At 50.4% G+C, this 140,426-nt stretch overlaps 5 protein-coding genes across 14 annotated transcripts; 3 read left to right on the plus strand and 2 right to left on the minus strand.

Moving 5' to 3' along the window:
• Window positions 1-17,037: 17,037 nt before the first annotated feature.
• Window positions 17,038-23,322, minus strand: LOC131405306 (dehydrogenase/reductase SDR family member 2, mitochondrial-like). The gene is given in 9 exon segments (XM_058540375.1): window positions 17,038-17,149; window positions 17,397-17,452; window positions 17,713-17,847; window positions 18,139-18,190; window positions 19,248-19,318; window positions 22,219-22,320; window positions 22,828-23,005; window positions 23,179-23,249; window positions 23,251-23,322. Coding segments are annotated over 9 exon segments (849 nt in total).
• Window positions 23,323-64,272: 40,950 nt separating this feature from the next.
• JPH4 (junctophilin 4) lies at window positions 64,273-74,381 on the plus strand. The gene is made up of 6 exons (XM_058540909.1): window positions 64,273-65,049; window positions 65,560-66,109; window positions 66,824-67,595; window positions 70,696-70,814; window positions 71,160-71,692; window positions 72,604-74,381. The coding sequence occupies exons 2-6, from the start codon at window positions 65,731-65,733 to the stop codon at window positions 72,685-72,687; spliced, it is 1,887 nt and encodes a 628-aa protein (XP_058396892.1). The 5' UTR covers window positions 64,273-65,049; window positions 65,560-65,730; the 3' UTR covers window positions 72,688-74,381.
• A 130-nt stretch (window positions 74,382-74,511) lies between these two features.
• AP1G2 (adaptor related protein complex 1 subunit gamma 2) lies at window positions 74,512-82,125 on the plus strand. Of its 5 annotated transcripts, none has more exons than XM_058540904.1 (22): window positions 74,512-74,616; window positions 75,038-75,242; window positions 75,654-75,778; window positions 75,920-76,061; window positions 76,182-76,278; window positions 76,449-76,525; window positions 76,644-76,739; window positions 77,152-77,232; window positions 77,531-77,629; window positions 77,804-77,859; window positions 78,029-78,142; window positions 78,309-78,449; window positions 78,528-78,582; window positions 78,664-78,786; window positions 79,448-79,537; window positions 79,627-79,754; window positions 79,971-80,090; window positions 80,432-80,555; window positions 80,639-80,774; window positions 81,462-81,625; window positions 81,821-81,919; window positions 82,006-82,125. In XM_058540904.1, exons 2-22 carry the CDS (start codon window positions 75,039-75,041, stop codon window positions 82,105-82,107), a joined length of 2,373 nt encoding a protein of 790 aa, XP_058396887.1. In that variant the 5' UTR covers window positions 74,512-74,616; window position 75,038; the 3' UTR covers window positions 82,108-82,125. The 5 variants fall into 5 exon arrangements, with proteins under 5 accessions (XP_058396887.1, XP_058396889.1, XP_058396888.1 ...); XM_058540906.1 differs by having other exon boundaries at window positions 80,639-80,756; XM_058540905.1 differs by having other exon boundaries at window positions 79,986-80,090.
• Window positions 82,126-82,137: 12 nt separating this feature from the next.
• THTPA (thiamine triphosphatase) lies at window positions 82,138-98,571 on the minus strand. Of its 5 annotated transcripts, none has more exons than XM_058540912.1 (4): window positions 85,340-85,536; window positions 84,915-85,012; window positions 84,267-84,818; window positions 82,138-83,138 (listed from the first exon to the last, which is right to left on the minus strand). In XM_058540912.1, the coding sequence occupies exons 1-4, from the start codon at window positions 85,372-85,374 to the stop codon at window positions 82,993-82,995; spliced, it is 831 nt and encodes a 276-aa protein (XP_058396895.1). In that variant the 5' UTR covers window positions 85,375-85,536; the 3' UTR covers window positions 82,138-82,992. The 5 variants fall into 5 exon arrangements, with proteins under 5 accessions (XP_058396895.1, XP_058396896.1, XP_058396899.1 ...); XM_058540913.1 differs by having other exon boundaries at window positions 85,225-85,536; XM_058540916.1 differs by lacking the exons at window positions 84,915-85,012; window positions 85,340-85,536 and adding an exon at window positions 98,479-98,571.
• On the plus strand, window positions 88,122-119,012 carry ZFHX2 (zinc finger homeobox 2). Of its 2 annotated transcripts, XM_058540903.1 has the most exons (11): window positions 88,122-88,417; window positions 89,060-89,097; window positions 103,402-105,500; window positions 105,719-106,236; window positions 106,808-107,048; window positions 108,298-108,372; window positions 108,789-108,847; window positions 110,547-110,747; window positions 111,215-111,341; window positions 111,521-114,997; window positions 115,264-119,012. In XM_058540903.1, the coding sequence occupies exons 3-11, from the start codon at window positions 103,451-103,453 to the stop codon at window positions 116,241-116,243; spliced, it is 7,728 nt and encodes a 2,575-aa protein (XP_058396886.1). In that variant the 5' UTR covers window positions 88,122-88,417; window positions 89,060-89,097; window positions 103,402-103,450; the 3' UTR covers window positions 116,244-119,012. The 2 variants fall into 2 exon arrangements, with proteins under 2 accessions (XP_058396886.1, XP_058396885.1); XM_058540902.1 differs by lacking the exon at window positions 89,060-89,097.
• Window positions 119,013-140,426: the final 21,414 nt, after the last annotated feature.

Consider the following 140,426-nt stretch of genomic DNA (forward strand, 5'->3'; position numbering starts at 1 on the left):
CCCTCCTTCCCCAGGAGTGGCTGCCCTTCCTGGCAGATTGTCCAAGCACCCACTGAACAAAGAAAGAAAGAACAAGGCCTAATTAACAGGCTTCTTCCACCATACACTACAGACAAGAGATGCCATATTTTGAAAAAAAATTGGTGCATTAGCTCTTAGACCATTTTCTGATACTCGTTGGCAGGCTAGGGGTTCACGCTACTGGCAGTAATTTCACAACCACCATCAGCATGTGAGTCGGCCACACCTTGTCCCTCCCCTGTGGAGGTCAGAGTCACAGTGACCAGGGTAAGTCTGCTCAGGATTTTCACTTTCATGTAGGCCCACTCTTTAATCCCTCTCTGACGTCCTCGTCACCCTACAGAGCCCAAACCAGCCTCGGCCTGGTTGAGTCACAGTAACCCAGCAAAGAGTCTGGCTGGGAGACCACACAGGAGGGCCCTGCCCTCCTCCTCCGAGCTTGGCTCTTTCTCCTCCTGCTCCTCAACCGTGGCCAGCCCATCACCCAGAAATGTCTCTATTTTCATCATGCCCATTTTTCTGCAGTGCTCTTCATTTCACCTCATTATCTGGAGGCTTCGTTGCCCAGGAGACGGGGAGAGAGGCTGCACACTCAGCTGTCTTCCCCAGGCTTGGCTAACCTGTCATCCGACAATACACTGTTGGGTCTCTCTCTTCTGGTTGTAGGGTGACCGCCAGAGCCAATCAGTCATTCTGGCTCTTCCTCCTTCCAGAAGAGTCTGGTTCAATTACAGTTCCCTGCATTGATCCTTCTCTGCTTAAAGAGAAAGAGAGAAACATATCTATATTTTATAGACAGATATATAATTGGTAGAGAAAACAGAACATCCATACAAATGCTCCGTGTGAATCTTTTGGAGGAGAAAAATGTCTCAAGGTAACTGATTGCAGTATGAGAAGCATATGAAATAGGAACACTCCTGCCCTAAAGAGCACATGTGGCTGCTACGTCCTCGACCAATGTGGCATGAGGGCTGTGGCTAGAAGAGAAGTCTCCAAAGCACATTTGCATAAAGGTCACCAGTACTTTTACTCCAGACTCCACTGTAGCAACTTGAACAGGTCAGGATCTCAAGGAGGTGGCCACAGGGAAAAGGAGAGGGCAAGTCACTGCAGTTAAGTAGAGCTGACACCCTTTGCCTCTGTCCCCAACATTGTGTCCTCCTGAGGGTCCCGCCCTTCCCTCCTCACACTCTGCTCTCCTATGTCAGGGACAGAGGGCCCAAGCCCCCAGCCCTCACACCTGGGCTTCTCTGTTGGAGCTGCTCCTTCTCATCCTGTGAGACATGATCTCAAATGTCATTTCTTTAGTGAATAGCTCCTGGACTCCTGCCTTACACCCCTCGGGCATAGTTAAAGGTGCTTTCCTCTGAGGTCCTATACCACTTGGTTCTGGAATTGTTATGGTTGGTAGTCCACCGTCTGACTCTCCCACAGCTTTTGTATCGCCAAACTTTGCTGGGTGCCTGACGCACAGAACACAGCCTAGTTGAATAGCACTGAACCTCGAGTGATGATGAGACACCATTACGAAAAGCACCTAATAGCTGATGGTTTGCTTCGGACCAGGCACTGTGCTGAGAACTTCACAGGCACGATTCCCCCCAATCCTTACCACAACCCAAGATGTTGGTGCTATTGCTCCCCATCCTACAGAGGAGGAGACTAGAAGGCGATAAGTAGCTTATGCAAGGCAATGCGGGTAGAAATTTATAGAAATTGGACTTAAATCCAAGTCTGTCTGATTCTATAGAATTTACTCATTTCTTAAACTTTTTAAATTCAAAAATAATACCTGCATATGGTAAGGAATAAAAAGAATCCAAACTCCATTAAAGAATAAAAAGTGACCCTCCAGGTCAACAATCCCATTCCCAGATCCAACCACTGCTGTCAACTTCCTTTTTCCTTCTAAAAATAGTCTGTGCATCTACCCCTCTAGAGATTTGCTTTTACTGCACACACAGTAACACAGGCTACATACTGTTCTAAACCCCACTTTTTTCCCATTTGACTTATACCCTGGAAGTTGTTCTGTTAGCAATGCTTTCAGACCTATACCCATTCTTTTTAACAGATACAGAACATTCCATAAACAGATACAGAACATTCCATAAACAGATACGCAGTAACTTATTTATCATCCCTGTAGATAGGCTTTTAGGTGGTTTGCTGTCTTTTGCTACTATACATGGGGCTATAAATTGTATCCTCGTCCATAAGTCTCAATATGAGTTACATTACATTACATGTAAATCCTTGGTCCTTCTGGAATTTTTGGCATAAAAGATGAGGTAGGGATCCAGTAAAGATGTTGGCCACTATACTCTACTATGGCCAAATATCTTACCCAGCACAGAGCAGACGCTTGTAAATGGTTACCAGTGACAGCAGTGAGGGTGATAATCACAGCAGCACCCACTGTAGCACACCATCAGGGTGTGGTTGTTGAGTACATGAGCATGCAGTTAATTCACAGCGTTAAGGATGGCGACCTGCAAGTATTCCAACCCTCAGAGTGACTAAGTCCTAAAAGTCACTTACCCATCAGAATGAATGAGTTTGCGAAACTTCCTAAGAGCAGGTTTTGACGTAGGGAGAGGAGAAAGACACCACACAAATACAGCGATGGGATGCACCAAATGGTGATGACCCAGGACAGAGGAGCTTCTGAGGACAAACTGGGTGATTTGTGTAAGGCATTCCTTGTGGGCTGGTTCAGAAGAACCGCTGTTAGCAGATGCAGGCTAATTGGGATGGTCGAGGGCTGGAGGGAATGGATGCACATACTTGTGTTAGGGGAGGAGATGGGCAAGGAGGCAAAGCCAGAAGGGGTCAGACCAGAGCTCTGAACACAGAATTGACCCTTTGGTTATAGGAGAACATAAAGGGCCTATGGATGGCAGTTGGAGGCTTGTGTTCTGTGCATGGAGGATGCCACAAGAGAGAAATATAAGCTAGGAACCACATCAACTATAAGGATTGTCTGAGGGAGATCCTCTCTTATGCAGATGGGTTGAGGTACAAATCCCACCAGCAGGGGATCCCTGGGAGATGAGGATGAATAGGTCTGGGGTGGGATTGCCACTCCTCAGATAATAGGTGTACAGAGTGGCAGAGCAGGGCAGAGGCTGCTTCTCAGCCCTAGAGTTGATGGGAACAAGCAAACCCCGTGCTAGGCAAGGGTGGGGGCATCTGCAGAGAATAGCTGAACAGTAAGGGGTGTTCCCAAGTTCTGTATGAGGACTTGGCAATAAGGTATCATAATAACAGCTCATATCTACCATAAACCAGGCCCAGTGTTAATTCATTTAATCCTCCTAACAGTCCTACAAGTTCATCTCCATTACACACGTAAGAAAACTGAGTCACAGAGAAGTTGACCCTCCAGAACTGGAGACATGAAACTTGCGTCTCTTATCAAAGTTTGGTCATCAGTTCAGCCCCGAGGGATATTGTCACAGATCACCTGCCGTCCTCTAAGAGGTGGCCTTCATAAGTATAGCCCCTAGCAGGATGATCAGGCCTGAGGTCATATCTGTGACTTTCTTAAGCCACTCCAGGAACAGGCAGATCTCGGTACCACTCTGCTCCTCCCTGGCCCTCCAGGATGACGGCTGTGGTAGAGACACAGCTGCTTCTCTGAATAACCCAACCTTGGAATAGTGGGAGGAAGAGCACTGGACTGGGAGGCAGGAAGCCCAGGCCAGGGGACAGATGGAAAGGAGAGAGAGCCCGGGGGGAAAGAAGGAGACAGACAAGGCCCCTGACCAAGCTCTGCAAAGTTACCATCTATGGGCTGAACACAGGGGTCACTGGACCCACCTGTGTTGGACAGGCTCCAGCAGGAGTCAGGGAACACTGGGGACAGCAGGGAGGGTGTGGCAGGCCCCGGCCTCACACCACAAACAAACCTTACTCAGTGGATAAGTCAGATGTCCCCACATGGGAATCAGGACTTGCTTCCCTTCAACTTGGCAGCAAGTCCTTTGTCCCCATCATCCTGGGAAGGGTGGGTGATTTCTGCAGAAAAGCACTGATTTAGTTGTGGGTCATCTCCTATGGGTGTGCTGCTCCCTCCTCCCCACCCCTGCTCCCCACCTGGGGTTAGACAGATTTTTCCCTGCTCTGGCTTTGTCATGTCTCCAGGCACCAGGCACGTATCAGCTGAGGGACAAGCAAAATGTCAAATCAGAGAAAGAATGAAGCTGACTGCCTTTGGCAGCCCAAGACCCCAACATCACAAGCCCCAGGCTCACCTATCACACCCATCCTCACTCACTGCTCATAGAGAGGAAGGCAGTGAAGAGGCAAGGTGTCCCCTTTCATCAGCCACCCTTGTGACAATCACAAGTCTCTGTCCTTGCTCTGGTCTGTGCGGTGCTTGGGAACTGTCCTTCCAACCCCACAGGTTGTCATGGTGGCTGCTGCTCAGACTCGTCATTGGACAGAGCAGTAGACTGTCTCCATGGCAATAAGAAGAATCTGTGGAGAGAAGATGTTGGCCTTGGAAATTAACTCACAGGCACACTCCTGGGAAATAAGCTCCTCTTAGGGGGTTGGGAGAGATTCTTCTCTTAGAGACGCAGTCCTTTAGCCTTTCCACCGGCCTGGGAAGCCCAGCTTTCCAACGGTGGCGCCATCATCACTATCCTCCAGCCATAGCGGATGCCAACTGCAGATTCCTGGCTGCACCAGTAAAACCTGCAAGTCAGGAGAGTGTGGTTGACATATGAAAAACCTGTCCTTTTAGGGCTCTGCAGCCAGCACCCCTGCCCACCCTGCTCCTCCCCCTAGTCTCTCTCCCCGTCTGGCAGGACCCTGGGCTCACTCCTCCCTGCTGAAACGTGAGCTGATACATCTGAACTCCTCTCCCCCAAATACTTGTGTGTTATCACAGGACCTTTGATAACAAAACAGACAGCTCTCGGGCCGGCCCGGTGGCGCAAGCGGTTAAGTGCGCACGCTCCGCTGCGGCGGCCAGGGGTTCGCTGGTTCGGATCCCGGGCGCGCACCGACGCACTGCTTGGCAAGCCATGCTGTGGCGGTGTCCCATATAAAGTGGAGGAAGATGGGCACAGATGTTAGCCCAGGGCCGTCTTCCTCAGCAAAAAAAGAGGAGGATTGGCGGATGTTAGCACAGGGCTGATCTCCTCACAAAAAAAAAAAAAAAAAAAAAACAGACAGCTCTCTACGGGTCCACTGCTGTCCTTGGGAGGCATTTCTCTGCCCTGTGTACGTGTCTTTCTCTTCTGCCTTTTATACCACAAATCTTGGGTGGGAGGGAGGTCACTAGAGTTCTTTGAAACTCCTAGTCCCTCTCTAAACCTATACCTGCCCACCTGGAATCAGGCCTTTCCTACCTCTGCCTCCCAGGCAGGAAGCATTTCCCCACCCACCTCAGGCAACCCCTTCTCTCTCCCCATCAGTCCTTGCTCTCACAGAAGGATCAGAAACCCCTTCACACTTGACTGTGACTAATCACAGATTAAAGCATATTCTCTCAGGGAGATCAGAAGTTAAATTGTGAGGACTGAGTTCGTGTGTGGAATTTCAGGCACCAGTTCAAGGAAGAGTGCTGAGGAGCAGAGTTTGGACTTCACTCTTAGAAAGGAAAGGAGAGAAGTGATGTGGATCTTCTTTTCTCCAATGCATGTCTTTATGCTTGCTGACTCCTTTGGATGATAAAGGGAGTTTGTTTTGTTTTAGCTCCTATCTCTAAAGCCGAGGATCTGATCTCTCATAAAATCCTGCTACACTAAGGCTAGGCGTGGCATCACCATAGGGGACTTCACCTTCACTGCCAGTGTCACTGCTTCCTTCCCTGCAGACCGAGAGAGAGTACAGCCTGTAGCCACCACTACGTCTAACAGAGCAGCCCGCGCTGGGCAGTGGCGGCCCCGTCCGCCTCCTCCTTCTCACCTCCGCATAGTGACCCTGGGTTTCTCCCGGGACTCCTCACTTCCTAAAAACAAATCAAAAAGATCTTTATCAGATGCACCTCAGTTCAAGTACCTGCTTTGCCACTTATTTCACTGTGTGACTCTCTTCGCTTGAGTTCCTCCAAAACCAGAGCCTAAGACGGGTAAATCCTTTGTGATGCGCTCTTGGGGCACCGGAGGGAGGGAGCGGGGACAGAGATGCAGATCAGCAATGTGGAGGTACCTGCTGTGGACAACAGAGATTGACTCCACGCGGACCCACTGAGAAAGTACAGAATACCTTCCAGGTTTCTCCTTCCACGGAGCTGAAACTGCCGCCCACCAGCTCCCATGCCCCACGGCATTAACCCAGCCCTCCGGACTCCCTGTGCACGGCCCGAGCAGGCCTTCCTGGAGTCAAATAAGCCGCAGGGCAGAAAGCAGATGATTTGTGGTGTGTGTGAGTCTGAGCTCCCGGGAGCCATCCACCCGCGCTGTGGCCGACATCAAAGGTGGGCCGAGGGGATCGGTCACACTTAGGCACGTTACTAAACCTTGCTGGAATCTCAGGTTCTCCACAGGCAAAATGGGGCCAAGAACCGCCCTGCCTCACAGAGCTGCTAAGATCTTTAAAAGAGAATTCCTGAGAAGCACTTAGCCCCGTGCCTGTCGCAGAATAAAGCCTCAATAGTGGCAGCTACTATTCTCTTCCTGTGACTGGGGACATTGGGGTCACCTCTGTTGTGCCGGAAGGCCCTGAGAGTCTATTCCCCACCCAACCTCCCTTTCTTTGGCAGGACCCAGATTGGGTGGGATGGGAAGTGATGCAGGAGATGGATCCTGAGGGAGCAACCTGAGCTCCAGGTCTAGAAAACTCTGCCAAGAGTTTTTCCTTTATTTTCCAAAAGAAAGACAAGCCTATCTGGAGTACTGGAGGCAGAGAGAGCTGTAGCTCTCCAGTGGCCCTAAGGGCAAATCTTCTGCTCTTTTTTCAGAAGGAACCATTTTCTTATGTGGTTTGCCACTGCCATTTCCAGGAACTTAGGCTCTAAGAAGGGCTTCCCCAGAAGCAGGAAGAGCTAGACACACCAGACTGACCGTTCAGAAGAGGATTCATTCATTCACAACTCATTCGTTTATTCAACAAACCTTTGTTGAGAAGTTTCTATATGCCAAGCTCCCTGCTAGAGACTGGGGCTTCAGAGATGAAAGACCCTCCCTGAGCTGAAGGAGGCCATGCACTGTGATAAGTTCCATGACAGTGGCTGCCCTGGAGGGTGGGTTCTGGCAAAGGCAGCAGTTTGTGCAAAGGCCTCACGACAAGAGAGGTCACAGCACATGGCCGTGGGGAACTCTACATCCTTCAACCAGCAGGAGTAAAGCTCCTGAGGGCAAGCGATGGTTTAAAAAAAAAAAAAAAAGACTGACAAATGAGGCAGAGGTCCAGATCTAAGGGCTTGCGCCCCACACAAAGGAATTTGGCCCTCATCCGAAAGCTGATGGAAAGCTGTACCAAAGGACTTATTCTATACCCTCAGTCCATCCCCTCGTTGTTGTAAACTGCAACTTCTGCATCAACAGCGATATTTCTGTCTATATTACAAGTAAAGGGAGAACCAAAAGCAACAAATAAACCTCTCTGTCAATAAAGTTTTGGCAGCTGCTTAAAACCCCACCAGCCACTGAGCCCTTTCTTCCCTGCCTTTGCTTATTGAAAAATAGTCCACACACTATCATGAGTTACCTTTATAATTCCACTGACTGAGAAAGTTCATAGCATTGCTGAGGACTCCCCAGTACAATAAATACTGTGTGGACAGATGGCTAGAAGAAAGAACAAACTATGGTAATCATGATAAATGAGATTAGCACCTAATCAGTAAATACACATATTTGCTCGAACATGCAGAGAGTGTCTTTGGGAACAATGATTGCCTCTGGGGAAAGGAACCGGACTCTAGGGTTCAAGGTCGAAGGGAGACTTCTCTTTCACTTGTCACCCATTTGAAGTTCTTAAATTAGTTACCATGTTCATTTAAAATATTTTTTTAAATAAATGTAAATGCTGTCAATACCCTCCAGCCAAAGACCACCAGGAACACAACTGTAGTCAAATAACACTGGGTTTGTTGACTCATGGGGACGAGGGAGCACACACACAATGGGGAACTTTGGAGGTCTCAGGAAGAGAGTGTTAGAAAGGACTTATTGTAGGATGGGGCCTGTGTTAGGTGATTTTGAGGAGGATTCAAGGAAGCAGGGATTGGATGCTGGGGTGATTCTATGATTAGAATCTTAGTCATAAGGATCTGAACAATTTGTATGTAGAAGGAATAAAGAAAATGGCAAAGTTAGAGGTGCTGTTGAGGAAGGAGCAGTTGCTCTGATTATTCAGAATGGATGCTCAGTCATTTCTGGATATTAACTTTTTTTGGTCTGTGTTCGGACGTGATTACAGAGTGATCTTGTTTTTGTCTTTATCCATCAAGTTAACAGAGTGAGCTTGCCTGATGTTGATATTTCCTAAAATTGCTTGTGTTTGACACAATCCCCTCGCCCAGCTGTGTGGCCAGGCCAGCTCCTGTCAGCACCAAGGCCTGGCTAATGGTGCCAGGTCAGCTGCCGGCTGCCAGGGGGTGCTCTTCTCTTTTTCAGCCCCTTTCAGCCAAAGAGTACAGATATTAATTCAATTAATTACTTTTACTATACTGCCTGAGTAGCACAGAAGTTGAGCTAATGTTTTTAAATATGGATTCAACACTAAGTGAAGATCACTTCGGCAACTTGTTGTGAAACCCCAGAGTCCTTTAACAGAATATATTCTAAAACCCCAGCTGGGGCAGGGCCCTGAGGATGGCCCACGGGTGGCTGAGATAGGTGGCCACGCTCTCTGACCCGTCAACACCGCAGTGAAGTCACTTGGGCAGAAGTTAATGCCAGCTCCTCAGTCTTAGTCAGCTTGAGCTGCTATAATAAAAATACTACAGACTGGCTTAAACAACAGAAATTTATTTCTCACGGTTTAGAGGCTCGAAGTCCGAGATCAAAACGCCAGCACGGTCAGGTTCTGGTGAGGGCACGATCCTTGCTTTGCAGATGGCTGTCTTCTTGCTATAGCCTCACATGGCTGAAGGAGAGAAATCTCCTGTCTCTTTTTGAAGAGCACTAATCCCATCCTGAAGGCCCCACCCTCATGACTTAATCTAACCCTAATTACCTCCCAATGGCCCCACCTCCCAATACCACATCTGGGATTAGAGTGTCAACATATGTGTTTTGGGGAGACACAAACTTTCAGGCGGTGGCACTCCCTGTTCAGATCCAGACGCTCCTGCCCTGCAAAAGGGAACTTCTCAGGAGACCGTCAGTGCAAGAGGTAATGGGTGCAGAGAAACTGGCACAGGACTTTCTCATGGCAAGTCCAGACTTAGGATCCAAGAACCTGATTTCTGGACCACGTCTCCTACCAGCCCACCATATTGCCAAGTCCCTTCCCCTCCATGGGCCTCAGTTTCCTCATCTGTAAAATGGCAGGGGAGAGGAAAGGTGGGGGTGAACCAGACCTTTTATATGATCTTTTCTAATTCTCTTTCTCTTGATTCTGGGGTACAGCTGCTTCCAAGCAAATGATGAGCAGGTTTCAACCTTGTTTGGAAAAGACAAGAAACGAGGTGCACTGGAAAGAAACCAGCAAATTTAGCAGGAAAAACACAGCCTCCACGACAAGCAAGTGGTCTTGGATCTTATGAATCCTCAGGGGGCCACACCTCCCCACACCTGCATCGATTCTTAATGCCCAACAAGGGAAGCAGGGCAGAAGGGAAATTGAGCCTCCCTGAAAGGTTTGGCTTGGAGTTATCTGATAAACTTCAGGAGGATGGGAAAGAGAAGAAAGGCATTAGAGGAGGATTCTGGAAATGGCTCTGTCTGATGTGGGCTGTTGGGGTTTGTTTTGTAGTTGGATGGTGGGGGTGATGGTTTCTTTTGCTTGGCATCCCATGCTCCCTCTTTCTGCCTGTTAAAAGAAACTCTCCAGATGTGGGCCAGCTACGCTCTTAGTCAACTGTTTCATTGACCAAGGGAACCATCTGCTTTAGATGGTAAAATCTGACCCAGGACATTCAAGACTCAAAATGCCCTGTGCCCTGGTCAGGGTTATTGCTGAGGTATCCAGTCATTGAACGCTAAGTCCCCACATCTCAGTCCCACACCTGGGGTGCTTCAGGCACCAAGGACCCATCTTTACCACCAGCATCTTTTGTCAATTGTCTCCAGAAGCTCGGTCACCAGAAATAGGACAAAGGAGGCCCTGCATTCCTCCCCTCCCAGGTCCTCACATTCTAAACTGTCCTGATTTTTTACTTAGGGAAAAGTAAAAGGAGTTTTTAAATTAATATGTAAATGTTAAGTGTTGCCTTTAAATAAATCTCTTTTTTGACAACAGAACATTCGGTTGTCGAAAGACCTCAGCTCTTTTTGTGTGTGATTAGTTTATTAAGAGTTTCCTCTCTGATCTTCCTTCCTGACTTCCCATCCTTTTAATCCTCTGCTTTCTTCTGGGAACCCCATGAGACAACCACGTGAACTGCTCCAACAATTAACCAGAGATTTGAGGTCTGGTGGCTTCAAAGCCTCCATTGAAAATTCCTGAAGGCTCTCCCTTGGGGGAAGTGGACTAATTGTTATTTTGTGAAGAGGAGAGATTGTGTTTCTCCCCAGGGCCTCAAGGAGCAATGACTTGAATGTTCTGTCCCCTAAACATATTTGAGACCCTGGACTGTTACTTCCTAGAGACGTTGAGGCAGACACCTTTGGTGCTCTGACTCACACCCTCTTGCCTTCATCCTGATTTCTGACATGGCTGGGGTGGGCCTTTTCCTGTGGGCCTGGACTACTGGCACTGTGGACAGCATCTTCCTCTTTGTTTGGGAGTATGGGGGAATTGATCACCCCTAGGGGCAGCCCTCAATGGATGAGAGATAAAAGCCCATGGATAAACACTCTACCTGCCATCCTTCAGGTGGACACTTCAATCTGAGAGGCATTCCCTACTCTCCTTGGGAGATCAGAAGGGAGACTGTTGCCTGCAGTGGCACTCTCCCTATGCACCCCTGTATAGGCTGTCCCTGCCTCCCTGCTCACTCACCACTCACTCACTTGCTCCTGCTCCCTCAGATCTCTTGTCCCAAAGCCCCTGTCTCTACCTTCAAGAGAAACCAAACTAAGACAGACCTGCCAGACAGAATTGGGCTGATAGAGCCCCAGCCATCATTTTGCCACGGAGGGTGGTTGAGACACAGACATGGATTCAAATCTCAGCCTTCCTCTTACAAGCTACATGTAGGTAGACAAATTAACCTCTCTGGAGCAGGAAGCAATTAGAAAACATCGAATTTCGTTGATAGAATGATCAGCATAAGGAGTCATTTTACCCACTGGGATTCATAAGAACACTTCCTGCATAGGGGACAACTTCTTTTGGCCTTTGAGGGCTAAAGGGACAGAAACTCTAAACTTAGGTCCAGCCCTGCACAGCTCCTTCAGTCCCTCCACTTCTTTCACACAGTATCCAGCCCTGCATAAAGGAAGCCCAGAGCACGCTTGGGGCCTATAGCCTTAGTTCTGAACCTTTTTCCTGATCACTTCTTTCCTCCATTTCCATCCTATTCCCAATCTTTCATTTATTCTGTTCATCAACCAATGTTCACCCCACTGTTTAATTGGCCAAGGGGACCATTTGCTTTAGATGGAAGGACAGTTCATCTTTTCGGTAAAATCTGACCCAGGATCCTCACTGGTGAAGCCAGTGGTGAATGTGCACAGCCTTGGACATTCACCCATTTTTGTCTTCACCTCGCCCCATAGAATGCAGCCGCCATAAAACCTCACATTTGACTCTTCAGCCCAGCTACACTGCATTAGGCCACCCTGGGACCACTCCTTCTACTCCAATGCAGCACCAGGACTCTCTGCCCCGGCACTGCCCCTCAAGCTGCCCTCCTGCCCCGCAAGTGGGACCAGGGCAGGGACAGTCGGAGATGTTCAGGGCAGGAGTGAGTGCTGCACTGTGGTGGGACAAGGGACACACACCAGAGTGGTCTGTAAAAAAAAATTAGAAAAAACTGAGCCAAGGGCTGCAGCTCGTGTCACTTTTTATTCCCAGGGGGCCACAACATCCAAATAAGTTTGGGTACCCTAGTGGGTCATAAGACAGAGAATCCACAGACGGGAATGCCATCACCCCAGGTTATCATAATCCTCACCTGTGGCCATCCCTGGAAACCCTAGAATTTCCTATTGCCCTGATATTTCTTTCCAGACCTTTCTTAAGGGATCAGAGATGAAGGAGTTAGTTAACTTGAAATGTATAAATACGGACCAAGTGCTCCCCAGTGGAGAGTCAGATAGTCCAGCCCCAGAGTCTGACCCGTTCTGAGGCTCTCCCTCCCACACCTGAGGGGGCTATAAACCAATCAGGCCATTCGTTGCCTTCCCTCACCAGCAGGGCTCAATTTCCCCCTCCTCCCCAGTCCTTCCAGTACACAGACACCCCTAAACCAGTAGAAACTCTCTTATGTGGTAAACTAGGTTTTTTTTTGTTGTTCACATATGAGCCCAAGTGAAAATGTCTCAGTCCCGCCCAAGGGCTGTTGGGAACCAAGTAAATACTGAGGTTATTTATCCCAAGGAGGCACTTGTGTCCAGCTACCACAATCCACAGCCCCTGGCTGGAAACTCGGCTAGGAAGGCAATGGGGGCAGGGATGGGGAGACTCACGTCGGAGGGCAGTGAGTCCCAGGAGCCCCTGTCCTCCTGCAAGGCTGTGAGGCCAGGGCAGCATGAGAGGCAGAGCACAAGGGCCTGTCCTTCTCTCTGTCGCTACTCCCCCCGCCCAGTTTGGGGCACTCCCTCCCCCACTGGGTTGTGGGCAACTTGGGCCCAGGGTGCGCTTTTCTAGATGCTTCTCAACAGAGGAAGGGGCAACGGCCATAAATGGAGCACAAACCTTCTCTCCACACCCCCACATTTTCGCCTGCACTCTCTCCCCAGCCCCTTGCCCTCCCTGAGGTCATTTCCACCCTACCATAGACACGCGCACACACACACACACACGTGCACATGCACACACATGCACCCACATGCACAAACACACAACACATCGCCCAGGGCACCAAATCGCCCTTCTGAACATTGCTCCATTGGAAGCAAAGTTCTCTTCTCCCCAGGCCTGGAATCCCTGCCTCCCATACTGGGTACAGAAATGGGGCTTTCCCTCTGGGTGAGGCCCTCACCACTCTTACCCAGGAAGTCGGTGCCTTCCTCCACTCTCAATGCAAGAGGGAGAGGGGCCAGCAGCCCTCCCTCTGCTTTCAGGCTGCCATTTCCGCACTGCCTCTCTGCGGCCTCTCCCTCTCCATGCGGGTCCCTGTCGTCCATCCCTCTGCATCGTTCTCAGTGTCTTCCCCTGCAGGCCTAAAGGGCACTGTCCTGGCTTGCCCGGAGATTTCCCTCACTGTCTTTCTCTGCACTCAGCCCCTGCAGAGTGTGGGAGAAGGTCGTGGGGTTGGAGACACAAGCACAGGCTTCTTGCCCACTTCCTTGGCTATTATAGAGCTGTGGAACCCTCCAGCGAGTCCCCTCTCTGGGCCTGGCTTTCTCACCCACAGAATTCTTTCCTGCTCTGCCTGTCTGCTCCTTCCTACCACACCTCACTGCCACTGCCCCGCTTCCTCAACCCTTCCAGGCCTGTAGAACATGCACTGACTGAAGCCTTCGGCCAGAGACTTTATGCTCTTGGTGCACTGATAAATTCTGATTCCCCACCTCGGACCCACAGTCAGGCCACTTCAGGTGGCACCCTGGCCCTGAACCTGGACCCTGGACAAGTCCCAACCCCAAGGAGACTTCATTGTCCCCACTCCTAAAACCCTTGGAATTTCATAAGTGATAAGGGTGATAAAGGTGTCTTGATATTCATAACAAACCCCTTTCAAATATACCTGAGTTTATGTTAATGAAGTAACTTTTGGAAATGTGGGAGATCAAAATTGGCCACCTTGAAATATATCCCCTTACCTTAATTGTTTTCTCTGATGGACATTTGACCTCCCTGACTAACTGCCTAAAGAATTTAACATAGACGACCTGTTCCAGGAAGAAGTTACTATCTGATGGCTGTAATATAATGTAAAATAGATGTTACAATAGGAAAGCCACCGACAGACTCCTCTTATCAAAAAATTCTGTCTCTTCCCGGCCACATTCTCTAGGTGGCCCTGCTAGGAGTTGCCAGACAAACGTTTACATTTATAAGGGAAATCTCCATTTGTAAAGGTATCTCCTTCTCTGTATTGGGAAGAGGGGGGATGACCTCATTTCTAGAAACTTATCAATGTGGAAAGTGAGGCCTTAAATCTGCATAATAACCTTACTCTTGTTTACTGTGCTTTACTGGTAATCTCCCATAACTGACTCCCCCCACCCCCCAACAACCTCCTTTGTCTTTGGCTGAAGATGGTATTTTAAGTGAGAATCTGTGCTATTGTGTTGAGAAACTCAGTATCCCTGGTTTCCTCCATGCATACATGTTATTAAACTTGGTATTATTTTCTCCTGCTAACCTGCCTTTTAATTATTTGGCCAATCAGAAGAACCTTAAGGAAAAGGGCAGAGGGGGATTCTCCCTCTTCCCCAACAGAAAACACCTAAGGATGGGAGCTGGTTGCCAGGGGGAACCAACCATGTGATTGAAGGATTGAAACTTTCAGTCCCATCTCCCTGGCCTCAGGGAGGGGAGAGGGGCTGGAGGTTGGATCAATAGCCGATGGCCAACGATTTAAGGAACCATCCCTATGTAATGAGGACTCCATAAAAACTGAAAAAGATGGGGTTTGGAGAGCTACAGAGTTGGTGAACACGTGAAGATTTGGGGAGAATGGTACACCTGGAGAGGGCATGGAAGTTCCATGCTCCTTCTCCATGCCTTGCCCTATGCATCTCTTCCATCTGGCTGATCCTGAGTTACATCTTTTTATCATAAACCAGTAATCTAGTAAGTACAATGTTTTCTTGAGTTCTGTGAGCCACTCTAGCAAATTAACTGAATGCAAAGAGAGGGTCATTGGAACTTCCAAACTATATTCAGAAGCACAGGTGACAACCTAGATTTGCGATTGGTGTCTGAAGTGGGGTTGGAGGCAGTCTTATAGAACTGAGCACTTCACCCATGGTGTCTGACCCTATCTCCAGGTAGATAGTGTCAGAATTGAGTTGAATTGTAGGACACCCAACCAGAATTGGAGAATTTCTTGGTGTGGGGAAAGAAGCCACACATCCAAATTGGGTGCAGAATTGTACCCACCCTACTCTTTGTCTTTTTCCTTCTGTACCTATGTACCTACTCGCACACTATACAGTGTATTTTTTAAATGTTTGTTGTTTATTTTATGTCTCACCCACTAGAATGTAGTAAGCTCTGTAGGGCACTGATCTTGGTTTTGTTCATGGTTACACCCTAAGTTCCTAGAAGTGTGCCTGGCGTAAAATAAATTTATTGGGGGCCGGCCCCATGGCTTAGCAGTTAAGTGCACGCACTCCGCTACTGGCAGCCCGGGTTCGGATCCCAGGTGCGCACCAATGCACCGCTTGTCCGGCCATGCTGAGGCGGCGTCCCACATACAGCAAATAGCAGCATGTGCAACTACAACATACAACTATCTACTGGGGCTTTGGGGAGAAAAAGGGGAAAAAAACGGAGGAGGATTGGCAATAGATGTTAGCTCAGGGCCAGTCTTCCTCAGCAAAAAGAGGAGGATTGGCATGGATGTTAGCTCAGGGCTGATCTTCCTCAAAAAATAAAAAAATAAAAAATAAAATAAATTTATTGAATGAATGAATACATTTTGCCTGATTTATTAATGAGTGTTTTACCCCTGTTTTCCCACCATAATGAAGAAATTTGAGGGAGGTTAGGTCTTATTTATATTTGTGTTCTCCACGGTGCCTGGCCCAATGCGTGGTTTGTCATAGAGAGCAATAAATGCTTTTGTAATGAATTATTCTCAAGACAAAGACCCATCCCTAGGAGATCCAGAAAGGGGGCACTGGTGAGGGGCTTCAGTGAGGGAAAGGCCAGTGGTCAAGCTGGAAGCCTTGTCTCAGGTCCTCCCTTGGGACCAATTCAGGGCAAGATTTATGGATGGCAAGAGAAGAGAGGTGTCCACAAGGCCACTGTTTCTTCTCGACATTGCTGAGCCCTGGACATGTACACGCAGAAGGATGGTGCCCACAAATATGGCTCAGGACAATAGAAAGGGCCTTTGCCGAGAGGAGCCAACCTCAAGAGGAACCTCAGCACCGACCACTATCTTCTGTCTAAATTAGAAGTTCTCAACCTGGAATTGTCCTCCAGATTTGGTGTGACATTTTTCTTCCGGTTCTCAAAGGCCTGCATGGTCCAGAAAACATTAAGAACCACTAGCCTTCCCCCAAGGGGAAGCCCAGAATCCTTCCATCTCCTCCCGCCACTCCATCCAGGCTTGCCCAGCCTCCACCAGCCCCGGCTCAGAGAATGGAGCAGACCCTGCTGTGAGCACTCACTCCCACCACCGTGGATCTTGTTGTGTGATGGACTCAAGGAAGCAACAGAGGGCAGAAGATGGGAGAGGCTGTCTTCAGTCATATTGCCCTGGCTCCACCCTTACCAGGAATTTCCAGACTTGAGGATAAATCTGAGTTTATTTCAGGAAAGAAATGCTTAAACCACAAACAACAGAGAAGGAGCCAGGATCCTTCAGGAGCCTGAGTCTCTACTCCTTTCCCTTACAATTCTTCCAAAGCAGCAGCCCCATGAACCCCTTCAGCTCCGCAGCCCCACACTGGAACCCACATGTTGGTTGGATCACAGCAGCCAAATGGACAACAGTCAGGCAGATGAGAATACTGGGGGTTCTTCCTTAAGCCTGGCATAAGCAAGCCCCCAAATTGCTAGTCTGGCAGAGCTTCAGACTCTGTCCCCAGACCTAATGATCTCCTAGCCCAACCACCCTCAGGCTCCTCGGCCCAGACCCACAGCTTCCTGGCCTCCCAAGCCCCATCAGAGTCGAGGGGAGAAGCCAGCCACCACAATGCTCTCGGCGGTGATGTAGCTGGAACCTGGAGAGCACAGGAAGGACACGAGTCCTGCACAGTCCTCAGGCTGCCCAATCCTGTATGTAAGAAGGACAGAACACAGCATCAGTGATCTCAAACTCTGGTTCTGTGCTCTGGTGGGAGTGGGCTCCATGGAGGGACAGGGTGGGCTCAGGAGGGCTACTTGCACCCTCTGGGGCTGTGTGGAGCTCAGTCTTCAGCAAAAGGAATGGCCAGTAGACAAGGAAGGGTCCGCTCTTGAGGTAGACACAGCTGCCTCTCCCCAACCATACCCAGACCACTGAAGCTCCAAACTCCACTTGCCTCTGCACCTTCTGGGTTTCCTTTAATAGGTTCCAGAAAGCCTCATTCTGGTGTAACTGTGACAAAGGAAGAGATGAAGGGGTCAGTGCTGCTAAGCAACGAGAGGGGCGGGCCTGAGGGGTCACCTGGCAGAGCACCATGGCAGGTTTGCCCTTCTCCGGGTTGATGAACTGGGTCATGGCTGAGTTCAGAGCACAGTGAGGACCTCAGCTGTAAGGATGCTGATTGGAGACTTCAGTCCCCCACTTATCCCTTAGTCACTGGGGATGTTCCACTGAGTCAGGCTGGGAAACAGCGGACACGCCCCAGTACTCACTATTTTGCTGAAGTCAGTCTTGATTATTCCTGGAACCAGGCAGTTCATCAGGATGGGCTTGGGGGCCAGCTCCATCGCCAGCGTCCTCATGAGGCCCAGCAGGGCCGTCTTACTGATATTGCAGGCGCCCAGCTCCTGGGAGGGGAATCAAGGCAGGGATTAGGATACGGACAAGGGGAGGAAAGTGTTGGGTGGATTTGCCCCCTGCAGAGGACCGCACCTGGCCCAAGCCCAGAGCTCAGATGCAGTCTCCCCAGCCTGGTCTGAGGACAGAAGTTGGATCTGAGGGACTCAGTAGCCACCTGGGCAGCAGCTCAGCCCAGGGCAGTAGGAGTAAGGTGGGGGCCTGCCCCGGGCACAGTCCCTGTGGGGCCCTGGGGAACCCCTCCTCCTGCCCCAACCAAGAGCACAAGAGCAAGTACTCACCACATGTGAAATATAAGCTGAAATGGAGGCGACCAGGATGACAGCACCCCTCCTAAGAGAAGACAGACAGACACAAGAGGAGAGAGACAGCTAATAACTTACCATTGATTGAGGTGCTATAATTATAAAAAAGATATAAAATTTATAATTATAAAATTTTTGTTATTATAGTCACTGAATAATGCAATCCTCACAACAGTGATACAGGTCCTATTAATAGCCCCATATCACAGCTGAGGAAATTGAAGCTCAAAGAGGTTAGTAACATAGACAATAAGTGGCAGAGCTGGAGTTCCAACCCTATCTCTTGGACCCAATGTCCATGCTCAGAACCACTATCCTCTTCTGCCTCTCCCCAGGGAAGAGGTGGGCAGAAAGCCAGGGGCTTGGGGAAGAAGGCAGAGTGGGCTTGGCGAAGAGGCGCCCAGGGCTGATGGTGAATGGCTATCAGAGAGTGGCCTCTGAGAAGCAGATGGGGCAGAAGGAGACAAGGAAGGAGTCGGGAACTTTTCATTCTATCAAGACAGCCTCCAGCCAATTCCTAAAGGGTATGTCTGCAAGGAGGAGCCTGAGGAGCAGCTGTGTCCCAAGGGAGGTGGTGGCCCAAGTCCCTGACATGAGACCCCTGGGGACACGTGTGGAGTGCAGTCAGATAAGCAGGATCTGGAACAGAGGCAGGGTCCCTGGAGACGGAAAAGCAGGGAATGAGGAGAGGCCTGGGATGGAGAAATGGGGCAAATCCTGTCACAGGTTGTGAGCTGGTGAAAAGGCATCGTCCAGCTGTGAGACAACCAGAGTAGATTTGGCCATGAACCACCAGCCCACAAGGTTAAGGAGCTAAAGCACAGTCTCTTCCTAAACTTGGTGATGTCAAGGCCAAGGAGAGCGTGGCTGAGCCCCTGGCACGTAACCCTCACCCTGCAGGCACCAGAATTAGCAGCTGTAGCTGCACAAAGGGTACAGCAGGAGAGAGGGAGGGGGATGTGGAGATCTCGGGGAGACCTCTTCTTTCCACCCCTCCCCCGGTGCCCCTGTGTTCTCCAGACCCCACTCCAGTGCCTCAGTCTCCCCAGCATCCTCCAGTCCCCACCCTCACCCTGCAGCCGGACCCCCTCTTCTCCATGTGAGGCAGCAGCGGGCTCAGCAGCAGGGCCGGGGCCTTCACATTCACTTTGAGGATCTAAAATCAGAGCAGGGGCGTGGTGGAAGGTGGAGAGAGACACAGTCAGCCCGGGGCCTGTTCTCCCAAGACACTTGAGCCCTATAATTTGTGCAGCAAACCCAGATATGTGCAGATCTGAGAGATTAATCCCCCTTCTGACTAGGGCAAGAGGTGTTTCTGACTTGCTAATGGTTTAATAGATAGGCAGGCTAAGTGACAGGCCTGTGAGCCAAGCCCTGAAAATGTGACTCATTCAGGCCTGGGGTGAAAGAAGGAAACGGTCAGGCCCTTTAAAGCAACTGTACTAGGTTCTGGCTGTGCAGATAGAAGCTATAAGCAGAGGCCACTTGAAAAAGATTGAAGGCATAACAGAAGGAAAGAAAGCAGGTGCTGGGAGCAAGGGAGATTTCTGGAAGAGGCATCTTTGTCTCTCTGTTTTTATTTGCTTATGCTCTTGCCTTGTCCCAATAAAATTTAAGGCACACTCACAATGCAGCAGCATAAAATAAATCAAATAAGTATTATGTGTGAAGAAATTGAGAATAGGAAAAATAAGTGTAGAAAAATCAAGAGTGAGGTTGTGCCCACAGGTCACAGCACATGGTAAGGACTAAGCATTATTCTATTATTCTTTGTTCACAAAAATGCGTGCTGGGAGGGGTGACATACAGGCCAGTTTATTGCAGACTTGGCTCTGAGATTTCCTGCAGTCACCACAAAGAGAGAGACAAGACAGAGAACTGCCATGCTGGGAGTCAGGTGCCCACGCTGATCCTGCCTGCAACGAAACCTGGATCTGGGCTCAGAGCTACGAGTCCCTGACCCTCTGATTGGGAACTCTGTCCGCTGGGTCTGGGGACACGGGAGAAGTCTAGGAGGAACTGGGAAGACAAGATGCAGAAAGTGAGCTGGGGGCTAGGACAGAGTGCCAGCTGGGAGTAAAGTGATACAGGGATCCCTCCTGCAAGGCGCTGTCTTCAGTGAGGTCAGCGTGTCCTGCGTCTCTGGGGTGCGAGGCTGCACCTTTGTCACTGACCAGGCCTGCCCGCTGTTTTCCTGCTCCTTCATCCCACAGCCCTCATCCCCTTGGATGTGGGCAGGGAAATGCTTCAGCTGAGTGCTGGGAGGCCCATTTGGTGACAGGTTACCAGCGTTGAGGATGACCCCCAGGACTGTAAGAAGTGGCTCAGATGTCTGAAGGGGTGACCATCATGAGGTCCCCAATAAGAAGGAATTGAGGGTTAGGCTAAGGGCTTTTGGGTCATTCTCTGCTCAAAACAGAGCCCCACCAGCCCACCGCATGTCTGCCCTAAGCTCCATGTGTGACAGGCTGGGCCATGGCTGAGATGAGGCCCCTCCTAGACTCAGGGGCCAAACATGCGCCAAGGAAAAGGCGAGTCCCTCCCTTGCTGAAGAAAACCGCTCTATCAGAAAAGAAGGAAGAGTAGCTCTGTGTGCCACGAAGCCCTGAGTAGAAATGGGTGAGTCTGAGGAAGGTGCTGCTGGAGAGTCCTTGGAGAAAGGATGGAGGAGAGGTGGTTGGGGTGGCACGTGACAGATTTCCCAACCTGCCGGAAAGAGCGGGTGTCCGCCTGAGGGAGGTGCTCAAACTGGCCCGAGGATAAGGCGAGCGAGAAGGAATTCTCCTCACAGAACACCCACTGAAAATAGCGTTCAGGTAAAAGCAGAGCATCTGGTAAATTCTAAACTTGTTTTGTGACCATTTCACCTCCAAGGTGGTGGCAGATGTGATTGGGGACTATTTCTGTCCTGTGGTGCAGAATTGCATGTGGAGTAGCAAGTCCTTGGAGAAGAGGAGAGCAGCAGAGAAAGTGAGGGGGGCTGTGGGCAAGAGCCCCAGCTTCAGCAGGGAAGATTTCAAACAGTTCCGAGAAAAAGAGTCATGATCCCGTGAACTGAGACACTAAAAGGGAAAACGACTCGGCAGGGTTAGGAGACTGTCAACAGTGAAACCCCAGCTACTAATCACAGATGATCCTTCGGAGGCATTAAGGAAGCCGAAGAGCCTGGGGAGGCTGCTAACAGTGGCTGCAAGGAGCTCGGATTTCAGGTCATCTCTGAGGATGGAGGGAAGGGCACTCGGCCAAGGGCAGATGTACAGAGGGGCTGGCCTGAGAATGCTGTCCGCAGAGCAGAGAGAGCTGGGGAGAGCAGAAGGAAATGCTCCAGCCCAGCGCTTGGGGCAGAGGGGGTGCTAACAATGGCAGGAAGAATGTGACTCCACCAGAGTCCATCTTGTCTGCCAAAGGGACTAGGGAACAGAACACGGGAGTGTACAGGAGTCGTAGGTGAATAACAAAGCCCTGGACAGACCTCAAGGCATTTTACAAGGTCTCTCCTGGACCCTCGTGGAGCAGGATCATTAAGTGGACTGTAGTGGGTTGGAAGGTCCGAGCTCATGGAAAGCTGATGGGTGGGTCCAGGCCTGACAGGTGCAGCAGTTCATCTGAGAGAGAGGGAGGAGCCCTAGTCCAGAAAAGGTGGAGAATCTCAGCGGCAGGTACAGGTCACCCAAGAGGAGCACAACCACCAATATATGTCCCCACGAAGGATATCAAAAATATAAACTGTTGACAGAGAGCGGAGACCTTACTATTCTTGACTCTAACCAAGAGCAGAGACTTCCTCCCACAGGTCTCTCCCCAGAGCCTGGCACACGGCAAGCCCTCAGTAAATGTTTGCTGAATGAATACATGCAAAAGAGATGGGAAGGGAAAAGAAAACAGAAAAAGTATAGAAACCAGCTTGAAAAACACACACCAGAAAGCAGCGTTACAGCACATTCCAGAGACAAGTGGTCAGTGGCTGTTTTCACAGTCAGGTCAGGAGGAGAGAGGAGAGCCTTGGAGGGGGAGCACTTCAGACCCCTCAGCCAGCTCCCAGGGGTGGCCTCTTACCTTGTCCCACACCTGCTCACTGGTCCCCAAGGTGCTCCCCACCAGGGGGTTGACCCCTGCGTTGCACACCAGGAAGTCGACACCCCCACAATGCTCCAGGGCCTGGGAGGAGGGGTGACATGAAGTGTTGGGTTGAGTGTAGAGATGACGTGAGGAGGCCTTGCCCTCCCAGAGCGGCCGGGGTGCATGGGGCATCAAGGCAAAGCTCGCTAATTAGGTATTATCTCAACCAGGAATGGTCACAAGGCTTCTTGGTGATGGTAAGTGCCCGGATAGGCCCAGGGGCAGGCTCTCTGGTGCTGAGGGCCTCAGGGGAAGAAGGTCTTCTCCAGGAATCCCTCTGGGGGCTTGGGATGAGGAAATCCCTTTAGACCCCTCCTCAATGGAAGAGCTCCCAGGGTGTGGGGTGTGGGGTGTGAGGTGGAGGTGAGGGTCCTCTCATGAACAGGCCGCTTTCCAGAAAGCCAGTGTGAACAACAAGGTCTGCTCAGTTAGACTGTAAGCAATCATGGTCTCAAGACTTGTTCTAGGGCCTCCGAGCCTCTATCCTGGTCCCTGCCTCTCCCCAGGCTGAGTAGTAAGAGAAAGGTTCTGCGTGTGGCCCCTCACCGTGGCCACCAGCCACTCCCAGTCCTCGGCCTTCCCCACATGGCAAACGGTGCCCGTCACACTCAGCCCCTCCCCCTGCAGCGCTGCCACTGCTCGGTCCACGTTCTGCGGCTTCCGGCTGCTGACCACCATGTGGGCCCCATCCTGGACCAGAAGCCAGGCGATAGCAAAGCCGATCCTGCAGGCAGAGAGGGAGGGAACAAGACAGCCTTAGCCCCTCGCCACCATTTTCCCTCTACCCCGCCCTGGAAATCGACAAGGCTGTGCCCTGCTCTACAACCCAGAGGTTCTTCTGTGGAAGCGAGGGTTCCTGTGAGGGATCAAGACCCACAGGGCAATCGGGACACTTACCCACTAGTGGACCCCGTAACCATGGCTACCCGATTGGCCAGGATGCCCTTTTGGTCTATCCCACTGCTGCTCTTCCAGGGCAGCACTGAGCCCAGCACAGGGATGAAACAGGCCTCGTTGGACCCAGGCCACTGCTCGGAGCATGGCTGCCAGTGCCTGGTCTGCTTCTTGCTGAACTCGGCCCTGGGGAAAGAACCAACTTCACTTATCACTGATGCCATCAGTGAGCATGATGGTCATCTACCCTCAACTCCTCCAGACAGACAAGGCCAGCTGCAGAGGGGGCAAGAGAGTTGGGCCACTCAGGGTGAATTTCAAACACATGAGCCTCAGGTCAGGAAACCTCTCCATGAAAATTCCCTATTTATAAAACAGGCAGATTAGAATATGAGACCTAACCTTCAGTAGACAGGATTACTTTCCCATTCATTCCATAAGCAAGCACTGGGCACTTGCAATGTGTCAGGCACTGGGCAGCAGATGTCAGGGCACCCTGGTGAATGATGGCCCCTAACCCCACCCATGGAGCTTCCCAGTGGAGTGAGGATGCCAGACACCAAACAAATAATTACACCAATTATTAATTTTAATGAACTGCTTCTACTTGAAAAAGCAGAAATCAACAGAAACACCCATTCACTGCTGGAGGAAGTTTAAACACGACCATTTGGGAAAGTGGTGTGGCTCTACCCCAGGAAGTTGAACATACAGGCCTCTGATTGCAGTTTCACACCCACAAGAGGGAGGTCTTGTGTGCACCAAGAGCCTGTACACAGCAGCATTCTTTGTAACAGCCTCAAACTAGAAATGAGCCCAAATGTCCGTTAATGGTAAAATGGGTAAATAAATAGTGATGCACTTCTAGAATGGAATACTATGCAGCCATAAAAAACTAATGAACTGAGGCTACGCTGACCATAAATGAATCTTTAAAAGATACCATTGAGGGAAAGAAGCCAGACACAAAAGAATATGTTATCATGTGATTCCACATATACGAGTTTCAAAAACAGGCAAAACAACTCTATGTTGTTTAAGAATGCAAATAGGTGATAAAACCACAGAGAAAAGCAAAGCAGTGATTATCACAAAAGCCAGGAGAGTGGGTATTTCTGGGGTAAGAGGGGGGTTATGATTGGGGAGGGGCAAACTGAGGCACTCTGGGCTGCTGGCGGTGTTCTATTTTATAACTGAGTGATGGCTACATGGTGTCCACTAAGATGTGTCTGTCTTGTGTGTGTGTGTGTGTGTGTGTGTGTATAATTTTTATGTATGTGTTTTATATTTCACAATAAAAATGTTTAAAAAGTGAAGATTACCTGCTCATGGTAAATTTTAAAATTCAAGCAGTCCAAAACTAGTTCAAAAACTAAATCTCCCAGTTCTCTTCTCAGAGGCAAACTTTCAGAGTCTCGAACGCTTTCTCAGAGATGTTCTGCACAAACAGCTTTGTTTTAAACAAGTTTTCCATGTATAAACACTCAACTCACAGAGAGTTTCCTGGGAGTATCCTGCCAGGTACCGAGGAAGTAGAGGATCTGTGGGCTCCTTGGAGGCAGCTCCTCTCTCCCTCCTTGGGGCCCCAGAGCCCTGCAGGGCCTGAGACAAGGGGTGCACAGCTCGTTCTGCTCGGGGGGGAAGAATCATCAGTAGGAAGTTGCATTCAGGTGTGAATAGGGTCCAGGCTCTTGGGGAGACAGCAGGCACACGTCTGTGCCTGGAGTGCCAAGAACGGGGGACTCATGACTGAGAAAGCAGACCGTAGTCTACGGCCATACCACCCTGAACGGACCTGATCTCCTCTGATCTTGGAAGCTATTGTTACCGCACAAAGGGCACAATCCGCTCGCTGAGAGACAAAAGCCAATCGTCAAGAGGCAAGATGGTGGCAGAGAAAGGGTATTTTATTACTGCTTGCTAGCAAGGGGGAAGATGGCCAACTAATGTCTGAAAGAACCATCTTAAGGGGGGCACAGAATCTTGAAGCAGTTATATAGGCCTGTGGGTTACAGGGGAGGGCGTTAGGAATGTTGACCCTCTGGTGTTACTGACTGGGAGTGCCACACCAGATAGACTCTCTGTCTGGGGGTCATCATGTTTCTAAGGAACTCAAAAGAACAAAGTTATCATCCTATCGCAGCTGGGAGGTACATGCACAAACAGGGGTCGTAAAATCTACAGACCAGTTAGATCTCCTGGAGGGTGCATATCCAGCTGGGTTAGTCAGTCAGAGGTCATTCAAAGTTACAATGTATTTTCTTTTCTACAATATGGCTTCCCTTACGTCAACCTTGTGCTGAGCTGGTATCACTATGAGGGTCGGGCCTGGTTAGTACTTGGAGAAAGCAGACTGTGGCTCTGAAAGCCTGCATAATGTCCCCAACAGGTTGTGCTGAAGTGAAGCTATCTGAAGGGAGGCTGTGAGGAGCCTGGACCATCCAAAGGAGTCCCAAGCCAGGCTGGGGAGACCCATGCCCTCAGGACACCCTCGGGAAGGGAAGGGTATGCTGCTGCAGATAAGCGCAGGTGTGAAAGTGGGCTGAGGACCCGGCATGGGACACTCAGAATTGAAGACATTTCCCCATGAACTGAAAATATATCAGAGATGCTTGTCTAAGGGACCGTCTTTCACTCAAACCCCAAATTTCCCAGCTCCACAACAATGTGAGCCCAGAGGCCCCTGCCTCCCCCAGTGTGAGACTCCCAAGTGCTTGCTCAGGAGCCCTGCCAGTCCCTGAATCTAGGAATCTGATCAGCTTCCTGCCGAGGGAAGTGGGGAAGGAATGGTTGGAGCAAGCTGTTATCAAGGACTCTCAGGGACTTAGGGTGTATTTTTCATGCAGGACAGTGCCAGGGAACTGAAGAGAGGCAGGCTCTGGAAGCTCTGGGTCGAGGGGTCAATAGACATGCCCTTTCAGGAGGCTCTAGTGTGGGCTGAGGCTGTCCACAGACCCTTATCAGTTCCAGACCTGCTCTGGCCACTCCATCACCAAGGGACTCTTGGTTACTAAGCAACCCCTGCTGCATCTGCCCTCGTTCCTTAGCAACCCTTGTATAACCCAGTTCCCTTGAGTTAGGGGTCGGTATCTACACATAAGTGAGTGGGTGCTGCTCAGGAATTGTGGAGACATTTCAGATTAAATATCAGTCTGTATCAGTGTCATAATGAAGGTGACCAAATGTTTTGCTTGGGAGGGACAGCCTTGGTTTCCAATTTATGTCCCTTCTAATTCCGTATTTCCAAAAACACCCCTTGCAGGTCCTAGACCTCCTCACTATTTTATTCTGGCTGCTTTCACTCTGCTCACTCTCTCTCATGCTGTCTCGCTTCTGCAAGGTCATATCTACAGCCTTTCAATTCAAGGGGATCAGAGGTTTCAGCTTCTGATTGTTCTACCTTTCCTAAACAGGACACCAGATTCTAAACACGGTTTTGACCCCTGGGGGACTCCTCTCCGCCAGCTGTGAGCACGGATTAACCCCATCAAGTGTCAGGGGAATCAGTCTTCTTGGCTGGGAGGGCTGCAGGAAAAAGAGGACTCTCATTTTGTGTGGACAGGACACCCCCTGCTGGAAGGCTGGAGTTATAGCACTTCTGAGAAGCCGTTCCCTCCTCCCTGCAAGCCTGTGGCTGTCCCCACTCTGGCCTAGAGCTGTTCTTTCCAAGCCCTGCTGGTCTAACCTTGCCTTGAGGTGGTTTGAAGGAATGCTGCTCACCTTGTAAGGAAAAGCATCTCTGGTCTGTCGCAGGTGAAGTGTGGAGAGACTGGTCAGGCCCCATCTCTCTCCCCTGGTTTCCCTTCCCATTCAAGTCCCTCTCTCCCAGGGCCTGAGACTGAGCAGCTTCCAAGGGCCCAGGCTCTCACTCTCTCCCTTCATTCTCTATGCTTTACTCCGAAGCAGTCAGCTGGGCCAGCCTCGACCCCAGGTCCTGGGAGCTTAGAATGACCTCTGAGCCTAGCACTGCCCACTCCATGGCCCTTTCCATGCTGATCAATTCAAGTGCCCAAATACGGAGATGAGGAAGCCAAATGGACACGCTCTCAAACTAGTCCCATCTGGAGGTAGATGCCATTCACCGTTGGGTCCAAAGAGAGAAGAGAAGGGAAAAGGAAAGAAAACAAAGATTCGGACAGAAACCGAGAGACATGGAACAGTTAGAAACATTGAAGATCAGGAAAGAGAGAGACTAGGGAGATGTCAACAGAAGCTGCGTGATCCTGGGCGATTGGTTCCCCTCTCTGGCTCCATCCGCACCCCAGTAAGATGAGGAGATGAGTCGGGTGGTCCTAAGGCTCTGATAGCCCCAAGAGATTTGTTGTGAGAATCAGAGAAGAAATAAAGACTGAGCTGCAGACAGAGCCAGGGAGAAAGAAGCATCAGCACAAAGGTCAAGAGGAGTGAAGGTGGGCAGTTCCCGCGTCATGGACCCCAACTAGGGCAGCCTCGCCTTGGGCCACACCGTCTGCCCCTGCCCTGGGCTGAGGTGGGGCCAGCTCAGCCTTACCTGGCTGTGCTCCTGTCTTTCCTGAGTGCGGGTCAGGAGCCCTTCCGCCGGGGAGTCTGCAGCTAGGTGTGCGGATGTGAATGCTCCGGGTTTCAGGCACTGCTGATTTATCTGAAAAACTCAAGGATTCCTGGAATTTACAGTCTTAGAATTAAGAAAGGAGGTGGTGAGAGAAGTCCTCCCCGCAGCTGGGGAGGAGGCTTTGGGAGCGGGGAACATGGGGAAAGGGCAGGACTTGTTGTCTGAGTAGTATTCTGCAGAATGCGGCACGTACCACTTACCAGGGACCCTGAGCTGTCAGTCCAGCTGTCCCAGACGCGCACACAACAGAAACAGACAGACCCATGGGTCCAAGCAGGTTCCAGACCCCATGCTGTGGAAGGGGCGTGGGCAGGACAGGCAGCCTACAGGCTCAGCTGGCTGGGAAACAAAGCCACAGAGACATTCTTACCAGCACCAAAAAGAGACCACAGGCCTCAGTTCCCAAAGCCAGTGAAAGAGCCTCTCCCTGCTGGATCAGGCCCCAGGTAGTACATGGAGCTAATGACTGCAGAGCTCCAGGTGCCCTTCTGTGCCCAGGCTTGCATCCGCCACCCAGGCTGTCACCTGGGCCCAAATACTTGATGAGCATCTACTCCATTCTAGGCACTGTGCTGAGTACTGTGAACAGCAAAATAATGAAGGGACAGACCTCACCTCCATAAGCTCACAGTCTAATGGAGGAATCAAATAAACCTAGTGCAGAGTGCTACCTGTCAAAGTGGAAGGAGGCTTGAGGCTCAGGGGGACATCCAAGGAGAGCACAGAAAAGCCATGTAGAGGTGCCGACGGGATATTTCAGAGGAGGTACCCTGACAGTTGGATAAATCATTCTGGCATGCAGGAGAGCAAGTCAATGATCAGAAGAATGATTTGCGAACTATTGGTCATAGGTAGAAGAAGCCTCATAAAATGAATGAGATACCACAAGAAGTGAATAAAGTAAGGAGAGGAGAGCCAAAATTGGAAGCGTGGTAACCACAGGAAGAGGGTCCCATGATCCCTGTAGGCTGGCATTCACACCCTTGCATAGTCCCCTCCCACATCATACCAGGGTTGGCAGAAGTAATGGTATGTCACCTCTGAGGTTAGGATATATAAAACTAAGTGCTCCGTCTTGGGCCCTCACTGTCTCTTTCTCTCTTGGATCACTCTCGGCTGCCACGTTGTGAGCATCCCTATGGCAAGACCCATGTGGCGAGGAGCAGAGGCCTGCCCACAGCCACGTGAGTGAGCTTGGAAGCAAACCTCTCAGCCTCAGTTAAGTCTGGAGATGAGTGCAGCTGCAGCTGATGGCTTAACCCCGACCTCATGAGACATCCTGAGCCAGAACCCCCCCAGCTACATGGCTCACATGCCTAACGCTCAAAAGTGTGACGTCGTAAATTCTCGAGCTGCTAAGTCTCAGCGTAACTTGTTATGCAGCAATAGTAATTAATAGTGCCACCCTGAGAAAACTAGCTCAATGAAGAGCCAGAGCAGATAACCCTAAAATATAAGATGTTTCAAAATAATGCAGCCACAATGGAAACAGTATTGTATTGATACATGAACAAACAAATCAAAAGAACAGAATGTAAGGTTCAGAAATAGATACAAACACACTCGAGAATTTAATATATGATAAAGGTGGCACTTCGAATCAGTGAGAAAAAAGATAGACTTATCAATAAATGATGTTGAGACACCTGTAGCTCTCTGGAGGAAAAGAAATCAAATTAGATCTATGCTTTTCGCCAAAATAAATTTCAGATGGATCAAAGATTTAAATGTAAAAAATGAAACCATAAAAACTACAATAATTCTTTTTACTTTTGCATGGAAAAAAACCTACCTAAGCAAAGTCAAAAGAAAAGTACAATGTATATAAAGTTCTAGAACAGACAAAACTAATATATACGTACTAATAGAAGTCAGATCAATGGTTGTCTGAGTATAGGGGCATGAGGGAATTTTCTAGGGTGAGGGAAATGTTCTATATCTCAAATGGGATGGTGGATACACAGATATTTACATTTTTCAAAACTCCAGAAATTGTACACTTAAATTGTGTGCATTTTACTGTATCTACAGTGTACTTCAATAGAGTTCATTTTAAAAAGAAAAAGAAAGGACAAACTGAGGCAAACACCAATAGGTCCGATGTTTTGAAAAAAGCAAGATTTCTCCGTGCAGATTAATTGCCCCAGATCCTGACCCACACCCAACTCCTTTCTTCTCCAGTGGTGACCCTTCCCCAGCCTCTCCCGGGCCTGGATGTTTCAAAGCTGATTTCCTGCAGAACGAGAAATTGTCTTCGCAGAGTTGAGGTTTCTATGAAGCAGAGCATCACTTTGCTTTGGTCTCTATACCAGGTTGAAGCATCCTCCAATCTTTGTTTCTGGGATGGTGCTATAGACTGAATGTTTGTTTTTCCCCCCAAAATTCATCTGTTGAAATGTAATCCCCAAGTTGATGATATTTGGAGGTGGGGCCTTTGGGAGGTGCTTAGGTCATGAGGGTGGAGCCTTCATGAATGAGATTAGAGCCTTATAGGGCTGGCCCCATGGCTTAGCAGTTGGTTAAGTGCGCGCGCTCCGCTACTGGCAGCCTGGGTTCAGATCCCAGGCGCGCTCCGACCCACCGCTTCTCCGGCCATGCTGAGGCTGCATCCCACATACAGCAACTAGAGGGATGTGCAACTATGACATACAGCTATCTACTGGGGCTTTGGGGAAAAAAAAAAAAGGAGGAGGATTGGCAATAGATGTTAGCTCAGAGCCAGTCTTCCTCAGCAAAAAGAGGAAGATTAGCATGGATGTTAGCTCAGGGCTGATCTTCCTCACAAAAAAAAAACAAAAACAAAAACAAAAAAAAAAGCGCCTTATAAAAGAGAGAGATCCCTAGCCCCTTCCACCATCTGAGGATACAGAGAGAAGGAGCTGTCTATGAACTAGAAAGTGGACCCTTACCAGACACCAAATTTGCTGGCACCTTGATCTTGGACTTCCCAGCCTCCAGAGAGGTGAGAAATGAATGTTTTTTGTTTAAGCCACCCAGTCTATGGTATTTTTGCTATATCAGCCCAAGCTAAGAGATAGATTAGTCAGTTGGATTAGTAGTTAGTTGATTGGTTGTTTGGAAGGTTGGTTCACAAATTGGGGAGATGAAAAAAGCACGAGAGATTTCTCTGTGAGCAAAATTTGAGAGAAGAAAAGAAGGAAAAAAAAACCTGAGAGAGAAGAAAAGAAGGGAAAACCTAAGAAAAGAAGAAAAAAACCTAAGAGAAAAGAAGGAAAAAAAAACCTAAAGGTTTGTACATTTGAGGAAAATTTTGAACACAGTGAAATTTCTTAAGACAAAAGTGGAGAAAAGAAGAAATGGGGAAAGTGGTATATGTACATTCCCCTGAGGGGAAAAAAAGATGATGGAGAAGAAAGTTCCGGCAATGATCTGTTACCACCTCAAGGAAACCCCCTCCGTGGCCGTGGCCTTTGGTAGCCATGGGGTAATGTTGAAAGACAGGGACCTGGCTAGAGCTCAGAAGCGCAGGAAGTGTTACCGGACTCTTGGATGCTACAGGAGAGTTAAGCAAGCCTAGCTCCAAAGGCTACAATTTGTGGAAGCCCTATATGTTTTTAAAAATGAAAACAAAAATTCCCATAGCAACATTTTCTAACCTCCCTCCAATTCATTCCCTGCTCAGCCCCTTCACTGCAACATCTCACAACCTTGACAAGCTGCGGAGGCATTTATCAGGAGAAGAGTCAGCTTGCCAGCACGACTTTGCCTCCAATATCCTCCTCTCAGAGCTTCTTAGCTTACCCTCCAGTGCTCACAAAGGTGTCACACAGCACCCTCCAGAGACCATCAGCAAGCTGCCAATGGATCTGGGTTCTGCTCCACATCTTGCCACCTAAGGGTCCTCCCCATATCCCCTTTATGGGGTTGACGGACTTAGCAAATAAAAAAAAAAACAGCAAATAAACAACAAACAATTTTTCAGTATAACTATGTCCCAAATATTGCATGGGACATACGTAGATTAAAAGACTTATTCCTGGTTTATTTGAAATTCAAACTTACCTGGGCATCCTGTATTTTATCTAGCAACCATACCCCTTTACCCTAGTGATAATGATTCTCCAAAAAACAATGACAACCGTCAGCTTATTAATTGATCTGAAAAAAAATCAAAATTGTATAAATTTTACACATCACTTAGGAGAAAGATGAAGACAAACTATTATTTATAAAATATATTTAGGGGCCAGCCTGGTGGCATAGTGGTTAGGCTCACGCACTCCACTTCGGAGGCCCAGAGTTTGAGGGTTTGGATCCCAGGCATGGACCTACACACCACTCATCAAGCCATGCTGTGGTAGCATTCCGTATACAAAATAGAGGACAATGGGCACAGATGTTAGCTCAGGGCTAATCTTCCTCAGCAAAAAGAGGAAGATTGGCAGCAGATGTTAGCTAAGGGCTGATCTTCTGCACCAAAAAAAGAAGAAAAGTATATATATATATATATATTTAAATGACATCAGTAATACATGGATATATGGTGTCCTTGTAACCATTAAAAAAAAAAGATAAAGCAAAAGTTCTCCATTATTAAGTCACCAAATTCTTGTATACTTCCCAAAAATAACCACAGTTAAGAATGTTCTTCTATAGCTTTTCTATGCATTTTCATACATATATGTAAGTATAGAATATGTAGGTTTGTTTTGTGTGCTTCTGTGTATCATATTGTAAACACTGTTCCATCGTTCTGCAACTTGTTACATGACAGTACAAATAGATCTACCTCAATTTTTTTAAAAGTTGCATAATATTCCACAGAATAAACATCACCCTAGTTTAGCAATTCTCCAAGAGTGGTCTGAGAACCCCTTGGGGGACCCTTTCAGGGGGTCTATGAGGTCAAAATTATTTTCATAATAACAGTAAGGTGTTATTTGCCTTCTGTATCCTCACTTTCTCACCAATGTACAGTGGAGCATTCCAGAGGCTCCATGGCATGTGACTATGTCATTGTTCTGACAGCTTATGAAATGAGTATTTGCATTTCTTATGTTCTCCAAAATGTTCTAGAGAAGTGGATTTAGGGTATAAATATGTGCATTTTCTTTTTTTTTTATAATTTTATTTATTTTTTTTTTCCCCCCAAAGCCCCAGTAGATAGTTGTATGTCATAGCTGCACATCCCTCTAGTTGCTGTATGTGAGATGCGACCTCAGCATGGCCAGAGAAGTGGTGCGTCGGTGCATGCCCGTGATCCGAACCCCGGGCTGCCAGTAGCAGAGCGCACGACACAACCGCTAAGCCGTGGGGCCGGCCCAATATGTGCATTTTCAAAAGATTAACTCAGTCTGTTCTTGGACTTCTACTCTGTTCTCTAGCTATCTTCAGTTATACTTGCTAGAATTTCAGTATTATTGTCCAATAAATTGTTTTTTGAAATTCTGAAGTTTTCTCTGCACCTATGTGGAAACACAAGAAATAAGTATACTTTATCTTGTTTGCAATAATATTTTAATTTTTTTTCCCCAAAGCCCCAGTAGATAGTTGTATGTCATAGTTGCACAGCCTTCTAGTTGCTGTATGTGGAGCATACAGCATGGCCGGAGAAGCGGTGCGTTGGTGTGCACCCGGGATCCGAACCCAGGCTGCCAGCAGCGGAGTGCGCGCACTTAACCGCTAAGCCACGGGGCCGGCCCTGCAATAATATTTTTAAATGTCTTCAAAAACTTTTCTAGGGGCCAGCCCGGTGGCATAGTGGTTAAGTTCACACTCTGCTTTGGTGGCCCAGGGTTTGCAGGCTAGAATCCCAAGTGCAGACCTCTGCACCACTCATCAAGCCATGCTGTGACAGGGTCCTACATACAAAATAGCGGAGGACAGGCACAGATGTTAGCTCAAGGCTAATCTTCCTCAGCAAAAAGAGGAGGATTGGCAACAGATGTTAGCTAGGGCCAATCTTCCTCACCAAAAAAACTTTCTAAATTTTATAATTTTACCTAAAAATTATTTTAAAATTTAATAATATTTTATTCTCATATATAAGATTATTTCTTTTTTTCTTTTTTTTAAGATCGTTTCTTTACAATACTTTTTTTCTTATATTCAAAGATTCATCATCGGCTTAAGAAAGATAAATTAGAAGACTTTCTTTCTCAACCCATAGCTGTACCATCTATATCTAAAAATACTGAAAAAAAATGAAACTAACATGCCAGAGAGTTCTCTGGCTAGTGGAAGGGAGGGATATACTCCAAAGAAACTGTGCAAAACAAAATAAGAAACAAAAATATGATGAAATCTAAATTTCCCTCAACTCTACAGACGTTAATAGTTTATCTTATTATGTCTTATGCAACAGAACTTTTTGAATAGTATTATAACACTGGGTAAGTTGTAGCATCATTTTGAGACCAATCATTCAGAGTTTAGAGAAGAAGGAATTGTGTATTTTAAATGTAGACATGATAAGCTCTTTCAAAGCTAAAAATAGTTTCTTACAGCTTTTCAAAGTAGAAATGAACAAGTTATTAATGCATCTTACAGGGTGAGTTATCGTACTGCCTTGGCCAGAGAAGTGCACACAATAGCTGAGAGATACACAGCCTTGTACACTGACATTCCTGAATGCCTGCTGGATGGAAAGTCGGTGACAGAAATCCTGGGCACTGCCACTTTACAACAATACAGTCATTCGTCAAATTAAAGATTTAGCTGCAAACATGAAGACTGAGTTAATCTCTTGCCTGAAGAATTGTACTTCTGCCTCACGAATAAATGAATCAACATACGTGGCGGAAATATGCTATTTTCTTGTATACATCCCATGTCTCCACCAACTAACTGTAGAAGACCTTCTATGTGAATACTTGGCAACAAACACAGGTGATGGTTAAATTTTCAGTGTTGACTAACTTTTTTGAATCTCATGGTTTCTCCTGATATTTCCACTGATGACACAAAAGCAATGGTTGGTAAAGCTGTTGGAGCTTAGTACGAATAAGGAAGCAGCACCAAACTGTCCAAGCGGTTCATTATGCTCTTCACTGTCACACACTTGCAGTTGGGAATAAAAGCCAGTGTGACTAAAGATGATTGTATTAAATCTTGATTCTTGAGAACACATCTTTTTAACACTCTTTGTGAAGAAATGGGAACTATACATGAAACATTTCTGCTGCATACTGAAGAACGATGGTTATCTCAAGAAAAAGTACTTGTGCAATCACTTGAGGTGAACTTTCTGCTTTTTTCAGGTAACAGTTTTTACTGGAAAGAATGACTGACTAACTATGGTTATTCAGATTGGGTACTCAGCAGACATTTTCTCAAAAATGAACAGAGGAGACTGTCACTTCAAGGTAAATAATTGACAATATTTGCTACCACTGATAAAATTTGAACTTTTCAACAAAAATTAGAATTGTGGAAGATTTGTATCTGCCATCATAAGCTTGAAAACTGCCTGATACTATAAGATTTTTCCAATGAGATCAATGTTGTTATTAATAAATGTGATTTTTTGATATTGTACAATGGGATGTGTCAACATCTGGAGGATCTGCTTATGTCAGTGAACCAAAATTTTCCAGATGATCAATGCCTGATTTTACAAAATCATGCATGGATAAATGATCTGCTCAAGGTACAAGATAGACCAACGGAATTTTGATATAACAAAGTACAAAAAATTCACGGATGTGGTTTCAGATTCCATGTTGCAACTAACCTTTAAGAAACTACTATTTGTCAAGTTTTGGTGTAGTATTAAAGAAGAATATTCATGATTACCTGAAAAAGCTAATACTCCTCTCTTTTCCAACTGCATGTCTGTGCAAGGCCAGATATTCTTCATAGGCTTTCATCCAAAAAGCATATTATAACAGATTAAATGCAGAAGCAGATATGAGATTCCAGCTGTCTTCTATTAAGCCAGACATTAAAGAGACTTGTAAAAATGCACAACAATGCCACTCTTCTCATTAATTTTTTTTTATTTTAGGAAATATAGTTATTTTGCACTTAAAATGTTATCTATGTAGGAATGCAAACTGGTATAGCCACTATGGAAAACAATATAGAGTTTCCTTGGGGCCCATCCTGTGGCATAGTGGTTAAGTTCATGCACTCTGCCTTGGTGGCCTGAGGCTCACAGGTTCGGATCCTGGGTGCAGACCAATGCACCACTTATCAAGCCATTCTGTGGCAGCATCCCATATAAAGTAGAGGATGATGGGAATGGATGTTATCCCAGGGCCAATCTTCCTCAGCAAAAAGAGGAGGATTGGCATTGAATGTTAGCTCAGGGCTAATCTTTCTCTCTCACACACACACACAAAACAAGACATTAAAAATAGAACTACCATATGATCCAGCAATCCCACTTCTGGGTATGTATCCAAAGGACACAAAACCATTATCTTGAAGAGCTATCTATACCCTCATGTCCATTGCAGTGTTATTCACAATAGTCAAGATATGGAAACAGCCTTAGTGTCCCATCAACAGATGAATGGATCAAGAAAATGTGGTATATATATATATATATAATATTTCAGCCTTAAAAAAGAAGGAAATACTGAGAGTGATGTCAGCATCATGGCAGAGTGAGATCTCCCCTTAAACTTTCCCCCCTAAGATACAACAAAAAGGACATTCATATACCAGCAGAGGACAGTCACAAAACACAAAAGACATCTAAGAGATGCACGCAGCCTTACATCTGAAGGTAGACGTGTTGGAACCTCCGGAGGAAGTGGAAGGAGGTAAGGAGAACTCCTCTCCCTCCCCAACAGCAGTGACCTGGGACCGGGACCGTGTGGCTCTCGGGGGGAAGGGGCAGCCCTCCGTGGGAAAACCATCACTCTCCAAGTTCCCTCACAGCCCATGGGAAACTCCCACATGGAGGGGACTGAACTGTTGTGGGGATGTCTTCATCAAGCTAGCACCCCAGGAGAGCAGATAGCAAGGGGAGAGCGAGAAGACCCCAGGATGAGGCAGGCAAAATAAAGCTTCAGCTCAGCCGGTTGGCCAAAGTGCCCATGGATCATGGCCAGCTCAGAATACACAGCTCTTGACCCCCCACCCAGTGGTGGCAGGTGGAAGCTGTGACCAGATATTATCAGTATGAGGAAAAACAAACCCACACCGTCAAACAGTATGCAAAAATATGTTAAATCTCCAGACCAGAAGGAAAATGACAAGCACCCAGAAATCAATCCTGAAGGCACAAAAATTAATAATCTAAAGGATAGAGAAATCGAAAGAGCTATCATAAAAAAGCTCAACAAGTTACAAGAAAATACAGATAGACAGTTCAATGAAATCAGGAACTTCTTCACAAAAGAGATTGAAACTATAAAGAAAAACCAATCAGAAATGTTGGAGATGAAAAACACAATGGAGGAGATAAAGAAAAATCTGGAGTCTTTAAAGAACAAACCTGACAATATGGAGGAAAGAATTAGCAATATAGAGGATAGGAATGCAGAAGTGTCCAGATGGAGGAGGAGAGAGAACTAAGACTAAAAAGAAATGAAGAAATAGTCTGAGAAATATCCAACTCAATTAGGAAATGCGACATAAGGATTATAGGTATTTCAGAGGGAGAAGAGAGGGGAAAAAGAGCAGAGAGCTTGTTCAAAGAAATAATAGCTGAGAACTTCCCAAACCTGGGGAAGGAGCAGGAAATACAAGTGAATGAAATCAATAGATCTCCTAAATATATCAATATAAAAAGACCCTCTCCAAGGCATATAGTAGTAAAGCTGGCAAGAGTCAATGACAAAGAAAAAATACTAAGGGCAGCAAGACAAAAAAAAAAAAAAAGTGCAAAGGAATTCCTATCAGGTTTTCAGTGGATTTCTCAGTGGAAACCTTATAGGCTAGGAGAGAGTAGAATGATATATTTAAAATTCTGAAAGACAAAAACTTTCAGCCAAGAATACTCTATCCAGCAAAAATATCCTTTAGATATGATGGAGAAATAATAACTTTCCCAGATAAACAAAAGCTAAGGGAGTTCATGGCCACAAGACTCCCACTATAAGAAATGCTCAAGAAGGCCCTCATGCCTGAAAAAAAAAAAAAGAGAAAGGGGATACAAAGCCTTGAATAAGGAGAAAAATAGGCAGACAAAATCAGAAAAATTGCAGCTGTCTATCACAATTCGTTAGCAAACAATTATAACATCAAAGATAAAGGGAAGGAAAACACCAAAAATAACTTTAACCACAATCATCACTTCAACCACAAACTCACAATACAAAATGGAATAAGTTGTGAAAATAATAACTTAGAAAGGGAAGAGGGAAGGGGTGGAATTGACTTAGTCTAAGGAAATAAGAGACCTGGGCTGGCCCGGTGGCTTAGTGGTTAAGTGTGCGCACTCTGCTACTGGCGGCCCGGGTTCGGATCCCAGGCACGCACCAACCCACCACTTCTCTGGCCATGCTGTGGCCATGTCCCACATACAGCAACTAGAAGGATGTGAAACTATGACATACAACTATCAACTGGGGCTTTGGGGGAAAAAAAAAGGAGGAGGATTGGCAATAGATGTTACCTCAGAGCCGGTCTTCCTCAGCAAAAAGAGGAGGATTAGCACGGATGTTAGCTCAGGGCTGAACTTCCTCACAAAAAAAAAAAAAAAGGAAATAAGATACCATCAGAAAATGGACTATCTCATCTATGAGATTTTTTGTACAAACCTCATGGTAACCACTAAACAAATAATCAGAACAGAGACACATATGATAAATAAAGAGAAAACTAAGAAAACCATCATACAGAACTACAAAACTAAATTGGTAGTCTGAAACACATGGGACGAGAAACAAAGGAAATGCAGAAGAACCAGAAAATGAGTGATAAAATAGCGACATTAAGCTCTCATATATAATAATCACTCTAAATGTAAATAGATTAATTCTACAATCAAAAGACACAGAGAGGGGGGATGGATTAAAAAATAAGACCCAACAGTATGCTGCCTCCAGGAAACATATCTCAGCTCTAAAGGCAAACACAGGCTCAGAGTGAAAACATGGAAGACACTACTCCAAGCTAATGGCAAACAAAAGAAAGCAGATGTTGCCATACTTATATCAGACAAAGTAGACTTAAAGATAAAACAAGTAATGAGAGACAAGGAGAGGCAATATATAATGATAAGAGGGACACTCCATCAAGAAGATGTATCATTTATAAATATATATGTACCCAACACAGAAGCACCAAGGTACATAAAGAAACTATTAACAAACCTAAAAGGAGATATTAACAATGACACAATAATAGTAGGGGATCTTACCCCACTTTCATCAATGGATAGATCATCCAGACAGAAAGTCAATAAGGAAATAGTGGACTTACACAAAAAACTAGATGAGATGGTCTTAATAGATATATAGAGAGCACTCCATCCAAACACAGCAGATTACACTTTCTTCTCAAGCGCACATGGAACATTCTCAAGGATAGATCATATGTTGGGAAACAAGGCAAGCCTCTATAAATTTAAGAAGATTGAAATCATAAGCAGCATCTTTTCCAACCATAATGCTATGAAACTAGAAATCAACTACAAGAGGCCGGCCCAGTGGTGTAGCAGTTAAGTTCACGTGCTCTGCTTTGGTGGCCCAGGGTTCACCAGTTTGGATCCTGGGCATGGACCTACACACCGCTCATCAAGCCATGCTGAGGTGGTGTCCCACATAGAGCAACTAGAAGGATGTACAACTCTGACATACAACTATCTACTGGGGCTTTGGGGGAAAAAAAGGAAAAAGGGAGGAAGATTGGCAACAGATGTTAGCTCAGGGCCAGTCTTCTTCTTCAAAAAAAAAAAGAAATCAATTACAAGAAAAAAACTGGGAAAGTGATGAAGATGTGGAGACTAAACAACATACTATTGAACAACCAATGGATCATTGAAGAAATTAAAGGAGAAATCAAAAAATATCTGGAGACAAATGAAAATGAAAATACACCATACCAACTCATATGGGATGCAGAAAAAGCAGTCCTGAGAGGGAAACTCATAGCAATACAGGCCCACCTTAACAAACAAGAAAAATCCCAAATAAGCAATCTTAAAATACACATAACAGAATTAGAGAAAAAAGAACAAACAAAACCCACAGTCAGCAGAAGGAGGGAAATAATAAAAATTAGAGCAGAAATAAATGAAATTGAAACCAAAAAAAAAAAAAACAGTAGAAAGGATCAATGAAACGATGAGCTGGTTCTTTGAGAAGATAAACAAAATTGACAAACCCTTAGCCAGACTCAGTAAGAAAAAAAGAGAGAAGGCTCAAATGAATAAAATTAGAAATGAAAGAGGAGAAATTACAAGGGACACCACAGAAATACAAAGCATTATAAGAGAATACTATGAAAAACTATATGCCAACAAATTGGACAATCTAGAAGAAATGGACAAATTCTTCGACTCATACAACCTCCCAAAACTGAATCAAGAAGAAATAGAGAGTCTGAAAAGACCACTCACAAGTAAAGAGATCAAAACAGTAATCAAAAACCTCCCAAAAAATAAAAGTCCAGGACCAGATGGCTTCTCTGGAGAATTTTACCAAACGTTCAAAGAAGAATTAATACCTATCCTTCTCAAACTATTCCAAAAAATAGAGGAAGATGGAACACTTCCTAACACATTCTACAAGGCCAACATCACCCTGATACCAAAGCCAGACAAGGACAATACAAAGAAGGAAAATTACAGGCCAATATCACTAATGAACATAGATATAAAAATCCTCAACAAAATACTGGCAAATCGAATACAGCAATACATGAAAAAGATCATACACCATGATCAAGTGAAATTTATACCAGGGACACAGTGATGGTTCATCATCAGCAAATCAATCAGTGTGATACACCACATTAACAAAACAAGGAATAAAAATCACATGATCATCTCAATAGATGCAGAGAAAGCATTTGACAAGATCCGACGTCCATTTATGATAAAACAGAATGGGTATAGAAGGAAAGTACCTCAACATAATAAAGGCCATATATGACAAGCCCACAGCCAATATCACTCAATGGGGAAAAACTGAAAGCCATTCCTCTGAGAACAGGAACAAGACAAGAGTGCCCACTCTTGCCACTCTTATTCAAAACAGTACTGGAGGTTTTGGCGAGAGCAATTAGGCAAGAAAAGGAATAAAAGGAATCCAAACAGGCAATGAAGAAGTGAAACTCTCACTGTTTGCAGATGACAGGATTTTATATATAGAAAACCCGAAAGAATCCATCAGAAAACTATTAGAAATAATCAACAATACAGCAAAGTTGCAGGGTACAGAATCAACTTACAAAAATCAGTTGTGTTTCCATACTCTAATAATGAACTAACAGAAAGAGAACTCAAGAATACAATCCATTCACAATTGCAACAAAAAGAATAAAATATCTAGAAATAAATTTAACCAAGGAGGTGAAAGACTCATACAATGAAAACTATAAGACATTATTGAAAGAAATCGATGATGACATAAAGAAACGGAAGGATATCCCATGCACATGGATTGGAAGAATAAACATAGTTAAAATGTCCATACTACCTGAAGCGATCTACAGATTCAATGCAATCTGAATCAGAATCCCAAGGAGATTCTTCATGGAAATAGAACAAAGAATACTAAAATTCAGTGGGGCAACAAAAGACCCCAAATAGCTAAAGCAATCCTGAGGAAAAAGAACAAAGCTGGAGGCATCACAATCTCTGATTTCAAAATATACTACAAAGCTATAATAATTGAACAGCATGGTACTAGTACAAAAACAGACACACAGATCAATGGAGCAGAATTGAAAGCCCAGAAATAAAACCACACATCTATGGACAGCTAATCTTTGACGGAGGAGGAAAAGCTGACTGCAGAGCTAAGAACATACAATGGAGAAAGGAAAGTCTCTTCAATAAACGGTACTGGGAAAACTGGACAGCCACATGCAAAAGAATGAAAGTAGATCATTTTCTTTCACCATACACAAAAATTAACTCAAAATGGATCAAAGACTTGAAGGTAAGACCTAAAACTATAAAACTTCTAGAAGAAAATATAGGCAGTACACCCTTGGACATAGGTCATAGAGGGATCTTTTCAATTTCCATGTCTACTCAGACAAGGGAGAGAAAAGAAAAAATAAACAGGTGGGGCTTCATCAGACTAAAGAGCTTCTGCAAGGCAAATGAAACCAGTATCAAAATGAAAAGACAACCCACCAGCTGGGAGAAAATATTTGCAAATCGTATATCTGACAAGGGGTTAATCTCCATAATATACAAAGAACTCACACAACTGAACAACAAAAAAACAACCTAATAAAAAAGTGGGCAGTGGATATGAACAGACATTTTTCCAAGGAAGATATACAGATGGCCAATAGGCACATGAAAAGATGTTCAACATCGCTAATCAAAACTACACTAAGATGTCACCTTACACCCATTACACCCATTAGAATGGCTATAATCACCAAGATAAAAAATCAAATGTTGGAGAGGATGTGGAGAAAAGGGAACCATCATTCATTGCTGGTGGGAACGCAAACTGGTGCAGCCACTATGGAAAACAGTATGGAGATTCCACAAAAAATTAAAAATAGAAATACCTTATGATCCAGCTATCCCACTACTGGGTATTTATCCAAAGAACCTGAAATCAATAATCCAAAAAGGCTTATACACCCCTATGTTCATCGCAGCATTATTCACTATAGCCAAGAAGTGGAAGCAACCCAAGTGTCCCTCAAGAGATGATTGGATAAAGACGATGTGGTATATATATACAATGGAATACTACTCAGCCATAAAAAAAGACAAATCGTCCCATTTGCAACAACATGGATGAAGCTGGAGGGTATTATGTTAAGCGAAATAAGCGAGACAGAGAAAGACAAACATGGGATGCTTTCACTCATATGTGGAAGATAAACTAACACTCAGACAAAGAGAAAAGTTTGGTGATTACCGGGGAGGTGGGCACAAGGGGTGAAGGGTTGCATTTATATGGTGACTGACAAACAGTAATGTACAACTAAAATTTCACAATGTTATAAACTATTATGACATCAATAAAAAAATAAATAAAATTTAAAAAAGGAAATACTGTCATTTACAACACCACGGATGAACTGGAGGGCATTATGGTAAGTGAAATAAGCCAGACAGAGAAAGACAAATACTGCACGGTATCACTTATATGTGGAATCTTAAAAAAAAAAAAAAGTCTAACTCAGAAACAGAGAGTAGAAAAGTGGTTGCCAGGGCTGTGTGGGAGGGGAAATACAGAGGGGTTGGTAAAAGGGTACACACTTTCAGCTATTAGATGAATAAGGTCTGAGGATCTAATGTATAACATGATGACTACAGTTGATAGCACTGTATTGTATAATTGAAATGTACTGAGAGTAGAACTTAAATGTTCTCACCAAAAATAAATAAATCAATACATGAGGTGATGGGTGTGTTCGTTAACTCGATGGGGAGAATCCTTTCACAATGTACATGTATATCAAAACATCACGTTGTACACTTTAAATATCTTACAATTTTATTTGTCAATTATACTCCAATAAAGCTGAAAAAACATGATTTACGTGAATAAAAAATAATTTTTTTTTAATAAATAAATATTTTTTAATTTCCCAGTTTTCGTTTCTATTACAGTAAATATTGACACATACAACTCACATAAACAAAAGTTCTTTGGAGTCCTCAATAATTTTTAAGAACATATAGGGGCACTGAGACAAAAGTTTGAGAATCCTGCCCTAGTTTATTTACCTCCTCCCCCATTTAGGTTGTTCTCTTATTTTTTGCTATAAGCAATGCTGTAATAAACACGGTTGTACATATCTCTTTGTGCACAATACAAGAAAATCTTTTTAGTTAGGGGAAAACATTCTAAATCAGGGGTTATCCTAGGGGGCTCTGATTTGTGGATGGGGAGAAAGGCAGAGTAACGGCATCTGACACTAGATGCAGATAAACCGGGAAGTCCCCAGTGTGCTGTTGTCAGCAGAAAGCATGGTCAGAAAGGCTATGCTGAACCCACTGTGACAGGACCTGCAGAATTAGACACGGTGACGCTGGCACGGGCAAACAGAACACACTGCCGACAAAATGAGAACATTAAGACTGTCAGCACCTCAGTTTCCCCATCTGTCAAATGGAGGTGAGGATACCATCCAGCATTACTGCAGTGGTTCAGTCAGGTAATATCTGAGCATACCAGGCATTGATCTGGTGGTAACTCCCTTGCCCCCTCTTTTTCCCTACATTACATAGCTGACTCCAATACTTCTGTCCCCTCTATGCTGGAACTGAGAAAAGGCCCCGTCCCAGACTCACCCCTAGGGCTGCAGTGAATGACAGACAGAAGGCAGTCTCTTGCCTTACAAAAGCGCAGAGAAGGGAATCTGGTGCCATCACCCCCACACTCCTTTTTGGAAGGGGGCTTCCATTTTCACTAAAGTTTTAACCTATTTCCCAGCCTGTACCTGCCTGAGACTTCCTGAAGCCACTCCCCACCAGGCTTCCTTCCCTCTGTCTCTCAGATCTGAGAAGCCAACTCTGCAACCTAATGGGCAGAGCAGTAGGTTTACGACTGCCCCAGGGGGCAATCAGGGCAGATAGCCAGGCCCCTTGACAGAGCTCCCCTCTGATTCCCATCACCCAGGTCCTGCCCCAAGGAAAATTACTCAGAGAGCAGCTCTCTACGCAGCCACCACTTCCTACTAACCCCCATGGGCAAAAAGCTCCAACCTCCTCTTCTAGGAGACTCTACCTTAACTGAAGGTCTGTTAATCCCTGTCTACCCCAAGGCTCCCCAGTTGAGTGCAGTTCAGGCCCCTGGAAATTGCAGGTCATTAATGGAAAGATTGATGCTCATCCTCCAAGGCTGCATACCAAGGACGTTCAGGTGTCTTTACCCTCAACCTTCTCTTTCCTGAGGATATATTCTTCACGTCAGCCCTAGATATTGACTCAGCAAACTGTTGCTGAGTCATAAATTATTTTTCTGAGAATCAGTAAGGTGTTCATTTCACAATGCAATATACAGAAAGTCCCCAGGACTCTGCTCACCCTTGGTGCTCCCCACCCTGCCACCTCCCTGCTGCTCCTTACTGGGTTCCCAGCTCCAGGTGTGTCAATTAAGTCAGCCTGCCCCTGAACCCCACACAGTACACAAAAATTAACTCAAAGTAGAGCATAGATTTAAAGGAAAAACATGAAACTATAAAACTTTTAGAAGAAAACATGGGAGAATCATCCTTAGCCTGTTAATACGATAAATTTCATGAATTGATTTTTGAATATTGAATGAGCCTTGCGTCCTTGGTTAGTCATGATGTATAACGATTTTTATATATTGCTGAATTCTATTCGCTAATATTTTGTTAAGGGTTTTTGCATCTATATTCATGAGGGATATTTGGCTGTAGTTTTCTTTTCCCTTCTTTTTTTTTTTTTTTGTACTGTATTTGTCCAGTTTTAGTATCAAGGTAACACTAGCTTCATAAAATGAATTGGGAAGTTTTTTCCACCTCTTTCATTTTTCTGGAAGAAATTGTGTAGAATTGGTCAAATCTATCTAGTATACTCCAAAAGGAAACAGGTTCTTTCTCTCTCTCTTTCTTAACAATAGTTAATGATTATCTTGGGGAGGCAAGCCACTTATCTAATATAAAGTTCAACTCTGCCCTATTTGTTTTTATATTTCTGTAATACTGATAGAGATTTTACTATGCGCCAGAAACTATTCTGAGTACTTTGTAAAGATTGTTTTAATCCTCATACAACCATTTGAGGTAGATACCATAATTATCCCTATTTTACAGATGAGAAAACTGAGACACAGAGAAATAAAGTTACTCGCACAAGGTCACGCAGCTAGTAAGTGGCAGAGTTGAGATTTAAACCCAGACATTTGTTCTCTTAACCACAATACTCCTCTGCCTGTGGTGACGTTAGTATTATAGACAGTGTCCAACTTAGATTATTCCAGTTATGATTTTTCAGCTCTACAGTGGTGGGAAAGCAATACACGTTTCATAGAAACCATACTTGGAATTTTGAATTTTGATCTTTTCCTCGGCTAGCAGTATGTGGTACAATACTCTTGTGGTGCTGGGCCGAGGCAGCCAGCAAAGCTCCCAGCCAGCCACGCGATCGAGAGAGTAAACAACCAATACACTGACAACCATTCTATACCCAGACAACCATTCTGTTTGTCACTTTCAGTACAGTATTCCATAAATTTCATGAGATATTCAACACTTTATTATAAAATAGGCTTTGTGTTCGGTGATTTTGCCCAACTGTAGGCTAATGTAAGTGTTCCCAGCACGTTTGAGGTAGGCTGGGCTAAGCTAGGATGTTCGGTAGGTTTGGTGTATTAAATGCATTTTCGACCTAACGACATTCTCAAATTAGAGTGGGTTTATCAGGATGTAACTCCATCGTATGTCGAGGAAGATCATATTTTCATACTCTAGACAACAAAACTGAAGATAAGAGAGCTTAAGTGATTTGCACAACTGAACATCGCCAGAGTAGAATTCTTGATTCCCACCTGCTCCAAAACCTGGCTTTCCTTGTCTCCCCATCTCAGGAAGGAGTTCCAGCCCAAAATCAGAGAGTTGCCTTTGAGTTTTCTCTTCTCTTACCTCCTGCATCCAACCCATCAGCAACTCTGTTGATTTTACCTCCAGAGCAAGTGTCAGATCCTCTCCTTCTCTCCATTTCTACGGTCCTCTCCCACCTGAGCTATCAAAGCAGCAGCCTCCTAACTGACCTCCATTCTACTCCTAAACCTTCATCAGCCATTCTCCCGCCACCTTGCAGCTCGAATTGTCTTTTAAAACACAAATCTCCTCTGCTTAAAACCCTCCAATGTCTTCCTATTGCCCTTAGAATCAAAACTTAAATTCTTTCCCTGAATTGTAAAGCCCTGCAGGATCTAGCCCCCAAGTATCTCTCAGACGGCCTCATATGCGCTCCCCTTGACCCACATGCTCCAGCCCACCGGCCTTTGCTCTGGCCTGCCCTCACAGCCTTTGCATTTGCTGTTCCCTGAAAGCTCTTCCCCCAAATATTTCATGGCCACTCAATGTCACCTCCTCCTAGAGACTTTCCCTGACCACCTGGTACAAGGTACCACCAGCAGCACACTCTCCCACCATTCTCTTTTGTTTTCTTTATAGCACTTATCACTGCCTAATATTTTTCTCTTGTTTATTTGGTTATTACCTCTCCTACTAGAATGTAAGCTCCGTAAGCTAATAATAATAAGTAATGCTTATGTAGCTCTTATTCTGTGCCAGGCACTGTTCTACGCACTTTTACACATGTAAATTCATTTAACCCTCACCACAATCGTAAAAGTTGCACTATGAACATGTCCATGTTTCCAAGGATAAAGCTCAGGAACAGAGAGGCAGAGTAACTTACCTACAGTCACCCAGCTTGCAAGCAGGGAAGTTGGCACGCAAGCTTTAGATGCAGGCAGCTGGCTGTGGAGTGTGTGCTCTTAACCCTCCTGCTTTATGGTCCTCATGAGAGCAGGGCCCTTATTGGTATTGTTCTCTGCCACGTCTACAGCACCCAGTAACGATGCCTGGCAGAGAGGAGACACCAATAAATATTTATAGAATAAACAAATGAATGTCACGTAAATGGCTTCAAGACAAGACTGCCTCTGAGCCAGGTTGGTCTGACTCCAAACCCATACTCTCCAGAGTATGGGGATTGGAGGATTGCAAAGTTCAAACCAGAAATTTATTGAAACTTGCCCTCTGTGCTATAGAAGCTCATCGTCTGGTGGGAAATGCACCTGTAAATAATAACTATAATGTAAGGTAGAAGAATTTAAGTGCCACAACTGAGGGGCATACAAAGTGCCATGGGAGCTCCGGTCGGGGATTAATAACTTTTAACCGGGAGGTCAAGGAAGGATTGATAGTGAAAGTGGCGTTTGTACTGGGTTTTGAAAAATTTAGATAGGCAGAGATGAGAAGGACAACATAACTGAGACTATCAGTTGTCCCCTAATACCTGTTCCCTCTTCTCCCTCAGTAATCATACCCCAAAACTTTAGCTGTGCAATTGACCACCCAGAATAAAGATTACATTTCCCAGCCTCTCTTGCAACCAGGCATGGCCGTATGACCAAGTTCCGGATAAAAGTATATAGCAGAAGTGGGGTATGCAACTCCCAGAAAGTATTTTTAAATGCAAGGAGCATGCCTCCTCCTTTCTTTTCTCCCTCCTGCTAGCTAGAATGTAAACACAATGACCAAGCTGGCGCACCTATCTTTGACCTCAAGAGGAAGCCACATATTGAGAATGGTGGACTACAATGCTGATGCAGTCTGGGTCCTTGATGGTCACAAAGACACCGTATGAGGCCTGCTGCAATCGCGTTTAAGACGCTGTTACATAAGTGTCTTAGGTTGGGTTGCTAGAAGCAGATCCTGAGACAGGGCATCATTTGCAAGTGATTTATTACACAAGTGCTCCCAGGAGAAACCAGTAAGGGAGTGCGGAAGGCAACACAGGGCAGGGGAAGAGGACACCAACGTGCTTTCAGCAAAGTCCCAGCCTCAGCCTGATCCCGAAGGGGAGCTCTGAGTGCAAATCACACTGCAGAGTTGGTCCTAATTTGAGACAAAGAGACCAGGCTTTCGTTCTTCCTTACCAGTTCAGCAAAAGGCTCTTACCATCCCCTCTGCTTGTGCAGAAGCTGCGGGAAGTGATAAACGGTCAAAAGGGATCTGGTGTGATCTCCCAAGGCCCGTTAAACTGGGTTTTCTGTCACTCATAGCAGAACCCATCCTTACAAGTACCAGAGCCATTGCTGGCAGAGTGGAGCGCATAAAGGGCACAGAACCTGGGGGAACAGGGCATATATGAAAGTACTGAAAAGGAATAAGTGGAAACAAAGTTGGTAAACCACATAGTAGTCATGTGGACTCTGTGGAAAGCTTTAAAGATCTAGCCAACACATACAAAGGGAAGCCGGTAGGACCTTTGAACATAGTGGGTCAGAAGATTAATCTGGCAAGTATGTGTGGGATGAGTTGGGTTGAGACTTGTGTGGAGTACCATCCATTCTAAGGCCATATTTACAGTTTAGGCAAGAGATAATGATGGCCCAATCCCAGGTGGTGGTTCTGGAAGGGTACAGAGGGGATGGTAGCAGAGTCTTACAAAGGAAGACTCAGTCTTTCTAATTGCTTTGATGTTGGAGGCAGGAGACAGGATCCAAACATGAAGTCAGGGCTGAGTTCTAGCCTATTCTACAGGAGAAGGGTGGTGTCAGGCACAGAAAGGGGGAACAGAGGAAAAGGAAGGAGTTTGAAAGGAAATATGAATTCTACCTATTGGACATAATGGTTTTGAAATGAAGGGAAGGCTTCTCATTGTAGTTGCCCAGTAGGCAGTTAGAAATGGAAGACTGAGAAGTCCCGCATGGGATTTGGGCATTGTCTACAGAGATGTGATTATTGAAGCTACAGGTGTGGATCGGGTTGCTAAGGGAGGAAAGACACAGAAGGAAGAGGAAAAGGCCAAGGTAAGATGCTTGGAAATTGTGCCATTATTCACCTGTTGTCTCTCAGCACCAGGGCCCCCTATCCTGTGATGCTGGGGCTGAAGGTCTGCGAATGACCTCTCCCAGACTCTTGCCAGCCGGGTTCCTATTAAATTCTGCTAGTGAGAGCCATTGGATGTGACTGAAAGGAAGGCAGGTGAAAGAAGGAACTGCCTTCCTGTCTCCAGCTCCTGTCAGGGTCCCTCCAGGATGACTCTAGCCCAGGGGTAAGCAAATTCTTTCTGTAAAGGGAGGGATATTAAATAGTTTAGGCTGTGCAGGCTCTCTGGTCTCTCTTGCAGCTATTCCACTCTGCCATGGCAGTCTGAACTCAGCCACAGACAATATGCAAGTGAACAAGCTTGACTATATTCTAGTAAAACTTTACTCATGGACACTGAAGTTTGGATTTTTCTATACTTTTCATATGTCATGAGACAATTTTTCTTTTTTATTTTTTTCAACCATTTAAAAATGTAAAAAAACATCTTTAGGGGCCAGACCCATGGCATAGTGGTAAAATCTAGCACGCTCCAGTATCACACTCCCTGATTTCAAAATATACTACAAAGCTATAGTAACCAAAACAGCATGGTACTAGCACAAAAACAGACACACAGATCAATGGAATAGAATCGAAAGCCCAGAAATAAACCCACACATCTATGGACAGCTAATCTTTGACAAAGGAGCCAAGAACATACAATGGAGAAAAGAAAGTCTCTTCAACAAATGGTGTTGGGAAAACTGGATAGCCACATGCAAAAAAATGAAAGTAGACCCTTACCTTACACCATACACAAAAATTAACTCCAAATGGATTAAAGACTTGAATGTAAGACCTGAAACTATGAAACTTCTAGAAGAAAACATAGGCAGTACGCTCTTCGACATCGGTTTTAGCAACATATTTTCATGCACCATGTCTGACCGGGCAAGAGAAACAATAGAAAAAATAAACTCATGGGACTACATCAAACTAAAAAGCTTCTGCACAGCAAAGGAAACCATCAACAAAACGAAAAGACAACCTAACAATTGGGAGAAGATATTTGCAAACCATACATCTGATAAGGGCTTAATCTCCAAAATATATAAAGAACTCATGCATATCAACAAGAAAAAATCTAACAACCCAATTAAAAAATGGGCAAAAGACCTGAACAGACATTTCTCCAAAGAAGATATACAGATGGCCAACAGGCACATGAAAAGATGTTCAAAATCATTAACTATCAGGGAAATGCAAATCAAAACTACAATGAGATATCACCTCACGCCCGTCAGAATGGCTATAATTAACAAGACAGGAAACAACCTGTGTTGGAGAGGATGTGGAGAGAAGGGAACTCGCATACACTGCTGGTGGGAGTGCAAACTGGTGCAGCCACTATGGAAAACAGTATGGAGATTCCTCAAAAAATCAAGGATAGAACTACTATGTGATCCAGCTATTCCACTGCTGGGTATTTATCCAAAGAACTTGAAAACACCAATGCGTAAAGATACATGCACCCCTGTGTTCATTGCAGCATTATTCACTATAGCCAAGACTTGGAAGCAACCTAAGTGCCCATCAAGGGACGAATGGATAAAGAAGATGTGGTATATATACACAATGGAATACTACTCAGCCATAAGAAATGATGAAATCCAGCCATTTGTGACAACATGGATGGACATTGAGGGTATTATGCAAAGTGAAATAAGTCAGAGGGAGAAGGTCAAATACCGCATGATTTCCTTCATCAAGGAGTAGATAATAACAACAATAAACAAACACATAGAGACAGAGATTGGATTGGTGGTTACCAGAGGGGAAGGGGGGAGGGAGGAGGGTGAAAGGGATAATTTGCACATGTGTGTGGTGATGGGTTGTAATTAGTATTTGGGTGGTGAACATGATGTAATCTATGCAGAAATAGAAGTATAATGATGTACACCTGAAATTTATACAATGTTATAAACCAATGTTACTGCAATAAACAAAAAATTTAAAAAAAATAAAAAATAAATAAAAATTAAAAATCTAGCATGCTCCACTTCGGAGGCCCCGGTTCACCAGTTCAGATCCTGGGCACGGACCTACACCACTTGTCAAGCCATGCTGTGGCAGTGACCAACATACAAAACAGAGGAAGATTGTTACAGATGTTAGCTCAGGGCTAATCTTCCTCAAGCAAAGAAAGAGGAAGATTGGCAACAGATGCTAGCTCAGGTTGAATCTTCCTCACCAAAAAAAAAAGGAAAAATCCTTAGCTCACAGGTCACAGAGAAACAGGTGGCAGCCCATTTGGCCTATGGGCTGTAGTAGGCCCTGCTCAGGCCTCCCGATTCTTCAGGCACTGCCAGCAGCAGCTGAATTGCACCTCCTTGGAGATACTAGCACTGGCCATGCCGTGCCCACCCCCAGAGGCCCACACATCACCAGTCACAGTGCATCCGTCCCCATTCAGAGATCTGAGCAAGAGCCACGAGGGGCTGCTCCTCTGAGCCTAGAGGTTCTGGTGACACCATCTCTTCACTCTGTTCCTCCAGCCCTGGGGTAGTAGTGCTTCCTGTAGTTAGCATATCTGGTCACCATGACACCTCCGTCTCCTCTTCCAATCCTCCCACACTGGAGTACCCTCTTCCCTATACACATCCCACTGTTTGAAATGCCTTGCATAGAATAGTTTTCCTGGCTGGACCCATACTGACACAGAAATCTTTCCATGTTAAGGGTGAGAAGAGGAAAAGGAAGCCAAAAAGGAAGAGTCAGAGAGGTAGGAGGCAAACCAGGAGCATCTTGAAACCAAAGGGAAAAGAGGTTCAGAAAGAAGGCCGTGGTGAGCAGCAGCCACTGCTACTGAGAGGGGAGGAAGCCTGAGACGAGTCTGATGATTAGAGGACCAGGAAAAGCCGTGAGACCTTCCAGAAGCAGCCTCTGGGGATGGCAGGGCCAGGAGGGAACTATAGGTGGACACACCTCCTCTTGTGAGAGTGTGAAGGACAGGCAGCTTGAGGGCAGGATCTGATGTGGTACCCGGGCCCCTTACTCATGCAGAAGAGAGGAATGGAGACAGTTGTGCGCATGTCAGAACTGTTGATCACCTCCTCCTTGGCAGACACATGGGCCCCAGTGAGTAGCCACCTTCCCTCCTCCAATAACCCAGCCCATACTGCACCCTCCCAGCGCTGCCTCTGATGACAAAACATAGCCGGGCAGCTGGCCTAGGGGCCCTGCTCCTGCAGATAGCCTCGCAGTCTTGTGGGTAGGCGAACACAGGTGGATTACCACAGGCCACCTCCTCATTCCCTGCAGATGGCTGACCAGAGCATGACAGCCAGGGACACCCTGCAAGAGCGGCCACTGCAGGTGCAGAGAACTATGAGTGTTTTCAAAGTCTTCATGATTTACTAATTAATTCAGCACATGTTTATCCAGCACCTTTAAGTGCCAGGCACTACTCTGGGTGCTGGGAACATAGTAGTGAGTAAAAACAGTCTATGACTTCAAGGAGCCTACATTCCTGGAGATAGGTAATCAACAAGGAAACATACAAGGGCAGATGTGACAAGTGCCCTAAAGAAAAATACAGCAAAGTGAGGAGGCCAGGGAGTGTGGGATGGCTTGTTTCGTGCAGGGTCAGGTCAGGGAAGGCAGAGGTCTGACGGCAGTGGGTGAGTGAAGAATGTTCCACACAGCAAGAAAAAACAAGACAGAGGCAGGAGGTAGGTGGCTGTTTGGTGTCATTCAGGGAACAGGAAGGAGGCCAGTGTAGCTAGAGTGGACAGGCTAGGGAAGGAGAGGAATTCAGTCAGAGAAGTCAGGCTTCCAGGCCATGATGAGGACTTTAGCTGTTGCTCTGAGGTTTGAGCAGAGAAGTGACACATTTGATTTTCACTGTAAAAGGTTTACTGTGACTACTGTGTAGAGAAGAGACTGTAGGGGGGCCGAGATGATCTTTCCATTCTTAGAACAATGTTGCTATAGATAGGGATAGAAAGTGAAACCCCACAAATATAGGCTGGTACTCAACTGGCTGGCTACAAGAATAATAGAAGAAAAGCTGTAGGTCAGAGTTGGCCACATCCTAAACTTGACTTAGTAGTGTCATGCCAAGTGGCTACCCCAAAAGGCAGACAACCTTGGGATATGTTGATAGACATCTGACACACAAAGGCTGGGACACTGACTCTGTGCCGTGTTGGGCATATACGGGGCCCCCTGCTATGCAGCTGCCTTATGTTTGCCATGCTTCCTACCTGCCCTGCAGCCCAGGCTGCACACAGGTCTGTTCCCTCCACAAGTGCTTTCTTCCAGTGTTTCCCTTCTCTTCTGGCTGTGCCTTTTATGCTGTCATTTATTCAGCAACTACGATACGTAAAACTTCATGAAGAGTGCCATGGGACAGAAGAAAATATGAAAGAGCGTTCACCAGTATGTTGGCTGGGGTTATCTCTGGGTGGGTGGTAGGATTTGGGGATAATTTCAACTTTTGTATGCTTGTCTGAATTTTTTAAAATTTTAATCACATGCATGTATCATAAAAAAAAAAAAAGTGCCATGGGAGAGTCTCTGATAAATACTGGAAGCTTGAATCTTTTGTTAATTGTGCCTGGAGAGCTATGCCTGCTGTTGGCACACATCTCTCTTGTTAGCCCCTTCTGGTTTATCCTCTAACTGAGGGCTTTTCTCCACCTCTCATGGCTGCACTCTTGGCGGATTTCCTATTTATGAGGCTCTGTGGGACACATGCCCTGCCAGACAAAGGGTGTCTCTACAGCCAAGGATCACTGGATTCAGTCTGGGGCAGGACTGACAGCCTAGTCTCCATCTGCACCCAAGTGGAGACGATCAGGGCGAGGGCTGGCAGAACCATGCAGGGAGTCGGTGGTCTTCTTTAACTCCTCCCCCCTCACCTCCAAGGTGGGTCCTTTTCTCCTGGCAAGCTTGGGCCCTGCACAGTCAGAGCAAGGCCAAATCTTGAGGGACCCACAGCCAGCCCCTGTCCCCTCCCTGGTAGGTAATGGAGAAGAGAGTCCCTGTGTGGCCTTGGGTCCAGAAAGAATGGAACCTTGAAGCAGGAGACACTGGGTGGCTGAGTCAAGCTAGAGACATGAGCCAGTTCCAACCCTGCAGAGAAGCAGGAGCAGGCTCCTTCTCCTGAGCTCAGAGGTGCCAGCCTTGAGGATTCCCAAGGGGTCTGTGGCTCTGCATCCCGTCTCCTGCTCCAGAGTCCCAGGCAGAGTCCTGGGGACTGGACACAGCAGCCAAAGGCTCTGAGAGACCGCAGCGGCTGGGGACGAGGCTCCTGGCTCCCGGAAACTGAGGCAGAGCCAGGTGATAGCGCCACAACCTCTTACTATTTGGAGCTGGAGGAAGGGATGAGGGAAGGCCAGGTCCAAGAACTACTGGGCTAGTCCTGGTGGCACACACTCTGCCAGGCACTGTCCCAGGTTGTGCGATTTAAATCTCTTAACAACCTGTGAGGCATGACTGCACCCAATTTAACAGAAAAGAAAACTGAGTCTCAGAGAAGTTACACAATTTTCCCAAAGACACACAGACTTCAGACTCCAGAGCCTGCTGAGACACCATGCCAGGGCCAGAGCCTCCCGCAGCCTCCTCAAGGGCCCCAGCGGCCTGTGCGGAGCCTGCAGACAAGCTCAGGCCCAACACTGAAGTCGTGTTTGTGGTGAGGAGAGGATGGGTTACTGGAAAGTTGAATATCAAGTGACTTGGCCCCCGTCTTCAGGGGCGGCAGGCCTTCTGCCCTTCCTACACTAAGGCCCATCTGATCCCAAACCCTTTGATAAAGGCATTAATTAGCATGAATGCATTCCTCAGGAGGGTGGGCCCAGCCCCTCTTTCCCACAACTGCTAGAGGCCTGCCCCAGCTCTCCGAGCTTCCAGGCTTCTTTGTTCCCCTCCCACCAACACTTCCTCTCCTTCAGGCATCGGATTCCCACGCCTGAGCCTAGCATGAGGAACAGTCCCCAGCTCCCACCACAGTTCTACAGCCCCCGCACCCCATCCTCCCCCCACCTCCTCCTCTCTGGGTGGTGATTTGCTGGAGTAGCTTGAGCTTTGAATTTTAGAACAAGTCCAAAACACCAGGTTCTGGTAGCCCAGTGGGACCTGGGAATGGACTAGCAGTCCCTGGGGTCAGGTGACAGCCTTCAGCTTCCGATTGCTCCTTGTCAGGCTTTGCTTAGCGCTGGAATGGGGCCCCTGCCCTCTAGGGCCTAGGGGTGGGGGTAGGGGCAGCACAACCACAGATCAGGCAGTGTAAGAAACTCCAGAGCTGCTGTAGGAACCAAGTCCTGTGTTCTGCTTGGAGAGTGACCCAGAAATTGGTGAGAATAGGATGAAGAGGAGGCTGTTCAAGGGTAAGTTCACGGAGACAAAAGCCCAGAAATCAAATCTGAACCAAGGGCAAGGACCAGAGGGACTGGGGTGTCATCGGTCTAGGCGAAAACTGTCAGAGTCTTTCCAAAGTTGTTCAGGGGTCTCCTGGGTAGGTTTGAGGCCCATCCCACTGCCGCCAACCCTTAAACCATCCTTCCTGTCCACAGCCTGAGGTCACCACTGTCACTGGTATCTGAAGGCCAGAAATAGAAATGAGTCACTTGGCCTTCTAATGTGCTCAGTCTAATGCTCGATTTATTAAAGATGAAAGAGAGGCCTTTTGCAATGGGAGCCTCACGAGGCGCTGGAGGAGCTGGATGTGGTGTCTGGGTCTCAACATTTGCGTTCTCCCTGCACGGTGCTCTCTGCTATACAATGGGGTCATGCTACCCCCTCACTCCCACCCCAAGACTTTGCTCTGGCAGGGCAGGGGTGCTGGGATAAAAGTTAACTTTTTATAACTTTTTATAATAAAAGTGAACTTATTCTCCTTTTCCTGTAACTTGTCAGCAAGGGGACACAAGGGTGACTGGAGGTGAAGGGCAGCCTGTCTCCAAGGACAGGAGTATGACCTTAGACATACATCCCAGGGTATGAATGTCCAGTCACTCTGAACATATTCAGGGTGCTGGTGCCCTAGCGTAGACAGGATGCTGACCCAAGCAGGAGGGGCAAGATCCCAGTGAGCAGGAGGCCAGCACAAGAGAGGTGTGGCCATCAGGGACTCCAGGGCAGGTCCTCAGTCACTATGTGGTCTGGAGCATGAAGCCAAGGTCCGACCTGGAGGCACGAAGGAGCCCCAGAGCAACAGGATCACAGCAAGGCCAACGGCCACATGGCCTGCAAGCCAAGCTAGAAGTGATGCCGTGGCTCCTTTCCTCCACTGGGTAGGACCAGGACGCCCCCCAGAATCAAGGGCAGAGGGGAGTGTGGAGTGGTGGTGTGGGGCAGATATTCCTGACAGAGTGACACAGCCACAAGGAAAAAGAGCTGGGAGGCTGGGACAAGCCTGTCCAGGCAGGGAGAAGGCTATGGGTGTGATTCAGGTGAGTAGAGAGGGGCTGGCTGCCCTCCTCACCCAGTTCATGCCCCCGAAGGGCACGGTTTGTGGGACTTTCCATGGAAAAGTCTGTAAGGAGGCAGTATGTGCAGTGGTTAAAAAGCACAGCTTCTGGGGGCCGGCCCGGTGGCGCAAGCGGTTGGGTGCGCGCGCTCCGCTGCGGCGGCCCGGGGTTCGCTGGTTCGGATCCCGGGCGCGCACCGACGCACTGCTTGGTAAGCCATGCTGTGGCGGCGTCCCATATAAAGTGGAGGAAGATAGGCACAGATGTTAGCCCAGGGCCGTCTTCCTCAGCAAAAAAAGAGGAGGATTGGCGGATGTTAGCTCAGGGCTGATCTCCTCACAAAAAAAAAAAAAAAAAAAAAAAAAAAAAAAAAGCACAGCTTCTGGGGCCAGCCCAGTGGCGCAGTAGTTAAGTTCGCGTGCTCCACTTCAGTGGTCCGGGGTTCGCAGGTTCAGATCCCAGGTGCAGACTTACACCTCTCATCAAGCTGGGCTGTGGCGGCATCCCACATACAAAATAGAGGAAGATGGGCAGAGATGTTAGCTCAGGACAAATCTTCCTCAGCAAAACAATAATAATAATAAAAATTATATTAAAAAACACAGGCTTCAGAGACCCAAGGACTTGCTCTAAAGACAGGGCTCTATGCTTGGTAGCTGTGTGGCCTTGGATACTGATTCTGAAAGTGTGGTCCTTGGTCCAGCAGCATCAGCCTTATCTGAGAACTTATTAGAAATGCAAATTCTTGGGCCCCATCCCCGCCATCTGATTCACACTCTGGGAGTGAGGTCCACCCGCCACGTGTGATCAAGCTCTCCAGGTGATTCTGCTGCATGCTAAAGTTTGGGAACCACTAACCTAGGACATAGTGACCAACCTCTCTAATATGCAGCATTCTCATCTGTGAAATGGGGATAATAGCGCCTGCCTCAGTGGGTTATCTCAAGGATTAAATGAGACACTGCGAATACAGAATTTAGCACAGAGCTTGGTACACAGGAAGACTTCAGTGAACATCAGTCATTAGTACTATTATCTCCCACCTGATCTGCAAAACAAAAAGAGCCCAGGGCCTGGTGCTGCCCTCTTCCTGGTGCTGCCCTCTTCCTCTTGTCAGTGTCATCTGTCAAGCACCGCAGTGCTGACAGGAAGACACGTGGTGCACCTCTCCCTTGGGGCATTCACTATGTAGGGAACAGTGAGGCAGCTCGGGAGCTACTGGTGGTATAAAGCTGTCAGGAGTGAAGCCTCCCTTTGTATCTCCCACACCACGGAACAGGGGACGTTCTGGCTGCTCAGTCCTCACTGGGGGGTGAGCTCGACTTCAACTTCTCCGTGTCTCACATGATGATCAGCCTGTACCATCACCGCCTATTCCAGGTTGTTGGAGAGCTATAAATCAAACAACAGATTGGACAGGTAAATGTGCTTGTGCAAACAGATGTTGTTAGGGAAATCTGAGGCTAAGGGCTAACCTCATGGTGTGAACGCCCTTGTTCTCCCACCTAACACTGTGCAAGGTTCTGGTCTCTATGGTTACCAAGAGCAGCCTTGCCGAGGAGGACCTGGAGTGTAGACAGCAGGAACTGAGTCCGTGGTTGCCGTGTCTGGAAGGAGGGATCGCACAGGGCAAGGGAGGAAAGGATGGGGCACCTGCCAGCTCCACGGGGCAGAAGGAGAAGCCTCTGTACCTGGAAGTGAATTTCACAGATACGGAAATCTCCCTGCATTTACTCTTGGCACACAGCATGTTGAACAGTCGTTCCCATTTTTCTTCGAAGATGTCACTTTTAAAATATTTTTTCAATTTTCCTGTTTTCATCAGAGAGAAAGGGCCAACTAGATGCCAAGGTGTCCTTAACACGTGCTAATTTCCCATTTAATAAGGAGGTTCTGTGAGAAGTTGCAAGTTGCAGCTGCAGGAGGTGAGATTCCACCCTGGAAAATAAGATGGGTGAACTGAGTCCAGAGGGAGCACCAGAAATTAAGAAGCCTAAAGCCAAATGTCCTGTGTTCACATATGTGTGATAATTGTAGTTTAACCACTAGGTCTCTCTGGCAGTCTCCTTCTCCTCATGCAGCTGCCAAACAGGGATGTGGGTAATGATCACAATTTGCTGTATCCTCAGGTTATCTTTATGTACAAATATAAACCATTGTTATGAGATAAAACAGAGCACTAGTGGGGGATTCAGGAATGCTCAGGCCTTTTCCTTCACATCTGATGTGTTGGATGACTCAGCCTCTCCAAGACCCCAGCTCCTCCTTCTGCCATAGGGCCAGCCTATACTGCTCTGAGAATCTCCGGGGTCCTAACGCCACTGCCCACCCATACATGCACAGGGGCTAAGACAGAGCAAGTTGTGGTGAAATAAGACCTAGAGCAGTGCCCTGCTAGAAAGTAACCCGGCTCGTGTCTCTCTGTTTTGGGCATCTTATCCCTGCCACCACCTGTGGCTCAGAGGTATGGGCTCTAAGACCACTGGCTGGGGATCAGCCTGCCTTCCCCTCATCCTCTGCTGCCCGTGCTCGTCATTCAAAGCACACTAACAAGTGCACCCAAATTTAAAGATTTTATTTATTTATTTTCCCCCAAAAGCCCCAGTAGATAGTTGTATGTCATAGCTGCACATCCCTCTAGTTGCTGTATGTGGGACGCGGCCTCAGCATGGCCAGAGAAGCGGTACGTTGGTGCGTGCCCGGGATCCAAACCCCGGGCCGCCAGCAGCGGAGCGCGCGCACTCAACCGCTAAGCCACGGGGCCGGCCCCCAGGTGCACCCAAATTTAGTAGAGCCCAGTTGACTGCCCAGGTGGTAGAGTACTGCCACCTGCCCTTCTCCACCCATCCCACCCAGGGAAGATCCAGGCTCCTTCTCTCAGCTCCGCTGGATGATGCAGAAGGCCCAACCCCCTAGCCTAGCCACCAAGACCACCCTGTTTCCAACACCAAGCAGCTCCCTTCAGAGCTACCATAGGAAGCCAATGGGCTTAGGAGGGAGGAGGAGGTACCAGAAGATGCTGGACTTTGGGGGTATGGATCCCCCTTTCAGAATCTCACAAAAGTTATTGTCTTCTCCCCAGGGGGGAAAATGGATATCCATGCCCCATTTGCCCATTTTCAGAGGGTTCACAGTCCCTGAGGCCCATCCTTGGATCCCTCAGTCCATGGACCTCGGGTTAAAAATCCCTGCTCCATAGTGAACCCTGTCGCACTGAAAGCGTAGAGAAAAGCAGAACCAAGTTCTCAAACACCCTTTCCCTTTCCAGCAAGCCAAACATGGGAGCAGTGAGAGGCGAGGGTGGTCAGGCGGGGCAAGACAGCCATCCAGAACATTCTGGAATCATGACTTGAGGAGCAGAGGGGAGCAGTGTGTCCAGCCAGCAGTGGCCAGACAAAGGAAATGCAGAGTCTGGCTGCTGGCCATTCTTACCCTCACTCCCATCATCAGGATCCCTGGCCCCATCCTGACCCCTGGTGGCTGCCCATGGATGAAGCAGGAGCTCTTCCCAAGATCCTCACTGCCCTGGGGGCTGCGGAAAGCTAGCTGCTCCAGCACAGCTGGAAGATGAGACCACCCCCCTACTGGGGTCCCTGGGAGGTACCAGCACGTTTCCTAGGGGTCCTTCAGGAGATTTTAGTCCACTGCAGTCACCAGGTGCCTTCTCAATGTAACCCCGGCAATGAACCAAACAAACGTACTTGAAGAAAGCACTTTTCACCTGTCAGGTTGGCAAAATGTGTGTGTGTGTGTGTGTGTGTGTGTGTGTGTGTGTGTTACAACTAAAGGTCAATGCAGGTCAGGATGCAGTAAGACCAGCACTCTCATGCACAATCAGTGAGAGTATAAATTGTTACAACCTTTCTGGAATTGACTCTAGCAAAATAAATCCAAAATCTTACAGAGTGTTTCTATCCTCTGACCCAGTAATTCTACTGCTAAGAATCCAACTTCAAGAAATCAATAGAGTGAAATAACACGATACCCGGAATTTGAAATAAATGGCAGAGGAGAAAACAAGATTAGCCCAAAGTGAACACTGCTGAAGCTGAGTGATGAGTACACAAGAGTTCTTTATTCTATTTTTTGTCTACTTTGGCATACATTTGAAATTTTCTATATTTTTAAAAGAAAGCATCAGAGATTCAAACATTCATATAAAAGATGTTAATTTTTAATATCAAAAACTGCAAATGGCATAAAAGTGCTATGCTACAATGGTTAAACAAATTATACTACATCTAAACAGTGGAATACTATGCAGACATTAAACATTAAAGAATGCTTTAATGACAGGGGAAAATGCTTGCAGTGCAATGCCAAGCTAATAAGTAAGATACAAAATTGTATATGCAGCATTTAACTAATTATGTTAAATATGAAGCACATAGAAGAGAAGACTATATGAAAATACACTGAAGTGTTTGTTATGCAGTGAGACGTGAGCCTATGGGTGATTTTTATTCTTTTTTTTCTTTCTTCCTCAGAGAAGGATTCGCCCTGAGCCAATATCTGTTGACAATCTTCCTCTTATTTTTTTTTCTCCCCAAAGCCCCCCCATGCATGGTTGTATATCCTAGCTGTAAGTCCTTCTACTTCTTCTGTGTGAGCCGCCACCACAGCATGGCAACTGGCAGACGGGTGGTGTGGTTCTGAAACTGGGAAACGAACCTAAGCCACTGAAGTGGTGAGAGTGCCAAACTTTAACCACTAGACCATCAAGGCTGGCTCAGTGATTTTTATTCTGATATTGTGCTTTATTTTCCAATTCTACAGTGAGCATGTTTTGCTTTTATAAATAGGCCCCCAAAATTGCATTTGTTAAAGTACACCAACTTGGGAGCCTGATATACATGCAACTCTAAGGGCTGCCATAGATTAGCTGTACAACATTGAGCAAATGAACTTCGGGGTGTCAGATTCCCCACCTATAAAACTGGCATAATGCCAACCTAATTTTCAAGCCACCATTTACTGGGCATGAGGCACTATGCCAAGTGTTTTTCCCCCCATATATAATCACACAAACTATTCATCCATGGTCATTTCAACCATCACAATAAACTCTGGAGTAGGTTGTGGTATTCCCATCTTAGAGATACACAAATAGCAGCCTGAAAAGTTAGGGAATGTGCTCAGACTTACCCAGTGAGTGGACAGTAGAGTCAGGATCTGTACGTTTTTGAAAGCCCAGCTTTTGGCCTCCAGCCTGGGCTGCCCACAGTCACACTTTTGTTGTGAGGAATGAATGAAGTGATGAACGTGGAGAGCCAAACACAGTGCCTGGCTGCAAGCACAGAGCTGTTCCACATCATGTTGGTTCCCTTTTCTGTGACCCCCAGACGTTGGTAACTTGTGGTGAAACAAATCAGTGCACCGTCTGCCCTAAAAGGAGAGATTACAGGACCTGTAGGGACAGACCACAGAAGGGCTGGAAGGCTGCCTCCCTCAGGGGGGTCTGAGCGCTGGGGCTCCGTGCCCCACGTGTTCCAGGGCAGTTCCGTCAGTGACTTCAGGGCTTCGTCAGACCCCACAGCTTGATTTGCAGCCTGGAATTCAGCATGGAGTCACCCCACCCACAAGGCACGGCTCCCGTTTTCCACCTACCCCTGTCCCCCTTCCTCCCCAAACACAGGGCACAGGTCGCCCCGGGCCCACAGCTTGGTTTTTCTTTTCTTGTTTTCCTCCTTTCTTGGAGAAAAGGGGAATCTTAGGGGCTGAGTAAGACAAGGCACCATGTGGAGAAGGAAGACCTGAATATCTAGGAGTGAGCAACACGATGGAGCTGGGCCTGCCCTAGAACTCCCTCTGGATTCATCTGATGTGCCTCTTCCCCTAGGAAGCCAGCCTCAGTTAGGTTCCATCCCTGTTCCCTGTTTCCACCCCATGAACCTGTCATAGCACTAACCACACTAGAATTGCCTGTTGGTTGTCTGTCTTCTCTATCAGAGAGTAAGCTCCACGAGGGCAGGCACCACAGCGTTCACAGGGTTCATCTCCAGCCCCTGGCAATGTGCCTGGTACACAGTCAACTATGCAAATGCTGGATGAATGGAGAAATGGGAGAAGGAAGGAAGGAAGGAAGGAAGGAAGGAAGGAAGGAAGGAAGGAAGGAAGGTCCTCTCTACCACCAGTCTTATCCCAAATGGACACATAGCTGCCCTGTTCCGTGCTAAGCACTTAGAAGATGTGGTCCCTGCCCTGGAGGCCTAAAATTTACGCTTCTCAAACCTCATATCCACCTTTAGGAAAACAAAGTGCGAGGGAAATTCCTGGTTATGCCAAACCTCATGCTCTTTATTTCACCACAGTACTCAAAATGCAGCTCCTGAGTCTAAGGGAGGTTCCCAAGTACACAGACTCCTGCAAGGAATTACAGGGCTCACAAGGTGTGAAGTCGAATGTTCTAATCCTAGCTCTGCCACCTCTGCTGTGTGGCCTCTGGTGAGTGACTTCCCCCTCAGGGCCTCAGTTCTCTTCTCTGTAAAAGGATGGGGTGGACCAGACCTTGTATGAAAATAAAAGCAAATGAGTGCCTTTGACTATTTACCCCGTTGTGTGTCACTGGACAGCGACCTCCTTCCTAAATGCTTAAGGGCAGCGTAGGGGCAGTGTCTAACTAAGCCGAGGGGGCAGGGAAGCCAGTTCATGCCTACTTCTGTCTGTAAACAGTAAGCCCCTCTGTTGGGTGTGCTGCCCCTCTGGTGAGTGGTCGGGGAGGGGTGCAGGCTGAAGGGGGCCTTGCCACAATAAGGGCCCACCCAAACAGGCCTATGCATCTTTGCCTCTAGGTTTGCAGAAGAGGCAACTCCAAAGCCCCAGCATCTTCCCGGTACCACCAAGCATGACCTCCTGTTTCCCATTCACAAACAATATACCCCTCATGCCACCCCTCCCCCTCAGAGGGACAGCCCAGGGAGAAGGAGCTCGTGGGGGTGGAGGATGGCAAGGCCCGGGAAGGCACTGCTGGGGCCAGGCTTCCTGGCAGGGCCCCATTTCAAGCTTCCCCAGAAAGTGCAAGTGGGGGAGCCTCCTGGTCCCCCTGCAGCGGTTTCTTAAGGAGGACAGATGGTGGAGTTGGTGGACACAGGCATCCACGCCCAAAGGCTCCCTGGCTTCAGTCCAAGCAGCTGGCAGGTTCATCCTTCTCCCCAGTGCCCCACAGATACCACTTCCGGGCCTCTGGCCTCTGCTGGGGCTCTTCCTGCCCAGATTTCTATGCCCATGCATGCCCTTCGCTGCGCAGATCTCTCTCTCTCCCTTCACAACCCTTACTGCGCTCTCTCCCTCTGCATATCTATTTCTTCCTCCCTCTTTCTCCTCCCGTGCTTCTCTCTTCCTTGCCATCCCTCACCAGGCCCGGAATGGGTCTCCCTCCCTCTTTCCCTCCCTCTCCAGCAGTATCTCCTCCCTCCTTAGCTCTCACCCCTGCACCTCTTTCTTTGTATTCCTCTCGCCCTCTCCCGGCCTCGCCAGCATCTTTCCTCCCCCGCCTGGCTTCGGCCTCCCCCAGCCTCCCCATCTCAGCTCAGTCTCCTCCCCCTCGCTCCTCTCCCCTCCCCTCGGCCTCACCCCACTCCCTTCCAGCTTCCCAAGGTTTCTTTCCACCCTGGGGGTCTCTGTGCCTCTCATTCTCCTTTCTACCTGCCTCCTCCCTCCCCACAGGTTCAGCAGGCACCCCTCCTTTTCTGCCTGGGCATCCCCCCACCACCGCTATCATCGCCACTGGCTCTTCATCTCCTGCTCCTCTCTCTATCCTCTCCTCTCCTCTCTTCTCCCTGTCCCTTTAAATCTGCCTGGCCCAGCCTCCCCCGTGATGCTGGGATGGAGCAAACATTGATTTGTGCTGGGATGGAATCGGAATTTTGATTTTTTTTTTCCTCTCCCAACCATAAGAAGAAAAAAATAATAAAGACACCCCCTCTTGATAGCCCCCTCTCCCTTCCCATCCAGCTCCCAGCTCCTCTTCCCTATCTCCATCCAAGGCAGATTTTTTTCCCTACACTCTTCTCCTCTCCCCCTACCCCTGTCACTACCTCGCGCCCCCCCTCCACCGCCTGCTCCTCCAGCTGGGGAGAGAGGGGACTCGCCTGCGGTTCCCCCACCTTAGCTCTCTGGGTCGGAGCAGTCTCTCCGGAAGGAGGGGGCTTGGCTTGCCGGGGTGAGGTGGGAGTGGAGGTATCCTGCCATGGATGCTGTGCCTGGGAGGCAGCCTGAGCCTCAGCCCACATGGTGAGTAACCTGCCCCATCCCTTTCTCCTGTCTGCCCATCCTCACCCTTGCCTTTCCCCTGCAGAGCCTCCCCCATCCCCATCCTTTCCCCCACCAAACCCTTCTGCCCATCTTGCTCCGATCTCCCCACTGCGTCTTCACACCCCTCCTTGCCTGGGAAGCCAAAGAACCGGGGCAGAGGGATCCTGACAGCAGCTAGAGAAGCGGGTGGCCTACGACTCTGCCCAGCCCCCTCTTAGGACCCCCTAAACTGCCATCCACACTCGACACTTCGGGGTTCTAGATTGGAGAAGTGAGACTCCCGCTTGGGGTTGGGACCCCAAGTCCTGGGAGGGGTCCTCTACAAGAAGGGAGGGGTGGGGAAGCCCCCAAAGCTTAGGAGCTGCTGGAAGACGCTGCCGAAGGGTGGGGGGTTGGAGGGCGGTGCTGATGCCCCGGAGCCACTGGGCCAAGAAGCGGCGGGCGAAGAGGAGGGGCCTCGCTCGCCACTTCCCCCCTCTTTCTCCGCAGCCACTCAGGATGAGGGTCCGGCCCTGCCAGCCCGTGCTGGGGCCCCCCCGCCCGGCCCCGGTCTAACTGCACCCGCCCCCAGGCCTCGCCCGGCTCCCAGGCCCCCAGCCGGCTCTCCAGCCCCAGGATGCGCTGAGCCACCGGGGGGCTGAGGCCGCGCCAACTACATGCATGTCCCCCGGGGGCAAGTTCGACTTTGACGACGGGGGCTGCTACGTGGGGGGCTGGGAGGCGGGGCGGGCACATGGCTACGGCGTGTGCACGGGGCCTGGCGCCCAGGGCGAGTACAGCGGCTGCTGGGCGCACGGCTTCGAGTCACTGGGCGTCTTCACGGGGCCCGGCGGACACAGCTACCAGGGCCACTGGCAGCAGGGCAAGCGCGAAGGGCTGGGCGTGGAGCGCAAGAGCCGCTGGACGTACCGCGGCGAGTGGCTGGGCGGGCTGAAGGGGCGCAGCGGCGTGTGGGAGAGCGTGTCCGGCCTGCGCTACGCCGGGCTCTGGAAGGACGGCTTCCAGGACGGCTACGGCACGGAGACCTACTCCGACGGAGGTGCGGGGCCCGGCCCAATACTGTCTGTCTGCTCGTCCGCGCGCGCCTTCCCCAGCTATATAGCCCCCGTGCCCGCTGTTTTCCTAGACGCCTTCCCCAGCGATCTGCGCCCATCTTTCTTCCCTCTCCTCCCACCATTACACACGCCTTCTTCATTTGCCTGTCCCCTGCCTGCTTTCCCCTTTCCCAATCTGCCTGCCCTCACCCCTTCTCTGTTTACCTGGCCCTCACACCCTCCATCTACCTGACCCTCCCACACCCGCGTCTGCTTTTCCCACACACCTCCCCTCTCCACCTGCCTGTCCCTAACACCTCTGCTCTCCTTGTTCCCCCACATTCCCTCAGTCAGCTTGCCCCTCTTAGTCCTGTTTGCCTGTCACATGACTATCTCCTACACCCCTGTCAGCCTGTCCCTCACACCCTCTGGACTGTCTGTCCTTCACATACCCAGCCTGCCTGGCCCTCCCCCTTCCCCTTGTCTACCTGCACTGCTCAAATTCACCTATCTCCTGCTACCTGTTTGTCTTCACTCTGCTCTTCCACACCTTCCGACCCAGCCTGGCCTGTCCCTAGCTCCTAGTGCCCTTCCCCGACCTCCACGCTAACTGCCCCCACCTCTCTCACCCGACACTTAGACTTCCAGGGGCGCTTGGGGCCTGGGGTGCAAGGAGCAGCGGGTCCTGACTCTCTCTCCCGGTCCTACCCCGCCCGCAGGCACCTACCAGGGCCAGTGGCAGGCCGGGAAGCGCCACGGCTACGGAGTGCGCCAGAGTGTGCCCTACCATCAGGCGGCGCTGCTGCGTTCGCCCCGCCGCACCTCGCTGGACTCGGGCCACAGCGACCCCCCGACGCCGCCCCCGCCCCTGCCCCTGCCAGGCGACGAGGGAGGCAGCCCGGCCTCGGGCTCCCGGGGCGGCTTCGTGCTGGCCGGGCCCGGGGACGCAGACGGCGCGTCCTCCCGAAAGCGCACCCCCGCCGCCGGCGGGTTCTTCCGCCGCTCTCTGTTGCTCAGCGGGCTGCGGGCGGGCGGGCGCCGCAGCTCCTTGGGCAGCAAGCGGGGCTCCCTGCGCAGCGAGGTGAGCAGCGAGGTGGGCAGCACAGGACCCCCGGTCTCCGAGGCCAGCGGGCCCCCGGCCCCAGCGCCGCCAGCCCTCATCGAGGGCTCCGCCACGGAGGTGTATGCGGGCGAATGGCGCGCCGACCGGCGCAGCGGCTACGGCGTGAGCCAGCGCTCCAACGGGCTGCGCTACGAGGGCGAGTGGCTGGGCAACCGGCGGCACGGCTACGGGCGCACCACCCGCCCCGACGGCTCCCGCGAGGAGGGCAAGTACAAGCGCAACCGGCTGGTGCACGGGGGGCGCGTGCGCAGCCTCCTGCCTCTGGCCCTTCGGCGGGGCAAAGTCAAGGAGAAGGTGGACAGGGCTGTCGAGGGTGCCCGTCGAGCCGTGAGCACCGCCCGCCAACGCCAAGAGATCGCCGCTGCCAGGTGGGCATCCGGTGCAGAGGCCAAAGCTAGGCTAAGGGGAGAAGGTACCCTGGGGACAGGGAAGGGGGACAGTGCCTAAAGGAGGACCAAGACCCAAGGCCTAGGGCCTAGCTGGGGAGAGCAGGCCTAGGGCCAGGCAGTTGTAGCCTTGGGTATTTGGGGTGTTTATCTGAGGCTACAGGTGGATGTGGGTGTAACTGTGGGTGGCTGGGTATCTGAGGGAAGCGTGTCTCAGTATCTTTTGTGGCGATGTGTGTCATTGTTGTGTGTAGGAATAGCAATGAGTGCTGCCTTGTGCAGGCCCAAGAAACCTCTTGGAACTCAGACACGTCCCTAGTCTTCCTCTTCTTGCAGCTGATCCAGCCTCCAAGCCTCAGGTCAGGAGCAGCAGCCCTGGGCAGAGAGACAGGGAGTGTGCATGCCTAACCACACCTGGCCTGCACACAGTCTTATATGGTGTCAGCCTTGGGCCTTGGGCAGGTCTAGTTTGTACAGCTGACCCATCCATCTGGAAAGATAGTCCCTCTCAGCTTTGCCTCCTTTCTGTCTCTTTACTCAACTAATAAAAGGTTTCGGGAAAGGAGGCTTGCCAGTAAATGAAATTTTCTTTCTGTAAATCAGATTACATTTCCATGCATCAGGAACCTTATCTAAAGCAGCACTGTCCAGTAGGAATATAATGTAAGCCAGATACATAATTTTAAATCTTGTAGTAGCCGTATGAAAAAATAAAAAGAAATAGATGAAATGAATTTAAATAATATATTTTATTTAAACCAATATATTCAAAATATTATCATTTCAACCTTTAATCAATATAAAATTATTAATGAGATATTTTACATTCCCCCTTTTTTTCCCTAAGTCTTTGAAATCTAGTATGTATTTTATACTTACAGCATATCATTTCAATTCAGACTAGCCACATTTTAAGTGCTTAACATATGGCTTGTGACTACTGGATTAGATAGCAAAGACCTAAAGAAAGCCAAAAATCCATTTGTAATTAGATTCACAGGCCCTGATTTACACAACTCACACAGATCAATTTTTACATATTGGATTTTCTTTAAAGGAGAGGGCACAGTTGAAGGATTTTGTTTAAATTTGAGACTGTTTCAGAGGATCACAGGTCAAGATATGTCCAAATATGCTTCAGTGAGTTTGTATAATGGATGACAAGGGGTGTGTGTGTGTGTGTGTATGAACATGTCATATCCAGAGTAGATGCCTGAGCCAGAGAATGTCTATCTGTAGCTATATCTGAGTGTCTGGGTGGTTCAAGTCTAGGGCCTTAAGCTAGAGAAGGGGGAGGGCAGAGCACCAGGGAGCACTTTAGGCTAGATGGGGAGCAGGCATGTGCAGGAAAAACTGATCTCAGTAGCTGAAGGATCAGGCAGTGGGAGGAGGCTGGTTGGTCTCCCCAGCAACAGGCCTGGCAAACCTGATTGGCTGCCAGCTGCCATGGATACAGCAGAGCCTCAGCAGCAGGTGCCTCTGCCAGGTAGCCTGAGCCTGGCCTGATGCCTGAGCACAGACTGGGTCTACTGCCTAGGACTTGATCATCCATACCATCTAAACTCAAAAACACAGGCCCTGGGCAGTGTTGGAATTTCTTGGCCAATGCAACCCAAGACTGACCTCATCCCCTGCCCTAAATCCCAAGACCAGCTCAGTTTCAAGACAAGTCTAGTCATATAGACTCTGAAAACCTTAAGAACAGGGTTATCTGAGGTCCCTTCAAGCAGGCCCTAAAGGTCCTTGTCCCACCAGGTTTGAGGGGAGGAGGTTGACCATATCTCCCAAGGTACATAGAGAGGAGGCGGACCTAAGACTACAGTGGACACCACCACCCTTCTCCCTACCCCCATACCCAGACTGCCTTCCTAGGCCAGATAAAACAGGCCTGGGTCCAGAGGGAGTCATGGGTCTGGATCCATTCAAGCCCATGACAAGTATGTCTGATTACCTCTATCTCTTCTCCTTGTGCCCCACCTTCAGTCAAGATTACAGACCTAAATGAATGATTACAAGGCATCTACATTAACAACAGAGGGTGAAAGGGAAAGGAAAATTGAGGAAGCATCTGACATCAGAGGGAGAACTGGGAAACCCCAGTGGGGAAAGGATTGATAATGCTTCCAGGCAACCTCTACCTATAGAGCAGGGCAGGATGGGAGGGGCTGTGGAAGGGAGACTAAGAGCTTACCCAGAAGGTCTCATGGCCATGCTGAGAAAGCATGCATGTTAGCAGGGAGAGGGAATAGATCATAGGAGAAAGGGGGGGACCCACCCTTACTCCAGTTTCAGAGCTCAGATAGGAGGGGGCAGGGCAGGGGGCAGGGGGCAGTGGCAGTGACCAAACGGGGAGAACAATGTGATAACAGAAGGACTGAAGACAAGCAAGATGTGAAATTCTCATGTTGGGAAATCTGCAGTGGAGGAGGCAGGGATAAATAACAAGAAGGGCTAGCAGCAGTAAGGGGAAGGAGGCAAAGGCTCCTAACACAGGGAGAGAGCAGCCCAGAACAAGGGGCAGGGTGGGGCAAAGCTGCCAGGAGGGCAGCATCGAGGTCCAAGAAAACGCCCTGGACCCCAGAGAGAGCTGTGTGACCCCAGGGAGTGTGAGAGGAGTTGATAACAACAGGAGGTGCCGACAGCAAAGAGGGAGGGCAGGCATAGCTTGTAAGCACCAAGCAGGTGTGACTGCAGAGGGATGTGCTAAGAGAGTGAGGTCTCATTTGTCACCAGGAAAGGAACAGGACAGTGGCGGGCAGCTGGGGAGGGCCTGGCCCCTGCAGCTGGAAGAAGGGAAGTGTTACTACAGGATGCAGTGGTGGAAGGGTGTGAGAGGAGCAGGGAGGTGTAATGACAGTAGGCCCAGCCCAGCTCTAGGAGAAGAAACCAAAGGCCAGCTGCCCTGGCGGCCGGGAAGGAGAGCAGCTGGCAGAGTGTGAGCAAGGGTGAGGACTCCAGAGGTGAGCTCAGATCCAGAGGATGTGATGTGGTGGGGACCTGGGCCAGGGGGCTGGAGCATCTGAGCAGGGCTAATCTGAAGGGGGTGCTGGTCTGCTAAGTCCCTGTCCCTGGAACCCAACAGGGCAGCAGACGCCCTTCTAAAGGCAGTGGCAGCCAGCAGTGTCGCCGAGAAGGCTGTGGAGGCAGCTCGAATGGCCAAACTGATAGCCCAGGACCTGCAACCCATGTTAGAGGCCCCAGGTGAGGCGTGGGCAGCCTGGGGCGGGGGATGGGCCCCCTGGGGAGCTGGAGAGGCTCTGGCATGGAAAGGGGAAGGGAATCCCTGCAGGGCACTTGGGATGGAAAAGCCAAGGATTGAGGGTCCAAGGGGACGGAGGGTGGGGGCCAGGCCCGGTTGTTTGGAGAGTGGACCTGGGAATTTATGAAATAGGGCCAGAACGACTATGGGGTTGCGGTCTTGCAATGAGAGGCGGTAACCCTGGGGACACTGAAGTCCTGGGAGGCGCCCAGACAGGGGATAAAGCTGTAGCTTTGGCAGCCCAAGGCCAGTTAGGCCCCTCTGATTCTTAGCTATCCCTGCCCCAGGCCACAGACCCAGGCAGGACTCAGAAGGTTCCGACACAGAGCCCTTGGATGAGGACAGCCCTGGGGTGTACGAGAATGGACTGACCCCCTCAGAGGGCTCCCCTGAACTGCCTAGCAGTCCTGCCTCCTCCCGCCAACCCTGGCGACACCCTGCCTGCCGGAGCCCACTGCCTCCTGGGGGGGACCAGGGTCCCTTCTCCAGCCCCAAAGCTTGGCCTGAGGAGTGGGGGGGCCCAGGTGAGCAGGCAGAGGAACTAGCTGGCTATGAGGCTGAGGATGAGGCTGGGATGCAGGGGCCAGGGCCCAGAGACGGTTCCCCACTGCTCGGAGGCTGCAGCGACAGTTCTGGAAGTCTTCGAGAGGAGGAGGGGGAAGATGAAGAGCCCTTGCCCCAGCTGAGGACCCCAGGGGGCTTGGAGCCTGAGCCCGGGACCACACCAGTCCCGAGGGGCCCGTCCTCAAGGGGTCCTGAAGCCAGGTGCCTGATGGAAGAGCTTGAGGAGCATGCCGCAACCGAGAGGCCTGCCCAGCCGGTGAGACACTCTCCATCCCCATTTTGTGCCCTCAGAGTCTCAGCTCCTTTCTGGCCCCTCTTCCCAAAGCCTTGCCTCTCCTTCCATCCAGGCCTCTGTCTGATCCCCTGGGGCTTTGATCTGGGCTCAGCTTCCTCTCTGCCTGCCCAGTCCTGGCCCATATCCCACCTCAAAAGAGACCTTCATGTCCAACGCCCTCATTTGACAGATGGGGGAACTGAGGCCCAGAGCATTTGAAGTAACTTGCCCAAAGCTACAAACTAATAATTAACGGTGGAGCCAGAACATCTTTCCCTGTTCTCCTTCCATATCATTTCCAACTCCCAGTTTCCTACTCCACCCCCACCCCCACCTCCACCTCCACACTTTCTCTCTTTGGTGCCCAGAAATAAAAAAGGAAAAGCTTGTTCCCTCCCTACCCTGACTCTCCCTCCCTCTCCTGGGAAGAAGGGAAATAGGAAAGGCAGCAGAAACCCAGGAGGGGTGGAGATTCTCCAGAATCCTCTACTCTGATTGGACTTCAGGTCTTCTCCTGTTTCCTAGCAACCACATCCTCATCCCTCATCCCCCTCTGCTTTACTGCAGTACCGGCTGCTGCTGCCAACAACGTCTGCTACTAAGGCCAGGCACCTTCTGCCTGGGCCACGTGACATGCTGGTGGGAGAGGAGTGGAGAGTGGAGGGAGGAAGGGCTGTTCCTGACTTGAGGGAGCCAGAGGGAAGGTGGGGCCCTGCCTGGGAGAAGAGGGGTGTTTTGCAATCCAAAACAAAGGTTGGAGATCCCCCCACGCCTGGCACTGAGGAGAGGGGCTGTGACCATTCAGCTTTGCCACTTCAGCCAGGGCAGGAAGGTGGGACCTGTCGTTGGACCTGGTCCTCGGGGACTGAGGCTGCATTTCCCCCTCTCTCTAGGGAGCTGCCAACCCCCTGGTGGTGGGAGCCGTGGCCCTCCTGGACCTCAGCCTGGCGTTCCTGTTCTCCCAGCTCCTCACCTGAGGCTCCTGCCCAGCCTAGCCTGGCTTTGGTTGCTGCCTCTTCACTCCTTGGACCTGCCTTTTTCTCTCTTCCTCCTCCTGGTTGTTTCTTCTCCTATCTTTCTTTCTCTTCTCCCTTTCCTTCCTTTCTTTTCTGTCCCCCTTTGTTTTCATCTCTTGCTTTTTCTTCCCCTCTCTCCTTTCAGATTCTCTCATTTCCTGTGGATCTGTCTGTCGTCCTCACTCCCTTCCCCACCCCACCCCTTCTCCCTCTCTAGATTGTTTACATATGAAGGGCTTTTCTCCTCAGAGTTGCTCTCTTCTCTGAGACACACAAATCTAAGTCAGACCATTGCCCCACAACCTCCCCGCCTTTTCTTTAGACCTGAACTTCGATGAGGGTAGGGGTTTGGTGTCCTGAGGAGTCTCCTGGAAGCCAAGTGGAAAGGAGGAAGAAAATGGAGAAGGGGGTACTGTATACTGGGCAAGGCACTGGCCGAGCTGTGGTGGGAGCTGGACCCAAGGGGCCTGAGGTCCCTCTGAGGCCTAGTGAAAAGGCCAGAGGAGGTGCAGCCCCCATCTCTGACCTGGGAGGATCCTGTCTCACCTCCAAGGGTTGAGCTAGGTTCTTGCCTAACTTCATCCTTCCTTGAAGGAGATAAGGGAAATGAAAAGTAGGAGGACTCTCTAGCATCTCCCTCTTTCTCTCCTCAACAGCCAGCCCCTCCCTCGTCCAACCGGTTTGGGTGGCATGCCATGTCCAGAGCAATGTGTAAAGCAAAGCAAATGTCCAGTGCAGCCAAGTCCACCCATTGACCTCTCGCACCCTCCTCTCTCCCCCTAAACGTTTATTTGCTTGGTCTGGACTCACTTGTGGCCTTTGATTAAATTTCTAAGGGGCCTGAAGAAGACATTTCTACTGCAGAGGGTTTGAGGCACCTGAGCAAGGACCCCACTCCCCAACTCTGGCAGTCGTGGCGGTGGTGGAGGGGGCGGCAGTTCTGGGGAACGGAACCAGACTAGATAACAGGAACTCACAGGGCAGCAGAAGCTGTGACAAGTTTAGTAGTCTCTAAGTGGGTTATGTCCCTTCCCCCATCCCCATCAGAATCTTGTGAAATGGGAAAACAACAGGAGGAGGGGATCAAGGAAACCAATCTCACACACTTTCTAGGCAGGGAAGAGGTGGGCCTCAAAGCCGTTGAGAGGTGGGTGGAGAGCCCTGTTTGAGATTGTGGCTGATCCCTGGTACTAGCTTTTCCCCTGGGGGCAGGAAGCCCAAGGAAGAGGGACTGTAGGGTACCCAGGGGATCTTTCCTCCCTCCCCTGCATGAGGCAGAGGCAAGCTGCCTGCCAACCCCCTCCCTCAAGGAATGGCCTTGCCTGGGAATGCCCACCACACACATCCTCCTCTTTTTTTCTAGTCAAACTCTGTTCACTCCTTGGCCTGCATCTCTCCTTTCTCCCCTCTCAACCTTTACTTCTGATTTCTATTTCATGGAATTTGGGATTGAAGTTAAACTACAACAGTGCCGCCAACACTAAGTCTTGCAGGAAAAAAAAATACAAAGAAATTTAACAAAAAAAATATATTAATAAAAAACTTCAAAAAAGGGGGGGATTGTCATCTCCTTTGGGGTGCGATGGCTTCAAACCCAAGCTCTCTGAGGCTCTCCGGGTGCTGAGAATGTTCGAGGAGCCCTCTTGGGGAAACCCCAGGCCTGATAGACAGTCTCGCCGCCCCTATGCGGATCAGAGCTGCTTCCCCTAAACTCCAAAGCCAGAGGCCTGAGGTCAGAGGATTCAAGACGTCTCAGCAGGGAGGCCCAGGAAGGGCGGGGTCCCGTGGTGGGGGCGGGGAGAGGGAAGGACCAGACGAAGCACCAACCCCCGCCCGGCCCCGTACCAGGAAGTGCTGGGGGCAGAGGAGCAGAGTTGAGCCAGAAGCCAGGTGAGGCTGGCGTTAGGGATGGCATCCTGGTGTGGGGAAGCTGGGGCCGCCTGCGATGTGAACGGCGGAGGAGTCCCGCAAGAGAAATCGCGCAGGGCCGTGGAAGGAAAGAAATGGCTGAGCTAGGGATGGGAAACCAGGTGGAGGACGGAAGGGGGGTGGGAAATAGGCGGGGCTCCTGCGCGTGCTCAGTAGGGACGGGCTGGTTGGGGGGGGGCACGCATGCGTAATGGGGATCTCCTCGGGATGGGGGTGGAGTTCGGACACCCACGTGGAGAAAGGTAAATGTGGGCTCAGTTTTAGGGTAGCTGTGGGACCCGGGCCCTCAGGATCTTGGCCCAGGGGACCCTGGGCAGAAAGGCCATGCAGCCCTAGCAAGAGAAGGTTAAAGCCCTTTCCATTCCCGGGCTTTGACCCCCAGGATGTTGGTGCCTTCGCTGAAGCTTCAAGACCTAATCGAGGAGATTCGTGGGGCCAAGACCCAGGCCCAGGAGCGGGAGGTGATCCAAAAGGAGTGCGCCCACATCCGGGCCTCCTTCCGCGATGGGGACCCTCTGCACAGGCACCGCCAGCTGGCCAAACTGCTCTACGTCCACATGTTGGGCTACCCCGCCCACTTTGGACAGGTACTGGGCAGAGTTTGATGAGGGAGGCTAGTGGAGCAGTGTCTCAGACCCCCTCACGTATCTGTGCCCTGATTTTTTTATTTTACAAAGTTGCTGAACCCTCACAGTATACACTGCAGACCTCCTTCCCCATTACAGTCCCTGTGGGTCATCAGCTGGACTGAACCCTTCATTCTCTGGCCAGCCTCATTCAGGGTACCTCCTCCTCTCCTCTCCCATCATCCTCGACTCCTATTGCCTGGAAACTACCCACTGACTCTCGATCTCCTAAGCCCCTCCTCCTGTTGAAGGGAGGTTGATGGGATATTGTGCCCCCACAAGTTAATCTGGCATTAAGGAGGAGGATAGAAAGGGATGTTAGTGCCTCTGGTTTCAGTCCTGCCCCTTCCTGGTCTGCCCCCTTCCCTATAGATGGAGTGCCTGAAACTGATCGCCTCTCCCAGATTCACAGACAAGAGGGTGGGCTACCTGGGGGCCATGCTTCTACTGGATGAGAGGCAGGATGCCCACCTGCTCATTACCAACAGCATCAAGAAGTGAGAGGGTTCTGGGAAGCACTTGGAATCAGGGAGATGGGAGATGGGGGAACTGGGAAATCCCAAGGGGCTGCCTGCTGTAGGTACTGGGAAGGCCTGGATTTCCCAGAGCCTTGACTGACTGCCCTCCCAACTCTGCAGTGACCTGAGCCAGGGGACTCAGGCAGTACAAGGCCTGGCCCTGTGCACTCTGAGCACCATGGGCTCTGCTGAGATGTGCCGGGATCTGGCCACTGAGGTGGAGAAACTGCTCCTGCAGCCCAGCCCCTATGTGCGCAAGAAGGTGAGCTGGCAGGACTCTAGGCACCTGCCCCTCCAGAAACTGTCCCGTTTGCCATGTGATAGAGGTAGGGGGTCCATCTTGGCAGACCTCCACCCTCTCTGAGCCCCCTGACCTCTGCAGGCTGTTCTGACTGCAGTGCACATGATCCGGAAGGTCCCTGAGCTCTCCACCATCTTCCTCCCACCCTGTGCCCAACTGCTTCGCGAACGCCACCACGGTAAGGCCACCGGGCTCCCCATCCCCTGCCTCAGCTCTGGCTACCGACAGAAGTGAAAAATGGGATGGGAACACCAGCTCCTAGGAGAAGGCTAGGACGTGCACACACACGCACACAGTAGACGCTCCTGTTCCCCTGGCCCACCATTCGCTTCCCCCACCCTCACCCAGGCATCCTAATGGGCACCATCACACTGATCATGGAGCTCAGCGAACGAAGCCCTGCAGCCCTCAAGCACTTTCGAAAGGTGGGCTGGAGAAGGGGCAGGCCCTGGGCCAGGAAGAGAGGAGCAGTGGGGTTGGAGTGGGGCTGAAGGGTGAGAGGACTTGGAAGAATGCCCAGATGAGGCTGTGCCCTCCCCCCAGGTGGTGCCCCAGCTGGTGCAGATCCTCCGGACTCTGCTGACAACGGGATACTCCACAGAACACAGCATATCTGGAGTCAGCGACCCCTTCCTGCAGGTGGGCTGGCCCTTCCCTGCTGTATCCCTGGAACAGAGAGCTGAGCTGGAAACCCATGGCCGGTGGTCACCTCCCGGAGAACACTTTGGCTCAGTCAGTGCCTTAGGCAGAAGGGTGGCAGGCACAGGTCTGCCCAGGTCATCCCAGGACCATTGCGGGGAGGGGGACACCTGAAAGTTAGAAAATCCAGTTTGGTAACAATAAAAAAAAGCTTGTCCGCAAATCCCCTGGCCTCACACACCTCTGATCCCCTCCCAGGGCCCAAGGGACCTGGGGGGGAGGGAGGGGCAGGGAGCCTCTAGGGAACCAGCCAGGTCTCTCACAATGCTCTCCTTAATGGATTTTTCTCCTCAGCCCCATGACTCCTTACCCTATGAACCCCTCCACTTTTCAACCTTTAACCCAACTTTAGGTCCGGATACTTCGTCTGCTTCGGATTCTGGGCCGGAACCACGAGGAGAGCAGTGAGACCATGAATGACTTGCTAGCCCAGGTTGGGGGCTGGGGAGCGGGCACTGGTTAGGTGTGTTGCTCTATGATCCCACCAGCCCTGGGCATCCCTCACATGACCACCGACCACAGAGTGGCAGTACAGTCACGTCTCCATTTCCCTCTAGACTGTGACCTCAGTGAGGACAGGGACACAGTCTCTCTCAGTGCAATAGCCCCTGCACATAGTGGGGCTCAGGAACTTTGTTAGATGGTTGAGGGATGACATGGTGGAGACCTTCCAAAGACCTGAGGAGAGGACAGAGCCCCCTGTAGATGCATCTTCTCTCCCATCCACTCAGGTGGCCACTAACACAGACACCAGCCGCAATGCAGGCAACGCGGTCCTGTTTGAGACAGTGCTCACCATCATGGACATCCGCTCTGCAGCTGGCCTGCGGGTATCATCCCATATGCCTCTCCCCTGTGGCCCCACCCACCAGCCCCAGCCAGGCAGACAGGTCCTGTGCCCTGGTTTCTCCTCCCCACCCCTGTCATCCTGTACCATGCAGTGCCCACTCCTAAAAGAGCAGGTTGCTCCTTCCCTGACTGTCCCCAACCTCCGCCTCCCGTAGGTTCTAGCTGTCAACATTCTTGGCCGCTTTCTGCTCAACAGTGACAAGAATATTAGGTAATAGTCCCAGGTGGTTGGCTGGGCTGTGCCACTGAGCCCCTGGCTCCCTGCCCTCCTCCTTCCAGTCTCCCAATACACCTGCCTCTTATCCCAACACCCAGGGCAGGGTGGGGCGGGAAGGGGGCTGATGGCCATGTCACAATGGGTCCTCTCCCACTCTGGCCAGGTACGTGGCCCTGACGTCGTTGCTGCGGCTGGTGCAGTCTGATCACAGTGCTGTGCAGCGGCACCGGCCCACCGTGGTGGAGTGTCTGCGGGAACCTGACGCCTCCCTCAGCCGGTGAGCAGGACAGAGGAATGAGAGGGCAGGGCAGAGGGCCTGGCACCTGGGGCCAAGAGCCGGGCCAGCCCAGTGCAGCTGGAGTAAGGGACTGAGGAGATAGGGACCTGGGGAAGGGGAGGGCCTGAGGCACGTTGGGGGGTGACACATGTCTCTGTCCTGCCAGGCGGGCCCTGGAGCTGAGCCTGGCTCTGGTGAACAGCTCCAACGTGCGAGCCATGATGCAAGAGCTACAGGGCTTTCTGCAGTCCTGCCCCGCTGATCTGCGGGCCGACTGTGCCTCAGGCATCCTGCTGGCTGCAGAGAGGTGAGGTGACAGGTGCCCAGGAGACAGGGTGGAATCTGGGAAGGGTTGGCACCAGGACTCATGAGCCACGTCCCCTAGGTTTGCCCCATCCATGCGGTGGCACATAGACACCATCCTGCGCGTGCTGACAACGGTGAGGCAGGGGCTGGTCTGAGAGCCGGGCGGGCGTGGGCGGGGTTCACCACACTGACGTGGCCACGTTCACCCCCTCCAGGCGGGCGCCCACGTGCGGGATGACGCCGTGGCCAACCTGACCCAGCTGATTGGGGGGGCCCAGGAGCTACACGCCTACTCTGTGCGCCGCCTCTACTGTGCCCTGGCAGAGGACATCTCCCAGGTACCGCTCCCACCACCCAGGCCCAGGGTGCCGCACCCTCCCAGCCCTGACTGGGCCACCTGCTCCCTACACCTGGTTCCCAACTGTTTTTCCCTCAGGGTCACAGCTATCTCCTTAGTGGCAGGACACTCAAGGACAGACTTAGATTTTAGTTAGAACACCTGGACTTCTGTCCTGGCTCTGGTTCCCATTTAACTTTCTTTATGCTCAGTGCACTCAGTTTTCTACCCTGCCTACCTCCCAGAGCTGTCTTGAGGATCAAATCTGCCATGTATGAGGTTTTATTATTACCTGACTGCTGAATGAATTAACAGATGCCAGCCAGTATCTACAGCCCCCTCTCCATACTACCTTGGTGGGGTAGACAGAAACCACCACCCCTTCCTCAAGGGAGACACCTTCTCACTTCCCTGTCCTCACTGCACCCCTTGTGGTCAGGCCATGTCATTCTGGTGCCTGGCCACCAGAGGGCAGAGGAAGCCCAGCAGCCAGCACAGAACCCAGGAACAAACTCGAACATACCTGCTCCCGTGCCGAGGCCCTTCCCTTTCCCCATCCCTGCAAACCCCACCATCTCTGCACCGCCGAAAGGGATGTCACAGGGCCTGGAAGTGAGGCAGGGACCCAGACCCTGGCCCAGCTTGTTTCTCATCCTGAGCAGCAACCGCTGGTGCAAGTGGCAGCCTGGTGCATCGGGGAATACGGGGACCTCCTGCTGGAAGGGAGCTGTGAGGAAATCGAGCCCCTTCAGGTGAGACCTGCTATGGGGGGACACTGAGGAGGGTCTTGGCAGGGGAGGCAAGGCTGGCCCCAGGGTCACTACCTGTGTCCCCCGTGAAGGTGGAGGAAGAGGAGGTGTTGGCACTGCTGGAAAGGGTGCTGCAGTCCCATATGTCCCTGCCAGCCACCCGAGGGTATGCCCTCACGGCCCTGATGAAGCTCAGCACCCGGCTCCGTGGGGATAACAAGTAAGAAGGGGTCCCAGCCCCTCCCAGACACCCCCTTCTTGGTGCCTCCAGTGAGAGATGTCCTTCGCTGTGCCCACCACTTTCTGAGTTTCTCTCCAGGCACACACCCCAATCCCCCCAAGTATCGTGGGTCTCCCCCTGCTCTGTGGGGCCTCTCCCTTCCCCACCACCTCCTGGAGTTGAAGGGCAGGGCAGGCTGCCATTCCCCTCACGCAGCGCCCTGTGGCCCAGCCGCATCCGCCAGGTGGTGTCCATCTACGGGAGCTGCCTGGACGTGGAGCTGCAGCAGCGGGCTGTGGAGTATGACGTGCTCTTCCGGAAGTACGACCACATGAGGTGCGATGGGCGCTCTGCCGCAGTGCAAGACCCACAGCCCTGCCCTCTCCCCAGACGTCCTCTCCCCAGTCCCCCTTCCTGGGGACAAGAGTCTCACCCTCACCTGTGTCCTTCCTCACCCACAGTCAGAGCCTCCCACCCACAGTTCACTGAAGCTGAGCTGGCTTCCAGCCCTCCTTGCTCATCTGAAGAGCAGCAACAGCATGCCATCTTAGGAAATCAGAGGGGCGCTTCCGACCTGCCATGTGCCCGGGGCTCTCCATGTTCCTAACCCTCCTCCCCCATGCCTCCTATGAAAAGCCCAGGTCCACCCAGGACACACCTGCATTCCATCCTCTCAGGGCTGCCATCCTGGAAAAGATGCCTCTTGTGGAACGAGGTGGCCCTCAGGTTGATGAGGAAGCAAAGGAAAGCAAAGAAGAAACTCGGCTTTTGGAAGCAGCCCCAGTCCCCACAGAGCCCCAGGTGAGGAGAACGGAAGCCCTGGGGGAAAGAGGACTTGGTCGGGCTTCCATACCCAGCCCTGACTCTGCTGCCCTCTCCTCCAGGCCTCAAAGCTCTTGGATCTGTTAGATCTCCTCGACGGCCCTTCTGGGGATGCCCAGCATCCACGCCCTCTGGATCCCTCCCCAGGAGGTCCTCTAGTACAGCTCCTCGACCTTCCATGTGCTTCTCCACCCCCAGGTAAACCTCAGCAAAGGGAGATGGGAGGTATCTTATTAGAGAAGGCAGGGTGGAAATGTGCTGTTTCTCCTTCTTACCCAGGACTGAGGGCCATGTACCCTCTTCCCTACTGTGTGCCCCCCATCACATCCCTATCTTGGTAGGCAAAAGCGTTCATTAGCTCATGCCAGTGCCCTCCTGGACACCCCTCAATGTCGTCCCTTTGTTCCAGACTTCTTACCCTGGCCTGTGGGGCCCTGCTAACTCCCAAGCCTGTCTCATACACTTTCCCACTACCCACCCCACCGGCCCCCTCTCGGCCCCAAGCCCTTGACAGTTCATGTTCCTTTTACATGGAATGTTGTCTCCCCAGCACATCAAATGATGTGGCTCATTCTCACTCCTCAGGCCTCAGCTAAAGTGTCAGGCGCCCGCCCACCACTCCTATTTCAGTTCTCTCCTCCCAGTTCTCCTGCGTAGTTGATTAACTTCATGGCACCAATTAGTCAATGATTATTTTGTTGTCTTGTTTATTGTTTCTCTCCCCCACTGGACTGTAAGCTCCAACAGGGACCTCACCTTGTCCACTTTGTCACTAGCATCTCAGGCCGAGCCCTGTGCCCAGTGGGGGCTCACTCTCTGTTGAACGAATGGATGAACTCATTATCTTCAGCCCCTACGCTGAGCTCCTTCTCTCTCCCTACTCAGCTCCCATCCCAGATCTCAAAGTGTTTGAGCGTGAGGGACTACAGCTGAACCTTTCTTTCGTTCGACCCCCTGGAACTCCTATTCTGCTCTTAATCACTGTCACTGCTACCAACACCTCAGGGGATGACGTCACCCACTTCATCTGCCAAGCCGCGGTGCCCAAGGTTTGTAAAGGATTCAGAGGTGGCCTGGGCATTCCAGGAGAAAAGGCTGCTGAGTAGAGGAGGTGGGGGGGAGAATGAGGTGAGAAGGAGTGATGTGCAGGGACAAGCACTCGGGGCGTTATGGAAGAAGGTCTGGAACTCCTGGGTGTGGAGGGTTGGCTGCCTCTCTGTGCTCCCCCAACCTCCTGTGTTCAGAGTTTCCAGCTGCAGCTACAGGCCCCCAGTGGGGACACAGTTCCAGCTCAGGGTGGCCTTCCGGTGACCCAGCTCCTCAGAATCCTCAATCCTAACAAGGTGAGCTCCAGAAGCCCCCGTGGATGAGACCCACGGATGGGAGAAGTCACGGGTGCTAAGTCTGGTCTCCACTCTCCTCTTCCTAGGCCCCCCTGCGGCTAAAGCTTCGCCTCACCTACAACCACTTTGGCCAATCGGTGCAGGAGATCTTCGAGGTGAACAACTTGCCTGTGGAGACGTGGCAGTAACAGCCTCCACACAGCCTGAAATCTCCTGTGTCCCAAACCCGGGGGCCCCCAGCCACTTGGAGCCTACACCTGCGGGCTGCCAGCAGATGGCGCTCTGGTCCTGTGCTCACCACTGCAAAAACTGTGGGGGCCTGCCCCCCTCCCCCACCAGTAATGAAAGCCCAATAAAGCCTGAGGGGGGAAAGCCATATTTGAGTATATTTGAGGTAGAAAACGTATACGAATAACAGCAAGGCAAGAGCCTTCTTACACAGGAAGTATGTCTCTTCCCTTGTGCCTCAGAAGCCTGTTTCAACAAAGGAGGGTTTTCTTTCTACCCCTCTCCAGGTTAGGGAGCAAATTTGCCCCTAAACTTCCACAGGAGGCACTCTACCCTCTGGGCCACAGCAGGGCACAGTGGCAAAATCAAACCAGAATTTCCAGATTTCTAACAGGGATTCCCACCCATTTCCCCAACCTGCTGCTGTTCCCCACCCACCAAGGCGGGAAATCCCTGCTGCCTTCCCTCATCTCTAACTCAGCTGTAAGGCGGTTTAGGAGCCGCTGGCAGAATCAATGGCATCGACCAAGGGGGGAGGGGGTGGCAAGGGATTTTCCTGTGCTTAACTACTGATCACGGCTAAGTGGAAATCCTATAAACACGAGCGGAAATCAATGGAGACTGCTTAGCGGCCAGGGGAGAGGGGCGGCCCACAGATTGCATCTGACGGATGAGGGAGAGGAGGCAGCCGGGGAGGGCTCGAGGAAGGAGAGCCGAGGGTAGGGTGAAGAACAGGCAGAGCTGGAGAGAGGAGTCACTGTGGGAAGGGAAGCGGGGGAAGAGGCACAGCCCAGGAGTGAACCTGTTGGGCCCAGAGCTCTCTTCCCCGTGGAGGCAGTGACACCCTAGCCCAGGCTACTGTCAGGATCTTTAGTCCCCTGTGGCTTCTCTCTGAAGCTATTCGCTTTGAGCAGGCGCTGATAGTCCTGAGGCCGGAAGCGCTGTAGGTACACGATCAGCTTGGCAGGTGCCGACTCCTGTGCTGGCACACCTGCAGGCAAGAGGAGAATGAGAAGCAGTCAGAACTGCAATGCTGTGACTCTGCTCCCTGCCCACCCAGCCAGGACCCCAAAGTGGTTTCCAAGGCAGCACTGAGATCCTGAACGGCATCCACCCAGCTTCTGTAACCCACCTGGCCACTCCCTTCCTGGGCTGTGGAAGTGGGGCCTAAAAGGGCCATTTCAGGCAAGAGTGCAGCTGGGAAGCCAAGCATGAGCCTCTCCTCCAGCAAGGAGAAATGGTGAAGAGGCACTCAGGCACCATGAAGACAGAGGGTGCCTCAATATCAACTCATTTCAGTTATTGCTTCTGCCCCCAATCAAGATTAAAGTCCATTTAGGCAGGCCAGAACTCATTAGTTTGGTAATGAAGCACGTGCAGAGATGCACACAGAGAGAGAAACCTAGGGATGGAGAAAGAGGAGAGAAGCAGCTACAGCCATGGGGTGAGATTCACACAGAATTCCAGCCTCTCTGTGGCATGGAGCCACGACAAGCCAGTGTCTTATTGTTTGTGCCTGGCAGCACGCTGAGCATATAGCTGGGAACTCAGTGTACGTTTGCTGAGGAGGCGAGAGCAGCATTCCAGGGCTGCAAGGACCCAGGGGATGCACAACCCCATACCTGTGTGGATGAACTGTCTGCAAGGGAGCTAAGCCTGGAAACAGAAAAATCTGCCAACGTTTGCTCCACTGTGTCACATAAATACAATGTTCTTGCCTTCTACTCAAAGCTACCAGGACAAATTAAATGAGGATCTAGGTAGTTGTAAAAATGAGAGGATACGAGTTGGGGGAAAGCAGGATGGATTGAAGGACTGAAGCAGAGAACTGACAAATGGAACTGAAGGGAACTTGGAGTGGCTAGAGGTATGCAACTAAGTGAGACAGAATGACTGGGATAGAGACACATGGAAGGATTAAATCCAGGTTAGACAGCTACTGTAAAAGAGGGAACCAGATTTGACAGAGCCCTAAGCAAACTAGGTCCTCTAGAAAACTGCTAATGACTCCAGTTACAGAAATAAACCTGAGACCCTCCCCCACTAATTGACCCAGTAGGTCCATCCAGAAGAGGAAGGTGGAAAGCAGGGACAGCACAGAAGGTCCTGGCTCCCTCACCAAGCATGCTGCTGAGACTGTGGATCTTCTCTAGGGCAGCTGTGACTTCAGCTTCCTCGTGCACCAGGGCCTCTACCTCACCCACAGCGTAGCCAAAGTCGGCTGTATCCAGGTCCACCCGGAGCGGCGGCTCTTCTTCATCAGCTCCAGATAGCACCAGCTTCCAGGCACTACGCTTAGTCACAAAACTAGCTACTTCCTGCAGCCCCAGTGGGCCCAGCACAGCAGCCACACCTCCAGCCCCCAGGACCTCTGCCCCCAGCACCTCAGAGAGCTGGGCCACAATTGCAGGCTCAGCCGTGAGTTCCACATACTTAGTGTGGGGTCCTGAGACATCTGCTGCTCCAGGACACTTGAGCTCCCATCCACTACCCTCCCGTTGTCGCAGCCAGTGGTCAGCCTGCATGAGGCTCAGTTCCCGGGTGTCATAGTAGCTGTCTCGGAAGGTGACCCGGTGCTCCAGGGTGCCCCCCAACTCCTGCAGCCGCTCCTCTGTGCCAGGCCCGGGAATGAACTTTCGCTCTACCTCAATCAAGCCCTGGGCCATGCTACCTGCAATCAGTCAATTAACAAACATTTGCTGAGCTCCCAAGGGTGTTCAGCCTTGCAGGGCGACAGCTCAGCAGAGACCCCCCTGGAGGAACTTACGAGGCACACACATTGTCACAGAGCTCTCTGTTGGGGCTACAGCCCTTTCTCCCTGCCTCGTTGATGGATGGCCCCGTCTGTGATGTTTGAAGGCTCTGCTACAGTGACAGGTCTCCAATTAAATCCCTTCCACTGCTGACAATGTCCTCAATCCAAAGGGCTCCTTATCAAGCAGGCCGTGGAGCGGGTGTCCTCCTTTCAGTGCTCCTCCTCCACACCTTGCTACCCCGGAGGAGGCCGGTGGCTCACTACCCGAGGTGACCCCGCCCTTCCCCGCCACAGCACGGGCCAGTGGAGCCTCGGGTCTCACCTCAAAGCCCGAGGGTCTCCCTCTCGCGGGACCTGGAGAATGGGGGAAGGGAGCCCACGCCACGCCCGCAAGGAATGCCGGGAGCAGTCGTTGGCCCCAACCTCGGCCCGGCTACCTGCGCACCCGGCCGGTCCCAGCACGAGCCGCCATATTAGGGCCGATGTGGCGGTGCCCAGGACAGGCCGAGACCCAGGAGGCCTGCTAGGCTATAGGGGCCGCGACCTCCGCGGTAGGCCGGGAGCGAGGCCGTCTCCCTACGCTGTTCTTCTCAACTCCGACCCCTCCCGACTCCTGGGGGTCGGCCCGGGTCTCAGGCCTCAGGTTGAGCCCGGCACCCTGGGGCCCGGGTGCATGATGGGAGATGTAGTTCCAAAGGGAGAATTTGCTTTCTCTCCCCACTTGTCGCTATGGTGACAGGAAAGCTGCGATTAGTTCCTGCTTTCCTTTTTTAGTTGAGGGGGGCAGCGGGGACAGTCGGGTGGAAGAAGCTAAGGCCCATCTCTATCTCCAGCCCCCTCATTCCGTAGGCAGGTGGGCCTGGAATATAAGCCACTCACTCAGACACTGTCCAGCAGGTATTTATTGACTACTGTGGTGGCCCACTAAGGGCAGGCCGGTGGCAATGGGCTGAAAAACAGGATAACTTAAGACGAGTTTAGCTACTCTGGAGTTTTAGCCGGGATAATACATTCTGGCATAAAAGTCCAGGATAGGGGTGGGTGGGAAACTTTTTGTCGGAGTTCGAGGAAGTGATATTTTGCATGGAACTAAGGACATGATAGGATTTCAGCAGCTGGAAACCCAGATGGAGGCAAACAGCATGAGCAAAAGCCCAGAAGCTAGAGAGCACCTGGCCAGTGTGTAAGCAGAAGGAGATGAAGCTAGAAATACAGTTGAGGAGCAGGTTGGAAAAGGCCTTGAGTGCCAGAGGGAGGAATTTGTTACTGAGTTTCCAGTGGCCCCTGAGCAGGCTTCGTCTGCAGTAGGAGAAATATTCGTGTTCATTTAGAATACAGGAAGACATGGGGGTGGCCGTTTGACTGCTCTGGGAGACAAAATAGAGAAAGCTGCTTCTCCTTACTCCCTCTGAGGACTGCGGTTATCTGGAGACGTCAACAGTATGTCTGACCCTCCGGATGAGGTAGCTTGCTGAGGAGAAATGACTCATGTCAGCTCCTGGGTCCCCTTCTATGATGGGTGAGAAGGGCCAGGTTCTCAACACCTGCCCTCTCCCCAGTATGTTTCTGGAAACACGTGACCCCGGGGAAGTACGGTGGGAGGACACTGGCTTACAGACAAGGCATCTTGAACTTGGGATGTCTTGGATGCATCTCTCCCCCCAACCCCCTGACGAATAGGCACAGAGTGGACGGCACCCCGCCCCCTAACTCCTCTGGTCTGCTTTTCATCCATCCTTTGCTTTTCAGCTTTGTTCCCTGGGGGAAGAAGACTAATCTCTTCCCTGAGTTATTGGGTCCCACCCAGTGGGGCAGAGGCAGCAGCTTGACGGAAAGGAAAGATCAGACTGGGTTGACAGACAGACCTGAGTTGACTCCCAGCTTCACTTTCTAGGTGTTTGGCTTTGGGCAGGCTGCTCTGCCTCCCTAAGCCTGTTTTCTCATTGGTAATATGTGGGCTGCTTCACACAGGTATGTGTGAGGATTCACTGACAAACTGTCACATGATAGAAATTCAAAATGTTAGTTTCTTTCCCTTTCCCGAGTACTCCAGAGTTTTGTTTTGTTTTGTTTGGTAGGCTATAGCAGCTAGTGTGGGCTCTGGAGGCAGACCATTGAGGTTTGAATCCTGGCACTGTCACTTGTTGGCTGTGTGTCCTTGCGTCAGTTAATTAACTCGTTTGTGCCCTGGTTTCCGCAACTGTAAACTGGGACTGCTTGTGAGGATGAAATAATATATATAAAAGTGCTTGAAACTGTCCCTGTGCAGGCAATAAAATTTTTTTTTTTTTTGTGATGAAGATCAGCCCTGTGCTAACATCTGCCAATCCTCCTCTTTTTTCGCTGAGGAAGACTGGTCCCGGGCTAACCTCTGTGCCCATCTTCCTCCACTTTATATGGGATGCTGCCACAGCACGGCTTGCCAAGCGGTGCGTCGGTGCGCGCCTGGGATCCGAGCTGGTGAACCCCGGGCCGCTGCAGCGGAGCGCGCGCACTTAACCGCTTGTGCCACCGGGCCAGCCCCATCAATAAATCTTAGCAATTATTGTCATTAGAATATAGGAGAGTTTATGAGCTGATAAACTGAAGATGAGGACAAGGAGCCAGAACCTCCCCTCCCCCTACCCAACTCTGGGAACTATGTGACTGCTTGGAAGAGACAGAAGCTCTCAGAGACTTCTGAATAACTGCTGTGGAAGAGAAGGTTCTAGTACCCAACTGGAAGGGATGGGGACTAATAAGGCGGGAAGAAGCAGGTGAAAAAAGAGACAGAGGCCTTGGGCGGTTCTGGGAAGCTGGGAGAAGCCAGGGCTTGCTCTAGAGCTGATTTAAAACAAAACAGCAAAACACATATATGGTTTCTGTAAACAGAAGGAAGAGAAGAAGATGGGAAAGAGCTTAAAGGAGCTTGTCCTCTTTGCAGGCACCAGCTTGGACCTGGCGCCAGAGTCGCGCGGGTAGCCGGCCCGCCCACGGTCCAGCGAGGCGCGCAGACACGGCGCTCGCGGGAGGGTGGGGGCGGAGGGACTACAACTCCCGGCATCCGCCGCGGCGGGCGGGCCGCTGCACCTGCTCAGTGGGGCCGCCCCGGGCGCCTGGGTATTGATTATTCCATTGTGTGGGACGCCTCGGCTCCAGCCAGTGAATGAGGCGGAGGAGTGAGGGCAAGGAGGAGGAGGAGGAGGGCGAGGAGGTGGAGGAGGAGGCAGGGAGCGAGCGAGTGCCCAGGGTGAATCAATGGAAACCCCCTCACGAAGCCGGGAAAACACTTCAGCCGCAGCCAAATAGCATTGATTATTTTCCTTCACTTCCCTCACCGCCGTGAATTTATTTATTTATTTTTTCCATCTCCGTCCCCGACGCCCCGGAGTGAGCGCTGGAGGGAGGGAGGAGGAGGGGAAAAAAAAGGAATCAACACATCGGAGAAGTCCCTTCCAAGAGCCGCCCCCTCCCCTCCCCGCCTCGCGCTGCTCGGCGGCCGCGGTTCGACTCCCGTCCCTGCTTCCAGCTGAGGTGTAAGTGCATCGATTTCCGATGCTGCTGGGTTGGTTTTTTTTTTCTCCTCTCCCTCTCTCTCTTCTTCCCTTCCTTGCTCTTTGGAAGCTTGAGACGGAGGGGAGAGGAGGCGGTCGGAGACTGCCGCTGGAGGGCACGGAGAGGGACAGGAAGGGGCTGGGGGAGGGGACACGGACCGACGGACAGACAGACCCGGAGCCTGAGACGAAGGAGGGGTAGGGGTGTGGGAGGGAGAGGGCGTGCGAGCGAGGATGGGGGAAGACAGAGGTGCGGGGGTGGAGGAAGAGACGGGGAAGGGAAAGGCATCGAGGCTGGACCAGGAGCCAGCCGGACAGGCGGAGGGTAACGAGAGCCTAGCTGGACCGCGCCGAGCTGTGCGGGGAGCGGGGGTCCCGGAGGGAAAGGGAGGCCGGGTGAGTGCGGGGGCTCGGAGCTGTCAGCCCGGAGGGGGCCTGGGTCTCGGCGACCCCCCGCCGGCCGCGGGATGGGAGAGGAACCGCGGCAGGCGAGCGGGCTGATGGATGGGGTAGCGCGCTGGGGGTGGGGGTGGTTGGGAGGGAATGTGGATACCCTTAATCTTCGATCTTCGTTTTTGCCTTAAGTTGAGCTTGTTTGTTTTTTTTTTTTTTTTTTTTGGAAAGGTGCGAGTAGGTGAGGGGAGGCCACTGCTCCATGCAAGGTGAAGTGTCTCTCCTGGCCCCCAACTCTCCATCTGCTCTGTGTGCCCCTCTCTCTGAGTAGCCCTATCATTTCTGAGCACTCGACCACGCGTCTCGCCGCGCCTGTAGCCCCGCTGATCTCTGACCATGTGTCCCCTGCCTCTTAATTTTGCCATTCTTCACCTCGTTCATTCTCCCCACCCATCCATCTCCGGGTCTCTGTGTCACTGTCTCCACATGCGACTCTTCCTGTCCGAGTGATCCTCTCCCTGTATGTCCCTGTCATTATCTGTCATGCCTTGGCTGCCTGACTAGGACTCCATGCCCTCTCCTTCAGGGTCTGTATGGATATCTCTGGCCTTTTCAGCTACTTTGGAGTTTGCTTATCAGTCATGATTGTGGTAGTCACTGGTCAGGAGCCTGGAAGAATCCAGGGATGGAGCAGATGTGTCTCCCCCCGAGGACTCCACTGCCCTTTCATCACGGCCAGGACAGACTCCTCGTCCACCTTCACCTGGGAAGCTTTGGAACTTCCTAGCACTGTGCACTGTCCCCTTTGCCATGTGCCTGTCTCCCCCATCAGGACCTTACCTCTGGTCTCCTGTGTTATCTGCCTCTCTAGGAGCTTCCCACCACAAACCTCTTCCTTGCTGACTGGATCTTCCTCCTTTCCCTCACTTTACCATTGTATATTTTTTCGTTTCCCCATTTTGCTTCTCCCCTTTTTTTTCCATCCCTCTCTCCCATCATCTCCTTTGCCTATTCTCACCTTTGTTCCCATAATCTTCTCTCTTTCTACATTTTCTCCTTGGTCACCCTAAGTTCTGTTTATCCAGTATCCTCTCACTCAGTATTTTAACCCCAGCGCAGAAGGTACCGGAGAGGAAGGGGCTGGGAGAGGTGGGAAGGATGGTTTGTGAAGGCCCATAAACAGGCCAAGAAATCAATTTAATGGGCTTCCAGGGGCATATAACCCCTTCATCAGTCAGAGCCATTATGTCCGTTAACTGTCAACTTTGATTTTGCAAGGGGACATTCTCTAGGTCTCTGAGCTCCACCCTGCTTGGTTGTCCCTCATCCTTTAGTTCATTCTAAGTATCAGTGGCTTTTCACTTTCTAGTTTATCTTCTTCCTGGGCCCCTGCTATTATCATATTTGGATTCAGCATGATTCTTTACCAGGCAGCTTTCATTAGTGTGACAGAAGCTATCTATCTTACGCAAGGGGCCAGGTCCACTCAGCCTAAAGAATGGGAAAGGTGGATAAAGAGTCTGGAGAGTTTACCTTGTTTTAAGGCCATCATTGTTTTTCCAGACCTCAGGGGCTTGGAAGGGTTAAAGGAGGAGCTAGATAGGGGCAGAAAATGGAAGATTTCAGAGGTGAACAGAGTTACAGAAAGAAAGGAGAGGCCAGGTGCAATAAATGCATGGGGTAGAGAAATGCATGACGTGAGCAACGTGCAAAGGAAGGGAGGAAAATCCATGTGGAATGAGGGGCAGGGGAGGAACCAAGGGTGATTAATGAAAAATTGGGAGAATGAAATGAAACACGAGTTAATAGCGATACAAAAGGAAAGAGAGCTTATAGAATATTCCTAAAGAGGAGGTCAACAGAAAAAGCAATATGAAATGAATACAATGGTAAAGTGGGGGAAGGGAGGAATTGAAGACTAAGATGGAGAGGACAGAGTGTGGTACAAAGCAGGTAAATGGAAGGCACACGGAGGAGTGCTGGAGCAGATCAGAGCCGCACAGAGCTTGGTGGGGGGAGAGAGGAGAGAACGGGTATCAAAGGAAACAAATGCCTCTGGTGTGAGAAGGACACAGCGTGACAGATGCAAAGAGAGCGCCGCAGGAGGGGCGATTTGGAAAAAAGGCATAGCAGAAATACCACTGGGCGAAGCCCCAAAAGAGAGAGATGCCAAAGGAGAGGGAGAGCACAGAGATATCTGGTGGAGAGAGAGGGAGAGAAGCTCACAAGCATTCATTCCATTGGCCACATCACTCTCTACCCTGCCAAAGGCCTTTGCATTTCATTCCCAAGCCAGAGGGACATGAGCAAAGAGATGAAAAAAGTAGAATTCCCATTTACTTTAGCTGTCAGGAACTTGAATCTTTCTAACCCCCTGAGAACCAAAAACCTCAAGCCTCTGATGTCATAAATTGCTGGTGTTGCCTTGGCAACCTGACAGGGTTCCTCCCTCCATGATGTCAGAGCAGCTGGTGTTACCTTGAGACCAGAGAGGAACAACTTGCTGCCTTGCTGGGGAGCTGTGAATATATGGGGCCAGTGCCTGGGTCAAATCTGTAGGATTCCTGGGTCTGGGAGCCTGACCTTGCCTCCCTGGAGCTGTTCTTAGCTCAGAGTGAGGTCTTGTTTGTGAGTGCCTGAGGATCACTAGGGCCTGCAGGAGCAAGAGGAAGGGACCTGGGGAGCCGGGGGCATTGAGGACAGGATGGTAGGACTGAAAGGCAGGCAAAGAAGGAAGAGAACTGGAAATGGCAGTTACAGAATGTGAAAGAAGGGCTTTGTGAACAGGGAGGAGAGTTATCAAAAATATAAAATGAACCTGGCTTTGGGTTTAGGAATGGAGACTGAAGCTGAGAATGCAGGAGAGGGGATCAGAGCTGTGTGTGAGTGTCAAGTGATAAAGAAAAGAGAAGGCATGAAATGCCAGTGCCAGAGGGCACTGCAGAATTTGGCTGTAGAGGAAGGGGGATGAAAGGGACTCTGAGTCGGAGAGAGGAAGCTGTCAGGTGAGAGACCCAGGGTTAGTCATGATGGCCATATGAGCAGGGGCTGCGTCCCTCTAGCTTCTGATTGTTTCCCAGCACGGAGCACGGTGTCTGTCACACGGAAGATGCTTAGTAAATATCTATGGATCACATGTTGAGTTAATAGGGAGAGGCTGAGGAAAAGAGTTGCCCACCTTCCTCTCACGCCAGCCCTCAGCCCTAAGTCTGCATAAATGAGCAAGCTGGGAAATCAGAAACTGGGGCAAAGGGCTGGAGGGGCGTTAATTGAGCACCTGCAAGATCTGAGGGGAGGAGGAGAGACTGGGTTGGGGCACACTTGGAGGTAGCCAGGGCTGACTCTAGGGGCTGATCTGGGGAGTCTTTGTAGAGATAATGGGAGGAAAACATGAATGAACAGTCTTAGGAGCCCAAGAGGAAGATGTGGAGGAGGGTAAAGAAAGGAGGCGGTTTCCAGAAAAGGTTGCGAGTTGTTTCCAAAGACAGAATCGGCAGATTTGAATTGGAAGTAGCATCCCCACCTCACCCCATTCCCAATCATGAAACCACAGTCGAATCAGTCATACCCATATATATACACACAGATAAAGAGTTGACAAATCAATACCAGGCCCATCCTAAACACTCTGTCCCCGTCCAGGCAATTACAAGGAGGTCAGCGCTGGCCACGTGGGCCAAAGGCAGGAGGCACAGACCTGGATGTAAGGAACCGTGTGAGGGATGGCCTTGATGTCTGACTGCCTGTTGTTGAGTGAGTCCAGAGGTATCTAGGAGAAGAGGGGGAGGCAAGAGACGCAGAGCTCACCACAAGTGAAATCTGCAGAGAGAGAGGTCTAAATACACAGAAGCCATAGAGAAGAAAGATGCACCCAGAATGGGTTGAGGACTCTGGGAAAGATCTGCAAGAGAGTGAGGGAGCTGGGAGCCCTGGGGGAGAGTCTGGCTATAATAAGAAAGGCCAGGGCCGCCAGAGAAGGGGCTGGGGGTGGGGGGCCTGCAGGGAGGACAGTGGCGGCTGGATGCACTGTCAGCCGCCGCCACGGACTTGGGCAGCTCATATTTTGCAGCAAGCGACAGGCTGTCGACACGGCGGTCCTTTACCTCACCGTTAGAAACTCATTTCATTGATTTTTCCATCTTTCTTCTCTGGCTTCTCAGTCATCCCCCCACTCACTTTCCCAGAGCCCCTTGCCTCTCTAGGGAAAGCCCCAGGGGACCGCCTGCCCACCCTCCTCCACCCCAGGTGGAGATGAGAGAGGGGTGAAAGATTTAGAGGTGCACCCTGAGGTAATCCCACTGGCTCTCAGTGTCCCCCTCATGTAGGAACTAGTCCAGAGACCAGGGCCTCTGTGTACAGTTGTTCAGAGTGCCCAATTAAGGGGTGACAGGGCTGAGATCCACCTGCTTTCCTGTCACCAAGCTGTACCACTGGTGTGTGGGCTGCATACACCTGGAGGAAGACATCTTTTTTCAATTCCTCCCGAGACAGCTCAGCAACCCTCAAAGAATTTGTTTTCAAAGTCAAGTGAGAGAACAGGAGCCGCCTCTATTTGGGCAGGAATATGGGATTACATTCAAGCTGAGGTTCCAGCCTTGGAATCAACAGCAGGGCCATCCGCCAGAAAGGGGCTTGTGCAGTTAGGAGGAGCTAAGTAGCAAGAGCCCTGTGCAGAGAGAAGGGTGTACGTATGCAGTGTCTGGTCCTGGGTAGCATGTTGACATGAAGTCGACAGGATGGGCGTGGGTCAGAAATTTTTACCTCATGTGTGGACATTTCCCTAGTGCCCCAGTCACAGCCAACTACTCTCAACCTCTCCCTCTGGGACTGGGATTAGGCAAAAGGTCAAGAGTCAATTGCCAGTCATTTGGCTTCTCAGTGAAAGAGGGCAGAGAGTGGGACGGGAGTGTTAGATTGTGTTTCCCTGAGGAACCAATGGCGTAAACGCCATTTCCATCCTCAAATATTTCATTCTTTGTTTTGTCTGTGACCGGCCCCCACCTCGGTCTCAAGCCCAAGGCCTCTGGCTCTGTCCTCCTTTTCCTTTGGTCTGGGGGAGGCTGTTGCTCTGGGGCCCTGTGTGTCTGAGTTGCATTCTGCTGCTTCCCTTGACTCCGGCCTGTCGCCTCCATTGCAGTTGACTTCCTTTCTCTCCAGCCATGTCCACCTTCTGCATCACTGGCCTGCTGGGCCACCGACACCTACTTTCCCTCCTCTCCAGCTTCTTCAGGCTATGTGGTTTCCAAAACCTAGAGCTAAATCCTGGTGCTTTAGGGAAATGAGTGCGCTGGACGTTAGGAAGAGAGAAGACCAGGGAAGGCCAAGAAAGAGGTTCAGGATGGATGGGGCAGGGAGGAGAGGGAGAAGGGGAACAGGCTGAGTATGACAGAGAGAGAGTCAAAGGTAGAAACCATGTGACTTCCAGCCGGGAGAGAGCCGGAGAGAAGGCCACAATGGGGCGGCAGGCTGCGAGGGCCGAGAGAAATGGAAGAACCCCGGGCGCCTGCCCCCCTGCGGGGAAATGAAGGCAGTGAGGAGGAGGGAGGGAGAGTGGCTGCGGGAGAGGCTGAAAGCGGCACCGGCAGGCCGCCACTCAGCCGCCCGGTCAGTCCTGAGTTCAAGCCGCGCTGGCTTTGACCCTTGTGGGAGGAACTGAAGTGGCAAATTAACGACGATAATGAAGTCACTGCTCCTTGTTTGTCTTTGCTGGTTTCCCCTTGAGATTTGTCCTTTGGCCAGACGGGGCAACGTGGGGAAGGGGAGGGACAGCCGCAGTGAAGGGCGGGGGAGGGGCGGGGGGGCAGAGCCGGGGAAGTGGGGATGTGGAGGACAGACAGACCTGAGGACGGAAGCGGGAGGCTGAGTGGAGGGACGAGGAGCCCGGGAAGAGGCGAGAGGAGGGACACGCGGGAAGAGAGCGGAGTGGAAAGACAGGAAGGGAAAAGAACAATGGGGACAGGAGAGGGAAGCCTGGAAGGAGGAGCAGAAGCCCAGGAGGGAGAAGGAGAGGTGGCATGGGGAAATGGTGAGCCGGAGGGGAAGAATGTGGCCGGGGCTGTGAGAGCTGCAGCTGGCGGGCCCATGGGCGGGGCCCCACCTCCATCTCTAATGGCTGTGAAATGAGGTTAGCTCCATTAGAGGCGGCGAGAGTGTAACGAGATCACACTCATTAGGGCTGGGCCATCCCAGTAATTACCACCACCCCAAACACTCCCGCGCCGGCCAAGCACAGACAGGCACGAGGCATCACACCCACCAGGGACCCCCCGCCGCCGAACAGGCAGCCCAGGGCCCACGCGGAGATAACCCAGGGCCTAGGGAGGCCAGGCACCTTCACTAACCCCTGAGAGGTGCGGGGACAGGGCTACACCCAGGCAGGCCCCGGGTGTAATGCAGTAACATACACCCCAAGTTAGGAAATAAGGCACGTGGATGAATAACTATCTTTTCCATTTATTGATCACATACAAAGTGCAGGTCTCAATAATAATCTCAATGGACACAACTCCATGAGGAACTCTTCCCCATTCTTTTTGTTTTGTTTTGTTAATTTTTATTTTATTTATTTTTTTCCCCCAAAGCCCCAGTAGATAGTTGTATGTCATAGCTGCACATCCTTCTACTTGCTGTACATGGGACGCGGCCTCAGCATGGCCGGAGAAGCGGTGCGTCGGTGCGCGCCCGGGATCTGAACCCTGGGCGCCAGCAGCGGAGCACAGGCACTTAACCGCTAAGCTATGGGGCCGGCCCCCCAATTCTCTCTCTATATATATGAAGAAACAGGCACTAAGCAACCCACCCGAGGTTATTTACATAATAAGAAATAGAACTAGAGTTTGATTCCAGGTCTGTCTGACTCTAAAGTGTGAGTTTTTCTGTTTTTTTTTTTTGTGTGTGTGTGAGGAGATCAGCCCTGTGCTAACGTCTGCCAATCCTCCTCTTTTTTTTTTTTTTTTTGCCGAGGAAGACTGGCCCTGGGCTAACATCCGTGCCCATCTTCCTCCACATTATATGGCATGCCGCCACAGCATGGCTTGCCAAGCAGTGTGTCAGTGTGCGCCCGGGGTTCCGAACCAGTGAACCCCGGGCCGCCGCAGCAGAGCGCGCGCACTTAACCGCTTGCACCACTGGGCCGGCCCCCAAAAGTGTGAGTTTTTAAAAATACAATACTGCTTGTATGATGAAGTTCGTATGCTATTATGGATACACGTGTGTAGACTTTCAAATTTAAGAGACATCACAAATGAGTACACATATCAGTCAAATAACTCAAACTTTCATATCTATCTCCACCCACCCCCACCCCCAAACACACACACACACACACACACACACAGAATGGCCAGGGCCCCTGCATAGTCTGCCGTGTGAATGGCGCCCCTTGGAGTTGCACAAAGCAGTGGTCCCGTTCTGGCCCATAAGAAATGAACTGGGAGACAGCCATCTAACACCTTCAAGCTCAATGAGGAGCATGACAGCACATATGCTCAAGGCAACACGCAAAGAGCAGAATAACACACTTAAAGACCTCATTCTAAATGCATACCAGTCAGAGTTCAGAAGCTTACAAATTAACCCAAGAGAAGAGCGCTGGGGTCAGGCTACCTGAGTCCAATCTTGACTCTACTTCTTTTCAAGTGTGAGACCCTAAAAATTACTTAACCCATCTAAGTCTGTCTCCACATTTGTAAAATGAGAATGAATAGCTGTATCTATTTCATCAGATTGTAGTGGAGGATTAAGTGATGTGATGCTTGCAGAGGGCTCAGCAGTGCCTAGCACATGGTAAACATTCAAAGATGTTATTTTTATTATTATTATCAGTTGTTGCTGTGATTAGTATCTAAATGGAGTCATTACCATCACAAGGGTTCATCTAGAATCAAAGAACCAGAAGGATTTATTTATATAGACAGTCACTTACAGTGATATCCTTCCAAATAATTCTAGAAGAATTGCATGTTATTCCTTTCAAGCTCAGGAGATCAAAGGTCTTCTACAGAGGCCCCCCATGCCAGGATCAGATAGGATTCTGAATCTGCATTCAAGGGCAGACACAGAACACTCCCTGTCCTTTAAGTTCTCACATAGAAGGGTTCAGAGCTGGCTTCGTGTGGTTGTCTAAGCCTGACTCCCTCCCGTGCACTATAAGATCACACAACTCCACACTGCCATTCTAACACTTGTGGCGTCACTGAGGGAAATGCATGGGCAAGAGGCTCCTTTCCACTCGGGGACACCTGCCCCTCCAGCAGCAGACACCCCGCAGCACACCTCAACAAAGCCATGCAAATGTGGATGGATGTTCAACTCACTGGTTGTGGTTTTAGTCCATAGCTTCCCTTTTATCCCCATCTCCTCCCTACCCACCCCCATCTTCTTCCTCTCAGCCTCTCCTTTCTCCTCACCTCACCCAGTTCTCTCATGCCCACCTTAAGCATCTTGTAAGGTGTAAGACACAGCCTCCTGCTCCATCCTTCTCACTGGGGACAGGCCCCTTGCCCAATCTGATGCCAAAGCTGGGATGCCTCAATGTGATTCAGTATTTACATATGCAGATCAGGATCCAGCATCCCCTCCTCCACTTTCCTACCTCTCCCTCTCCCTCCCTCCTTCCTCTTCTTTCTTTACCCCCTATGACACTCCTTTTCCTGCCTATCTCATTCCCTGCCATTCTCATTTTCTCTCTTTTGGACAAAACTTACTTTGCACACAGTAAGCACGCCCTAAATATTTAGGGGGCTGGGGAGAGGTCTAGGAGAGCTATGTAGAATTAAAATGGAAGAATAGCGTGGACTGGCCCCGTGGCTTAGCAGTTAAGTGTGCGCGCTCTGCTACTGGCGGCCTGGGTTCGGATCCCAGGCACACACTGACACACCGCTTGTCCGGCCATGCTGAGGCGGTGTCCCACATACAGCAACTAGAAGGATGTGCAACTATGACATACAACTATCTACTGGGGCTTTGGGAAGAAAAAGGGAAAAAAAGGAGGAGGACTGGCAATAGATGTTAGCTCAGGGCCGGTCTCCCTCAGCAAAAAAAAAGAGGATTGGCATGGATGTTAGCTCAGGGCTGATCTTCTTCACAAAAAATAAAAAATGGAGGAATAGCAGTAGCTTTTTTGCTTTCTTTTTAAATATAGTAGGTAAGATTTAGAAACAGAGACAGTGATAGTTTTAAACACAGAAAGAGGCTATCATAGTTTTGCTCCAGGTATTAGCTGTTCTGTGTACAGGCCAAGTGTGAGCCTGGGCAAAGCTTCCAGTCTTTGCTCTGGGATAATGGGGTGTCTCTAGGCCCAGCAATCAAGAGGGCCAAGTGAGAAATGAACTCTGAGGCTGAGTAGACTAGATTTAAATCCTGCCTACCAAAGAATCTGCCCTCAGTTGAAAAGGACAGAGATTAGAGGATGAGTCCTGGTCGAGAAAAGGCAAGGCAGAAGGGAAGTTGTCAGGCTACCTGCAAACACCTTGCTCTGCTCTGTGGAAAGAGATAGCCAAGAGAGAAGGAAAAGAACCAACCTGATTGGACATGCAGTATATGTACTTTTCACATGTTACCTCATCCGGACTCCACAACAGCCTGGTAAGGAAGGTATCATTATTCCCATTTTCCCAGATAAGGAAACGGAGACTCTGTAAGGAACTTACCAAGGTTGCACAGCTGGTGAGTCGGGGAGCCAGGATCGAACCTGGGTCTGCATGAATCCAAAGCCCATGTTCTTTCACTGCCTTAAAAAATAAAGCTCATCTTAGTTAGAGTTTATTTGCTGTTTACACCAAACAATCCGCCTTATGCAAGGCACACACTCCATCCTTCCTGTTTCTCCCCTCCTCTCCATGGCTGCCTCCTCTTGAAAGCAACAGGTAGAGACAGAAAGGGGAGAAAGACAAGGGCAAAGTGAGTGTGAACAGAGCAGTGCCCTTGGCAAGAACTTTAGAGGGAGGGAAGAGAAAAGAAAAGGTCCAGAAAACTGGCTCTGAGTAAGAGAAAGAGGATAGATGGAACAATTGGAAAAGTGAAAGGCAAAGTGTTTGGAAGGCTCTGATCTGAAAATCAATGTATGCAAACTTTAAGGAGACGTGTTGGTGCCCTCAGGCAGACCTGGCTGGGAAAGGAGCCTTTGCCTTGTGGCTGGGTTTGAAGAAAGGAGGGGGGTTTTTGTTTTTTGTTTTAAGGAGGGGAGCCAGGAGAAGAAAACCAATCTGTTCCCGGTCAGGCCTGTCCCCTCCTTGGTGATGTTCCCTCCGTAACCACTAGGGAGCAGTGGTGTTTCTTTTCCTCTTCTGGTCGCCAGAGGTGGGAAGGGGGCCCTACCCAAGGGGAGTCCTGGCCTCCCCTTGGTGGGGGGCGGGGTCCCTCCTGAGGGAGCGCTCCTGGCCAGCTTTGCCTACAGCCCCATCGGCCAATCGAACCCACGCGTTGTCTCCTCCAGGCGCGGGGCAGTCTCTCCTTCCTTGGGCCTCGTTTCTTTGGTCTTTCCTTGCCCTGCCCCTTTGGCTCCTGTAATTCTCTGCTGGTTGTCTCCCTGTGCTCTCCCTGTCTCCGTGGTCACAGAGCCCGCCTTTCAGCTTTCCACAACTTCAAGTCCAAGCCTTTCCATCTGTCTCATATCATCTTTCTCAGTAGCTTTCTGAGTCCTACTGTCTTAGAGCCTCCTGGCTACATAGCTTCTTCCTGTTCTAAATACTGTGTATCTGCCCCCTGAACAGGGAGTGCATATCGAGAAGTCAGAATTCTTGTCCGGCTATTTACGGGGTGCCTTTCTTCTCACCACCCATGGAAGAATATTTACAGTTCAGCAATTATGTTTGCTTGTGGGGCAACAACTCCCTAGCTGAGCTTTGAAAGTAGCACTTCCGTCCTTCCCTTCCCATCCTGAGGATAACCAGAGGGCCAATCTGGAAGGAGGAAGAGGGCAATACAAAAAAAAATATATCTTCTGTTTCTCCATCGCTTTCTCTCCATCTTCCCTTTCTCCTCTCCTCACCCTTGTCAGGGAAGGAAGCATTACGGAGGGAGGATGGAGCAAAGGGACAGCAAGGGAGCGCTGGAGACTGAGGGCCATTTTGGAGCTGGAAGATTCATCTCCGGGGATGACGACACCCTCAGAACTCTCCACCCTCCCGTGGCTCCAGGCCTGCCTCCTGCCCTCCCCCTCGGTGGCAGCAGCCTTGTAATTTAAAGCTCTCTCTGTCGCCTCTAATGTGATCCTCTCGTTTTATTGACTCTCTCTGCCGTCTGTGGCACCCCTTCACATCAATCTTCACTCTAATCACCCCGCCGCCACTGCCTGCTGTCTCCCCTAACCCCTCTCCTCATGGGCCCCCAGCCCTTGCCTCTACCCGGGTCTTTCCTTTAGACTGTCCCTCCACCTCCACCTGATCCACCCCCTTCATCCTTCCCTCCACCAGAGGCAGGAATGCCAGAACCTTTGAGGAATCACCTTCTCCCTTTCCCCACTGCTAAGATGTGCCCCGAGGGAGAAGAGATGCCCTTTAGGACAGCCCGGAACTAAAGGAGGAATGGCCGAGGTCGGACAAGACTCCTGGCCTGGGGGTGCAGGTGGGGGATGGCTTAGGTGGGTCATCTGGTTCTGCATCATCTCTAGAAAGAGATGAAAATGGAGTTCAAGGTAGGGAGGGCAAAGAAAGGGACACAGATTCAGAGAGGGAAAGAAGGAAAGACTGAGGAGGAGGGAAATGGAAGGAGGAAAAAAAGTGAAAAAATAATTGCTGCAGTTAAAGGTTTGTAATAAACAGTGGGTGATGGGAGAAGCACAGAGAAGAAAGGGAGGGGAGTTGGGGGGGCGTGCACTGAGGCAGAGATAAATTTGCAATTGAAATTCTTCCCTGAAGAGGAGGAGGGATGGGTTGGGAAGTGGGGAAGAGATTTGCAATTTTAAACAGCTGCCGACCTACCCTCCGCGACCTGGGTCTCACCCACATGCTAGCCCAAAGCTAAGCCCCTTTGGTGTCTAGCTAGGAATCCGCTGTGTCTTTTTGCAGTCCTGGGAAGCAGAAGCTTTGGAGAGAGGATTTGGGGCTTAGGTCTTCCTCCATCATGGCCCAGCCCTCAACGACAGGGCCCAGAGAGGCCCCTCTGGCCCGGCCTCGGTTCTTCCCACCAGGCGGGGCGGTAAAAGAGCCGTGGGCCCCCAGTGTGCGGATGACAGAATGTCAGACCCTCACAAACCTGCACACTTATCCCTCTCCCCCCACAAGGATTCTGTAGGAGGAATACCTTTCTCTCACAACTTCAGAGCTTCTGCTTTCTGGTTATCTGGGATAACCCCTCCCTCCATCTAATTCCTTTACTTCCCTTTTGGTTCTCCAACACGCCACCCCCCCAATCCCCTCCACCCCTTGCCCAGGTGCTGATTTGCATTTTCATTAGCATGCTGATCCAGCCCCACGTGGAGCTCCTTAATGGCTCTGACTTCACGCCTGGCTAGCCCCCCAGTAGGAGGAGGGAAGTGGGGATGGGAGCCCGCAGGCTGGGTAGAGCCAGACCCAGGCCCCATTCCAAATCTTGGAATCTGAAGGTGAAGGTTAGAGGTGGCCCAAGGAAGGAGTGGCCACACCCCTAGCCCTTCCTGGAAGCACTCTAGTCTGAGCACTAAAGGTTTAGTCATTAGGGGTCTGCTGATAGGGAGAACTGGAGAAGACGGAGGCCACTTGGGACAGTGGGACAAGCATGGGATGGGGAGGCATGAGGAACTGGTGAGTTGGAGGGGAGGATCAAGATTAAAAAGTTGGGAGCAGCATAGGAGGCTTGGGGCTTCTGTCAGGTGGAGGGAGCCCAGGAATCCTGATTTCTAGACCTTGGGGGGCTCATTTTGCCTGTCCTGTGTTTGAGGGACAGTCCAGCTGGATGGAGGAGCCCAGGCCACAGCTTTGGGGTACAGCTCTGTGCCCTGCCAATCCTTTTCTAGTTTCACCACCTTACAGCTGTGTAACAATCAGCTGCTCACTAGACCTCTCTGTTTCTTGGCTGCCTCATCTGTAAAACAAGGTTATTGTGAGATTAAATGAGAGAATTGATTAAAGCATTTATCACAGTGCCAGCACCATGGTATATGTACCTTAATAGCTATTAGTAAGATTATTACTGTTAACTTCTTATTTTTTTTATCTCTTTGGGGAGGAGGAGGCTAATCACACACTAGTTATGGTCTTTCAACTGGCCAGGGAAGCTCCCACCCGTTCCACACGCTTGTGACCAGAGATGGCTCTGGAAGGCATCTGAGAGCAGCAGGTGCCTGCAGGCCAGTGGAAATTCACTGTGGCCTCTCTGGCAAGAGGACCTTGACTTAGGGAAATTACCTCTTCAGGTCATGGAAAATCAGAGGGTCTTTCTCAGAGTTCATTCATTCAACAGACATGTATTGACTATGTGGCAGGTATCTTTTTTGGTGCTAATGATGGAGCAATAAATAAAGCAGACAGAGTTCCTGCTCTCATGGAACTTACCTTCTAGAAGGGAGAAATAAGTAAACCAGGAAATAGCAGGTCATGATAAATCTCTGAAGAAAGTAACCCATGGGGCTGTGTTAGCTTCTATAGAGAGGGAAAGCCTGTTGGAAGAACTGATATTGAAGCAGAGACCCGAATGACAAGGAGCAGAGGTCTGAGGGAAGAGCATTCCAGGCAGAGGAAACAGCTTGGGCAAGGCCCTATGGTGGGAATGAACTTGTGTATTTGAGGAACAGAAAGAAGGCCCGTGGGCTGCAGCTAGGCAGCCAGGGGGATGGAGAATAGGTGGGCAGGCATCAGATGAGATGGGCCCTTCTGTAGATCAGAGAAAGGAGTTTGGGTTTTATTCACAGTACAGGGAGAAATTGTTGATGGGTTTTAAACAGAATATAGTATGATTTAGATTTTAAAAGAAGATTCTTTATGATGCCTGAAGTTTGCTTTAAAACAATACAGGAAAAGGAGGAAATGGGTGAGGATATAGATAAACAAGATTGGCTGTGAGTTGGTGACTGTTGAAGCTGGGTGATGAGTACAAAGGGGGTCCTTACATTATTTGGTCTACTTTTATATGTGTCTGGCATTTTTCATAATTGAGAATTAAATGAAAGATCATTCTGGTTGCTGGGTGTAAGAAGACTGGATTGTAGGGGCAGTGGTGGAAACGGAGGCCAATGTGGAGTCCATTGCTTTAGTTCAGGAAAGAGATGATAATGGCTTGGGCCAGGATGGTGCTAGTTGAGATGAAGATAAATGGAGGGATGTGACACATATTTGAAAGGTTGCTGTCAAATTGCATACGGGTAGGGGCAAGAGAAAACCTTCATGTTTTTAGCCTACGCAACCAGATAAATGGTGTATCAATTTTTGATAGGAAAGATGGGGAGGAACCAATTCGGGAAGAAATAAAGAGTTCTGATTTTGGACATGTTAAATTTGAAGCCCGTTAGACACTAAGTGAAGCTTCAAGTTGGCAAATGGGTACCTGAGTTTGGTGCTTAGGGAAGAGGGTGGGGCTGGAGTATGGGGAGGTCAACTGCCTGGCTGGGTGTCTTCTCTGCCACCTCACAGCCCCGCTCTCTCGTGTGCCCCCTGCAGGGTACCGGCTGTCAGGCTGAAATGAACCCCCAGCACTCCTCCGTCTGCCATGGCCACCCTTAACTCATCCTCTACTGCTGGCACCACCCCCTCCCCTGGGCACAATGCCCCGTCCCCGCCTCCGGACACCTCCTCCCCCAGGACCTCCTCTGATCCTGTCACCAAAGATCCCCCTGCTGCCCCTTCCACCTCTGAGAGCATGAGGCCCTCAGAGCCAGGGGGACAGCCCCTGGAGTCAGGCTATGGCCTCATCCCACCAAAGGAGACTGGGGAGCCCCGAGAAGAGCCTGGCTGTGGTGGCTCCCCACCAAAGGACCTGGGGGAAGAAGAGGACAAGGAGCAGGAGGAGGAAGGAGGAGGGCTCCCTCCTGTGGACCTAAGCGACCACTTATTCTTCACAGCTGGTGGTGAGGCCTGCCTAGTGGCCAAGCTGTCCCTGCCAGGTGGCAGTGAACTCCTGTTACCAAAGGGCTTTCCCTGGGGTGAGGCAGGCAGCAAGGAAGAGCCCAGTCTGCCCCTCCTTGCCCACCCGCCCCCCACACACCTCACTGCCCTTCACATCCAACATGGCTTTGACCCAATCCAAGGCTTTAGCTCTTCTGACCAAATTCTGTCCCACGATACCTCAGCGCCATCTCTGGCCGCCTGTGAGGGAAGGGATGGAGCCTTCTGGAGCTACCAGCTGGCTCCAAACCCACCCAGAGATCCCAAAGATGGCCCCATGGAGAACAGGGAGGGAGACCACAGGACACTCTTCTGGCTCTGCCTCCTGTGCCGCCTGGGTTTCAGCAGGCCCCAGGCCTTTAAAGGTCACACACAGTCTCATGGGGTGAAGCTAACCCACGCTCAACACCAGGGCCTGCCAGGCAACCCAGCTGTGCTCCAGGAGGGGGACGAGGGCTGCATGGCCCTCCTAAGCTTTCTGGAACCAAAACTGCCTGCTCGCCCCCCTTTAGAAATTCCCCTTGACAACAGCAGCACAGTGAACATGGAGGTGAATGTAGCCCAGACCGAGGAAGGCCCCTCTGAGGCAGAAGCCCAGGCCCTCATCCTGCCCATGGAAGAAGTCATGGCCCTCAGCCCACCCTCCCCACCCACAGCCCCACCCACCTGGGACCCCAGCCCAACCCAAGCCAAAGAATCGCCAACGGCAGCAGGTGAGGCAGGGCCAGATTGGTTCCCCCCCGAGGGGCAAGAAGAGGATGGAGGGCTCTGCCCCCCACTCAACCAAAGCTCACCCACCTCCAAGGAGGGGGGCACTCTGCCCGCCCCAGTGGGCTCCCCCGAAGACCCCAGCGACCCACCCCAGCCCTATCGCCTTGCTGATGACTACACTCCAGCCCCTGCAGCCTTCCAGGGCCTCAGCCTATCCAGCCACATGTCTCTGCTACACTCGCGCAACTCCTGCAAGACGCTCAAGTGTCCCAAGTGCAACTGGCACTACAAGTACCAACAGACCCTGGACGTGCACATGCGGGAGAAGCACCCTGACAGCAACAGCCAGTGCAGCTACTGCAGCGCGGGGGGCGCCCACCCCCGCCTCGCCCGCGGAGAGAGCTACAACTGCGGCTACAAGCCGTACCGCTGTGACGTCTGCAACTACTCCACCACCACCAAGGGCAACCTCAGCATCCACATGCAGTCGGACAAGCACCTGGCCAACCTGCAGGGCTTCCAGGCGGGGCCTGGAGGACAGGGAAGCCCCCCAGAGGCAGCACTCCCACCCTCCGTGGGGGACAAGGAGCCCAAGACCAAATCGTCCTGGCAGTGCAAGGTGTGCAGCTATGAAACCAACATCTCTCGCAACCTGCGCATCCACATGACCTCCGAGAAGCACATGCAGAATGTCCTCATGCTGCACCAGGGGATGCCGCTGGGTCTGCCACCTGGGCTGGTGGGGCCAGGTCCCCCGCCCCCAGCAGGGGCTGCCCCCGCCACCCCCCCTGAACTCTTCCAGTACTTCGGACCGCAGGCCCTAGGGCAGCCTCAGGCTCCCTTGCCTGGTCCGGGGCTGAGGCCAGACAAGCCCCTGGAAGCCCAGCTGCTTCTCAACGGCTTCCACCACCTCGGAGCGCCTGCCTGCAAGTTCCCCACACCTGGTAAGCTCCCTGGGCTCTCTTCTTCTTTCCCCTTCCCTTCCCCTCCCCAGGGCCAAACTCAATTCCCTGTTTTCTCCCAAGGTCCAGTCTCCCAGGCCCGGCCACTTAGGTAACCCCCGCTCCCCCTCGGCACTATCCTTGTTTACCCACATTCCCACTGAGCAAACCAACCCTGCTGCATTCCTTCCTTGGGCCACTAACCCGGCTCTGTCCCCTAGCCCCTGGCAGCCTCTCCCCGGACGCCCACCTGCCTCAAAATCAGCTCCTGGGCTCCTTGTCCGATGGCCTGCCCACCTCACCACCCCCAGACGACAGCCCCTCCCTGAAGGTGTTCCGCTGCCTCGTGTGCCAGGCCTTCAGCACGGACAACCTGGAGCTGCTGCTCTACCACTGCAGCGTGGGCCGCAGCCTCCCAGAGGCCGAGTGGAAGGAGGTGGCCGGCGACACCCACCGCTGCAAGCTCTGCTGCTACGGCACCCAGCTCAAGGCCAACTTCCAGCTCCACCTCAAGACTGACAAACATGCTCAGAAGTACCAGCTGGCAGCCCACCTGAGGGAGGGGGGCGGGGCCATGGGCACCCCCTCTCCAGTGCCCCTGGGAGATGGTGCTCCTTATGGGTCTGTCCCCCCCCTGCACCTGCGCTGCAACATCTGTGACTTTGAGTCCAACAGCAAGGAGAAGATGCAGCTGCACGCCCGGGGCACAGCCCATGAAGAAAACAGCCAGATCTATAAGGTGAGAGTGGGGCAGGAAGGGTCTGGATTGGAAGGGAATAGCACAGGGCCTTCGGGGAGAGAGAAGAGAAGGGGATGGGGATGGAGTGAGGAGATGCAGACTGGGGAAGTGATGGAAAACCCAGCGAGGCAAAATTGGAGAAAAAGGCAAGTATGCACCACAGTAATAAACTATTTGGAGACAGGTGTAGAGAAAGAGACCAAAGGATGGTGGACTCTGACCAAGTGAATCCAATACTTTATTCAGCTTTTCTGTTGTTTGGGGCTGGAGGGAGGGGTCCGTGTCTGCTCAGTCCATCTTGTCACCAGAAGTTCAAGAGGATGGAACCAGATTCCATTCACAAACTAGGAGGGAGTCCAGGATTGGCAGGAGGAAGAGAAGGAGATTGGGGAGAAAAAGCAATAATACCCAGGTGGTCAAGGAGGAAAAAGGGGGGCTCAAGAGGGTGGAAGGGATGGGTAGGGAGGGGTTGCTGCTGGTCAGGCTCCCTTGCGGGGAAGCAAAGGAGTCCCCTGAGATCTGGAGGCATCCATCTCTTCTGGGCCTGAACAGCCTCTTTCTGTGCTCCCAGTTTCTGCTGGAGATGGAGGGGGCAGCCACTGGGGCAGAGCTGGGGCTGTTCCGCTGCCTGCTGTGTGCGTGGGAGACGCCCTCCCGCCTGGCTGTGCTGCAGCACCTGCGGGCCCCTGCCCACCGGGACGCCCAGGCCCAGCGGCGTCTGCAGCTGCTACAGAGTGGCCCAGCAGCCAAGGAAGGGCTGTCAGCTCTTCAGAGCATCCTGAGCTTCAGCCATGGGCAGCTCCGGACTCCTGGTGAGGAAGAGGGGACTGGAGAGGAAGGGCTGGGCAGGGAGTGTGGCCGGCTCAGGAGCTGAGGGCCGATGAGAAAGTGATACAAGGAGGGAGAAACGGGGCCTGTGAGCAATGGATAGCAAGTGGAAAGGAGCTGCGAAGGGGTGAGAAAGCTGGATTTCAGGAACACTGGGGCTGCGGAGTGAAGGGGGAACAAGAGGCTGTTGGAGGGAAGTGAGGGGTCACCCAGTGATTCTGAATAGTGACCAGTGGCCTAGCAATACTAGGAGGAGTGGTCAGCAGGCTAGCAGCTGGTCAGAAAGGAGAGAGAAAGTAGAAAAACAAAAAAGAATAGAATCTGTTTCGTGCTGGGCCAGGACATGTCGGAAGGAGTTGGGAGCTGTTGGCATGGGCCGAAGGCAGCAGGGATGGGAAGCCCTTGACAGCTCCCCAGCCTCTTCCTGTCTTTTAGGAGGTCTTCAGCCCCAAGGCTGGGCTTAGGGTCCCCCTTAGGCAGCTGAGGTTGTTACCAGCAAAGGCAGAGAATAGCCCACTGGGTGCCATTGATCCAGGGGGTGCAGAAGAGCCCAGCTGTCAGAGGTGGGCAGTGGCATCCAGGCTTTGTAGAGGCCGGCAGTGGGCGAGGATGAGGGCACGGGCAGCAGGAACCAGGAACAGGCAGCATTGACTGGTGCTAATTGAACTGCCAATATGCTGGCTGGAGTTAAGTGCCGGAGGGGCCCAGATCAATAGCTAACGATCCTGGTGTGGGGCTGAATGGAGTTAAGGAACTTTAACACTTTAATTAGCCTGCCACCGAAAATAAATTCCTACACATCTGTCAATTCTTACTTGAGTGGTAATCTCCTCTCCCAGCTTGCCCTGCTCATGGCAGCCGCTTCCATTCAACCTCACCTCCCTTCCCCAGTGCCCCTCCCTCTACATTTCTGGGCTCCCTGCTTCCAGGATCAGTCAAGACAGGGAGCCAAGTTTGGTCCTGTTTCTGCCACCTACTGCTGGACTTGTTTCCTCATCTATAAATGACAGGGGGCTGGACTCACAGAGATGATCTCAGGCCCAACCAGTTCTAACACTGACATTTTTTCCCTCATCCTCTGTATTCCTGTTTGGCGGCTTTTTGCCCTCTCCTGCCTGTTGGTTCATCCATCCATTTTCTCCTCCTGGCTGCTTGTCCTGCTTCCTCTGCCCTACGTCCTCCCTTTCCTGATGCTTCATCCCTTTAAGCTAACTCCCCCTTCATCCTACACAGGGACGGCTCCTGTCATCCCCTTAGCTGAGCCACCCATCCCTGAGAAAGATGCCCAGAACAAGACAGAACAGTTGGGTGAGTTGCTCATCTGGTCCGTTTTCCGCCCATCCCTTGCCCTCCCCGCCCCTCATACATTCTGATGCACATTCTGACCTTCCAGTAATCCAGACACCCAGCAAGTCCTCCTGCACTGAAGGAGCCAAACTGAGGGAAGAGAGGGCTCATCAGAGGGGAAGGGAGGGGGTGCTTCTGCCCTCTTTGAGGACCCAAACCTGGCCGTCCCACTAACCTAGGGTCAGCCCTGCCGAGCCTCCCCTCCCTGTACTAAGTATAGCTCTGTACTTTCCTGCCCTTTCTCCCTTTCCCCAGAGGCCAACCCCCTACCCTGGAAGCTCTCTGCTACAAATCAGGTCATCTTAAGGGCTGAGGGTCTGTGAAAGGAGGAGGGAGGGCTGTCAGAGTCTCTTAATCTCCTCTCCTTTCATCTTCAGCTTCTGAAGAGGCTGAGAACAAGACTGGTCCTCCTGGAGACAGTGCCAACCAGACCACGGTCAGAACTGGGCTCACTGGGCAGAGCAGAGGGGGGTCTAGTTTGACTGAGATCTGCTCACATTCTAAAGGCTGAAATTCTAATCAGTAGAGCTTTACAGACAGAGATTTCAGACTAAAGGTAGACCTCATTTTGTCATGCTGTGACTTATTTCACTGAGAATACAAAATTAAGAAATTCCACCTAGGTCCAGTACATGTGGTCAGCACCATCCAGGGGGCAGAGCTGGCCCTGAGGGGTGAGCACAGAGGGAGATGACAGGAAGGGAGAGCAGGAATTGGAGGGAAAGGGAAAGAGAGAAACTGTTGAGGGTAGGACATATTGGAAGTAGGTGGAGGGAGGAGGGGAGGAGAAGAAAAAAGTGAAGGAATGAAAAGAGTAAGGCAAAAACAAAAAACTAGCTGCCGCCCAGCTCTTCATTCCTGTTAGGAGCAGAGAGACGACTAGACATGGTGTTCATCACCTGCAGAAAGCCCTGAGCCTGCAAGAACTGTCCTGGCACCTCCTTCCTGAGGGTATCTACCCCAGATGCTTCTCCGAGACAATGAGCCCTGCACATCTCCAGGTCTCCAGGGCTCCGGCCTCTGCCCGACCTAGGCAGGACCAGGAGTAGTTTCGCTCTGTGGCCTGGAAGTGATTCTGAGGGGATTCCCAGCCTTTGGTCTTGAGATGCCATCCTGTGCCTCAGAGCTCTCCAAACTGGGCTGCCATCTGCCGTATTACTGCATTCCTGCACACTGCTGCAGGAACGGTAATGTCCTCAGTCCCTCCTTCCTAACTCCTGTCCCTCCTACAGACCTACGCCAGCTGTCGGTTCCTGGGGCTAGGTGCATTAAGATGAGCATCTGGGTACCTTTCCTTTATGGCCATCTCCACCCCTGCGCACGGGCCTGGACCAATGGCACGGGGCAGGAGAGGAAATGAGCCAAGGAGACAAAAAATGCAGGCTGGAGGTCAGGCAGTCAGGTGACTATGGCGGAAACGGGCCTCTTGCGGCCCCTCCCCAGGCTCCCCAGCCCCACCCCTCTGGAGGTGTGGGTGGGAATGCACCAGCAGAGCCAGGCCAGAATTTTCCTGGGCCACTAGGGGAGCTGTGGCGTTTGTTTACATTAAGAAGGGAAGGAAAAAAAAGGAAGGAAGGAAAACAAAGTGGGAGCTGCTGAGCCTCTGAGGGAAAATGAGCTGGCTTCTGAGCAGACAGGTAGGGAGGGCCCCTCTTCAGGAGACACTTAGTTCAGGGACCTCGAGAGGCAGAGTGGGCAGGGATGAGGAAGGCTCTGGGTCCAGGAAGTGCCAGAGGGAAAGGGAGCCATTTCACAGAGAAGAGATAGGCAGGGTGGGGGTGGGTAAGAAAACTAAATCCGGGGAGGTAGGTACAGGGCCATACTGTCAGCTGGAGAAGTGAGTAGGCAGCAGAGACAGACAGACCAAGGAAAGACAGAGGCCAGGATGAAAGGAGAGAGCCGGACAAAGAAGGAAGGCAGGGTGGCGGCCTAGCCTAGGCCTTTGTCCCACTCAGAGGGAAAGAAGGGAGGAGGCAGCTTTCAGGACTCTGGCTGGGTCCGTGGTGATGCCTTCCTATCAGGCTCACTCCTAAATTGCGAGTAGGGGATTGTGCTGTGTCCAGGAATGCAAAGAGCTGAGTGATGGTGGGTCCCACCCTTCCCTGATACCTCCTGCACTGCCCATGTGCCCCCAGGTATTCTGCTGTCCATACTGCAGCTTCCTGAGCCCAGAGTCCGACCAGGTGAGGGCTCATGCACTCTCCCAGCATGCAGTGCAGCCCAAGTACAGGTGCCCACTGTGCCAGGAGCAGCTGGTGGGCCGGCCTGCCCTGCACTTCCACCTTAGCCACCTGCACAACGTGGTGCCCGAGTGTGTTGAGAAGCTGCTGCTTGTGGTGAGTACAGGCTGGGTGAGGACCCATCTGGGGAGCCCTGTCAGGGCCGGGCAGGAGGGGAGGAAGAGGCAGGGGGTTCCAGGCAAGTGTGTGTGTTGGGGGGAGGTGTTGGTGAAGGAACAGCATTTCACAGATTTCAAGGTGGATTTTAGAGATGGAGGGAACCTCAGAACTGAGCTTGTCTAGCTGCCTCTCCTTGCCAGCGAAGAAGTTAAGCATTTCTTTCACCTCCATTCAGTCCTGGGAAGAGCTGTTCAACAGCAAAACCTAGGCTGCCAGGCAGGAGACGTGGCCGCCCAGGCCCTCTCCTCTGTAGGAGAAGCAGAAGTCAGGTGGGAGGTTTGTCCAGAGAGGAGGCTGGAACCCTGGGAAGGGGCTGGGCACAGGTGCAGAGCGGGGTGGGGGGGGGGGGTCAAGAGCAGCGGGGGGCGGCAGTGAGGAAGTCACTGGGATTTCTTCCACTACAGGCCACAACTATAGAGATGACCTTTACGACCAAAGTGCTGCCTGGGCCCACTCTAGGCCCTCTGGTGGATGACCCAGAGCCCCCCGCTCCCAAGCCAGAGCCTGCACCCAGCAGAGACCAGGCAGCAGGTAAGGAAAGGGATGGCAAACCTCACAAGGTGGCAGGAAAGGGGATCCAGGCTCTGTGGACCAAGAAGGTCTGAAGACACTGAGGCAAGGGTCATTGCCCTAGACATTGAGTTGGGGTGGGGGGGGGTGTCTGCCTTAGGCAAAGTTTCCTTCTCACTGCACCCTTCTCTCTCCCCTAGAAGGCCCTCACCTGACCCCAGAAGCCAGTCCCGATCCTCTTCCTGAGCCTCCCCAGCCCTCAGCCGAGGTGCCAGACAACCCCCGGGGAAGCCCTGACCAACCCCCTTCTCCAGCCCCATCTCCAGCCCCTTGGCCTGATGCCCAAGCTGAAGAAATGGCTCCTCCGCCCGCCATGGCTGAGGAGGAAGAGGGAACTGTCGGGGAGCCCCGCCCTGCAGAGCCAGCTCCAGTTGACTCTCGTCACCCTCTGACTTATCGGAAGACCACCAACTTTGCCCTGGACAAGTTTCTCGACCCTGCCCGGCCCTATAAGTGCACAGTGTGTAAGGAGTCCTTCACGCAGAAGAATATCCTCCTGGTTCATTATAACTCTGTCTCCCACCTGCACAAGATGAAGAAGGCTGCCATTGACCCCTCTGGCCCTGCCCGGGGAGAGGCTGGCGCCACGCCTACCACCTCTTCTGCCACAGACAAGCCCTTTAAGTGCACAGTCTGCCGAGTCTCCTACAACCAGAGCTCCACTCTGGAGATCCACATGCGCTCGGTTCTGCACCAGACTCGCTCTCGGGGGGCCAAGACTGACGCCAAGGCTGAGGGGCCAGAGCGCGGCCAAGAAGAGCCCAAGGAAGGCGAGACTGAGCGGGAGCTGGGCAATGAGAAGAAGGGCCCCGACCCCAGTGGCTTCATATCTGGATTGCCCTTCCTGTCCCCTCCCCCGCCTCCTTTGGACCTGCATCGATTCCCAGCGCCCCTCTTCACCCCACCAGTCCTGCCCCCCTTCCCTCTGGTGCCCGAATCACTGCTTAAGCTCCAGCAGCAGCAGCTTCTCCTGCCCTTCTACCTCCATGACCTCAAGGTGGGGCCCAAGCTGGCACTGGCTGGGCCTGCGCCCCTGCTGTCCCTGCCAGCTGCCACCCCTCCTCCCCCACCCCCACCCCCTAAGGCCGAGCTGGCTGAGCGAGAGTGGGAGCGGCCTCCCGTGGCCGAAGAGGGGAATGAGGCAGCGCCCACCTCACCTCCCAACCCAACGCCCAACGAAGCAGCCCGCACTGCAGCCAAAGCCCTTCTAGAAAACTTCGGGTTTGAGCTGGTGATCCAGTACAATGAAGGGAAGCAGGCTGTGCCGCCTCCCCCAACCCCGCCCCCACCAGAGGCCCTGGGGGGTGGGGACAAGCTGGCCTGCAGGGCCTGTGGGAAACTCTTCTCCAATATGCTTATCCTCAAGACACACGAGGAGCATGTCCACCGCCACTTTCTGCCCTTTGAAGCCCTGAGCCGTTATGCTGCTCAGTTTCGAAAGAGCTATGACAGCCTATACCCACCCCCTGCAGAGCCCCCTAAACCACCTGATGGGTCTCTGGATTCACCTGCTCCCCAGCTGGGCCCCACCTGCCTGGTCCCAGAGCCTGAGGCAGCAGGGGGCCATCCCCCTGAGGAGCGAAGCCGGGCAGGAGGACGCTGGCCCCCTGAGGAGGAAGAAAGCTCCAGAGGGAATCTTCCTCCCCTAGTGCCTGCAGGCCGCCGGTTCTCCAGAACCAAGTTCACAGAGTTCCAAACCCAAGCCCTGCAGTCTTTCTTTGAGACCAGTGCCTACCCCAAGGATGGAGAGGTGGAGCGGCTCGCAAGTCTCTTAGGCCTGGCTAGCCGTGTGGTGGTAGTGTGGTTCCAGAATGCCCGCCAGAAAGCACGCAAAAATGCCATCGAGGGTGGGCCTGTGCCAACCGGAGGCGGCACTGGGGGAGCCTCCAGCTGCAGGCGCTGCTATGCCACCTTCTCCTGTGTTTTTGAGTTGGTGCGGCACCTCAAGAAATGCTATGATGACCAGCCTCCTGAGGAGGAGGAGGAAGAGGCAGAGAGGGGGGAAGAGGAGGAAGAGGGGGAGGAGGAAGATGCAGAGGAGGAACAGGGCCTGGAACCCCGAGCAGCACTTGAGGGCCCATCACCAGAACCTCCAAACCAGGAAGAGCTGAGCCAAGCAGAGGCGACAAAACCAGGAGGCAAAGAGCCTGAAGGGAGGGCCCCTCCCTCGCCTTCTCCAGTCCACACCTGTGACCAGTGCCCCATGTCTTTCCCCAGCCAGGACCTCCTAACCAGTCACCGCCGGCTACATTTCCTGCCATCTGCGCAGCCCAGCCCTGCCTCCCACCTCCTAGATCTGCCCTTGCTAGTGTTTGGGGAGCGAAACCCCATGATGGCAGGCACTCCACCAGTGCCAGGGCCACCCCTCAAACGGAAGCACGAGGACGGCAGCCTGTCCCCCACGGGCAGTGAAGCAGGGGGTGGAGGGGAGGGTGAACCCCCCAGGGACAAGCGCCTGCGCACCACTATCCTGCCTGAGCAGCTGGAGATCCTGTACCGTTGGTACATGCAGGACTCCAACCCGACGCGCAAGATGCTCGACTGCATCTCCGAGGAGGTGGGGCTCAAAAAGCGAGTAGTACAGGTCTGGTTCCAGAATACCAGGGCCCGGGAGAGGAAAGGCCAATTTCGAAGCACCCCTGGGGGAGTGCCCAATCCGGCAGTCAAGCCCCCTGTCACCTCTACCCCTGCACCCTTCCCCAAGTTCAGCCTCTTGTTGGGCAAGGTGGATGATGGGACTGGAAGGGAAGCCCCAAAGAGGGAAGCACCTGCTTTTCCCTATCCCACGGTCACCCCTGCTGCCAGGCCCCTGCCTTTCCTGCCACCTGGGAAAGAGGCCACCACCCCAACACCAGAGCCACCTCTACCTCTCCCACCTCCCCCTCCACCCAGTGAGGACGAGGGCCCAGAGGAACCATCTAAGGCTTCTCCAGAGAGTGAGGCTTGCAGTCCATCTGCAGGGGATCTAAGCGATTCGTCTGCTTCCAGCCTGGCTGAACCAGAGTCCCCTGGGGCTGGAGGGACCAGTGGGGGACCAGGAGGTGGGGCCGGGGTTCCAGATGGAATGGGGCAGCGGCGCTACAGGACCCAGATGAGCAGCCTGCAGTTGAAGATCATGAAAGCCTGTTATGAAGCGTACCGCACCCCCACCATGCAAGAGTGTGAGGTGCTGGGGGAGGAGATTGGGTTGCCTAAGAGAGTCATCCAGGTCTGGTTCCAGAATGCTCGTGCCAAGGAAAAGAAGGCCAAACTGCAGGGGGCAGCGGTTGGTGGGGCTGGGGGCAGCAGTGAGGGGTCTTTGGGAGCTCAGCGCACCGACTGCCCCTACTGTGATGTCAAGTATGATTTCTATGTCTCCTGCCGAGGCCATCTCTTTTCCCGCCAGCACCTGGCCAAGCTCAAGGAGGCGGTCAGAGCCCAGCTGAAGAGTGAAAGCAAGTGCTACGACTTGGCCCTGGCACCCGAGGCCCCCCCGGCTCCCAAGGCCCCACCTGCCACCACACCTGCCTCTATGCCCCTTGGGGCTGCCCCGGCCCTGCCTCGCCTGGCCCCGGTCCTCTTGTCCAGCCCAGCTTTGGCCCAGCCCCCGCTGGGCAGCTTGGCTCCTTTCAATTCAGGTGAGTGGGAGGTTGGGAGAAGTTGAACTTGAGAGAGCATCTCCCTCTAATGACATGCCCTTCTTTTTCCTTCTTGATCTTCCCATCTCCAGTCTCCTCCTGTGGCCTTCCTTTGTTTCAGGCTCTTGAGGGAGAGAAGGGAGGGAAGGGAGCATGGAGGCTAGGTGCTGGGAATGGGTGAGTGTGTGGCTGGAGGTTGCCTACAGTAAGAAGGATGATGGGGCCAGGAGGTAGCTAATCCCTCACCACTCCTTTCATCTTCCTAGGCCCTGCAGCCTCCTCAGGCCTCCTTGGCCTTGCCACTTCGGTCCTGCCTGCTACCACAGTGGTCCAGACTCCTGGCCCAGGCTGCCCCTTACCTCAGAGACCTGTGCCCGACGAAACCAACCCCTCCACAGCAGGCACCACTGACCCTGCCCCAGGCCTGCCTACTGAGCCCTCTGGGGACAAGGTCTCTGGTGAGCAAAAGCCAGTTGCAGCCCCCACCAGCTCCTCCACTGATGCCCTCAAGAACCTCAAAGCATTGAAGGCCACTGTCCCAGCCCTGTTGGGGGGCCAATTCCTGCCCTTCCCATTTCCCCCTGCAGGAGGGGCCACACTGCCAACTGTCTTTGGCCCCCAGTTACAGGGGTCCTACTTCCAACAGCTCTATGGCATGAAGAAGGGGCTATTTCCCATGAACCCTGTGATACCTCAGACCCTCATCGGACTGCTCCCCAATGCCCTCCTCCAGCCACCACCCCAGCCCCCCGAACCCACAGCCACAGCGCCTCCAAAGCCTCCTGAACTGCCCGCTCCAGGGGAGGGGGAGGCCGGGGAGGCCGATGAGCTGCTGACAGGCAGCACTGGCATCTCCACCGTGGATGTGACCCACCGCTACCTGTGCCGCCAGTGCAAGATGGCATTTGACGGGGAGGCCCTGGCCACTGCTCACCAGAGATCCTTCTGCTTCTTTGGGCGGGGCTCTGGGGGTTCCGTGCCCCCCCCACTGCGGGTGCCCATCTGTACCTACCACTGCCTGGCATGTGAGGTGCTGCTGAGTGGGCGTGAAGCCCTGGCCTCCCACCTGCGCTCCTCAGCCCACAGGCGTAAGGCGGCCCCGCCCCCAGGGGGCCCACCCATCACTGTCACCAACGCCGCCACCGCTGCCACGGCTGCTGTGGCTTTTGCCAAAGAGGAAGCAAGATTACCTCACACGGACTCCAACCCAAAAACTACTACTACCTCTACACTTCTAGCTTTATAAACAGATAAACCAAGATGGGGGGAGAGGGGAGGGCCTCAGGGCTCCCTCTCTGACCCCAAGGGGTGTTTGGTGGAAGCTCAAATCCCTCACCCCAACCCTCGGCTCCGCCCACCTCACGGGAATCTTTCAATTCCCACTCTCAGTGGGCTTCACACACCCCAACTCCAGCAGAGTCCTGCCTCCTCCCCAACCCCACAAACACGCTGATCCTCCTGTAACTCCTTGCCCCTAGTCTTCACAGACACACCCATCTTGTCATCCTGATTATTCATTCATGTCTGCCCTGCCCACCATACACATAATCTATTCTTGGCTCCACCTGCCTACAACCTTCTCCCCACTGAATTCCCAGTCAGCCCCTAACTCCTATAAACACACATGCAAATACATGTTATCCCATGCTGTTCCACTCACTGAGAAAACACCAAAAAAAGAAAAAAGAAGAAAGGAAAAAGAAAACCCAAGACAAAGAAGGGGGAAGGAAAAGAAACTCTGCCACTCCCCCTTCTCCTTCCTACCCTCCTTGTCTAGAGCGCCATACCGCTCACAAACTCTTTCCAAATACCCAGTTGGCTCCCAAGGTTGGAGCCTGGGAGGGGCAGGGAGCCCACAAAACTCTAACCAAACTGGAGGTTCGCAGGGGAGAAGGGCTCCCAGCTCTCTCTCCCCACACTCCTCCCTTCTAACCTTCTCCTCGCCTGACAGGGGAGCCCCTGCGGCCTGGACTCTAGGGGAAGCCGCCGCCAGGAACCCCTCTGCCAACCCCCACCCTGCACCCTGGGAACTGCAGTAACTTATTCTCAAAGGCTTTAAACACAGAGATCCTCTCAGCAGCCGTGGGCCCGCCCCTTGTCCCAGCCCTGCCATGTGGGGGTCCAGCCTCCGGGACCAGCGCTGCCCACCAACGGCAAATCCAAAGTTTTTTTAAAAAAAACTGAAACACACACACAACCAAAAAAATGAGAGCAAGAGAGAGCACGCGCGCACAGTGCACAGGAGAGAAAGATGGAGAGACCAGAGGAATGAACTAAAGAAAAAAAAGCATAAACTTGGGAAATACAGAAAAAAAAAAAAAAACTGAAAACTCGCCCATCAAACAAGTGGTTTTTTTTCCTGTTTCTGTCACTTTCCCCCCCAATTTAAGGGTTTCTTTAAACCACCTCGTCTTTGGAAGATCAAGTGGCTTTAAGTCCTTGCATGGGTGCGGTGACCCTCAAGACTGAAAGCAGAGCAGCCCTGCCTTGGCCGTGTCCAGCCTCAGAGGCAGGAATGGGGAGAAGAGCCTGGAGACTGGGGAGAGACACATCCTTGCCCCCTGAATTGAGTATTTATCAGGACAGGTAACATCCCCTCATTCCCAGCTGTGAGTCAGAAAAGTCACTGTCACCAAAAGTATCTTGGCGGTCCCAGGAGGAAAGGGGTGGACGGGGCATTTGGTTTCTGAATCTTGGGTACGCTTCCCTTTTGGTAGCTAACCACCATGTCCTCTCATGTGTTCCTTTCACAACCCTATTCCTGCTTCCCTTCCTAGTGGCCCCTTCACATTTCCGGTCACTTCTGGAACCTCTTTGCCTTTGCAGGGACCCTTGTTCCCATCTGTGTTCTTCCCTGCATCCTCTGCCCCAGCCCAGCTCCTCCAGTAAGCAGCAGCTGCTGGGGGCACCCCCAAAGGAGTCAGGACCTGTCCATGAGGTTCATGGGGGTCTAGAGCTGATGACGACTGAGGGGATGGGTAGGCAAGGAGATGACTGAAGCATAAGGTAAATCTTTGTAGTGTGACATCACCAAGGAACCAAGAGAAGAGGAATGAGCTAGAAGAGGGTTTCCTACGCTAACCTAATTGTTTCTGTAACAGGTCACTGTGGCAACCCCCAAGCCCAGCTAAGTGGCACAGGGTGGAGAAGTAGGTGTTTTATTTCAGCAAAGAAAAGCCTGCAAAAATTTCCCAGCCCTCCAGAGGGTTTCTCCTACTACCCTTGCCCCTAAGACCTCCCCTTTCAAGGTCTTTCTCCCTTCAGGCTTCTTCTACCACCATTATCCATTTCATACACACACAGAAATTCAGCCAGCCCTGGGATTTAGATTTCCTGGTCTATGTGTCACTCCACTCTGTGAACATGTTCCTACCGAAGCAGTAGCTCATGTGCAGAAAAGATGGGTTGGGAGAGAGGGGGAGGGAAAACTCAGCTCAGCCCCCCGTCCCCATATGTTTTGTGAATCTTGCTTCCGGTCCCATTCATTTCTAAAAAGCTCCAACTTTAGCAAACTGGGGTGGGGTGGAATTAGTTATTCTGATGATGCCAAAAATACCAGTTACAGATGCAGACAAGAGGAGAGAAACTGCCCTACTGCGGGCTCACTCTTCCTGCCACCTCTCCCCGCCTCTCAACATCTCTCTTGCACCCTGCCCTCCCTGTCCCTTTCTCTCTCCTGTTGAAATTCTGTGTATAAAGCTATTTTCTTAGCAGCATGTGTATGAGGAAAGAAGCTTTTTCACTCTGTGCTCCGGGAATGTGACTTGTATATAAAAGTTGAAAACACAAAAAAAGAAAAAAAAAAATAGGAGAAAAAGAGGAAACGTTTTAAAGAAAACCTTGGCAAACACCAGGAATAGGATCATTAGAGGTGTGGTGTCATGCATTTTAGGCATTTACAGCCAGGGTAGGTTTGCTTTGGCTTGAACTATGAATACTTTCATTGGGAGTTAATACAGCCAGAAATACTGCCTCCTCTTGCCCTCCAACATATTCTCTTACACCCATATACTCTGGCCTGTATATTCACAGTAGTAGACAGGAGCTGACTCTAAGCAACTGTCCTTACCAGGAACCCTGTAATATAGGGGACAAGAGAGCCTGGCTGCCTCTGCTGACTTAGGTCAATCAGTGTGCTTCTGGAGGGTGCACCATTCCATAGCCCCAGTGGCTGGAAGCATTCCTCCCCAACCCCTTTCTCAGACCGGAAGTCCTCAGCAGCAACACTCCCACTCCAGAGATGCACAATGCACCATTCTGGTGGACAGAGGGCTGAGTCAGCATGGGCCTACGCCAAACGCTAGAGGTGAACACCAGGGCACCTGGGGTACTTCACATCACTTCTCCTGGGGAGTAGTAGACCCAACTCAAGCGCCTGGTACATCAACACCTATCTTGTAGTACACCCCCTACTCCCCGACAACCCTAAAGTGAGCCTGAATGAGTGGCTCTTAAGATGGGTCTTCCATGGCTTGGGGCAAAGGCCTAGAGTTTCCGACATACATGGGTCCTAAAGCATCCAAATTCTGGTCCACCTACTCACTGCCAGGGTCAGTACCAGGAGGCAGAAGGCAGAAATGAGCTTGGCTGTTTTTGCTGTAAACTAGCATCTGTGTGAGGATGGCTTAAGGTACCCAGTTCTCAACTAGGAACAAAAATCAAAGTCTGGTAGGAGAATATGAGAAAATCTGAAGCTTTAGTGGCCAAATGGGGCAAAGTCTACAATAGGACCACAAAAAGAAACCTGTTCCCCCAATCCTCTAGCCCCTGGAGTGTACTTATAGAAGCATGCACAAGAACCAAGAAAGCCAATTATTCCAGGCACAGTAGCACCCACCTGCTTAATTCCCTCTATTTGTTCCTTAACCACTTTCAAGGCTTATAGACCAGATTGCTGATTCCCCAAATCTCCAACAGCCTACCCAGATCTGTCTTAAGACACATTTGCTCATCCAATTATTCATTCCTATATAAATATTCACATCTGAAGTACAGAGCTCTGTGTATATAACTGCACCAACGAAGCACACCATCAGAAACAGCAGCAGAACCATGCAGAGAGAACTACAGGGACACACCAACTGCCAGCAAGGATGGGCCCATGGACATAAAGGCACAAGGGACATGCTCCCAGACCCATCACCTACACCCATAAGTAGAAACACCCTCCAATACATACTAATTTTTTTTACACAACTGTAGGTAGGAAAAGCTTATAATAAACAGATATAGTCAGGGAAAATGTATACAGTGTCAGGAAGGGGGACCAAATGTTGAACATTAATCCATGAGGAAAGGACCTTAAATTCCTCTGGAGTGTGACACTAGGGAGGGGAGAGAGGAAGAGAAAACAGGAGGAATTTGGGGGAAAACTCATAGGAAACATAGGGGTAAACTGGGCTGGGGCCCTGTGTTATAGGAAGGGCCAGGTACTGGGGAGCATTTCTCTCTAGGCTGCGGTGGGAGGCTCAAACCACCAGTCGGTAGCAACTACAGTCATGTGCTACATAACAAAGCTTCAGTCAACAACCGACCACATATACAACAGTAGTCCCATAAGATTAGTACCATATAGCCTAGGTGTGTAGTAGGCTACACCACCTAGGTTTGTGCAAGTACACTCTGTGATGTACACACAATGACGGAATCACCCAGTGACACATTTCTCAGAACGTATCCCTGTTGTTAAGTGACACGTGACTGTAGTGAGAAACTTGTAAGCCATGAGGATGACATGAGTAAGGACTCTAGAGGACTGAGTAAGGAAGAAATGCCCCAATACCAAGGAAGCTCTTGCTACAAGAAAAGCTATAGACCCAGCCTCAGGATCTGTAAGATTATAGCTCGGATACTTGTGAAAGGTCAGAGGAAAGAGAAGCAAGAGAGAGGACCTCTGTAGAAAGATCTAGACCATGGCTTGTCACCTCTGGGGAAAGATGGGAAGTGATCCCCAGGGAAAGCCTCTCAGGGAGAGACTACACTTTATGGGAAGAACATAAAACTGGGTGAGGACCCACGCCGTCATTCTCCTTCACATAGAGGACCTGGACAGCCTTCACACAGAGGACAGACAAAGGGTAAATGGCATTATTCTCTGTCAGCAGTCTGAGTCTGGTGTTTCTTGCAGCTCTCTAGCATGGAGAGTTGTCTGGCTAGAAGCTAGCAGGGAAGCAGGTTGATTATCGGTGGACCAGAAAAATGGTGATGGGGAAAGGTGAGCCAGGATTGACTTATAATCCTAAGCAACTGTACACACACACTTACACAAACAGTGGCTAAAACACCAAAACAAGTAACCAGCAGGAGCACAGCACTGCCCGACATCTACAGTCCTTCCTTGATATCCAACCCTGCGCCATGTCTTCTCAGCTGCACTTGAAGAATGGCCTAGGCTGTGCTCACTCCTGGATAGCCCCCTCAAGTGCTCAAACAGCAGCATCATTTGCAACTTGCTAAGTGTCAGCTGTAGGCTAGGCCGTGTACTCTGCTGACCCCTACTTCCTCTAGCCGGGACCCAGACCTGCCTCCTGGAAGAAGTGTCACTGGGACTCATCCTGTACTGAACCACAGAATCTACACAAATCTGACCCAACCACAGACAGCAATCTCCTGGCAATGCTCTTAATCCAGTGGTTCTCAGTGGTGAGTGTTCAGAAACATAGGGCAGCCAACCATCAGAATCCAGGGGTGAAAGGAAGAGTGAATTTTGAAAGTGTTCCCTAAGGGATTCTTCTGTGATAACTACTGCCAATGAGAAGCATTGTTCTAACAAGTTAAATCTGCCTGACTGGACCTCACAACCTCTCCTTTTCCTCCTGCTGCCCCCACCCAGAACACACATACACACAGATCACATGCATGGCAGAATAAAGACATGAGTATGGTTGGGAAGGAAGAAGAAAGATGCAAAAGGCATGGGAAATCCACACTAGATCAACTGTCCCACAGGGTGACTGCCATCTCTTAGAACAGTGTTTCTCAAAGTTTTGTCCACCTGTATCATGGTCACCTGAGTGCTTATTTAAAATGCACGTTCCTGGACCACACTTCAGACCAACTGAATCAGAAACCCCTCAAGTGATTCTCTGCTCTCTGGAGTCTGAGAACCACTGATCTAGACTGCTCAGCCCATATACATCTGTAACCTGCCCCAACTCTCCAGCACCCAGCGCCCAACCCTGCTACACCAGAGTCTACCACACAGGGGCCTAGCATCACCTCAGATTTGTCTTCTTCATTACCCTAACATCACCCCCACCTCCAACACTCTGGAAATCTGTCTTCTGCTTATGCTGGCTGTTCTTGAATAGGAGAAAAGACATAAACATTGTCCACTCACCCTTTGGCTGAGTGCCTCCCTGCTTTCTCCTCTGCTGTGGAAACCACCCTGACTCTTCTGAAGCTGCCATCCACTTCCAGAGATGCTGAAATCAGAACTGCCCCAGCCCCAAGCAGCTCAGCCCAGCACAGCAACGGCTTTGCTTCCCCCTGGGCAGGTCCTATCCCCATTCAAAGCCACCCAGCCTCCCCTGACATCACCCAGAGCCAAATCTTTTACCCAAAGATCTTTCTAGTCACTGACCCTCAGCCTCTGGCTACCTAAGAAGCAACGAAAGCCCAACCTGCTAGAATTTCTTCCAAATGGAGGCCCAAGATCCAGTTTTGTGGGACTGCCGCTGGCACTGCCTCTGGAAGGACAGGGCTGATCTGTGTCACTACAGATGCTGGGGACTCTCCTCCTAGGGGCCTTCCTCTCTACCAAGGCTCATTGCTGATCCGTGGTCTCCCTTCTGGGGGTGGATTTCAAAGATATGTTAATTTATCCAGCTCTAACTGGGATGCCATTAAGAAATTCCTAAACACAAAATCTCCTTGAATAGTCTTTCTGGAAGGACAAGTCCCAGGTGCCTTTGTCTCCCTAACACCTGCCTACCTCTCTAGGCCTAGAGCACCTCTCCATCTTTATAGGACTGTTATTGAACATGGGCCTTTTAACAAGGGAGAAAGAACTGGTTCATCTCAACCACAGCTCAGCCAATCACAAGGCACGGGGCAGAACGAAATACATACAGGCACAAACAACCCCCACCACCCAACAACGAGGCCTGAGGGTCTCTCCTTCCTACTTCTTCCCTTCCAATCTCTTCTGCCACCATCTTTGTGAGAACACAACTGGCTGTCCTCTCTCCAGGCTCTCATTTCACCCTCCTAGGATTTTCTCTGTCCTTGCTGCCCAGAGAGGTGTCTAGTCCACTGGCCTGGAGCCTTGGGTGTGACTCTCACCTGTGCTCTTGTCCCTCTGTGCTCCAGCTTCCCTTGGAATAGCTGCTCAAACACTGAGTGTGGTACCATCTAAATCCCTTTCTTGGGGCAGTGAGGGTGGAAGGGAGGTAGGTATCTAGTTGGGAGGAAGGCGCAGGTGGGGTTGGCTGGAGAGCACTGATATAGCCCAGCTGTTGAGGGCATCCTCTCATGCCACTCCCAGTATGGAGCTCCGCCCAGTGCCTGGCACGGTTATATGCGCTGCCCCCCCCCCCCCCGCCACCAAGTGGCGGTCGTGAGCATGTTTGGCGGCTTTGCGTTTGCTGCCGTGCCAGGATCTGAGACACTGTTCACGTGCCAGTGCAGCACTGCCAAGCATGGCGGCATCTAGTTGGTTGGGTGCCAAGCAGTAGACCCAGGTGGTGATAGAGAGATGAAAGAGGGGTGGAGTGGAGGAAGCGGGAGGAGAGAAAGGCACCAGGGAGAAAATCAGACACCTCACTTGTTAGAGTGGAGAGTCCAAATGAGATTCCCAGAAAGGTGCCCTTCCCATTCTAGATCCCAGCTCAGCAATCAAGCCCTTCCCTCCCCCACCACACCCGTATTGTGACATATACAGACCAGGCAAGAGGACTTGGCCATCTTCAGCAGGAAACTGGCTGGAGGCCAGGCAGGACTGCCAGCACTCTCCATCCTTCTTCCTTGGGGTCTTGGCAATGGCGCACTCCCTCCTTTGTGTCCTCATGCCTTTCTCCATCTGTCACTCCACTCCCATGCCTAAGAGGGAACGGGTAGGAGGTCCTGGCAGAAAAAAGTCTGTCCTCCCAAACAACTCACAGATACAACCCCCCCCCCCATCTCGCCTCCTCCCTTCTCCTGGCACAACAACCCTCTCAACCAGATTGGCAAGAGGCACTGCCACCCTCCCCCATTCCACACAATGCAGAGCCTGTGCCAGGCTCCTTGGGCAGTGCCAGCACCACACGCCTCACACCCAGACCCCTTCCTCTCCTTCGGTGCTCTGACAAAGGGCCAGACCACCAGCCCACCAGCTCTCCTGGGGAGCAGTGGCAGGACCCCTCCTCCTGGCTCTTGGGCGCTTGCTTGGCCCATCCCTGGCTACTCTTTCCACCACTTTACTTTCCCTGACTAGAAGAGGACTACCTACCTTGTAGTCCAACTGGTTCTCAGAGCTGCGCTCTAGAGGGACCACAACATCAGCAACACATCCCTGCCCCTCCTCTCTGCCTGCTGGGGCCCCTGTTCCCACTGCCCCAGCTCAGGGCACCAGCCTGACGATGTGATGCCAAGGGCTCCCGGGTACCGAGCCTTCCTCCCAGAACACCAGGACTCCTGCCGCTGCCCTCTCCCCATTCGCCTCCTCCCACCTCCGCGGGCACAAGGGTGGCAGCTGCAGTGCCAAAGCCTGTAAGCAGGCAGCGTGGAGCATTTCATGCACCCTCTTCTGCCCTCCCAGGCCCTAAACCTCTCCCTTTCTTCTTCCACTCCATCCCTCTGTCCTTCTGGTTGGACACCAGATTGGCAACCGCAGTGCCAACCCCCACCCATGCCCAGGAGGCTCACTTACAGCACACACTTATGCGTACGTGTACATGCGCGCACACACACATACACACACACACGGCCCCATGAGTGCCAGGCAGCGGTGGCAGACACACAGCAATGCATAGTGACTGGTATACCCGAGGAGGCAGCCAGATTCGGCACCTGATCCAGCACCCATTTGGGATTGGGTGGGTAGGCGGGCGGGCAGGCAGGCGGAGGGGTGATGGAGGCAGACGATGGCCCTAGGTTGGCAGCCGATGGAGCTGGGAGAATGGAGGGAACAGATGCTCTTTGCCCAGCCTCCCTCCCTCCCTCTCCGAGATCAGTGCCAAGCTGGGGGGATGGGGAGAGAGGAGGATGGGGGAAGGGTGGCATTTGGAAAGCTGGCAGGCGGGGAGAGCAGGGTCCGCCCAGGCTGGGCAATGCCGGCACTGGCTGCCGCCTCTCCCCTCTGCCATCTGTCTCGCTTCTCTCCCCACCCCCTTTCTCTCTTTCACTCTCTCTCCTTCATCCACAGCAAAAGGAAAAGAGGAAAACAGGGTCCTCATTCCGCCCACCCCCAACCTCTGCCAGACCCCTCTCCTCCTCCCCACAACTCACCACACCATACCACCACCAAGCCATCTGTGCTCTTTCCTCCTGGCTCGGTCACCTTCTTTCACTCGCCTTCGCCCTCACACCAAAACGGGTGCAATGTTTTAAAAAAATATATACATATATATTTTAAAAAGCAACTTAAAAGAAAAACTATTTTCTTTGGGAATGTCCTGTCCTTCTGAGTCTGGGTCCTCCGTGCCAATATTTATGGCAGGCAGAAGGAGGGGACCCTGTCCTCAGCTGGTACCCATGAATCCCATGCCAGGGAGGAGGGGTGGCTGGGGTGGGGTGGGGGTGGGGTGGGGTATCGGGAGAGCTCTCTTCTTTCTGCGCCTGTGGTGGTTTCTTTTTTTTCTCCTCTTCCACTTCCGGAGCAGATTCAAACAGATCTAGAGCCTTCCCCACCCCCAGTTCCCAGGGCCCCTGTGCCCTTCTCTCCCTGCTTTTGATTTTATTCCTCGATCACTCTTTCCTTTTTTTGTGTGTGTGTACGTGTGCGTGCGCGTGAGTGTTTGCATCCATGGCGGTGGGCACCGTGCCAGCCACTGCACAGCCATCTGCAATGCCTTCTGCAGCCTCCGCTACATCTCCCTGCCACCTCCAGCCCCCAACTCCCCTGCACCCCAGATCCCCACCCCCAGTCCCCAATCATTAATTAGCTACTGAATTAATTAAATCGTGAATGCTAATTAACATTCCTACAGGGCAGGCTGCCAGGCTGGGGGGGCAGAGGGTGTGTGAAGAAGAGATTGGGAGATTGGGATGGGGGAGGAGGAAGGAGAGCCTGTCTGCTTAGGAGAACTGGGGGGAGATGGGAAGAACCCAGAAGGATGAAGGAGAAAGAGGGCAGAGTGACAAGACTGGAGCATGGGAAATGGGGTGTAAGAATTGTCAAAGTCCAAATGAGTACGACACAGCCTTTCCTGCCCAAATAAGACGGCCAATTCCTCGTCCCCAAGCTCCCCTTCCGGCCTGACCCACCCTGGAGAAGTATATACTCCTAGGCTGGGGACTCTGGCAGCTTTTTTCCTGTCTCTTATAGAAAACCAACCACAAACCAGAGAGTCAACAGCTACTCCTTAGTCCAGCCACAGTAACCCCCAGACCAGGTCACTAAGAGAAGGAAGGCTCTGGGCTCAGAGGAGACCCATGTTGACTTGCCCTTCTCCATCTCTCTGTCAAGGTGAAGGGGGCATTCTGTGAGCATCTGCTGCAGGGAGACATGGGGGATCGATATGGGGACCCAGGAGGTGTGTCAACTCAATGGGAATTCAATAGCAATTGGCACAAAATAGCTGGCACTGCCTACAAGGCTGCCCTAGGAAGACCGTGACAAGATTGCCTGCCTTTGAGATTCAAGTACGAAAAGTGGTCACTCCTACCCTCCTCGAAGGTCAAGAATTTGGGAAAAAGTAAGTAAGAGACATCTAACTTTGAGTTGTTTTTAACGAAAGAGAGATGAAACTTCATTCTGGGGGTGCTCTATGAAACACTAATCTGATGAGATGCTCCTCAGAAAAATGGATCCACGATCAATTAGTTTGGGAAATACTGTATATTCCCCCTCTTAAGAGATTCAAAATGCATATTGGGGTGATAAGAGGCTCTGAGAAATTCTGTAAAAAAAGAAACTGTTGACTATGTCTCACTCACTGATACTCAAACTTAATGGGCCACAGAACCCTCATTTCTAAATTTTCTAACTTAATTGATTTTATTCCCACAGAAGCAGTGTGCTGCTTTAGGGAAAACTCTGTCAAGTGACCAGGAGTGGTTCTGGCCTGGAAGCTGCCAAATGGATTAGCTGGCCCCAGGTCAGCTGAGTCCCAACATTCCAGAAACAAAGGGCAGCACCAGGCTCTGGTCCTTCAAAGGTAATGCACCAGCTCATGGTGGAGAAACCATATCACTCTTTAGAGTCGCAGTCCCAGACTGTCAGAGCTAGAAAGAGACCCTAGCAACCATTGAGCCTAATTCCTTACTTTTACAGTAGAAGCAACTGAGACTCAGAGAGGTGAGGTGATTTGTCCAAGGTCACAGAGCCACTAAAGGACAGCAGTGACATTAGGACCAACATTTCCTGACCTCTAGCCTAGCTCCATTTCTCTATTTTCTGTTGTTAAAACTCCAGGACAAAGCCAGCATGGGGTTTATCAGTTACATATGCCCTTAAAGAGCTTCACTGAGACCCCCTTTCCCTCTGTTGACTAATGCCTGGGCCTGGTCTTTTCCACCACTGCCTTTTCCGTTCACCCCCACCTCTGGAACCCTGCAGCCTCTACCTGCCTCTGGAAAGTCGATTCTGTCTTCCTGTGGGAGTGGGGATGGGGGCAGAGTCTGTGTTTTACAAAATCTCCCTAAGTGTTCCTGATATCCTGGATTCAGACTTCTCTTCTAGGATGTCCCTTGCCCCCCACTAAATACCACTGATATCAACCCAAAGCTTCTACTCCATTACCTTAATCCCATTCTGGTCAGGAAACCCCAAATGTCTCCAGGTACATCTACTGTCCTCCTAGCAACTTCCCCTTTTCCTGTTCTTCTCACTTTGGCATCTGCAGCCCCTGAGGTCACTTAACCCCTCCATCAGAGTCCTCAAGAGGACAGACTGTCTTCAACCTGCAGGGACACATGACTCACTAGTGTGAGGAGATCCCAGAGCCAACCTCAGAGACCTGTCAGGGCCCACAGCCTCCCTGAGTTTCTGAACATCCAGCCTCCTGCCACAGCGTGAGCCCATCTTTGCTTGCATGGCCCTCTGGGGAGCTGAAGAACAATGGAGAAAGACCTCATTTCAAAGGTTGAAGAACATTATTGAATTGTTTTTGCTTTCTGGGTCCTATTGCGTGAGCCCGTGCCACTTCACACCCACCCTCCCAGGATAAAGACCCCACACAACTTCACAAGAGTGATGACTGTTCATAAGATAGATGACTCTTCATAAGATAACTCACCACACTATTTCAAAGAGAGACTAGATTTGAAATACAATTTTGATTTGCCAAAGATATCTACATCCAAATATCCGGGAACGATGAGGTCCTTTGGAGCTCTGGAAGTCTATGAACACACTGGCTGACTCCATCTCCTCCTTCCCTCCCATGCTCCAGACAGGACAGCCCTTTGGCATGGAGATGACAGAGCCACATCAGAGTGTGATCCACTGTCCACCGGCTAACTACCCCTCTAGCTGAGGAACCACCTGATAAAAGGGGACAAAGTGGAGTCAACTACCCAGCCAGAGAGAGCAAGAGGTAACCTAGATGTTCTCACAGGACACATTTTTCAAAGAAAGCAGTTCAGGGCTGCTTTTATCCTTGGGGGGCATCTTTGCTAAATTACCCCCCTCTCAGTGGTCAGTGAGAGAGGCCAATGTCCCGCTTTCCAGGGCCATGGATTCCCACCCGGTTCACTTTCCCTTCTAGAGCCTGTTTTCTCTCTCCAACACCCAGGCACCGAGCCCTTGTCAGCAGCAGAGGCACTCAGAGCTGCGATATAAATGATGATTATTCTATTATCAAATAACATTGCCAAGCCTGGCCAGCTCCCTACAACGGTGGCGGCAGAGGCAAGCTACAAAATTCAATATTGATAAACTGTATATTGTCTTCTAGAACCATCACTCTGCCTGACAGCTGCTCTCTAAGCCTCCCACCATTAGTAGCAAAGAGGGGGAGATACTGGTTGGTGTTGGCTCCTGGCGGGCAGGGAGAGTAGGCAGATGGAAAACCAAAGGTAGCCAGGAAACCTTGGGGAAGATGAGAAATCCTCAGTGCCCACCATTTCTATAGCCTCCACATGAACTGGCCTACTTCAACCCCTCACACTGCCCTGACCCTGTCCTTCTGGAGGGTTAATCGCAAACAAAACTGCCTAGAAAAATCTAATACTAGTGAGGAGGAAGGGCCTAGTCTGGTCCCATCTCTGCCACACCTTCAGCGTGGCACTTCACTTTCCAGCATTTCTGTTAAAAAGAATGGAATGTGCCTAAGGTTCCTTACAGAGCTCACCTTCTCTAATTCTGCAGCTTAGCACATGTCTTCTAAGGCTACTGTCAGATTCTTTTAGGTCCTAACCACTAAAAGAAGTAGGGTCATGGTAGTAAGTTTTCTAGGAAAATGTTTAGGACCGTAAGCCCCAAACTGAAGGGCACACCAGATCTGCTCCCGCTCCAGGGCCTTTGTACTGTCTCTTCTCTGGACTGCTCTGCACTTCCCCAGACAATGGCATGGCCAGCTCCCTGCACTCCTGCTCTTTGCTCAGGGGGCCTACCCAACCACCGTATTTAATACTGACACTTGCCCCCCAACCAGCCCCTTTACCCTGCTCTTTTTCTTTTTTCCATTGCATTTATTACCTTCTGACATACTAGAAAATTGACTTATTTATTATGTCTGTTGTTTATTTTCTATTTCTTTTTTTTTTTTGTGAGGAAGATCAGCCCTGAGCTAACATCCGTGCTAATCCTCCTGTTTTTCCTGAGGAAGACTGGCTCTGAGCTAACATCTATTGCCAATCCTCTTCCTTTTTTTTTTTCCCCCCAAAGCCCGAGTAGATAGTTGTATGTCATAGTTGCATACCCTTCTAGTTGCTGTATGTGGGACGCGGCCTCAGCATGGCCGGAGAAGCAGTGCGTCAGCGCGTACCCGGGGTTCCGAACCCGGGCCGCCAGTAGCAGAGCGCGCGCACTTAACCGCTAAGCCACGGGGTCGGCCCTATTTTCTATTTCTTACCCCTGGCATGTAAGATCCACCAAGGGTAGGGATCCCTGCTTTGCTCGTGAATCTATCCCAAGCCCCAATAATAGTGCCTGACACATAGGAGGTGCTCAATAAATATTTGCTGAATGAATGAAGCTAAGGTTAGAATGGTACATGTTTTGGTCAGACCCATCTCACTAATTCCATCATTTGGGGCTAAGGGCAGGGAGAGATGGGTCATCATTTCAGTGCTCTCTACCTTCTGGCAGGATGGCTGGTGGATGCCCAGCATCCTCCTCCATCTCCATTACAGTCTCAAGAACATGCTACTCAGGAAAGCTCAGATGTTCAACTGGGATGTTTTGGGCTGAACCCCAAGCACCTTCCCGACTTGCACTCAATGAGGTTGCTCAGCCCTCCTCCACCGACTGCAGGCCCTAACCCAGGCCACCTCCATCTAAAACCCAACCTTTAGGGCCGGCCCCGTGGCTTAGCGGTTAAGTGCGTGCACTCCGCTGCGGGCGGCCCGGGTTCGGATCCCGGGCACGCACCGACGCACCGCTTCTCTGGCCATGCTGAGGCCGCGTCCCACATACAGCAACTAGAAGGATGTGAAACTATGATGTACAACTACCTACTGGGGCTTTGGGGGAAAATAAATAAAAAAAATTATAAAACCCAAACTTTACAGCCATGATTCTCCAACTTCAGTAAGCATAAGAATTGCCTGATAAGCTTGTTTACAACTTATCTCAGGCCACTGATTCTATAGGACAGAGGAAGTACCCAGAAATATGCATTTTAACAACTCCCCCACTCCCTAAGGTAACTGTAATAACAGGTATTGTTTGGGTCACACCTTGAGGAATTTTGGTGCAGACAGATAGCTAGGTGACTTATTAAGTGAGCCTTACTGCTGTCTATTCCCTGAATCTACTTAACTCTGGTACATATGTGGCTCTGCCCAGGAATAGGACTAGAAGAAATGGACCTGTGCAGTGGGCTTGCCATTTTCTTTTCCACCAGAGGTATAAAAAATTAAAACAGCACTTGGAGAAACATGGAAAGAAGCTGAGGAAGGACAAGAGGGCAGCAGTGTGGTAGTAAGGTGAAGCACATCTCAGGGGTAAGGCTATATCCCAGAGTGTCTTGACTGTGCACCTTACATTTCTGACAGCCTCTTTAGCACTTAGGTGCTAAGTTTAAATATCTCATCTTGGAAAGAAAGCAGATAAAAATGAGCATGCCTAGACTGATGGAAGTATCTCCCTCTGTCCATTTTATATAGGGAAATCCAGCATAAATCAGGGGGAGCCTGGGCGTGAGCACAGCTGGAGTGCTTCCAAGGGCTGGGCCCAACACAGACTCTTGCCCAGACAGGCTCTAATGGACAGAACGGAAAGGGACTCAACATTCCAACCACCAAGGGCTCTACTCCTTGCGGCAGCTCTGCCTGTCCAGGAAGGGGGACAGTTAAACAGATGTTCCCAAAAGGATGACACAATGACCATCAATCAGACCTCAGCACAGAGGCTCCTGGATTCTCTAAGATAGAGGTCTGGGAGAATGGAAGCAAGCCAGGAGCAAGAAGGGATATTATGGCTGTCCCGGGGTCCTAGGAGCAGGATGAGGGCTCTGGGAGCCTAGGTGTAAAGGGATCTAGGCAGAGGATGCAAACGGATGGGGAACACCTGTTAGGTCTTCTTTCACTTCTGTTCTCTTTCTTCTTTGGCTCTTCCACGCTTTAGGAACTTCCTACAGGCAAGCGTTATTCCTGCCCATTCCACAGAAAGACTGAGTCACTCAGACGTAATTTGCTAGGTCAGACCCCAGGACTAGGGACTGAAAAGGAGCCCTGGGTTCCCTTTACCTCCACTAGGTTAAGTTCATACCTCTGTCATCTGGAGGTCTCTCAAGGCCAACTGTATTTCCTTCAACAATAACAATAATAATAGAAACAAACATTTACTCAGCACTTCCTCTATATCAGGCACTATGTTAACTGATCTAATTTAACAACTCTGTGAGATAAGGACTATTATTACACCCACTTTACAAATGGAGAAACTTAGACAGGGAGAGGTTAACTATAGAGACATGCAGCTAGAATTCCAACCAGGCAGCCTTGCTCCAGAGCCCATTCTCTTAACTGCTTTGCTCACCCACTGGTTCTGGGTATAGAAAAAGGATGGGAGTTGCCCCAAGTGATGGATTCAAGACTAGGTCTAAGTCTCCTGAATCCTAGGACAGTGCTGCAGCTCAAGTCCCTCACCAAAAAAACCAAGAGCAGAAAAGAATTTTATAATGTCAGTGGGGTTCACACATCCCCTCAGTTAAGGGAACTTCCAGGCTCTCTAGCTAAGTTGGTTCTCTAATACCCCATTCTAGAAGCTCTGAACCCGGGATACTTCTAGTCCAGTATTTCACATTTATACATTTTATTATCGTTCAACTAATGAGCATCTATGCTATGCCAGGAACTATGCTATGCCTGCAAAAGAGCAACAGTGAGCACAAGGAACTACAAGTAGATTGCTGCTGTGCAGCATGAAGTATAAGGCAAAGATACAGAGGAGGCAGATCAGAAACAGCCTTCTGTGTTTACCACATTAAGGGATGTAAATGTCACTCTGAAGGCTATCAAGAGCAACTGAAGGATTTCAAGCACGGGAATGATGGTAATATTTGTGCTTCAGAGAGATTACTTTGGTGGCTAATTGGAGGCTACATTTCAATGTAGACAAAACCAGAGGTAGGGGTAACAGGAGGCTGTGGCTGGTTGAGGTTAGAGATTATTAGGAACTGAACAAAAACAGTGGTAATAGAAAAGGGAAGTAATATTAGCTTTCCTTAACTGATGGTATATAGGAATGAGTGAAGAAAAAAATCCAAAACGATGCTCAGTTTCTGTGCTTGAGTGATCAGGAAGATAATGGAACCACTGACGGGGAATGAATAAAAGAAGTAGATTTGATGAGAAAATGATGGAGTTGGCTTTAGAAATATTAGGCTAAAGTTTATTTAGATCATCCAGGTGGAAGTACCCATCAAGCAGATGAATATAGGAGTTGGAAGCTCAAGGAAGAAATCTGAGCTGAATATAGAGATTTTGGAATTATTAGGAAATTAGTGGAGTTGAAACCTAGGGAATGAATGACATCACCCAGGGAGAAAATGCTAAGAAGTGAAGAAGATGACAGACTCTTAAGATATCTTAACATTAAAGGGATGGAGACGGTACTTGAGCCAAAAGAGACCAAGAAGGAATAGAGATACAAAGACAAACAGGAGAGTGTGTCACAGAAGCCAAGGGAGAAGAGTTTTTTTAAGAAGGAGAAGAGATCAACAGGTTAAATGCTAAGGTCCAGTGGGTTTGGGCAAAGCCCAAGATCTTGGGACCACTCTAATCCATCCCATCCAGGCTGCTGACCCAGAACACTGCTTAGGACTGCTACGTTTCACAATCCCCATCTTAATGCCACCGAATAACAAAAACTATTTATTTCTCCATCTTGAAGTTCAGTAGAGAATCATGCCAGGACAAGCAGCAATGCTCCAAGGAGCAGCCAGGGCAGGGTCACCTGGAAGTCTCTTGAGGGCCAAGACCCACATCTGAGGAAGGAGCTCATGCAGTAGACTCAGAACCCTGAAAAAGTTACTGACTCTCTGAAGACAGACCCCCCTGAGGCTCAGTTCCCTCATCTGTAAATGGTTATAAAATGGTCCAAGTGGTTGTGAGGATTAACTGAGCTAATTTTCCTGACAAAAACATCTTATACTGGCTGGCTCTTAGAAGTCACCTAATAAATGCTAATATTCATTTCCTTCCATCCTTTATAGGTTTTAAAGACTTTTAAACCTACGATCTCACACGATTCTTACAACTTAGAGAGATATAGGGAAAACCAGCTTTAGAGAAGTGCCTTACCAAAGGTCACCCAGAAAATTAGCTGCAAAGCCAAGATTGGAACCCAGGGCTGCTAAGTCTCAGTCCAGGGTTTTGTCATCTGTAGCACATCAATGCCCAGAACCCTTTTATAAGTAAATAATCCCTCTATCTTTAATCATTGTATCTTTCATAAACCTAAAGTTTTAATATAGTAGCCTTATTCCCAACTGGACAACCCTATAGGAGAATTCACTTTAGGAAACCTGAGCCCTCAGAACCTTCTTGGCGCCCCCAGCACAACAGAACCCAGGACCAAGCACAAGCGCAAAGGAACCCGAGTCCTAGTTCTCAGATCTCTTTTTCCAAACATTATCTACTAGTAGCTTTGTCCTTGACCTAGAAGCTGAACCTAGCTAAGCAGGCTTCTAAGATCCTTTTACTTGGCAGAATCCCTTCTCAGCCAGAAGACAAGACCCAAGACCCACAATGCCCAGGGCTCACTCTAATCACTACACTTCATTCCTCTGCTTCTGAAATGCCAGCCTACAATGTACTATAAGGCAATGTTCAGCAGGTAAGCCATCTCTAAGTATATATAATATGTTAAATGGTGATAATGCTGTGGAGAAAAATAAAGCAGGAGAGGGGGACCAGGGGTGTGTGTATAGAGGGAGGGGCAAAAGGCAATTTTAAATAGAGTGGTCACAGAGAAGGTGACATTTGCATAAAGATCTTTCTCTGAAACGAAGACAAGATCAGCTCAAAACATCATCTGCAAGTCATTTGGCCTTTCTAGGCCTCAGTCACTTCATCTGTAAAGTAGGGATACTTCAGGACCTGCCTGAAGGCAGGAGGCTGAATGCCTCTGAAGAAAGTATTTTTGTGGATAAGAGCAAATTATACTTTAAGCTTTGCTTTGGAAATTTCCTGTTCTACATATTAATGTAGGGTAGATATTATTCCCTCCTTACAGATGAGGCAACTGAAAGACAGGCTGACTCCCCCAAATTCACCCAGCTGGTAAGTGGCAGAAGTGGGAGTGGAACCCAGGTCTTCTGACTCATGGTCCAGAACACTTTACCCCCACGTGGCCTGGACCGAAGCTACAGGCATCTCACATCTCATAACAGGACAAGGGTCTCCCTATGGCATGGGCCAGACTAAAGATGGCATTCTGCATTTAGTTGGCCATCTCCCTCCAAGGATCTAAAGCACTATATACACATCCAAGAGCTGAGGGAGTTTTATTTCTTCAAGTGATGCAACATCACTTCACCAAGGTCCTCAGAAATGGCTTTCCTTCACTGATAAATCCTAGTCAAACAACTAATATTTATCAAGGGCTTTGCTAAGTACCTAGCTCCAAGCAAGGAGCTACAGACTACCTATTAAAAAAAAAAAAAAGATGTAATTATAGATAACTCAATTCCTGCCATTAGGTTTTTTTAACAGTAATTACTAAATCACTTTTCCTTCCTCCTTTTTAGGCCATACAAGCTTTGCCCTGAACCTTGACTACGGGCTTTTGGGGTCAGGAAAGGAGTCTATATGCCTGATTCCCACATTCTCCCCTTGCGCATGGTAGGTACGGTTAAGGTTATGGATTAACTGATCCAGCTCTAGGTAAGAAAACTAGGACTTGACCTATTATTCCCCAGTGAGAGTTCTTGCCACTTCACCACACCAGAACTGGATGAAAGCATATGAACACTGTCCCTACCTCTAGATGTGACTGAACAATGCTATCAAGGCTTCTGCTCCACCAAGAAAATTCCTCTTAGACATAAGGCTGTGCTTGTTCCAGTATAAACTCCTCTGCCTCCATCATAGTATCAGCTTTCCATATGACACGCAGTCTACAGACAATGTAAGTGCAGGCCACCACCACTACCACCCAGGCCTGGACTAAGGCCCCAAAATCTCCCTGACATGTCTAATGGATCCACTCAGTTGATCTCACATAGGACCTTACACAAATGGCCTGCTCCAGACCACACTCTATATCATAATGACTATTTGAAGATGCCCGACTCGCTTCCAAACTGTGAACTCCTCCGTAAGAGGGCTCATGTCTCATCCCAGCACCTAGCACTGTGCCTAATACAAAAAGCAGTGCTCGGTAAGAGTTAGTGCATGCGTGGCAAATGCCACCTGTTGCAGATGCTATACTGCGCAAACTACCCAGGCCTAGAGTCACTCCCTTAGCACCTTCTGCACTCAGATGTGCTTCTCTTACCAAGGTTAAGTTATTATGTCACCTGGGAAGGATACCATGAGAAAACAAACTAATTAGCAGTGATTAGCTGATTTCATTTATTCACTGTCTCCTAACAGAAATAAGGCCTTTTGGGAATGGGAGTAGGAAAAAATAAAATATGATCAAAAAGGGCAGGTAAAGGTCCAGAGCACAGGGTGCCCCAGTGAAGAGGGATCTGGTAGCCAGGCTAGTCAGCACAAGATACAACAGTCCCTGATGGAAACTCAGGAAGGAGAGTGGGTAAGTGTTGCCAACTTCATCCATCCAGGGTAATCTCTGCACAGAATTTAGCAATAAGGGAGCCAAGGATTCCAGATGCTTGCATCTTTTTGCTGAGGCCAGACTCTCAGCCTTGGACCTTCCAGTTTCACCTCCTCCTCCCTTCTTCCCTCTGCAGATTACAGAAAAATCCCAACAGCCAACCAACCATTTTCCTCTCTCAGCAGCTCCTAGTTAAGAGGAAACAGAGCTGGCCAATAGGATTCCGGCCAACCAGAGCCTGCAACCGCAATAGGAAATAAGGGGGAGGGAGTGGAGGAGCTCGAAGTACATTCCTCACTGCTTACAGCCAGAGGTGGATCCAGGATCATTGGTTTACTGCCAGCTTGGCAAGATGTTTTGATAAGCTAGTCAATTAAGTCTCTCCAACTGAATACCTCTTCCTATCCTGTACCTCTGTAGGGTTCCTCTCCCAATTATCTCTTTATACACAAAGAAGGACAAAGAAGAATGTATATTGGGTGGGCAGGAAGGTTATGGTGGCGTATATTTTCCTTTTTTTCTTAAATAAAGAATGAATGAAAAAAGACTGCATTGTAGGGTGGTAGAAAGGAAACTGGGCTAAATATAAAGAAATCTAAATCCAGGGCCTGGCTCTGCTACTCACAAGCTCTGTGCCCTTGGGCTGTCCACTTCACTTCTCTGAGCCGTTTCCTCATGCAACTGAGGGTGCTAGCTCATATGATAACCACATGCACTAAGTACCTTTCACATGCTAGGTAGGCACTATGAGGAATACTTTATACTTATTTCTATTTCTCATAAAAATCCTATTAAGTAGTTATTATCTTCATTTTGCAAACAAAGTAACTGAGGCTCAGAAAGAGTAGGTAACTTGCCAAAAGCTACGCAGCTAAGAAGTGGGTGAGTTTCAAGGTCAGTTTTTTCAGTTCCCAAAACTCACTAAGCCATACGCCACTGTTAAATGACCTCCAAACCCTTTCAGCTCTAGTGCTCTGAAATTTCTTGAATGATCCCTCATTGTCAGTTTTTATTTCATTCATCAGATCTGGAAGCTAAATTACCCAACTTGCACTTTCTATAACCACGTGTACTTTCTATGGCCACAGAGGTAAACACTCCAAATTATTCAAGGATCCTAGGTCCCCAGGGCTGGAAGAGGCCTCTTACCCCCTCCACATATTTACTCTTCTATTACTCACAAGGGAGAAAAAGCAAGGAGGGCCTTAAAGAATAGCTTCCCAAATTCACCTATCTCCTTTCCATTAGGAGGCAACTATTAAGGCAACTGAACTTGCTAATGTAACAATGTTTGTTTATTCTCCTTTTAGTATTGTTTGTTTGTTTTTCTTTGTTGTTTATTTATTCCTGTGTATGTGACCCAAAAGTCAGTTGGGCTTGAAGTTGTCTGTGCCTCTTACTATTAGGGCAGGCCCATTCTCACCCTGGGTGCTAGCCAACGCTGCCCTATAATCAAGAGGCCTCTTGGCGAACTGATGATGATCCTACCCTTGAGTGGCTACCACTCAAGGGAGCCTGACTCACACGTTCTAAACAGATCACAAATAGGGAAAAATAATAGCTACTAAGCAAAGAAAGTGTTAAAATAGAAAATAAGCAATTTGTTAAATATTCTGTAATTCTTCAACTTGCATCTCCCTGTGCCAACAGGTAACTGAGAGAAGTCATTCTGGCTGTACTCAGGGTATCCTAAACCATTCCAGGCATATTAGCAACTGCAAAAGGGAGATACAGACAGGCATGAGGATATTCCAGAAGAGACACAAGATGTAGACAATTAGACTCTTAAAAAAAAAAGTCTATGTATCTCAGAGAACAGGCCCAGGACAGAGGTCAGAAATAATAGGGGAAAAGTTACCCTAGAGTTTAATCTAAAGAGATCTGTCAATATTTGGCTTGTTCTGCAAGAGACCATCCAGAAGAAGCAATTAACATAAAGCAAATTCAGGGGAAGAGCTGCAGTGTGTCTCTTGCTGGCGGAGGAAATGGCACTCTCATCACTGCTGGTGGAAGCATAAACTGGGTTAGCCTGTCTGGAGGGCAACCTCAGTCTCCATTAACATTCAAAACTTCTATCCAGCAATTCTACTTCTGGGTATTTTCGAGAAAAATAATTCAATATTCTTTACAATAGCAGTGTTTATAATAATTCCCATCAATAGGGAAAGTTACGTAAACTATAGATATTATAGTTAAAAAACTTAAATTTTAACAGCGGTTAAAAAATTGAGGAATTTCTTTAGGTAGAGACATGGAAAGATTTTCAAGACATATTATTAAGACAAAAAAGCAAGGGGCTGGCCCCGTGGCTTAGCAGTTAAGTGCGCGCGCTCCGCTACTGGCAGCCCAGGTTTGGATCCCAGGCGCGCACTGACGCACCGCTTCTCCGGCCATGCTGAGGCCATGTCCCACACACAGCAACTAGAAGGATGTGCAACTATGACATACAACTATCTACTGGGGCTTTGGGGGAAAAAAAAAAAAAAATGAGAAGGATTGGCAATAGATGTTAGCTCAGAGCCAGTCTTCCTCAGCAAAAAGAGGAGGATTAGCATGGATGTTAGCTCAGGGCTGATCTTCCTCACAAAATAAAAAAAAAAAAAAGATAAAAAAGCAAGTTACAAAACTCTATGTGTAGTGTGTTCCCATTTATGTAAAAATAAAATAACTACAAAATATTCACAAAACCATATATTTCTGTACATACATAAATGCATGGAAAAGGGCCCAGATACACACAAATTTGATAACAGTGGTTACATGAATTGGGGGAGTGAGGATCACGGACACAGATCCCTTATATTGTATTGTTTGAAATTTGTTTTAGCAGTGTATTCATGTGTAGTGAATGATGACCTAAAAAAAAGCCTAAAAAAGAGCTAAAATATAAAGATCACCTTTACATATGACAGACGTTCAAGAAATGTTTTTAGTGAAAAAAGCAAGTTACCAAACACCAGGCATAATATAATCTCATGATGGGGGTGGAGGTAAAGGGGAATGAACATCAGCCTGGAGTAAGAGGCCTGAGTTCAAATCTTCACTCTGCCACTTAATGGCCCCTTAATCATGGGCAAGCTGCTTAATCTTTCCAAAGCCTTGATTTAAGAATTACCTAGCTCATGGGGTGCTGTGAGGTTTAAGTGAGAATGTCTAAAGTACTTTCCACAGAACCTGGCAAAGATAAGCACTCAATAAATGCTGGACATTATTTGCATTAATAATAATAAATTCAGTATCGAAAATTGGATCCCTGAGATCATTTCAAAGAGAATCTTTATGACACTTGATTATGATTTAGTTTTAACATTAATCACTATTATTTTTTAAATTACTAATTCTGTGAGTTTCAGTCATTAAATTTTAGAGCTGGAAAGGATCCCAGGAGTTCATCTAACTTGGTGATTCTCAAATCTGGCTGCATAGTAGAATTAGCTAGAAAGCTTTAGGGGGGAAAAAGACATTCCAAGGCTCCACTTCAGACTAGATGAGAATTCTGGGAGGTGGGATGGATGATCTCTATTTGTTGCAAACCTTCTATACCTATTTGTGTGCTTGTACATGCACAGAACACCTCTGGGGAGGGAAATAGGCACAAAGGTGGACAGAAACTTCACTGTATTCCCTTTGTAGTGTTTTAACTTTTTCCCTACTCAAAAAATAAATCCTTTTTAAAAATTAAATAATAATAATAAGCTTCGCCAGGTGAATCTAATGCAGCGGATCCACAGGCCAAAATGGGGGGGGGGGGTCTTTATCCTTTGCCCCAGAAATTCCATTGCAGAAAATTGCAAGATTTATGTATAAAGACATGGGTGTCCATCATAGAAGGAAAAAACAGTAACAACAAACCCGGAAACATCCTAAATGTCTAACAATAAGAAATGATGTTACAAA

Source organism: Diceros bicornis, chromosome 5, assembly GCF_020826845.1.
Source record: "Diceros bicornis minor isolate mBicDic1 chromosome 5, mDicBic1.mat.cur, whole genome shotgun sequence".
Classification (NCBI taxonomy): Eukaryota; Metazoa; Chordata; class Mammalia; order Perissodactyla; family Rhinocerotidae; genus Diceros; species Diceros bicornis.

Bases quoted from the DNA above. Each gene is read 5' to 3' on its own strand.
- ZFHX2 (XM_058540903.1), top strand. From the start codon at position 103,451: ATGGCCACCCTTAACTCATCCTCTACTGCTGGCACCACCCCCTCCCCT. The intron at 105,501-105,718 runs GTAAGCTCCCTG...TCTGTCCCCTAG, and splicing joins CTGCAAGTTCCCCACACCTG to CCCCTGGCAGCCTCTCCCCG. The intron at 106,237-106,807 runs GTGAGAGTGGGG...CTGTGCTCCCAG, and splicing joins AAAACAGCCAGATCTATAAG to TTTCTGCTGGAGATGGAGGG.
- THTPA (XM_058540912.1), bottom strand. From the start codon at position 85,374: ATGGCGGCTCGTGCTGGGACCGGCCGGGTGCGCAG. The intron at 85,013-85,339 runs GTAGCCGGGCCG...CTGTCACTGTAG, and splicing joins GGGACCGGCCGGGTGCGCAG to CAGAGCCTTCAAACATCACA. The intron at 83,139-84,266 runs GTGAGGGAGCCA...TCTTGCCTGCAG, and splicing joins CAGTCTCAGCAGCATGCTTG to GTGTGCCAGCACAGGAGTCG.
- AP1G2 (XM_058540904.1), top strand. From the start codon at position 75,039: ATGTTGGTGCCTTCGCTGAAGCTTCAAGACCTAATCGAGGAGATTCGT. The intron at 76,279-76,448 runs GTAAGGCCACCG...ACCCTCACCCAG, and splicing joins GCTTCGCGAACGCCACCACG to GCATCCTAATGGGCACCATC. The intron at 78,583-78,663 runs GTGAGGCAGGGG...CACCCCCTCCAG, and splicing joins TCCTGCGCGTGCTGACAACG to GCGGGCGCCCACGTGCGGGA.
- JPH4 (XM_058540909.1), top strand. From the start codon at position 65,731: ATGTCCCCCGGGGGCAAGTTCGACTTTGACGACGGGGGCTGCTACGTG. The intron at 70,815-71,159 runs GTGAGGCGTGGG...TCCCTGCCCCAG, and splicing joins ACCCATGTTAGAGGCCCCAG to GCCACAGACCCAGGCAGGAC. The intron at 71,693-72,603 runs GTGAGACACTCT...CCCTCTCTCTAG, and splicing joins CCGAGAGGCCTGCCCAGCCG to GGAGCTGCCAACCCCCTGGT.